The 125,177-nt window shown below is 41.3% G+C and overlaps 4 protein-coding genes across 8 annotated transcripts; 1 reads left to right on the top strand and 3 right to left on the bottom strand.

The window, feature by feature from the left end:
• The first annotated feature begins 2,754 nt into the window (after positions 1–2,754).
• bach2a (BTB and CNC homology 1, basic leucine zipper transcription factor 2a) lies at positions 2,755–54,392 on the top strand. The gene is made up of 5 exons (XM_031321452.2): positions 2,755–3,028; positions 35,264–35,546; positions 42,696–44,102; positions 51,480–51,686; positions 53,441–54,392. Exons 2-5 carry the CDS (start codon positions 35,280–35,282, stop codon positions 53,879–53,881), a joined length of 2,322 nt encoding a protein of 773 aa, XP_031177312.1. The 5' UTR covers positions 2,755–3,028; positions 35,264–35,279; the 3' UTR covers positions 53,882–54,392.
• A 9,012-nt stretch (positions 54,393–63,404) lies between these two features.
• On the bottom strand, positions 63,405–71,335 carry cx52.7 (connexin 52.7). The gene is made up of 3 exons (XM_031321459.2): positions 71,110–71,335; positions 65,359–66,834; positions 63,405–63,949 (listed from the first exon to the last, which is right to left on the bottom strand). The coding sequence occupies exons 2-3, from the start codon at positions 66,793–66,795 to the stop codon at positions 63,911–63,913; spliced, it is 1,476 nt and encodes a 491-aa protein (XP_031177319.1). The 5' UTR covers positions 66,796–66,834; positions 71,110–71,335; the 3' UTR covers positions 63,405–63,910.
• Positions 71,336–74,596: 3,261 nt separating this feature from the next.
• On the bottom strand, positions 74,597–92,027 carry ankrd6a (ankyrin repeat domain 6a). 3 transcript variants are annotated; one of them, XM_031321454.2, is made up of 15 exons: positions 91,806–92,027; positions 88,823–89,023; positions 88,595–88,693; positions 87,726–87,824; positions 87,193–87,291; positions 86,385–86,483; positions 85,582–85,659; positions 84,563–84,667; positions 83,540–83,701; positions 82,485–82,634; positions 81,225–81,377; positions 80,170–80,283; positions 79,030–79,333; positions 76,893–77,251; positions 74,597–74,896 (listed from the first exon to the last, which is right to left on the bottom strand). In XM_031321454.2, exons 2-15 carry the CDS (start codon positions 88,970–88,972, stop codon positions 74,711–74,713), a joined length of 2,157 nt encoding a protein of 718 aa, XP_031177314.1. In that variant the 5' UTR covers positions 88,973–89,023; positions 91,806–92,027; the 3' UTR covers positions 74,597–74,710. The 3 variants fall into 3 exon arrangements, with proteins under 3 accessions (XP_031177314.1, XP_031177315.1, XP_035850881.1); XM_031321455.2 differs by having other exon boundaries at positions 79,030–79,330; XM_035994988.1 differs by having other exon boundaries at positions 83,636–83,701.
• A 728-nt stretch (positions 92,028–92,755) lies between these two features.
• Positions 92,756–121,332, bottom strand: LOC116065808. Of its 3 annotated transcripts, none has more exons than XM_035994991.1 (8): positions 121,186–121,332; positions 118,120–118,356; positions 110,529–110,792; positions 97,508–97,744; positions 97,153–97,416; positions 95,616–95,879; positions 95,240–95,380; positions 92,756–94,773 (listed from the first exon to the last, which is right to left on the bottom strand). In XM_035994991.1, the coding sequence occupies exons 1-8, from the start codon at positions 121,238–121,240 to the stop codon at positions 94,541–94,543; spliced, it is 1,695 nt and encodes a 564-aa protein (XP_035850884.1). In that variant the 5' UTR covers positions 121,241–121,332; the 3' UTR covers positions 92,756–94,540. The 3 variants fall into 3 exon arrangements, with proteins under 3 accessions (XP_035850884.1, XP_035850883.1, XP_035850882.1); XM_035994990.1 differs by lacking the exon at positions 118,120–118,356 and adding an exon at positions 110,884–111,120 and having other exon boundaries at positions 121,186–121,274; XM_035994989.1 differs by lacking the exons at positions 118,120–118,356; positions 121,186–121,332 and adding exons at positions 110,884–111,120; positions 112,930–113,128.
• Positions 121,333–125,177: the final 3,845 nt, after the last annotated feature.

Here is a 125,177-nt window from a genome sequence, read left to right as displayed (position 1 = left end):
ATTTCCGTAAATGAAATGATATAGACAAATCATATCCCAGTGACTATTCTGGATCAGTGAGTACATTTCCACGATGGACCTTTTTCACAGCAGACATTTGGACTTGTCATAGTAGGAAAAGACATCCTGACTAGGGATGTAACGATATATCATTCTGGATCGACTTATCGGTTCAATCATCAACGATCCAATATTATCGATTCAAAGTGAAAATATCGATACATATCTTTAAGATGCGCCTTTATTTTGAAATTCCCACTTTATATTTATTCTTTTTATTAAAAAGAGTAGTTTATTTTTTAAATTATAAATTATATTTACATTTATTTAAATGTCTGGAAGAGCTTAGTAATGAAATTGTCAAATCATATTTTAGTTGCTTCTTGTAAATAAATATATATAAATGTAAGTGATTGTGTTGAACGGGCTCATGTATCGTCTGGTCGGTCGCAGGGCCCTGAACTGAATCAAATCAAAATCCTATTGTAGCAGCCTTTGTGATATCAGTAAATATGATATCATTGTCCAAAGAATTGATATAACATCGTACTGTGATAAAACATGTGATTTACACCCCTGATCCTGAAATCCGGCGTGTGATGTCCCTCACCTTCCGCTCCCTGTGTGTTGCCGTTTTCAAAATCCCTTCTCTTCGGGAAACAACAACAGACTTCGAGCTAGCGAGCTCTACGCTGAAAAATGTTTGAAGAAATTCTGGATCATGCAACAAGGCAGGCCTATTTGGTTCTTTCGGGGAATGATTGTAAAGATTTACAAAGAATACATTTACCCTCTAACTGGGACGTTTTGGGACCGATTGGTGGGATTGCTGTGGACCAAGTACACATGGCGATACACTAGTAAGAGATAATGAGGTTTAACAATGCATCCAGCTAATTTAAATAGCTCACGTTACTGTATTGTGTCAACAGTTAACTTCATGTAATATTGTATGTAGCGTTTTCTTTTGCAGGGTGCAAATGTTCCACCAAAACAAGTTCCTTCCCGAGACTATTTTGCAGAGCCACTGTTGCTGCGTCCGGAGCTTAAAACAATGCAACAAACCCAGAGCTATCCCAGAATGGATCTGTGGTGTAGCCAGATCTTACTCCACAGCGCTGTGGAGATAGGTCTGGCAATGTGTGACTATACTATTATCTAATATACAGTAATAGATAATAGCACTGTCAAGTAAACTAGTTTGATCGATAGATGCAAAAACAAATCATTTCTTCTCTGAAATCTTATCCTGTGTGTGTGTGTGTGTGTGTGTGTGTGTGTGTGTTTGCCTTCAGGAGGCTATACAAGCTAGCTCTTTTCTTTGTCAGGCTACCCATGGATCCATCCCTGAGAACATCACATCCCCCCACTGAGCTGATCTTAGCTGCCAGAGGAGCTGTACAAATCAGTTCTGGCTATTTATAACATCTTGACATTGAGAATGTGGGCTGATCTGAATCCAGCCGCTCAGAATGAGGCCCAAGAGGTGCCTGTCTGTGGCAAACTGATAAAATGTAACAGCTCTGCCAGCTCCCGCTGGATTACAGTCCGTATTACAAACCTACCTACCGTCCTGTTTAGAATGGCCTCAGCACACTGCAAACCTGCCTTCAAATACATGCGATTAGATTTCCATCTAATCCGGAATTACTCCTCACTCAATCCCATTTATCTTTCTCCGTTACAGTCGGATTTTAATGCAATGTCAGTGCCTTGTGAGTTCATGGAGGCCACTCCTTTTGTTCATAGTGCAAATCAAATAGCTGAAATTTGGTTCATCGTTGAAATCATTTAGCAGATAAAAATGAAAACTATAAAAGGAAAATAAACATTTACTGGCTAGAGTTTGAAATGTACACCGACTGCACATCAATTGAAACTATAGAACATTGTGAGATTTTTTTTTCTCAACTCAAATAGGCTACCTTTTTAACATTGGCCCTAATCCTCTTCCGTATATGAATTATTTCAGTCAGTTTTCAGGTAAAAATACCAAACATTCTCTGGCTTTTCTTTGTCATAGGCAATAACTAAATATTGGCTATATCTTTGGATATTAAGACTGCTGTAGACTTGGACAAAATGCAAGCAATTTGAAATGAAAAATGGGAAAATCTGAAAAACATTTTATAGATCGCACAAAGATAGAATAACTTAATTGAAAAATAACCTTTTTTAGACTATTCTACAGTCAAGTCAGTCAAGAAACAAATCATTAACCAGTAAAATGTTGATGTCTGTTCAAAAGCATATCTGATTGAGAGTTAAAATGTGTAGTAAATAGGGCAATTGTATCGAAATCGCAATATGAACTAGTGCAATATCCAAATCGCAGGGGGGGTGCAATATTTGTTAAAGGCAAAATATGTATCAAACCATTCTGGATGAAGTATTGTGGTACTGCAGAGATGTCCCGGCCTACAAATCCTATCCTACAGACTAAAGAAAAAATCTTTGTTTGGTACAGATCCTCGCAAAAATCACACTATAATCATTTTAATTTCTTTCAATGTTAATAATTTTCAATGAAAATGAGAATAATGATACAAAAACGATAATTCCCTCCAATATCGTGAATCATATTGCAATCGCAATATCAGTCAAAATGATCGCAATTAGATATTATCATATCGTGCTCATATCGTGCAGCCCTAGTAGTAAAGCAGTTTGAATTCACTAAACATCTCTACGCATCCTCAAGTCAATGTACGGGGCTCCATCATCGTAAGAGCAGGGGGGGATGGGGGGGGCTCGGCCGTTGTTGTGAATGAGGACCAGCATGACGTCAGGAAGCCAATGTCAACAATGCAGCTCCTAGAGGAGAAAAGGCGTTTCATCCAACTCACACACACACACACACACACACACACACACACACAGGAGACCCATCTACCACACCGACTGATGCCTACGGTCCATTAAAAGCAGCGGTTCTGGCTGCGGGGAAACAAACAAACAAACAGAAAAAAAACAATGTGGACCCACTCTTATATTTGAGGAATTGAACGCAGACGAGCAGGAAAAGCGGGTAAGTCGATCCCAGCCATTACGAGGATAATAAGCAAACCGTTGGGGCTTTAACGTTACTACGCTTGGATAAACCAGACTACGGGAGCCCCTTCTCAGCCGTGGATTTGCTTCTACTAATCTGTCTGCTCGCGCTGGCTTTTTACACTCACTTGTTTGTGTTGTAGCGCTAGTCAGACATTGTGTTGTGTAAACGCTGTCTGTTACTTATTATTGCTGAGCGGCGTGCCTAACGGTTACCTGATGTGTGGTTTTTGACACCGGGGTGGTGTTCACGCAGGTTAGCAGGGATGCTGTGGTCGGCAGCATGTTTTAGCTAGGTGCTGTGTTTAAATGCGTTTCCCTGAAAAAACGTGTTTCTCTTCACGGTTAGCGTAATGTCGAGATATTTACGTCGGAAACAAGTAACGTAACAGCCCTAAGAAAGTGATTTGGTGTTTTTTTGTTGTTGGACTGTTTCGCTTTGTTGCCATGGATGTATTAAGACAACATTTGTTGCCAACGACTTTGCAAAAACCCAGTTCACGCCATTTCAAAGAATGAATATCGATAGTAAGCCGTTAGCCGATTGAAAGTAACCTATGGTTACGGTGCCTTCTGTCAGTGAACAGCCCTGTTTGTTGTGTCATTGTGACAGACCCCCACGCGCCTGTTCTACAAGGAAGTTTGTCGGTCGATGTTGTTTTTAAGCTTACTACATCCACTTCTTTAATAAACCCCACAACTATATATCGATGGTAGACTAAACGGGAGGGAACATGTTTTGCACGGGATTCAAATGCCACGCAACGACCGGGGCTCGAGCTCCTGTCATGCTGGAGAAGGAAGGGGCTGCAGAGGGACAAAGGATCCAGCCTCCCACCCCCTTATTCCCGCCCTCAGCCGCTGAGCAGTCGGTTCAGTAAACAGCTACCTCGGAATAAAGCAATAATCTCTATAATGACTATCGTTACATATTCATTTCGCTTTGACGTGTCAAAATGAGCTGTGCTCATCAACAGAATTACAATTTGCGACCTTAAAGCTCTAAAAACGGAATTGCTGAGGTCTCCTTTTCACTATACGTAATTGCTCCACGTATTACGTAGAGTAATTTGATATTCAGTGAACCGTCATGCTCCTCCACAGTTTATAATGACATATTTATGACTGTGGTTAGTGGCTGCTGCCTGTGTGACTTCATTTAGCCATCGTAAACATTGTGAACAGATTAGCTCTTTGTCATCCTTTCCACAAAGCCACTCTCCCCACTTCTGTCTTTCTCCCAATGCGAAAACGGCAACATCAGAGTGTTTGCAGCACTTGGTTGTGTGTGTGAGTGTGTAGGGGGGCGGGTTAAATACAGTTCATCTGAATGGAGCAGATAAAAGGTGACTGAGGCCAATGAAATATTTATCACCTGCACTTCCAGACAGTTATCTTGAGCAGAGACTGATATCTCTCTCCTGCTTTGCTTTTTCCCAGACTAAGGCTGCTCATTACATAAAAAGATTCAATTCAATTTAGTTTATTTAAGAAGGGGACGGTGCAAACATGGGTTAAAAACGCCAGAATTAACCAAAAGGCTATTTCTCATCTGTAGTCCATCCCTCTGGCCTCGATGTTACAAAGGCTTTTTATAATACAAATAAGCAAGAAAGAAAGAAAGAAAGACAATGAAAGAGCAGAACTTGGCACAAAAAGAGGAAAAAAAATTAAAGTTCACTGTAAATACACACTTATTAAACAGACACTCAATTGATTTTACACACCAAGGTCTACTAATGGAGGGGCACTGCATGCCCATCTTGTCAAAACAGTTCTATAATGTCTTCTGTGGATCTTCGTCAAGAAAATAAAGCGTGATTTATGCTTCTGCGGTAAATCTACGTTCATAGGTACATGGAGACACGGGTCATGGACTCTACGCCGTAGCCTGACGTGCACCTCTCGAAAAATGCAACAACACGTCGCGGCGACGCACGTCGCTCGGCCGTGGCTTGGTAACGTTGCATTTCCCCTGACTCATTTCCTGGTTCTCCTTCTCCATAAACAACATGAAATCAAGGAGAGGGTTAACTTTTCCTGCTACAGATTTCCCACCGTGGTCAGAAAGCACAGGGGAGACACTTAGTTTCTCTGACTATGCCTCTGGAGTCGCTACTTGCTCCTCGCCGTCACTCTCTCACTTGCTTCCCACGCGCACACACACGTACCGGCCCTGCATGGCAATCAGCTCATTTCATTTTTTGTGAGTTGTTCCTGTTTGCGTTAGGAAGGATCAGAGAGTCACAGCACTCATTAAGAATCATGCTAAACATTTTCATATCCCTATTGTTCAAGTGGAATTTGTGGACAGATGGTTCAAGGTGAGAGACCATGGCGTCATCACAGCCTGTATGTAAAGATGGACGACGCGTCTTCACCCTCTTCCACTGTACAGAAGTGAAGCCAAAATATCCCGGATACCGGCGCTGCCATCTTGTAACTTTGGAGCCAGAGTCTGCGCAGCAGTGAGCCACGGTATCAAAGTCCTGCCCATACACCCGCCCGACCAATCGCGAGCCAGTCACAGCTGTCAATCATGACGTTTCACCCTGTTCTTATAGCTTGAAATAACTAATAAAAACCAAACTTCTTTGAAAAATGAAGACTTAAACAAACAGCGTGACCAGAACTACAGAAAATGATAGTTAGGAAATAGATCGTTGGGAAAAGTTATTTGAGGTGATTTTTTTTAGTCCCATCCGCTAACATGAAGGAGGCGGGGTTTATGACCGATACTGCAGCCAGCCACCAGGGGGCGATGCAGATGTTTTTGGCTTCACTTATACAAAGTCCAAATGAAGCCTCATGAACCAGTTTATTTATTTGCTGAGCCCACTAGATGGTCTTGGTTTAAAGAAAAGGTCTTCCCCACTGCCTGCTGATTGTCGTATCGGTTCTGGACTGTTCAAGGGTGTCACCACGGCAACGTGCTGTGTTATCGCTATAACATTCTGCGGACTGGGTCACTAGTGGGACTGCCGGGCTGTGCGTTTCTCAGCAGGCCAAACTCCCCCAACCTACCCTCTCCCCAGTCCCACGCCTTCGCCGCTAAATGTGCAACTGTACATTTATGTTATGTTATGTTATGTTCAGCAGTGCAAATGTACTGCTTGTGTGCTATGTGCTGAGGTGTTTTTTCCTGTTCCCACACTGTTCTTATCTTTATGAGGATAGTCTGAGAGTTGCTTTTTTTCCCCCTCTCCTCTCCTTCATGTCATGCTGTATCTGTCCCTGCTATGTTATGTTATGTATGTGATTATTATTATTATTCAGTCAACTAATAAGCAAAATACCAGTGCCACAGTGCAAATATACTGTTTGCCTGCTTTAAATGTGCTCCTGCGAGAGTTGTGTTGAATGTTTTGGATGTAAAGCGCTTTGAGCTGCACTCTGTGTATGAAAGGCGCTATACAAATAAAGCTATGATGATGATGATGATGGTTGATTGAAATTAGGTGACTAGAGTATGTTTTTATCATTCATTTTTGACATCATTTATGTCATTGTGTGTGTGTTTACAGTCCGTCTATGGACTAGCTTTGTTGAATGAAAGGACTAGACAGTTGGTGGTCTGCATCCTGTGAGGGGTGTTTCCAGTGGTCTGTGTTGTGGCGCTCAGTCCCCAAAATAACAGTTTCCAATCTACTGTTCTCATGCAACACATGAAGAGGTAACCAGCTTTAAAGTGTAACTCTCGCCAAAATGCAACCTAGTGTCTTTTTGTGAATGTACCCGAGTCAAAGTTTCGTTTAAAAGCATATTTAGGACGGAATCGCCACTTTTAAGATTTACCGTATTCTCGTTTTTCGGTCAAATGGCCTTTTGAATGGGAGTGCTAGGGAAACTTTTATGCTAGCCTCAAAATAGCTATTTTTAAAACACTAAGAAGGCTCGACACAACATGAGACTTTGCTCCAAGTATCACCAGGGGCTCTACACATGAACTCAGCATTGAGAACATTGTTTGTGTTCACAGAGTTTACTAAAAAAGGTTTTGAACAACTCACCGTAGCTCTTGTTCTTCTGGTCGCCGTCTATCGAGCCAGTCAAAAATAGTCGAGGGAGGAGAGTAAAGATGTAAAGCTCCTAAAGCTTAGTTCCATATAAATGCACAGATAATTTGTTGTTCTGTCGTTAGTGAAACACAATATTGACCTTGTAGTTGAAAAAGGAGCCTCATATAAGAATGACATTTCCTCCTATGGAGTCCGTTCATTCGCATTCGGAGATCACCTATTTTTGACTGGGAAAATGGCGGATAGCGTAAACAACAACTGCTAACGTGAGTTGCTCAAAACCTTTCTTTTTAACTCTGGGTACACAAACAATGTTGTCAATTCTTTCGTTAAGGTGCAGAGCCCCTGGTGATACTTCGAGCAAAGTCTCATGTTGTGTCGAGCCTTCTTAGAGTTTTAAAAATAGCTATTTTGAGGCTAGCATAAAAGTGCCCCTAGCACTCCCATTCAAAAGGCCATTTGACCAAAAAATGAGAATACCGTAAATCTTAAAAGTGGCGATTCCGTCCTAAATATGCTTATAAACGAAAGTTTGACTCAAATACATTCACAAAAAGACCCTAGGTTGCATTTTGGCGAGAGTTACGCTTTAACTCATGAGTCCAGTCTGGCCTGTTGGTGAACTGAGACATTAAAGGATTAGAACTTAAACACCAGCGTCCCGAGTCTGCTGCTTAATACGGTACTTGTCTTGCTAAATGATAGAAGCCCATCGGTGTTATCTTTACCATGGCTGTAGCTAGGATTGTTTTATTGATTAATCAGGTGATGGCGCAGTGGCCCTTAGCAAGACACTGGACCTCTGCGCCATTTGCTCAGCGCTGTTAAATTGTACGTACAGGACGCAGGGGTTTTCTACCCGGAAGTTATTGTAAACAGACATTGTGATTGGGTCTATATCTGTAAATGTTTGCGTATGAATGCATGGACTGTACATGTCAACAAGTGCTTCAACTGCACATGTGTGGTGCACATGCAAGATTGTACAGATCTGCTTGTGTATCTGCTGGCCATGTCCGTTTTGGAGCAGGACTTAAAGCAGAAGGGAGAGTCCAGTGTGTCTGTCAGTGACAGATCTGTGCAGGTTGATTTTGATTTCAGTCCTGCTCTTCCTCTCTTGTCTCTGAAAGCACAGCTGTGGGGGTCAGCGATAAAGCGTGGAAGAAGGAATGTAAAGAATTCGAAGAGAAGAATGTTGAGCATACTTAAAGCTCAGTTTATTTTCACACCTTTGCGCACCTGGCCAATCTCTTTCCCTTTACAGTCAGGCTACATCTACACTGCTATGTTTTGGCATATATTTTACGCATATCTTTTTGCTAAATTTACGCCTCTCGTCCGCACTACTCCAGTGTTTGTGAGCCTCTAAAATGGAGACATTTGGAAACGCTACTGCCCCCGTTTTGGTTTGAAAACTCCTGGGTTACTTTGTAGTCTAGATGGGCACAAACGGAGACCTTTGGAAACGATGACGGATGTCAGTCACTCTTAGCGGTTAGGTAGCTTACATACCTTTCAATAACAGTTTCACCTTGTCCTCAGTCCAAACTAATACATCCCTGGTCTTACTTTTCACCATTGTTGTTTTTTCTCTAAAGTACTTTCTGTATTTTTATCTTATACATCCATGATTTTCAACTGCAGACTAGTCTCGCATTGCCAGACCTTCCTCCACAGCACTGCCGAGGAAGGTCTGGCTAGTCCACACAGCATTCCAGGATGGGAGAAAAACATGCTCTGGTTTATTGGCATTTCTTTAAACCAATCACAATCGTCTTGGGCGACGCTAAGCGCCGGACGGAGCCAGGGCGCCGCTGCAAAATAGCCTCGGGAAGGAACTTGTTTTGGTGGAACGTGTACATTCAAAAGTAGTTTTAGTCGTGCAACAGAAAACTCAGATTGGACAGATAGTCTAGCTAGCTGTCTGGATTTACCCTGCAGAGATCTGAGGAGCAGTTAACCATAGTCCTCAGAAATCCACCGGAGTTTAGAACGCCAACACAAAGAAAGAGGAAGGTGACGGGACATCCGACCGAAATGAGGGACAATCCCGGAAATTAAACGTTGTCGACATAGTTTAACCGCCGAGTAACATCAGACAACCTGCTCCCTGTTTACACCGGCACGCACATGCCCAGTGTATGAGAATGGTCGTGTGATATGGGTTGTCAGATGGGTTAATATGAACGGAGATTAGTTCTGCTACTGGAGCTAAAACTTGTGTGGATGAAGAACATTTTTCGGTAACACTTTACTTGAAGGTATCTACATAAGAGTGACATGACAGTGACCCTAACTTGTCATGACAAAAACCGAATGACACTTACTAAAAGAAGCGTTATGTCATAAACATTTATGACTTGTTTACAATGTTTATGACACGTTCATGACAGTGTCATGTCACTCTTATGTAGATACCTTCAAGTAAAGTGTTTTTCTTTCTCAAAAAATGTAAACGCAGTAGTGTAGTGTTGATGTAGCTTCACACGGCCAGTTTTTAACCCTGCACATTGTACAAAACATGGCAGATCTGAATCGGCACGTCTAAAAGTGTTAATAAGCAACCTTTACAGTAAGTTGACAATGTTAGGTAACCATAACAACAGTACAGATTCTGTGTAAAAGCGATGACGATGAATGGACAAAAGGCGTACAGAGTGAAAAATGACGTCTTTTCATTTGTTGGCTGGGCATGTCTTCAGTCTGACAAAGAACCTTTGTTGCGAGCCATCACCTTTCGCTCTTCCCATCTTTCCTGTCAAAATAGCTCAACATCTTATTCAATAAAGTCATGTTACTATGTCTTAAAGGGGTTAAACCCAGCTATTTATCTTCATCATTTATCTATTTTCATCTTCACTACGTCATGTGAGGACATACTCCCTGAGGGGGATGGGTGTGTGTTTACGAATGCGTTTGTGTACTCGCATGTCTGTATGTGTGAGTGTTTGCTGTATGCCTATATGCCTATATGTCTCCAATATTCACATTTGATTGTGTGCATATACACACATGCTCAGTCAGAACCAGTTAGTGGCGTTTCAGGATGTTCATCACTTTGTAAGTGGGCCCCACACACACACACACACACACACACACACACACACACACACACAGACACAGACACAGACACAGACAGAGCTGATTTTAGTGTAGTGTGTGTTGGGAGACCGTACTGTACTTTCTGCTGTTCCACTTTCTTCTATTTGCAGACAAAATAAAAGCCTGGCACAGTTCTGACGCCCCACTTTAGTTATTATAAATAAACAAGGCGTTGTGAATATATAATGTTGAAGTACATTCTCTCTTCATCAATCCTCAACTCACACACACACTGTAGTCATTCAGGATCCTTCACATTAATGGGAATGGATTGAATTTCGGTTTAAACACTACAAGATGAAATCATTCAGAAAGATAATAAAAGAGAAAGTGGCAAATACAAGATATTGAAATGGGTATTTTTTTTATTCACATTTGACATTGTTTAGCTGTCAGCATCTTAAAGCTGCACTATGAGTTCCTGCATGACGTCACTTCTGTTGACGTTCCAAGTAAATACCGAACAAAACAGAGCAAGCTCGCCCCTCCCCCCCATATTTCCGTAACTGTCATGACTAAAGGCAGTTACACACCAACCAGACGGCCGACCGTTGGCAGAAAAGGCAGTTGGACTGATCAGTCTCCCCGAGTTGGTCAAAAAAATGCCTCGGAACACACCGAAGAGACGAGATGTAATACGTCTCCATAACAGCAGGCGGCACTAATCTGTATTGTCGCCCAAAAATGAAAACCGGCAGCTGATTGGACGAACGCGTCACATGGTTCTGGCTGCTGCTTCCGGATTTTGGATTTTTCGAACGGCCATTACTGGCGACTCATTCAGATTGCGATCTCATATTGGACTAAAATAGTTCACGAAACATGTTTCTGAAAACATTTTAAGCGAGAAATAGGCTGTGCAGTTGCTGAATCTGTCTTCATTTCAGATCGACAAAGGTCAGTTTAAAAGATTTTCGTCAGATTTTGAGAGGCTTAGTCACGCTCATTCCGCTCGCCATTTCCGGGTGACTCCCGACTGCCCTGTCTCCGACTGAGCATGTCAGGTCGGCCAAAATGAAGGCCGACGGCTCCTCCAACGGACGACGGCACGGAACACACCGAACAGACTCGAGTCACTGACCTCGCCAGACTGTCCAACGGACGATTATCGGCCCGGTGTGTAACTGCTTTTACTGACTAACTGTCACTAACCCCCACCCCCTCCCCCAACCATCTTGTCGGTGACTGGCTGGAGTGGTTTGTTGTATTTTGGTGCACAGCCTGTGCCTCTAGTGTTTGTCTGACGTTTACGACCCCTGTGTTGTCTCCTGAGACCGGGCTGTTTCACGGTGTGTTCAGGGGGCAGGCAGCTAGTGGATCAAGGAGAGATGCCTACCATTTGAGACAAAAATGAAATCGTGCTTATACCATGCAGGAACTCATAGTTCACCTTTAACTGTGTTTAATCCAGCTACTAGCTACTATCCAGCTAACGCTAGGCTAACGTTACCTGCTGCCAAGTGTAATGTTAACTAGCGTCCCGCGCAGCGATGCTTCTGTTGCCTGTAACTTCTGGTTTTCGGAGCATCAGAGAGAAGCGCAGGCATTTCAGTGGCACCGAAATGAGGCATAGAAATCTGTGTTGCTATTCAGTCTGGTAGATACCGGTCGTTTTGGCACCGGTGCCATATTAGCACCGGGTGTCGGTACCCAACCCTAGTGACATGTTGATACTAGCGAGATTCTGCTTCTGGAAATGGACATTATGCTGAATTTATCAAGACCACAGGTAAAGTCTGCCTTAATCAGGTAACAGGGGGAACAAGGAACTAGGGCTGCACAATTAATCGCAATTGAATCAAAATCGCAATATGAACTAGTGCAATATCCAAATCGCAGAGGGGCGCAATATTTGTTAAAGGCAAAATATGTGTCAAATATGTGTGCGGAGTTTAGCGCCGCCAATGACGATTTTGATTGGTTTAAAGAAATGCCAATAAACCAGAGCACGTTTTCCTCCCACCCCCGAATGCTACGTGGAGTAGCCAGACCCTCCTTCAGCGCGCTTTGGAGGAGGGTCTGGCAAAGTGAGACTACTGAGTGACTGACCAGATGGACTGACTGGCTTATATGAAGCGATGTATCCATTGTGAGCTTAATGAGTGTGTCCTGTACAGTACATTACTGCAAACACCAGTATTTATAACAGACATTTCCAAGGCAGCATGTCATGTTTGATTCGGTTTGATGAAGAGAGCTTGATTTCTTCTTCTTCTTCTCTGCTGCTGCTGTCTGTCAGAGAGGCTGTTTGTGTAAAACCAATACATAATTTACACTCACAGCACTTTTATGTGTGTGTGTGTGTGTGTGTGTGTGTGCATATGTGCAGGTGAACTGATCAAGGGCAGCCTGACCGTGTGTGTGTGTGTGTGTGTGTGTGTGTGTGTGTGTGTGTGTGTGATGAGGACAGACTGTCCCAGGAGGTCGGCCCAGCTCGAGGACAGACGGAGCAAAACTAGACTCAGAATGTCTGATGGATCTCTATGTCTCTTTTCCTTCCTTTCTTATTGTCCATCCATCTGTCTCTCTCTGTGTCCTTCTTAAATTATTTCTACTCTGTTCTCTCTCTCTCTCTCTCTCTCTCTCTCTCTCTCTCTCTCTCTCAACACGTCTATTTTCATTACCTTTGCTTCAGCAGTGTGTCATGCTGGAGGATGAGTGCGTATTCAGTCTCGTCGTCTACCAACTCGCCTTTAGCTCTTTAAGTTTATTGCCCGAAGCTGCGATCCCTTTCTGATTTATCGATCAGGCTGTGAATGAATAGAGCTCAATAGTGACCGCATTTTTTTTTAACGGCTCTGGTTCTGGAAGTGATTGTCCTAATATCTCCTTTGACGTTTTATTAAATGCTGGAATAAAGAGTTCTAAGCCTGGAACCGAGCCAAGCAGCGCCGAGATGAATTGTGACTGTAAAACATTTGATTCGGCGCCAAAAAAAAAAAAAAAACTTTTTGAAAAAGGCAAAAATGGCAGAGGTACAAGACTGTGTACAGAAACGATCAAAGACTTTAGTGGTAGCAGCTCGCTCTAGCCGTTCGCAGGTTCGGTAAACATTTCCATGGTAACGGAGAGTTCCACCAATCAGAGACGTTGCTGTTAACGCTCAGAACCACACTGTAGAGCTCTATAACTTATGGATTCTTGGTCATTCTTCAATGTATCAAGCCGCACACGAAGACCAAATGTTGCTGCTTTCACTCAAATAATTCAGTCAACAAATGTGCCCGCGACATATTCCACAACATTGTTTTTGGTTTGAAATGACTTGTCCTACATGTTTAAAATAATATACACATACGTTGCCTTTTTTTTGTACTATTGCACATTAATTTTTTCATAGATCCATCTGTTCACACCTTGCAACAATGAAAAGTGTCACCAGCAGCAAATTTGTCATGGCAGAAAACCATTTTCTAATCCCAGCGCGAGAGATGGTGTCCACGACATTAAAGCGCTTCATCGAGCGCCAAGCTGCTGCCGTGTGTTTGTGTCTTGGAACAGATTTGAACAGCCATAGTTTGGACTTCTGAGAAACGCATGGATAATTCTTAATGAGGAGACAATCTGTTCACAAGAACAATGTTTGTATCCTTACGGTGCGGAGGAGGTTACTGTAATGAGATGATGTTGAATTTGAATAGAATGCCAGTATTTAACCAAGTGCAATTTTCTTCAAATCCAAAGCCAACACACAAAAAACCTCAGACATGCCTCTCCACCGCTCTCAGCTCTCACTGCCCAGGGCATTGTTGGCATTTCTGGTTTATCTGGTGCGTAACCTTGCCACGGATCTGGCAACCCATCTGGCATGGCTGGCGGTGATTGGTGTAGACAGGGGGGGGCAGATGGTGAGATCATGGTCAGCTGTTTTGGACACTGCTTAAATCCACATATGCCATGTAGGGTTTGCTAAGATAGAGCTAAATCTGTTGTTTAGCTTACAGTGTCTCGTCGGAGTGTCTGAGGGACACCGCCGAGGAAGAATCAGAATAAATTAAATGAAGTACATTTTACAAATCTTTGGCTGCGATGTTCAGTCTTCTCTGTGCTGCTGTTCAGAATCAGTTTGATTGGCCAAGTATATTTACATACACAAGGAATTTGACTTCGGTAGGTGTTAATTCTCTATACATTCAAAAAATAGACATGTAGTAGTACATTCAGGAGACAAATCGTAATATAGACACATACTGTACGCTAGAGACAACAATATACATATATTATTACACGCGTGGGAACTAAGCGGGACCATAGACTCCTCTCTTCTGTCGAGCTGTGACGTTGAACCTGTGATGGTCCAAGGAAAATATGGAACGATATCAGATTGAACTACAGACTGTATATAACAGAAAATATTTAGGTGAACGATTTAAAAAAAATATTTAAAAAATATTGATTCCAGGGAAAATAATCGATTTTAAAAGTCGTCGCAAAAAATCACGATGCATACATGAATCAATTTTTTCCCCCTTACCCTTAATAATAATAATAATAATAATATATATTTATATAAAAATATTGATTACTATACTGGATGATTGACATAATAATAAGCAGCCTTTGATTCCTGGCCAGAGTGGGGCTGTTGAAACTGTTTGTTGGCTGATGTAACAGTGCCAATGAAGCTGTAAAGGCCGCTTGATGTTGTTCCACCTGTCGAGACGGATTAACATGCTCTCACATTCATCTCCATTGCTGCCGAGGGAAGACCTGGCTCTGGCTTTGATGTGATGCAATTAGGGTTTGTGTGCAGTGAAGGATTACAGCAGTAGAGGTGATAAACAAGCACTCTGTCATGCTTTGCAAACCCGTGGGTTAGCTGTCAGGTAGCGTAGCGTGCAGACCCAACATCACAGCACTATGTGGTGTTTGTGGAAGACTTACGTGCACGTATTTGTTGGGTGGTTTTACTTTACCCGTGCCCCGACGACTAGCGTTATAAGCTAATTAGCGGTTTGAGATAAAAACTGGTCACATTCGATTAGCATGAAAACAGATCCAAGAGAACGGTTGACTCGGTACACACGTTATTAACCCCTAGGTTCATTTTGCGCCTTTAAGAAAATGTGACATTTGTCAATAAAAAACGTATGCAGTTTCACATCATTTTGGACCATTGATATTCCCATTATCTGTCTCTAACTGATAAATAAAAAACACTCAAAAAAGCTTAAAGACCAAGCTTGCTAAAGAAGTCTAGGTTAGAACTAAGAAAAGTCATTTATTTAGTTTTGATGCCGACATTGATTTTACATTCACTCGGCTGCCCAAAGTGGCTTGGGTGCTGCACCTAAACCTTATAATTGTAGGGAAATCCAATAGGGCTGCAACTAACGATTATTTTCATAGTCGATTAATCTGTCGATTATTTTCTCGATTAATTGATTAGTTGTTTGATCTATAAAAATGTCAAAACATGGTGAAAAATGTGGATCAGTGTTTCCCAAAGCCTAAGATGACGTCCTCAAATGTCTTGTTTTGTCCAAAACTCAAAAATATTCAGTTTACTGTCCCAGAGGAGAGAAGAAACTAGAAGATATTCACATTTAACAAGCTGGAATCAGAGAAATCTTATTTTTTTTTAATAAAAAAATGACTCAAACGATTAATCGATTATCAAAATAGTTGGCGATTAATTTAATAGTTGACAACTAATCGATTAATCGATTCATCGTTGCACCTCTAAAATCCATGCACTACCGCTAAACATTGCAAGGGCCTTTGTTGGTGTAGGTGTGCTGTTTAGGATTGGGCATCGAGAACCGGTTACCGCTGGGAATCGTTTCAAAAATTGCGATTCCAGTGGAATCGTTTTGAAAATTTGGTTTCGAATCCGATCATCGGTTCCAAATTTAACAAATTAACAAATTTCTAAATTTAACAAGTTTTGGTTTCTGTGGCAGTTTCCGCTTGTTGTGTTGCAGCCATTGAGCATAGTAAGCCGATACTGGCTTTTCAAGGCCGATACAGATTATTATTATTATTAGTTAATAAAACTGATAACCGATATTTGATACCGATATGCATTTACAGTGAAAATGAAATTTTTTTAAGTCAAAATTAAGATTTTGGAATGTTACAAACTCCGACACAAAACTTTGTTTAGATGTTTTAAGGAATTATTTAATAAATGAGAAACTTTCAACATAATACCCAGTAACAGAGAGTCAGACAGTGTTGTGGGCGGGACATTAAGTCAGACTCAGTGGTGAGAGAAACCTAAGCAGAGGGACAGACGCAGAGCTCTGTGTGTGTGTGTGTGTGTGTGTGTGTGTGTGTGTGTGTGTGTGTGTGTGTCCCGTGCACTCACTCATTGGACACGGCTCTTTTCTGGTCTCAGACTCATTTCCAAGCTGGCCCAACTACAAGCGCATCCAGTTTTTTGGCTACAAGAAAAACGTAATCTAACTAGAGGACCTGTCCTGACGGGCATGAGCACAGATTTTGTTTTAGTCTCAGATCAAAGAAATTTGTCTGGAACTTGCAGACTCATGGCAAAAGTCTTGTCGTTTGCACTTGCCCTTCAGGCTTCTTCCTGTCTCGTCCAGTGTTACAAAAGCCTCTGTTAGGTCCTTTCCTCTGATAATGTGAAGTCAGAACACACAAATCACAAAAACAGTATCGCATATTTCATCAGTTTTTTTTAAGCAGTGGTTTCACAGTGAATATCAGCTTCTGCCTTCAAACAGACGCTTTACAGTTCATTCTTTTAATCGCATCAGACTTAAAAACTCTTTCATACATCAATCTATCCTATTGTTAAACCAGCTACATTAAATCCGGTGCAATACATATTTCAGGTATATATGTCTCCAAGACATTGTCTGTGTGTATGTTCATGTCATTTTCTGTTGTTATACATGTTTTTTTTTTGTTTTTCCTACTTGGAAGTTTATGTCGTAATGTTTCATGTATGTCTGTTGGTGTTATTAATCTCATGTATGTTTGTATGTATGTGTATGTCCTCTTTTTTTATACGAGCTACCCAGGGATGCACAAAGAATTTCAGCCTTGTTGTATCGTATCGTAATGTTTAAACATTTTCAGTTTGATTCTAAATTCATTATTGATTCAGTTTTGATTTGATTGATATTGAAGATTATTTTTTTGGACATATCCGCCTTCAATGGATAGGACAGCTAGATATGAAAGGGGAGAGAGAGTGGGGAAGACATGCAGGAAACCGTCACAGGTCGGACTCCAACCAGGAACAAACCTCTGTATGTGCGCCCGCTCTACCAACTGAGCAAACCCGGCCTCCGATTGATACTGTTTTAATACAGTGGGGGGCCATTACTTTTGTCCTTTCACATGTTAGCCGTCTTGTTTTTTTTTCATATCTGTTAATTACCAGCAGCAGAAGTGTTAATTGCACTAAGCACCGTGTTATGTAGTCAGTCCTGTTTGACACGTAGCGCTCGCTGTCGAGGGTCTTTGGGGCTTCTGCTAATTAGGACCATAATGTCCAATTAACTCACCAAACTGCACCGACTGGTATTCACATGTCTCTCTGGGTGCTTCGTCACAGAGTGCTGGATGGTGACAATAATTAGCAGTGTACTTTTGAAAGCGTTTGTCTGATTGATGCTCATTTGATCTACAGGACAGTTCCGATTTACAGTAAAATCCAAAAGATTGCTTGCGGTTTTGCTGCTTTATCCAGAATCGCTCATCTCATTAACTTCTGACTCACGTTGCGCTTCCTTGGGTCCTGAGCAACACACCTGCCATGGCATTCAGGGTTTTTCCCGCCATTATAAGGTTTAGGTGCAGCACCCGAGCCTGATAACCTACCTCGTTTGGTTCGTTTAAAACGTACCCTGGAGCGTTTTGGTCGGATAGTCCGGTTCGTTTGGACTGGGGTGAAAGCTCATCTGAACTCTGGTGCGGATCAAACAAACAAACTCTGGTCCGCTTGAAAACGGGGGTCTCGGTTCGCTTTCCAAGTAAACTAGAGTTCGGTTCACTTCAGGGGAGAACGCGATCCGACCCCAATACAGGAAGTGAACCAAAAACAGAGCATTTACTAGCCTGAAATTTCAACCTTGCACACAATTTACGGACTTCTATTTGATTTAAGGGATGATAACTTTCAGATCCATAACATGTTCTGACCGAAGCATTTTTCGATACCCGATACTAAGGAGGCAATTCCGTCGGTGCCTAAAAAGTATTGAATTCTGTACCCAACTATTTATACCATGGGTCATAGTTTAGTGGGAAGTGGCGTATGCTTCTTTTAAAGCCCATTTTGTGCGTACACAAGTTATAAATGACGCTCCTTTTAAAAGTGCAGCTTCATGATTCTGTCTTGGTTTTTAGCAGAACGCATCATCAAAGTAACTGCAGAGACAGCTGCTAAGTGTTAGTTTAAGAAAAAAGCTTGTCTTTAATTAGGTATTTGGATAATAAAGCATGTTCCTAATGGCTGTGCGACTGTAGGCTGTATCACGTAGTAAACCCGTCATTTTTGTTTGATTTGGCTGCGTTCCCAGTATTTTGAATTTGAATTTCTGCAGCATTCCCATGCTTCTTGAGCATGACTCGCACAGCAAAAAAAAAAAAACAGCTTCACTTTCCCTGAAACCTGACAAGCCTGATCCAATTTACGCTTCGCTAGCAGCCGCAGGGCAAAGTAATGTCCACCCAGCCTCACGGCTGAAATGAGGGACCGGAAGTGTAAGGAAACAGTTGGACAGGAGGAGCTCCCCGGGGATGGAATGTCCTCCTCTGCTACATCTTTATATACGTCAAAAACAGGTGAAATCAAATCCATTGGACCGGGACTGAATCCTCAGTGGTTTTTGGGTTAAGAAGGGCAGTGGCGTCACCGCAGTGTTCAGTGTGACAACAGGAGGAGATGTGAGGAGAGTGAGAATCTGCCAACACAATATACTGCATAGGAACATGGACACGAGTATCCAGGGCAGCCCTGAGCCCCAAGGCCTAGATTTCCGGGGGATGCAGGGGATATGTCCCCACCCCAATATTTAGAAGAGGTTGATTTGTCCCCCTTTTAAAAATATGAAAGACAACCCACTCCCCAAAAGAGGTAAAAATAACCGTTCTGGGGGCTCAAAACAAGACTATATTTCACAATTATTGTTTTCTGTCAGATCGTTTTTACAGGATTCCGCGGGATCTAAAAAAAGTTAAGAAAAGCCTAACCTTTCAAAATAAAAATTGTAGGCCTGTAAAAAGTCTTACATTTGCTTAAGTATTGTATTCTAGGCCTTAAATAACTTTCAACCTGTCTTAATTTTTCCTACGTCAATGCAATGCTCATTGAAATGTTCCCACAGCGCTTTAGAATGTTGTTTTTTTTTTTTATTCTGTGGTGTTGTAGTTCTTTCTGTCGCTAGTCCAAATATAATTCGCCGTATTACGACTACAAATGAGACCAACATGCAACTTATTTTGCAGCCAATCTAGACACCAGGCCTATGAGGAAATGGGGGACTCTGACATGTGACCCTTTTTTTTTGATGTCGTGATATAGGTCTTAAATTTCATTCATAATGGTCTTTAAAAATGTCTTCAAAAGTCTTAAATTTCACTTGACCCTGTAGATCTTGACATTTCCAAGCGCACTTGAAGGCAGCTTCATTTCACGGAGAAAGACAAGAGACAGAGGGACTGAGAAAACGTTTTTTTATTTTATTTGTAGTTTATTTCGAACATGTAAAAAAAACAGATAAATAAGGGCATCTACATCTCAGCACAATCTTCCAAAATGATTATAAGTGATTCAAATAAGAAATTCCCATGTTCAAAAAGGAGAAATCTTTTTTCGATTTCAGACACAGGAAATTAAGTTTCTGCCCTGGTTATAATGTTTCCCCCCCCAATGTTGAAACATAACCTACGCCCTAGCCTGAGCCTACGGATCAGATCAACATGCTGTGTGCTACACTGATATCCCAATAACATAATGCTGCTTTTTGGTTCTCCTGCAACGCAAAACATTTGAAAACACCAAAAGAAATCACTGTATTCCATAAAGGTGATGTTAATCTTGTCAGTTTTCCTCTGTGGAAACTTTGTGGGCGTTTGGCAGCCCCACATGTGTACTTTCATTTCCAACGCCTACGCTGTGTTGCCTCGTGAAGGAGATGAAATAATCCTCTGCTCAGCATCCTTGCCTTTATGTTTTCGCACCCTCTCAAAAAAACCCAATTCATTTATTGCACAGTTTTGATGTGACACATTTGGCCTTTCGCCAGATATGAACATACAGACTGCAATTGATATTGTAAGTTTCCGCTGCTGTGTGAAGCCTCGTGATCCTTGTTTGATTGGACATGCTGACAGCTGATTGATGTCTGTTCATGTGAAAAGGAAGTAGAAAGAGCAGTTGACAAAATATCGAATACGCCAATATATCGTTGTTCTTTGTGCGATACAAGAATCGATACCCTGGCGCCAAAGGTTGTTATTGTGTTGTAATTGTTGGAGCTTGTATTGCAAGACAAATTTCCGTGTCTACAGACAATAAAAGTGCTATCTATCTATCTATCTATCTATCTATCTATCTATCTATCTAATATTGATATTTTAATTATTTAATAAATATAGGCTAAATAGATTTCCCTGCTCCCAGGGTCACTACTTCATGGCTCCTCGAGGTGGCGCTCAACACATAAATTATTTTGGACAATATTGAAATCACAATTATTTAACACGATTACTCATTGACTTTTGGAAAGATGTTGCATTTATTGAACTTAAAAAAACAGTGAAACAGTTCAACAAATCAACAGTGAAAACACCTTGAACGGTGAAATTTCCCTGCATACTTTTCCCGTTGAACGTTTTGAATTCCCCTTCAGAACACAAGACAGAAACAGCTTACCTGCAAAACGTAATGTGCAAAATAATCGTTTTTCTCAACTACATTGTTTTTGTGATCATCAGGAGCCGATAACATTTTATTAATTGCACAGCCCTAAAGGCTATCTTCTGACGTATTACATGTTGTACCTTGTTTTCAATACGTACTATATTTGTCCAAAGAGGTATATGCTAATGTTTTCGTGAATTGGGTCATTGTGTAGGCGTGTAGTGGGATTCTGTGTCGTTAAGTCTCATATTGCAACTGACTTTACAAAGTGGTGCTCAAAATGTTGGGGATGTTTGCGGTTATTTAAAAGTGTGATTTATGGTCTGCGGAGGCTTCATGCAGAGCTCTCGCCGTAGCCTACGTAAGTAGCCTGAAGTTTGTACTTGTGCGTTGGTGACTGCGTCGATCTCTTTAGGAGAATATCGGGCCGGCGTGTGTGTGTGCGGAGAGAGTGTGGTAGAGTGAGTGAGACAGTGACTGTGATTATCTTTGGAGCGAGTAGTGACTCTAGAGTCATAGTCAGAGAAACAAAGTGTCTCCCCTGAGCTTTCTGACCACGGTGGAGAATCTGGAGCAGGAGAAGTTAACCCTCTCCTTGATTTCATGTTGTTTATGGAGAAGGAGAACCAGGAAATGAGTCGGCGGAAATGCAACACTACCAAGCCACGGCCGAACGACGTGCATCGCCACGATGTGTAGTTACATTATTCGATTCCGGTTCTTATTGATTCTCGATTCCGATTCTTACGGGTCACATGCTTATTTCACAAATAAGAGTAAAGTTTTATTTTGTTTCAATGGTCAGTTGCAGTTTTACCAGACTTTTTCAAGGTAAAATAAAGCCACACTAGAGCGGTGCTTACTGTGCTCCATAGCTGCAACACAACAAGTGCCTGGCCTCTACGGAAACCAAAATTTGCGTTTATTAAATTTGGAACCCATGATCAGATTTGAAACCAAATCCTCCAAACGATTCCAAACGATTCTACTGGAATCGTAATTTTTGAAACAATTCCAAGTAGGAATCGGTTCTCGATGCCCAACCCTAGTCTCCACATACCTACGTACGTTGCAACGGCGTAGATTTAACGCAGAAGCATAAATCACGCTTAATACAGATGGAGTTGTCTTGGAACCAACCTAACGGCCATTAGAGGAACTGCATCTTAAGACACATTTACTTCAACATTCAGTCATGGTGGTTGCTAAGTGTGGAATACCTCAACAACAAAGAATGTATATTGCCTTTTGAAAAAAACAGTTGAACATGACCAAAGAGTATAGAAACTCAATAGAACGTTGTGTTGCGTTCAGTCCAAGATGGCGGAGCTGCACTCTTTAGAACGTTCCATTGCAAGCTGCAGCTCGGTCATGGTTAAGTGTGTCGGTACACGATCCGTTCTGCCTGCACGATCCGTTCTGCCTGCACGATCCGTTCTGCGCATGCGCAAAATATTCGCGCATGCGCTGTTGTACGAGAATTTACGACACTGCACGATCTGTTCCACGCTTCCGGTCGACAGCCAAGCTAACGTTAGTTTAGCTAACAGCTACTTCGGCTAACCGCTAGCTGATTGTGGCGGTCTGCCGTTAGCCTCCACAGGCAAGCTAATGTTAGTTTAGCTAACAGCTAAATCGGCTAACAGCTAGCTGAGACAGCATGTAATAACTTTAAAAGACCCTCAAAATAAAATGTGAAAATAAACGTTAACATATATATCAGCTGTTACGTCAGCTCTACTTTACTTGTGCTCATTTAAAATACAATCACTCAATACTTGTCTTTATTGTTATTACTGTGAAGTCTTAATTTAGCTGTAGCCTGCTTTTCCCATTACGTTTGAGTTAACGTTATTTTAGACTGAATGAAGCTGTCAGCTAGCGGTTAGCCGAATTAGCTGTTAGCTAAACTAACGTTAGCAGGCAGAACGGATCGTGCAGGCAGAACGGATCGTGTACTGACACTCGGTCATGGGTGCGTTAAGTTCTAAAGAGTGCAGCTCCGCCATCTTGGACTGAACGCAACACAACGTTCTATTGAGTTTCGCCTCTTGGTACTTCTAATAGACCTTTTCAATGGAATTCCATTGCTAGGCAACAACCTGGCCCCTTGTTAACTTCCTGTCAGTTGATGCCATTCACATATACTGCAACAGGAAATCAACTTGGGTCCATTTAGAATCTTTATGTTTACATCTGTGAAAAGGTCATTACTCTTTGACATGACACCATGTACCTAATTAGCAATTCGGTATTTGTTAATTAACATTCCACACCAGAGAGAGCGTGTGAAGCTAAAGAGGTAAATGTAGTCTAGACAAACTAAAAGTAGCACTGTCAAAATAGGCGGCTGAGCAAGTTTACAAGATTTTTGATCCTCCTAAAGGTGCAGAAATCCTCTAATAAGCCCTGCACGCTGAGCCTCAGACTGTCCATTTAAGAGTCAACTAGCAGATGTAAGCACTGAGATGGAAACAAAGGCAGTGATCCAGAAACATGGAGACGGTACAAGGCATCACAGACCATTGAGGCCTTTTAGACCAGCGGCACAACTGTTCAGTGATGCCTGGCGTGTGAAGAATTCAACTCGTTGAGCCAGGAATTGTGTTCTCACCTCAGAGTCTGTAGCCAGCAGCGCTGCTCCTCCACAAACTAACCACAACATCACAGTTCACAGACCCACTTCCTGCTTGATATACTGTACTTACTGAAGTTGTAAGCAAACAGTTTTCCTGCACAACGATTTTGCACCGATTTTAAGCATAACTTAGCCGTAGTTTATTTGCCATAACCACAATCTTTCCTAGTGAGAATTTTAAAAAGAAACGTTGGCATCCTTGAATGCAATCCTGGGTTTTGCAGAATCGCTGCCGTATAATGGTTCTTGTCCGGATATAGAGTTGAAAGCAGTAAAATATCTTAGTATGCTTTTCCTGATCATCCAAGTAATGTGAGAGTAGAGATGCTCTTCTCAGGGTTACAAATGGTCTCCTGATGGAAGCAGATTAGAGCGGTGAGTGCTCTACATTAGTGCTGCTTGACCCATGTGCAGTCTGCAACACTCTTATGTTACGTGTGTGTGTGTGTGTGTGTGTGTGTGTGTGTTCGCACTTGTAGGACAAAAGGTGAAGGTATTGATGGGGAATGAGAAGGCATGTGAGCCAAAGTAGCTAGGTCAGCTATTCAGCGTCTATAGATTGGAACTTAATCGCTGGTTAAACACACACACAAAAACACTTTACACACATACTAGACATTGCCCTCACCCCTCACTGCTCATACCAACACATATGTATTTCCTCCACGTGCCATCTTCCGAGGCCCTGTACTCCATTTACTACCCATAACCCCTCACTCCTACAGCAGGCCACTTGCCCTTCACACACATCGAGCGGTCCTCTGACATACGAGCACTCTGTCAGCAGCGCTAGCTGCATGCCTGAGGGATGAAGGGGTTTCATTTGCACTAAATCCAATTCCACTTGACAATGGCAAGATGAGTATACAGGGTTGCAGGAGGCTGAGGGGTTGAGCAAACACTGTTGGCAATGACCTCACAGGTCATTTATCAGGATCTTAATGACCGCAGTGCAAGTGAGAGCTTCCCCACAGCTGCTTTCGCAACAAAGGCTCATTGTTAAAATGGGGGACGCTGATGTCATGGCGGTATATTTCCGGACGAGATCAGAATCTCCCAGGGGAGGGCCCCGGTAATGGAGCGAGGACTGGGCGCTATCTTTAGCTGCGAATTGTTTGTGGGGGTATTTCTTCCTGAGATAAAGTTTCGTATCTATTTGTTTTCATGAGTTTGATCGGTTGATGTGAGAAGTAAGCAGCTGCACAACAAGCAAGCAGGCATCTTTAGACCCAGTAGGATTTGTCCCGATCAGCTTTTATAGCCTCGATATCATTTTTTAAAATACTGAATATCTGCCGATAACATTTTTTTTATTTACAAAAATAACTAATTAAACAAAGTAACTAAAAGATGGCTTCAGCTTAATACATTCAACTTAGTGCTGCTAGCATTTTATGTAAAACATATAACATCCACTTCTACTTAGAACGGTGTAGAATTTACTGACATAAATGATCGATGTAAGGCGATCGGGGTGACTGCCGATCCCTGATCAGTTAAAATGTTAATATTGGCTCTGATCCGATTGGGACATCCATTTGCTTTTATTTGAGATTTCTTGATTCAATAGTGGAGGTTATCTGTTTGCTCAGAGCTTGGGCTCACGCTTTATCAGCACCGTATTTAAGCTGGAGCTGCTCCCCCCGCGACCCGACACCGGATAAGCGGACGAAGATGGATGGATGGATGGATGGTATTTAAGTGATTCCTGTTTTTCAACTTTTAAGCCATGCTAGCAGTGTGACTCTGCTGTGTGACTTTGATTTGTTTTACGGACATTAATGGCTGCCAGGGTTACAGCATAACCAACCAAGGGGGTAAGCGAGCATCCGGAAAGTGTACCTCCTATGGGGAGACTCTGAGGCTAACAAGCCATCACCTTCCGTGCCGTCATTTTGGCGTCACTTTGACAGCGAATAACTTTACATCTGAAGCGTTTAAAGACTCTATTTGTCCATTGTTTATTTCTAAAGAAACACGACACTGTATAAAAGGCTCCATTACCTTGTACCTCACGTTATGGCTCCGTAGCAGACGTTTTTGTAAAAATAGGCTAACGATTGTGTCATAACCACGCGACTTTCTGTCGCATAGTAGAGAAATTAACGTATGGTCAGGAGAAGCTCGCAGGCAATCGGGGGGACGTGGAGGAGAAGCCCATAGAGAGTCCATGAAAAGCATCGGAACAAAATATTTCAGCAAAGTTTTGCTCCTGCTCCTACGCTCATGGACAGCTCCTACTCACGCTCTCCGTCTCTGCAAGATTGGGAATGATTGAGATTTCTCTTGGCACAGCTACCAGAAAACTTCCAACTTTCAGACAGGTTGCTCACGTCACATCTACGTCTTCGAGCTCAGTTTGAGGCTGCTCAGTAATGCTCAGCCATCACTAGAAAAGTGCTTCTAATTGACTTCACTGGTCTCCGTCGAAGTCTATGGCGTCGCTGTGTCCATTTCTTTCACTGTCTGTGTAACTAACCCTGGGGAAAGCTTGATTACTCTCGTTACGGCTAGGTTTATAACAGAGCTGGGTTTTGCTCGTGCATTGGAAAACTAGAAACGCTAACCGCTTTCCCGCCAGACTGCAGTAAAGGATTTGAGGCCTACCTTGGTCGTTAACTTCGGGTGCCCATTCCTCCTCCGCTCTGCGGCCAGCTCACTCCTTTTCGCTCATCAGTCAGTGTGAAACAGCGACACTCAGTTCACTGTTCATTTGTAGACAATTTAGACGCGAACATAACATTAACACAACTTGGTGGGGAAACAACCCTCTTCCACTGACTCTCATCTCTCATTCAGTCTCTCTGAGTACATTTTGCAATGAAATAGAGAGATTCAAGTACAGATAGCCATGCTCCCCACATGAAGAACTGCAATCACTTTGATGATCATCTGACTTTTCATCATCAAAATTTCAATTTGTCCGATACTTTGTCCGATTAGAGGCCTGCTAAACATCCGCATGTTCACGTTGTCATTAGTCTTCGAGTAGTGAGAGATGCTGAGCAAAGTTGCTTCCAACTTGTTGTATTCATTCCCCCAATTAACTATCATTTACACTAACGGTGTTCTATTTCTCTGAATGCAGGGTGAGGAATATTTGTAAAATATTTGCATAAAATCTGTTTTCGTAAATCATTTAAGCTGGGCAGTGCATCTTTTAGCAAAAATATATGTCATCATATGTTTTCACAGAACGTGCCATTCTGTATTTATCTCATAAATACACACACACACACACACACACACACACATTCTGTATGTATAAGCACTACTCAGTACACCCCACAGACACCATCGGCAGATGAAAATAAGACATAATCAGGGCAGGAGAGAAGGCAGGAAAGGGTGGAGGAAAGTAGGGCATAGCAGTACATTGGACTGCACCTACACACACACACACACACGCACGCACACACGCGCGCACACACACACACGGAGCGGAATTGGTGAGTTATTAGTGTTTGTTAATTAATATCTGTGTGTAGCAGCAGCTCTGGGGGTAGGTCCCTGCCTGGTCTTGGGTTCTGCTGCTCCTGTGATGAATAATTCACTCCTGGATGTTTCTACACTGCCTGCTGGGCTGCACCGTGTGTGTGTGTGTGTGTGTGTGTGTGTGTGTGTGTGTGTGTGTGTGTGTGTGTGTGTGTGTGTGTGTGTGTGCGTGCGTGTGTGTGCGTGTGCGTGTGCGTGTGTGTGTGTGTGTATGTGTGTGCGTGCGTGCCTGTGGCTACCTTTGCTCGTCTCTGGCTGTCTCAGGGGTCCGACTGGCGATGGATGTGTGCGTTTGATTGATGGTTCTGTCTGGCAACTGGCTGATGAGGGGAAGGTGCTGAGCTGCATTATGGGAAATACTGGCAGTGCCACTTGGACAGCAGGAAACTCTGCTGCTCTGCTTCACCAGGGTTAGGCCTGTTGAGTGTGAGTTTGAAAGAGCTGTATTTAGACATCACAAACACTCTGTGTTGTGACAGGGTCAGGGGGTCCTTCTAAAATGTCCATTATTTCATAGGCTGACCATGATCTTTGAGACCCAACTGTTAGTTCTGATCATGTTGTTTGAGGACTGTAAGAAAATGATTAGGATGGGGAGGGGGTTGAAGCTTATACCCCCCAGCACTATTACTGCATTAGAGTTGTGAAGTGGAAGAAGCTGCTAATAATATGAAAGTGTTTTTCTTCATTCTGTTTGCCGATTTAATCGGGACGGTTAACTTTACCGCTGATATATATCATGAGACATTTCCCTAAACAAATTGTCAGTCAGTCTGACATTTATTTTATATGTAAAGAAGTCGGCCTACATAACATGTAGCCTGTTTTCTGCTTTTGCTCTGTTTTGCTGGAAACAGATATGATTGTTGCTTTCGGCGGTACCATATAAACACAAAATATTTAGGTCAATCATTGGAAAAAAACAGTGTTTCCTCTATGTTGATTTTGTAGTGGCGGCCCGCCATGGCAAAATTTCTGCCGCCACGGTATCAGAAATAGGGCAGGTGCACAATGTAGTCATTGCCTTTAAAATGATCCGACATGCCGACATAAAGGCTGCCGCTCACATTGCAATTTAACAACAAGTAGAACTATTCAGTAGGGGTGGGGGGAAAAAATCGATACAGCATAGTATCGCGATATTTTCCGTGGCAATACTGTATCGATACACAGACGCCAAGTATCGATCTTTTATTATATATGTGTTGGTCAGTTTGTCTGCTTGACAATCCCATTTTGCAGCAATAAAATTGAAGTGAGATGAACAGACAGAGAAATGTATCTTTTTAGATAAAACAGATGTTGACAAAGTTTCCTTTTGGGGACATCATTTGAAATTGGGAAAAATTTGAAATTGGAAAAAAGGTAATAAATTGCAATATAATCGCAGAATATTGCAATATGTTTAAAATCGCAATAATATGGTATTGTGACATAAGTATTGTGATGATATCGTATCGTGAGGCCTCTGGTGATTCCCATCCCTACTATTCAGAGGTCATTGGGGCCGTCCAGTTTAACTCCACATACTGTTGTGTTGATAATTTTATTGTCAAAACGTTCGCTTTCTTCTGAGTCGACTATTAAACAAACAGCTCCACCAAAAATGTCACCGCGGTGGGTCTGTTCTAATTGGACGACGTTCAACTTGTCAGTTCTGTCAGCTCATCGTCCTGACATCATACATCTGGAATACATCTGGTCAGTCTAATATAATATAAATTGGAAATAGTCTATAGATGTAGTCATTTGGGTTTGGGTTTCCCTATGAAGAATTTCTTGTAAAATTCATTTTGTAGACCTGTTGTAGATGTTAAGCGCTCTATAGTTCCTCAAAAAATACAATTCAATCATAACTAAAAATATGCCTCACTGTGTGTGAATAGAGGAGGATAAATAATATATTTGTTTGTGTTGCAGCCAAGTGTTCCGTTTCATACGTAAAACATTTGGGGGCGTGGCGCGGGGCAGGGGGGGTTGTTGTTGTTCGGACGGACCTGCCCCCACTGCTAAAAAAAAATCCTAAAGGAAACACTGAAAATAAATAATTACATCGTATATAACTGGCTAAACGTTATTGTCACATGCTGCTACAATTCTTCACTGTAGCCGAGTTACACTGTGGAAAAGTTAGCTGTGCTTCTCCTCCTCCTCCTCCTCCTCCTCCTCCTCTTCAGTTGTAATTTTGCAGTTTGGGGATTATGGATATCAGTTAGCTGCCTGTCAGCCCAGAGTGCTGCTGAAACAGCCCAGTCTCTCCTCACACATATTAATGCATGGCCCAGACGAGATGATGAAACCACTGGCAATGTCTTGTTTACCAAAGCCCCTCAACTCTCTCTGAACAATTTACCCAGGGTGGATTGGGATGGGAGGGGGGGTTGCATGACAAAAAACATGGAGAAACATAGCTTTAAACGTCCAACACCGGGCTGTTTCAAAGCGAGGAGTGCGGAAATGTTAATGCAACTTCTCAAAAATTAATTTCTGTATTTTTGTTGTACTGGTATAGTGACTGCTGACTGCCGAGCGCCCTCTGGCTCTGCTTCTCACGTCTCAAGCAATCATCTCTCCTTTTTAGAATCTTTAGAAACAGTGGGCAGAATGTAACTAAGTACTTATTTACTCATGTACTGTACTTAAGTACAAATTTGAGCTACTTGTACTCTACTTGAGTCTTTTCTTTTCATGCCCCTTTCTACTTCTAATCCGCTACGTATTGTCTTTGCTTTGAACAGATGCTGGCTGTTTGTCTGTTTTTGTTCTGTCTTAATGTGTTTTTTTTGTCTTACTTTGTCATTCGTATGTAATTGTAAAATCTGCGCGCACAAAAAAAGTTAAATATATAAATAAGTTATTAGAATGGAGGGGGAAAGAAGTTTTTATATATATATATATATATATATATACTTACAAAACAAACAACTGACGTTTGGCGTAGGAAAATCTTCAAATACTGTCTCCCCATTCTTTTAACCACAGAATCGTCACTTTAAGACCTCAGTGGGAACCCCTCAATCTCACTGTATAATATAGTCTGTTTTTCATACCCAATTTCATCAATTTTAAATAAATTAACTGATATCCTAATCCTATTTGTTATCATCTCCGTTTTGTAGATTTCCTTAATCACCTTCCGTTTTCCTATTTCTGGTGCAGTTGGTTTCAGCCGATTTATCTGCTTAAGTGCCGCTGCTTAAGACTCTAAAGAGGTACTTAGCAGATGAGTGAGAGAGTATCGGAGGTGTGTTTGCTCTGTCCCCAAAGACAGTGTGCATTGACGTGCACAGTGATATCCACAGTTATGCTTATTTCGGTCCATCTTTGCCATTAAACGATGCAGGAGAACAACATGTGCATATGGTTACAGCAGCGCCGTCCCACGCCTTCCCCTAACTTTGCTTGAATAACACCTTGTTGAAGGAATCTCTCTGTCCATAATAATGAACTTGTCGTCTGCTATGTATTATTACTTATGTCCTGTTATGAGAGAGAGAGAGAGAGAGAGCGAGCTGCAGCACTGTAGGCACTGTCCCCTAAAGCAGGGATCTTCAACAGGGGGTCTGGGACCCCTAGGAGGTCCTCAGTGTTAATGCAGGGGGTCCTCCAAATTATTGTTTAAAAAAAAAATATATATATATTTTCAAAAATGAAAAAGTCTTAACATGAATCCATATTTTTAGCAAATATAAATCCCCACTGCCTACTGGCCTGTAGGTAAGGTAGTCTCTAAGGCCATCCACAGATACCGTTCATTCTAAGGGTTCACTGTGCCACATGTATGTTTAACATTAAAACTTGATTTATAAAATCATGCCAACAATTAGTAGAAGTATCATTTTATACAATATACGTATGTAGTAGGGGGTCCCTGCTCCATCTTTCTTTCAGTTAAGGGGTCCTTGGCTTAAAAAAAACGTTGAAGAACCCTGCCCTAAAGAATGGCAATGATAGTATGAATAATAGAAATGATATTGGTGTAGTTGACACTGAATATTTTTAGAATCTGTGTGTGCATTTGTAAAATGAGTTAACAGGGTTATAATATAGTTTAAATGGTTCTTGACTTGAGTGCTGGGATTTGCTTCTGGTGACTGCTATGAATAAAAAAAGACCAATTATACATTTTCACAGTTTTTCAAGCATTTATTAAGTCTTTGCCTACTTCTTTAAACTTCAGATAAAACATTCAAACCTTACTATTCCACATCTTTCAAACATTATTTGTTTTATTTAACTTTTCATTGACATTCATGTTTAATTTAGTCTATATCCACGACCTTCCACTTCCAGGATTGCCCCGTTGCCGACGGAAATTCCGCCATATGTCCTATTTTCGTCCAGATTTCTAGAGAGTTTTGCTGTTGCACGACTAAAACAACTTTTGAAGTACATGTTTAAGTTCCTTCCAGAGGCTATTTTGCAGAGGCACTGGGGCTCCGTGCAGTGCTTAGCGCCGCCCAGGACGATTGTGATTGGTTTAAAGAAATCCCAATAAACCAGAGCACCTTTTTCTCCCATCCCAGAATGCTGTGTGGACTAGCCAGACCTTCCTCCGCAGCGCTGTGGAGGAAGGTCTGGCAAAGCGAGACTAATACTAACTAAACCCATTCCCATTTTTTCAACTATTCTCACTACTTCACCTTCTTCTTACACAATTCAAGCCGGCAATCCAGTGTAGCGCCAGCCTTTCAGCATACAGCATTCACACCGCAATTTCTTCAGAGATTACTTATGTCCGTACAGTAGTGCTGTATTTATATAGGGTGATTTAACTGACCCAGTATATAATTACATAGGTCTGATGTTCGGTGCAAAAAACTATTTCACCTTTTTTTTGCCTTTTACTTGAGTGTAAAACTAAATGTTCTGACTCGAACATGTTTAACTTGAAGGTTGATTGTTGACAAAGAAATCTTAAAAGGTACACTGTGTAGGAATTTCTCCCATCTAGTGGTGAAAAACGAATAGTGCTCTCTAGCGCCTCGCTTTTTCAAATGCGTGTTGCAACTACGGTAGCCGTTATGTACCAAGAAGCTATGATCCTCCATTATGAACTAAAGTACAGTGCAGGCTTTCAAATTTGCCGGGGCACTGACAAGCGCCTCTCACTGATCTCCTTCTACGTTTTGAGCTGGTTTCAGTCACGTGACGCTGGCTCTGAACAAAAACGCGTTGTGGATTAGCTAGACAGGTAGGCTAGTGCTTTATGTCCCTCTCAGCCATTATAGTTTTTCAAAATAGTGGAACGACATGGAAGCCTCCTTGGACTTACCCGTCCAATGTAAATACAGATAAGAAATTCTTCGCTTACGAGGATAAGTCAGATCATTGGCAGAGGTCATTTTACACCAATGAGGGCATATTTATGAATGAAGACATTGATTTTAGCTAATAAAATACTTAAAACTCTACACAGTGTACCGTTAAGCATAAGGTCTACTTCCTCAACATTTTCCCAGAGCTCTCAGACACATCTAGTGGCATTCATCAGCAGGTCGAGTCCATCCGCAAAATCTCAAGCAATCATGTTCTCAGGGCTGTTTAAGTTCAACTGTGAACGAAACAAACTGCATATTACCGAAAACACTTTGAATTGATTGTCACTCTTGTTGATTTTAAAGCATAATCTGTCATTGTTATAATCTTTAGAAATCAATACATGCTATTAGGGCTTGGCAATATATCAATATTATATCTACATCCATATATGAGACTAGATATCATCTTAGATTTTGGATATCTTAATATATGACAAGTGTTGTCTTTTCCTGGTTTTAAAGGCTGTATTACAGTAAAGTACTTTTTGGGGCTGCACAATATATTGTTTTTTTTTTTATCGTCATCGCAATGTCATCTGTCGCAATATACATATCGCAAAAGGCTGCGGCCTATGGCGACAGACACTGAGATCTTTTGTGTCAGTTGAAAGAAAATCTCTGTACAAAACTGCACTTTAAAATGTAACTAATTCTATTTTTAGTGGTGCCTTTTACGTTCAATTCAATGTTCAATTTGTTGAATTAAAAACAATATCTGTAACTGTACCATGTTCCTACCTCCTGATTATATTTTGTAATTTTGACTGAAAACAATCTTAGTCCACTTACTGGACCTTGTGCTAAGATTGCGAAGATCTTAGCCAATAGTCTGAGAAATACAGTAGATGACTAGACACAAAGAGCAATGTTAGGGAACGCCTTTCCCCCCTTTCCTTTTGTTCTCCCTTTCGCGAGGCATGATGCATGAACAGAGGAGTGCAGCGGGTAAATAGTGGTAGAGAACAATGTGTAGGCATCACGAAAAGCAAACGAGAATGCTCTGAGCCCCAAGTGTTCCTGAGGGGGGAGAGAGGAGAGGAGGCAGAGGAGATGATCTGCAGTGTTGAGATGATTGGCCCGTGGGCCACAGGGAGAACAGCCAGAACACTGCACCCCCCCCCCCTCACCCGGATGCTGGGTTCTGCCTATTCAAAAGCCATGAGTCAGCAGAAAGCTGCCCCCTCCGTGTCTGCTGACAAACACACACACACACACACACACACACACACACACACACACACACACACACAGCTCAGGGCTGATGAGACAGACAGACTGCATGCTCAGCTGTCTGTGTTGGGGCTTTATGTACTACAGCGTTGAAATCAAACACAATAGACAGAGCTGTCTGCCATCAATATGGAAGGCTGCGTTATATCTATATTTCTATCTAATGATATTTACTTCTTTAATATCTATATCTAGATATATGTACACTACACATATCTTCCAGTTTACTACAATCCAGTACAATAAGCCTGCAGTGATCATACCCTCTGAAACGATTTTTATGCTAAAGACCCCTTAGCTGAAAGAGAGACGGAGCAGGGACCCCCTGCTACATATTGTAAAATTGAGTTGCATTTTGAACTGGGCCTACAATAATATGTAGGGTGGCCCTGAGGCCTTTACACATAGCTTTTTAACACACATGTAGCACAGTGAATCCTTAAGCTTAATTGTATCTGTGGATGGCTACCTTGGTGGCTAGCTTACTCATCGATGTTATGTTTTTTTTCTTTTTAAAGCTTTAGCGCGTAACTTTTTGATATTAATGAACATCTGTTACATTCAAGCCATTGCCAAATGAGTTGCTACAAAGCTAATTAAGACTATCCACACAACTCTCTGTATTTCCAGACTGATCTCATGAAATGGCGTATGTATGACACGCCAATTCGTACGCATATTTTTGCCGTGTCATCAAGACGCATACTCGCTTTTTAGCGTGTTTATCAACGCCTTTTGGCCTCCATTGACTTACATTACTTTGCGATTGCATGTGAATTTAGGCCGTAGCGAGCAGTATGAAAGGGCGAAAATGGGTAAAACACAGGACTTTCACCCAGAAGACCGGGGATCGTGTCCCGCGTGTCACGTTTCCTGAAGTCAACCGTCGCTTTCTTCTTTTCCTAAACCCAACCCGCTTGTCACGATTCCTAAACCCAACCATAGCTTTCTTCTTTTACTAAACCCAACTGGTTCTTCTTTTCCCAACCCGTCCGCTGTATACGGTGCTCAAAATGCATACAGATAACACGCCACTTGGCTTTAGAAAGTGGCGCGTATGTTTACGCAAAGTCATGATGTCATGTTGGTATTTCTCAGTATGGCTATGTTCAGAAGATTGTGGCGTCCGGTGACTTTCTCACGCAGAAACTCAAGTGAAGATAATGACCTCTTCTGAAGAGTCCATCATGGTTTTTTAATCCTCCGTGTCCTCCTTGGCTACTAGCAACTGCGTGGAGGAGGGGTGGGGGCGCCGCGTCACGGAAGGCTTGTATCATGTGGACGCGCCGACAGTGTTGTTGTAGTTACTTAGAATTCCTCTGTTGAAGATCTTTGCTCTTGTGTAATATTTCTTAATTCTGAAATGAGAACCTCAATTGGAAGTACACATACTGCAAACCTTACACACTAATACTCTTGCAGGCTCTTCATTTTCACAATGCTTCTTTTCACAATCGCAGTCATTTCATTCTTTTTAGCAGCCAACTCCTTTGCATTTTTAAATCCTACTGCACTTTGCTACCATGTTGCCCCCCCTGATCCTAGCTTCTTTCTTTCCTCTGCGCAGGGTGCTAGAGAGAGTGATGTCGGCAGACGAGGAGCGGGATGGCGAGGCGGCAGCGCCCGTGTACGTGTACGAATCCAAGGTCCACTGTGCCAACGTGCTGCTGAGCCTGGAGGAGCAGCGGCGGCAGGGCATCCTGTGCGACGTCACTGTACTGGTGGAGGGAAGGGAGGTGCGCGCGCACCGGGCTGTCCTCGCTGCTAGTAGCCGCTACTTCCTGCAGGCCCTGCTCGGGCACAACAGGTCACCAGGCCAAGCGGAGCCCATCATTGACCTGCCAGACAAGGTAAAGGGCTACAATGACTACACAGAACACTTGTTGCTATGTTCACACTTGGCGTCTTTTTTTAAAATGCCAGCATCTGTTTTACATTATAATCCTACGGAGTAAACCGTGTTTTCAAAAAAGTCCTGAGCGCTTTTTTAAACGCTACTGCTGTTTTGCAGCTCGGAGCATCTTTTTTGAAGTTGAAAAAAGTTCAACTTTTCTGAAAAAAAAAACACCCTACGTCAAGCGCTTTTTTGACAGTCGACCATAGACTGTATAATATGAATGGACAAAGCATCCGGTTCGGCCTTAAATCTGCATTCTATCTGAATTCCAGCAGGGGGCGAAACGTGCAGTTGCAAAAGGAGGTGGGTTTCTGTAGAAGTCTATGAGAAAGTGACCCACTTCTCACTTGATTTATTACCTCAGTAACCATTTTCATAATGAGTTTATGGTCTCAATCGCTAGTTTTAAGTCTTCTGCAACACAGAATGATGTTGAATTATGCTCTTGTTTATTTTAAAATCGACGATGAAATAGGAGGTGTTTTAGGGCGTAGCTATGATGTGATTGCCGGTGAAAGTGTGTAACGTAACCTAGAGTGAAAGTCTATGGCTCCTCCCTCACTCCTCCCTCTTGTCTAAAATCGTCACATCCGCAACCAGGATGGCTGCGCCTGTAACGGCAAACTCAACGACTCATAGCAGATCTCCACAACCCAATGGGTGACGTCACATATGCTCTGTCCACTAATATTTACATTCACTGCAGTCGACCAATGACAAGCAGAGTAGCCAGACCTGTCGTTTTCATAACGACAAGATAAAATGGAGTCGGAGCACAGCGAGTTATATGATATGACCGGGTGCTCCATGAATAGGGAACTCACTTTGCTTTATGTAATGTTAGCAGCACCACTCTCTCTCTCTCTCTCTCTCTCTCTCTCTCTCTCTCTCTCTCTCTCTCTCTCTCTCTCTCTCTCTCTCTCCACCGTTTTGTTTTATCTAACGTTAGCATTAGCACCGCTCCACATAGCGCTCTAGCTAGGATACTGTAGCAGTAGCCATTGTTATAGCAAAAGTCGCTCTCGGCTGCTTTTTTTGGAATAAAAACGCTGCCAGCTTTTTTTTTTTCACTACAAAAGCGCCCTAGTCTACTTTTTCTTGTCAAAAAAGACGCCAAGTGTGGACATAGCCTTGGGGAGTTCCACAGGAAGTGAGGTCATTTTAAAAGATAAATGTTAGAGGAACTTTCAAAGTTCATTACCTGCTTCTTTTATGCATATCTGTGTTAGATAGCTTAGATTGATCATTTATTTATTTATTCCATTCAAGTTTTACTTGCCTCTGTACAGCACATAACATGTATTTATTTACTGTGCTGTTTCTGTTTAGTAGCTTCTCTTTTTAGCTTCTGGTTCAGTGTGGCAGGTGTACCTTTGTTTTCATTTGTGGTGTGGAAATGTTCTGTGCTTGTTGCTGTTATTGTGCTGTCAATGTTTTATGTTTGTCATGGTCCTTGATGTGTCCTCGCCTGCTGCGGATCAAATTTCCTTCGGGACAACGGTTGACGTTGAAGTTGAAAATGTGGGAAGATAACTCTGATGAAGTCTTCAAGAACATACACAGGAATAAATATACGGCTAAAAACAAGTACAACAAAGCTGAACTGTTAGGCATTGTCTCACTAAATATGTATATCTAATATATATATATATATATATATATATATATATATATATATATATATATATATATATTAGGGCTGCACAATATATTATTAGCACAAAATATCAACTTGTGCAATAAACATTTCGTGAAAGACACTTAGAGATTTTTTGAGTTGGTTCAAAGAGAGTATCTGCTTTTTTAAATGTAACTGTCATTCTTTTTTAACGGTGTTTTTTATGTTCAATTCGGGGTTCAATGTATTCACTAAAATAATGCTGTAAATTATTTTTTTCAACAAACATGGTATCGGACAGAATGGATCAAATTCTGATGTAGGGCTGCACAAGATCAACTGCCGCAATATACACATCACTAAAGGCTGCGACACATCGCAATAGACACAAAAGAGATATTTTGTATGTGTTGAAAGAAAATATCAGTAGAAAACTGCACTTTTAAATGTAACTGTCATTTGTTTTTTGTTTTTTTGTGGTGCCTTTTATATTCAATATAATGTTCAGTTTGTCCATAGAAGAATGTTGGAAGTGATTTCCTTTCATTTTTTTTAATTCAACAAGTAATTTGTTTTATTGTAGAAGAATACTGAAAGCAGCAGAAATGCAGAACTGAGTACACTTTAATATCTGTTAATTTATTGCAAATAATATCGTTATCACATATTTTCCTTATATCATGCAGCCCTAATATATATATATATATATATACACACAGTATATAAAAAGGAAATGTTGGGCATTAATGTAAATGTGGTTACATTGTTAGTTGCTGCTGTTTCCATTGACCACCTGGGGTGATCAGGGAACAGTTTCTGATCCCAGAGGCTGATGTTTCCATACAATGCCCCAGATCTGTCATATTGATTAATATGTCTGTGTGACTCCACCTTATACAGTAATCACTCGCACAGGCCTCCACCACTTCAAACTCCACCCCCTAGTGCCTGTAAGCATGGCTTTATTTTCCATATCCTTTCTGCTGTCTGTGCACTCCTCTCATAAATTACTGGAACTCACTGTGGCTCAGAGGTAAACCAATTTGGCTGTGGAATTTATCATTGTTTTCTCCCATCCCGGAATGCTGTGTGGACTACCCAGACCCTCCTCCGCAGCGCTGTGGAGGAAGGTCTGGCAATGCAAGACTAATTTCCTCCCTACTAACCAGATAGCTTAATGGACCTTTTTCCCAGCAGACATTTGGACTTGTCATAGTAGGAAAAGCACAGCTGAAATTGATAACCTTAACGATGGCTCAATTCCATCAAGTGTCCCAGTGAGCTATTTCAGTGAGTCAGCATGCACAATGCCAGGACCTCTCCTAAGTGGAATGCAGCCATCATTAATGGTTTGGTATACACCTGTGCTTTTCCTACTATGACATGTCAACATGTCTGCCGTGAAAAAGGTCTATTGGTGGAATTACAACTTCATTGTCTTCATTGTGTTAATTAGTGAATAAATGTATGTGTCACAACCACTGCAAAATGACTCAGAATTTGATCCATTCGGTCCGATAACATTTCAAAAGTCTAGAAGAGCCGCACGATTAAATCCCCATTTGAAGTTAGCTGAGCGCTAAACCGGAAGTAGCCGGCTCAGTCGGCGGAGGTCTCTAGTGCACCTGCTTTATCGGCCGCAGAGAGAGGAAGCAGCACCGATCATCTAGGTCATTTTATACGCAGTTGAACTTTTTTGGCTTCATTCCCCACTGATCGGGGCTCCGCTTCGAACACTGTATCCAGTTCTCTTTATAGATCCTTGATTTCACTCAGTGTAAATATATCATACAGCTTCAAGATGATAGAGAATACAGGCAGACAGCGTGGAATAACATGTTTTACCTTAAAGCTACTTAAGGAGAAATAAAATGGGAAAACAAGATGTTAAGTGTAGATGTCCCGATTCCGATCACAAGTATCGTATCAGAGCCGATATGGGAATTTTTTTAACTGATCGGGAAACAGCAGTCACCCCGATCGCCTTAAGCTTGATTTATACTTCTGCGTAAAATCTATGCCGTTGCTACGTACGTAGGTACGTGGAGACTCCGCGTACCTACGCCGGACCCTACGCCGGACCCTACGCAGTAGCCTGACGTGCACTTCTCAAAAAATTTAACTACATGTCGCGCCGCCGTACATCTCGGCCATGGCTTGGTAGCGTTGCAGTTCCCCCGACTCATTTCCTGGTTCTCCTTCTCCATAAACAACATGAAATCAAGGAGAGGGTTAACTTTTCCTGCTCCAGAGTTCTGACCGTGGTCAGAAAGCTCAGGGGAGACTCTTTGTTTCTCTCACTATGACTCTAGAGTCGCTACTCACTCCGAAGCTAATCCCTGTCACTCTCTCACTCGCTCTACCACACACTCCCCACACACACACATATGCCGGCAGTGGAGCCTCCGCAAAACCATAAATCAAGCTTTACTCCGATCATTAAGTCAGCTGAGCACAATTTGCGGCAGGGCATCAACTCGCAAGTAACTTGGAGTTACTCATTAACGTGGCTAAAAGGTCAGCAGTGTGGAAGTATTTTAAAGATGCTCTAAGCGATGTAACGTGTTTTTTTTGTCACATACAGCAAACATCTCCTCACTATCCGCTAGCTGCCTGTCCCCTGAACACACTGTAAAAAAAAAAATGCGGCCTCTGTAGACAGCCCAGACTCCACAAACGGCAACAAAAACAAACTGGCCAACCTGCACCACCAAACATAACAAAGAGTGTTCCAGCCAATAACTGACAAGAAGGATTTGGGGGTGGGGGTTGGGGGGAAGCACGGAAGGGAGGGGGAGGGGACGGGATGAGGAGGAGGGAGGGGCGAGCTAGCCTCGTTTTGTTTGACAATACTTCGAACTTCGAAAGTGCCGTCACTCAACATCGCTTAGAGCACCTTTAAACTAGAAAGTCAAAACAGTCCAACATCCACTTGCAATATCTGCAATGCCATCATTAAAAACCAGCGTGCAGCTTTATTATCTAGGCAAATACAAGTATCGGATTGGGACTCGGTATCGGCAGATATTCATTATTAAAAAAATTGGATCAGGGGCCAAAAAAGCTGATCGGGACATCCCTAGTTAAGGGGTTAATGATCAGTTATTATTATTATTCTTTCCATCTCTCCAAGATGATACAGAATATATACTGGCAGACATTGTGGAATAACATGTTTACCTTAAAGCTACTTTAAGGTAAAAAGGGAAATAAAAGTTAAAAACTAGGTGTTAAGTGGATAATCAATCGTATGCCATTTCTCTCTCTGCTGGTTGGTAGCAGTGTGTAGTGGAGCTTCTACTGGCTGCCCTCTGGCTGAATATAGGCTTACAAGCACACCAATATACACACATATTCACGTGCACACACATGCACACAGCAATATAGAGTAAGCACATACATACAGCAACACATGCCCTCACCATCCCCCTCTCTCACATACACATGTATAAACCCACATGCTGACTGTAGGGAACAAGAACTAAGCAGGGGAGATGTGGTGGGTGAAGGTGGGAGAGGAGGAGGAGCAAAAAGGATCCAGGCAAGAAAACAAGACATATATTGTAAGATTTATACTGCTGGAATGTGGCAAAATACCTGAAGAAAATGGATTGGTTGCCTGTGGGGTAAAATTCTGTTTCATCCATTTCCAGCTCACCACCTCTCTGTTAATGTCAAAATATGTGTTTTATTTGTCCGTCAATAATGTCATGATGTTCAAGCAATATTGTTATTCTGTTAGGGTGTCTTTTAGAAACACTACTAATTACAGTATGATCAATCTCTGATTCCCAAAATACTCTCTGACCAGAATAATAGAAATCCCTGTATAAAGGTGGTTCTAATATTTTGTCCACCCTCAATTAGACATTTTACATTGTTGTGTTTCTAATAGAGCCCGACCGATATATATCGTCGGGCCGATATTATCGGCCGATATTAGGCATTTTCCAAACTATCGGTATCGGCATTTATAATGGCCGATAAATGAATATTTAAAAAATAAAATAAAAACGGACGAAACACCCTTCAACCATGTCCTGAGTGTTGGCGTTGCATAGTTTGTCCACCAGAGGGGGCTCTACAACGCCCCTGTTGGAAACACTATGATTTTTTTTTGTTATTGTGTTTTTGTTCAAAGGACTTTAAGTTTCATATCTTAAGTTTGTATTTTTATTAGGGCTGTCAATCGATTAAAAAATGTAATCTAATTAATTACAGACTGTGATTAATTAATCGAAATTAATCGCATACATAATTAACGGTGCCTGAACCGATACTTTTTAATAAAGTAAAAAAAGAAAAGAAAAAAAAAAGGGTACTAAACAACAGTCGGTGACATTAAAGAACGGCTTGTTTATTGCTAAGGCCATATGGTCAAAATTAAATGATTTAATAATAATGTATAACAATAACTTATTTCACTAGTAAATTGCTGTTGAACGACGAAAACAACCACCAGATGGGAAAAGGACATTTACAATAACTTCAAATGCACCACAAGGCTGTAGTTTACCAGTTTCATTGAACGCACCGTCTGTGTTGTTTCTCCGATGGCAGCTGCAGATTACCGGTGTTGAGTCCTCTACAGTAAAACACAGTCAAACTTTACACCATTCAGCATTAGCTGTCAGCATTTTAACCGCGTTTAATCCAGCTACTAGCTAGCGGTAGGCTAACGTTAGCTGCTGTCGAGTATAGTGTTAACTAGCTAGCGGTAGGCTAACGTTAGCTGCTGTCGAGTATAGTGTTAACTAGCTAGCGGTAGGCTAACGTTAGCTGCTGTCGAGTATAGTGTTAACTAGCGTCACGTCTGTTTCAGAGCATCAGAGAGAAGTTCAGACATATCAGTGTCACCAGATTTCGGTAGCCAGGGTTGGCAGGAAGAAGATTTTTACAAGTAAATGTTCTAATTAATGATCCAGGCAGAACATTCTCGTCTCCCTCCTTCATTTTACAGTACAATGGTGGCTAGAACGGCTCCGGGTCAAACATCAATATGGAATAGATTAATCTGCGTTATTTTTTCTCAGATTAATTAATCGAAATGAACGCGTTATTTTGACAGTCCTAATTTTAATACATTTTATTTATCAGAACTTTAATATATTTTGATGTTCCTCTGTTCTGTTGTGACAATAAAACAAACAAGTTTATTTTTAAACTGCATTATCATATTATTTTAGTGAGGACTCATACATAACTACAAATAACTAATGTTAGGGAAATCTGTCTATGTTTTGTTACGCGTTTCTGGATTATTATCACCAAATATTTGTATCGATATCGGCCTTAAAATCCTGAACGGTCGGGCTCTACATCTAATATTTTGTGAAGAAAGCACTGTTCCGTCTGTAGGGTACCGTAAGGTCTGAAATATCAGCCTTAGTTAGAGGCTTATATTAGAGACAGAGCTTTTTTGCTCCATGTTTATCTGTTGTCTTGATAAGTAAAACCATTCTTTCATGTCACCCTTCTCTACAGGTGACAGCTAAGGGTTTTGCTCCGCTGCTCCAGTTTGCCTACACAGCCAAGCTGATTTTAAGCTCGGAAAACATCCACGAGGTCATCCTGTGCGCCGACTTCCTGGGCGTTCACAATTTGGAGGACTCTTGCTTTCGGTTCCTTAAAGCGCAGCTACAGAACGACAGCCAACATGCCAGTAACGGCAAGGTGGAATATGACGAAGACATCACTGCAGAGGATGCGATATCCTCAGATGATTCTGCAGAGATGAGGCAGCAGACCAATCACGTAGCAAGCGCTGCGTCTCTTCCCGCTGACCTCTCTCAATGTCCTAAATACAGGAAGTATCATTACCAGGTCCCTCATAACAAGCACAATGGAGAAACCCATCATGGCAGTGGGGATGCCATTTCGGCCAACCATACCTCAGTCAGCCCTGCGCACTCACAGCTCAGAGACAGCAGCGCCGCTCCACAAACTCTTCTCACGCCCTCCAGGATCAAAGAGGAACCATTTGTGTACGAGGAAGAAGGCGATGAAAGGAGCGGTTGCAACCCAGAGTTGTGTACCGAGGAGGTACTGGAGATGGAGCTAGAGGTAGAAGGTGTCCCAGTTGCCGCTGAGCACTCTCCGAGCCGGGGATCGCCCTCTTCGTGCCTGCGCTCTTACCTCCAGAGGGGCGGCTTAAATCTCAGCAGCGTGCCCAGCACCACCATCCAGCAGCTACTCACCAACAGACTGTCTCTCAACCACTACAGGGAACTGGTCAAAGACAGGCAGAGGGATAAGAGGGAATCTCTGGGTCGAGGGGACTTCAAGACAGATGTCATACCAACAGCGCTGGCTGGCATTGGCAAGAACATGGAAAGGCCGGTGTCCAAAGCGTCCTCCTCCAAACATGAGGGAGATCTAGACAGAGCCAGTGTCATTTTCTCTTCAGCGGCTGGCGAGCAACAAATGTTGGCACATTCTTACATGGATGATAAGTTCAGAGAAGAGGTCTCGACCCTGATGCAGGTAGGAGCGTCTTCTGGTAGGTCGTGCCTTGCCACCAGCTGCCCCGTTCCCATCAAGACATCGGCCCACTCCCCTCCCCCTTCTGAGCCCCGAACCCAGACTTCCAGCTCTCGTTCCTCGTTCTCATACCCAGAGGACGCAGGCAGCGGTAGCTCACCTTTCAACCTTCCGCAGTTTGACTTCTCCTCATCCCCGCACTCAGGCTCCACCTCTGGACTTCCTCACTGCCTGGCCGGGGTAATGGAGCAGAGGAACCCGCACAGCGGAGATGTAGTCTTCTCTCAGGGTTGCGGCAGTATCAAAAGCGAACAGGGATTTGGTGCCAGTGGTGGAAACTCCAGCGACGAATCAGGCTCTTTCTCAGAGGGAGACAGTGAAAGTGGCGTCTCCAGAGTTTCTGGCCCTGAGGTTAGTATAGTCCTTTATTTTTATTTTTTAAAGCAACACTATGTAACTTTTAGCTGCAGCTGTAGTTCCAATGAGACAACCTGTAGGGGGACCGAAGCGGGAAAAGTTACATAGTGTTGCTTTAATGATCAACTTTTGGTTGAGTTCGTCACAAGAATCGTACACGAGGTACAATAGACAGGAAGGACCAACAGCATTCTGGCTATAACTGGTACAGTTTGGACTAGATCTTTTTTAGATTTTGATGTGTTTGTATGGTGTGACATACAATTTATGCATCAATGTACAATGTTTAAACTGATGTGCTGGGTTTTCTGATGACATAAATATGTTGGTCCAAATATTGTCCCAATTAAGTTCAAGGCCCTGCCCCTGGTAAAGGCCAAATGATGCTTCGTGAATCATTTTTTTGAGCCCACTAGATGGTGCTCTTGGTTTTAAGAAAAAGATCTCAAGGAATGGCAATTCAGTTGGGGTGTGCATCTATCCCTTATAAGACCGATACGTATCTAGATACATGGGCTACGATGCGGTTTAGGGACAATATATTTTAATATGGAACGATTCATCGCGATTTCATTCAATGTTGAATCGATTTTGAGCAATTCACTGAGATACGATAGATACAGTTAATATTCGTTTAATGTAAACACATTCACTTTCCGTTATAAATGTTGAGTTTCCTTCGCGCACATACAGTATATAAACATAAGCCCATATTTTTCAACAGCATTGCACACACAGCAGCAGCTTCGTTGAACTGACAGCAAAGCTTCAGTCAACCGATTCGTAACGTTAGAATCGGGCCATTGGGCCATTCTTGGTCCATTTAGATCGATCCAGGGGTCCATGTAACCATGTAGTCCTATCTGTGATAATACAACCGGATACCAATAAAGAAAATAGTTCACAGAACTTCATGAAGCTTCATTTCGCCGTCACTACTTGTCCTTCAAGATCACGATTCTAGGACTCAGTCACCCCCAGAGTTTTGGCAGTTTTGGAGATTAAGTCATTATAAATGGTGGACACCAATCCTGCAGAGGATGTTCGAGTGTTAAAGTGCTCAGTTGGTGAGAGGGTAAAACCTATAAATGTCAAGGTTTTCAATTCACCAGTATAGTATGTATTAAGTATCGACCGCCTCTAAGCAATAACTGGCCTCTTGCCTCTTTTTGACCTAAACTTTAAGAGCACACTGCTGAGCTGTGCTATAGCACGTATCAGTGATTTTTTTCAAGCATGCTCTCAGTGTGATTTACAGCTGGGACTATTCTTAGACAGTCTATTTCTCAGGAGAAATTACACAAACACTTCCAACACTAACTCCTTGCAGTTTAAAGAGCTGTATGGTTGCCATGGTGATGCCTAAGCACATGCAATATCTGATGACATGTGAGATTAGTTTCATACTGGAGCTCTCTCTCTCTCTCACAAACACACGCACGCACGCACACACACACATACATGCACGCACGCACACACACACATACATGCACGCACACACACACACGATATTATCTATTAGATTTGAGTGGTTGTTGCCTCTGGTCTGTAGATGAGTCAGTGACGTATATGTATCATACGGTGCTCAGCTAATCTGAATAGACATACTGAAACAGTAACTTGAAGATATTACAGGGGTCACAGCTACAGACCCTATTTATTTCACTTGCTGTTCTAACTATAAATGTGTGTAAAGAATATTTTAATTTGAAGCGGAAACAAGAAGTGTTGAGTTTGTATCAACAGCATAATGCAGTAAAAAAAAACAGGGCAAACAGGAGCAGATCAGGAAAGAAGGAAGCTTCATACTGTACTAAAATATGAGCAAATATACTTATCAAACAGAGTGAATAAGAAATAAATGCATGTCTCTAATATAAGCCTGCTGCATATAGATTTATTTTAAATAGCTTGTTATTCAACTGTTGTGTAACAAAAAAGTGGTCCAAGACAGTAAATTCATTTAGATGATTTTTAAGAGATCGATAGAGAGTTTGTGCAACAAATAGGCGATGGAAACAGGTAGGTAGGTGTGTGTGTGTGTGTGTGTGTGTGTGTGTGTGTGTGTGTGTGTGTGTGTGTATGCGCCTATGTGCGTGCGTGCGTGTGCATACCTACATCGTATATCACTCCTGTATATGTATGTGTGTCTGGGGCCTGTCCCACTTCTTTGCCCTGACCCAGTTGTCTCAGCGAGAGAGAAGACACACACACACACACACACACACACACACACACACACACACACACACACACACACACCCCCTCGGGTGCCCTGTAGGCAGGTGAAAGGTGTCCTGGCCACATTCCCTCCACCATCTGCTGCTCCTGACCCCAGATCTCTCCAATCAGGCCACCAAGACCCTCTCCACCCCACTTTGCATTTTGTCATTTTGCTTTTTTTCCTACTTATTTAAGTATAAAGAAAGTCATTCTTCAATATTTTCTTAATCAAGTATTCTACTGATTATTTAACAATTACCTCAATATTCAGATAAAAAAAAACCTATTTAAATACAAACTACAGAGACCAGGCACAGATGTTGATGTTGCAATCACATGCCACATCAACATCTGTTGCATGTAACATTCAGCTTGTGCGTTGGTGTCTGATGCTGAAGGCCCTGACGAAGCATCGGTATTTGACGAGTTGGGGAACGGTCTGCGAGAGCCGTGTGGAGACAATCCCAAACTCTATTCTGAGTATTTAGAGTACACATAACATAAAGATAATAATATTATACTAACAAAACTAAATGTAAACTATAAATGCATGTGGTAATATTGCCTGTTCTCATGAACCATTCGTTCAAAAAGCTACGAACTGTTAAGCACTCTAAGTCGTAAGCATTCCACTTTTTTGCTGCTCCCTACATTGACGGCCGTTATAAGAACAAGAAGGGAAGAGGTTCGGGGTGGATGGGTGGGCGTTAACATACAGGACTTTCAAGCCAGAGAGCAGAGTTCCCTTCCCGGGTAAAACTGAAGCCTTTCACACAGGAAGTGTGTTTCAATCTAAACAACAATCTTTTTCCTAATCTTAACTGGTCGTTTTGGTGCCTAATCTTAACTTTCGTCGAGGAAAAATGCTCATATTTTCTAAACAAAATGTAACTGTAATGTCCGCCGAAACGACCAGCAGCTCGCAGTGCTTTGTACCCGACTCAAAGTCACCTATTTTCGGGTAACTGAACCACCAACTACCGCTGATACAACGGAGGTCTGTAGCCCGGGTCGTGAAGCTTTGTAGCAGCTTAAACAACTAGGAACTGCCGCTCGGCGTCACACATGAAAATCACATTACTCAATACTTCTAGAATTGCAATAAATGAAAATCTCAATACAAATCGTATCGACAACCATGTATCGTGAAAGAACAGAATTGGGACAAAAGCATATCGTCCCAGCCCTAATTATTATTAATAGTAATTGTTATTCATTTCATTTAAGGACATTGGAAATGTGACGTTTGTTTTTTAAAGACCATCAAGCGAGAAATGGAAAGCAGAACGAGAGAGAGAGAGAGAGAGAGAGAGAGAGAGAGAGAGAGAGAGAGAGAGAGAGAGAGAGAGAGAGAGAGAGAGAGAGAGAGAGAGAGAGAGGATTTATGAGCATCCAAGACTCACTTTGTCATTCCAACCTTATTATGTGACTGCCGAGACTCATGGAGCTATATATAGATGTCTGTATAGTAAAGGACAGACGACACCTACACACACAGAGACACACACACACAGAGACACACACACACACACACACACACACACACACACAGAGACACACACACAGTGTTGTCAGGGCATATGATGTATGCTGGCAGCATGGGCTGCTGCATCTGCATTGTATCATGGAGCGAATGTAGAGAAGAAGTGCTCAACAGAGTATTCACTCGTCAACACTTTAATGGGTAAAATGAGCAGGGTTGGGCATCGTTTTGATATTAACAATTCTGATTCCAATTCCGTTTCTTCCTTTCGATTCTGATTCTTATCGATTCTCGATTCTTTGAGGGGTGGAGTTAAAACGGGTCACATGCTTGTTTCACGGCTTTTATAACACAAAATAAAGCCAGACAACACAACACAACAAGCGCCTGGAAGTACGGCAACAAATTTGGAACCGATGATCAGATTTGAAACCAAATTCTATAAACGATTCCAAAGGATACCTAGTCTGGCTATCACCAGACCAAGCTCAATCTTTTAAGATTGAACATTAGTCTGGGGAGTCTGCTCTGGATTTTCTACTGCACAAGAGGCGTGATCAACGGGCATAGCATAGCAACGATCCGGGTGACGTACTTTCTAACAGGTTGCTGCACATCAGTGGCCGCCATGTTGAATGTAAACAAAAAGCTGCTTGCCGTCGCTTCCCTATCGTCATCGTGTTAAACCCGCCAATAGCGCGCCAGGTGGATGAGCCAGTTTGTGATTGGTCCCTGCAGATTTGTAACAGAAGCAGGATATATAAACATACAGGTTTCCAGCCTGCAGCTGCAGGGAGAAATCAAATCGCCGGCAGATCAGGCTGGGTTTACCCAGTCTAAAACAAAACAAAAAACAATTCCATTGGAATTGTAATTTTTGAAACTAATTCCATTGGAACCGGTTGTCGATGCCCAATCTGAAAAACGAGCAATATTTAAAAAGTAAGAATTAAGCTCCACATGGCCACAGCTGCAGCAACAAACCAGTGAAGGACTGAGAGAATATTTACACCTAAAAGGGCAGATCAATAGAGGGATGGATGAAAGCACTGATGAGACCGAACTGTGAAGAAAGAGAGAATAAATAAAAAGCTTAAAACTTAAAACTACTACACTACTCATACCATTTCGTTTTTCTGTCATTCGCTCTGGTTAAATCATTAGTTTTAAGCTTAACAGAATGCAGACAAATGACTGAAAAAATATTTCTTTTATTTATATAAACTATGCAAAACAACAGATGTGTCCTCTTTTTAAAAATGTAATTGAATTTGTATTTTATCTTAAATAACAAAAAATACATTAAAAATTCACAAACAATCAAAACAACTAAGTAAATAGAATAAACAGGAAACAGGCGCAAACGGCTGGAGAAATCTAGCCCAAAGTGTTAATGTTGCTTGCTCAGGTTAGCTCACCCTATAGTCACCTGTGCAGGTGGTAGGGTCCAATCAGGGGAGGCTGAGTTAAAAAGGGCTTCAGGAGAAGCTTGCTGTGAGGTTGCCGTTTTGTTTGTTTGTTGCTATTGTGCCTCAGTTTAATATTTTTGTTTGTATTTTGGTTTAATTATGTTTTGGTCTCGTTTTGTTAATAAATACACAAATTGTGCACTTTAAAAGCCTCCTCTCCGGTCTTCAGTCGTGACAGATATACACATTGGAAATGAGAGAAACACGTTTTCCACCATGTCTTAATTACAAATTTGAAACTGGTGTGCTGTTAACTGATCTGCCTATATACTATAGCCTAGATTTTACGATATTTTATGTCTGCTCTGTCTTAAAATAACATGGGAGAGTAAGAGTGATTCTTAGCTTTAGGAAATGGGATTACTTGCTTTTATAGTTAAGTTTGAAAGTAGGAGCAGATTTCATGAATTCTCAGCACTTTGAGAAGCTTGATAAATGCAGGCCATGTTCTCTTTGTGTCAGAGCGGCTGGGACCAACAAACAGCATCATACTGCCATCTAGTGGATTTTACTCCTTATTGACCTCCATCGAACTTAATTTGATTTGATTTTTTTTATTTATCTCGAACAAACAGTATGTTGTAAAAGAAAAAAAGGAAAAATCACAAAGATAAAAACACAAAACTAAACAAATCAGCTTTTACCAAAGAACAAAAAAAAAAAGGATACGTTTGTAAAGGTGCCGGCGCAAGCATAATGCTTATTTCAGTCAGGAACACTCTCGTCATAGATTTAACCATTTATTGCAACAAATGGAAATCCAGTGATACTTGGCGATGAAGGCTCTGTTCTGATGATGCTCCCTGGATCAGCCAAGCAGCATGCTAAGATGACACAGGGAGCACGCTGCTGAGCCCCCCCTGTTATCACATAACTGAACTTAAAGAATACAATGAAGCCTATTTTGCAGCAGAATGACTCCTCTCTTTGCTGATTTCTATTTATTATTATACATTATATATTATTATATATTTATATTGCATGCCCCATGGCCCTCTAACCCTAACCCTAAGTCCCCTCTTGACTTATTTCTAATGCCCCCTTACTGCTTTTTAATCTGTTGTTGACTTTATTCCTTCTCTCCTAACTTCCTATTTCAATACATTGGCTTTGGTTTTATCATGTCAGTTGTTTTGTATTATTGCTTTTTAGTTCAGTTCAGTTCAAACATTTTATTAATCCCAATGGGCAAATCATTTGCAGCTTCCCAGTCCATAAAGTCAGTTTCAAAGAACACTCACCAAACAATGTTTAAAAATGCCGGAGGAAACTGAAAAGATATGGGACAGGTTACAGTAACTAAAAGCAATACATAAGAAACAATTCATAAATGCAACAACAAGTCCTATAGTCTCTGTGATAGCCAGCATTTAAGATGAGCATTATTTGTGCTGGGCAGCCTTATAGCAGAAGGAATAAAACTTGGAAAAGTGATTAGTTCTCCTCGGAGGCACATTATAACGCCGACCCAAAGGCATCACAGAGAACTCTTTCTTTAATGTTTATCTGTATCGAGGGAGATCTTAACCTAAATCTGTCTCGACGGGAAACACTTTGGGTCAACTTCTGTTGTTTTAAATGTGCTATATAAATAAAGATGACTTTATGTCATGGCTTCATCAGTTGTCATCACATGAAGTAAGGATGAGTATAAAAGTGATTCATTTTGATTGAAAAAAATAATAGTCTACGTACGTCGACGACGATTCATTTACGGGATTGCTCCTACGCCGCCGGAAGATCCGCCGGATGTTCCTCATTATCGGCCGGATGTCCGTCAGCTTTCTTTGTGTTGGCGTTCTAAACTCTGGTGGATTTCTGAGGACTATGGTTAACTGCTCCTCAGATCTCTGCAGGGTAAATCCAGACAGCTAGCTAGACTATCTGTCCAATCTGAGTTTTCTGTTGCACGACTAAAACTACTTTTGAACGTACACGTGTTCCACCAAAACAAGTTCCTTCCCGAGGCTATTTTGCAGCAGCACCGTGGCTCCGTACGGCGCTTAGCGCCGCCCAAGACAATTGCGATTGGTTTAAAGAAATGCCAATGAACCAGAGCACGTTTTTCTCCCATCCCTGAATGCTGTGGGGACTAGCCAGACTCTCCTCTACAGCGTTGTGGATGTAGATCTCGCAATGCGAGACTACAGAAATAATAATCCTATACAATTAATTCATACCCTGTGATCCTTTTAGGTAAAGCTGCCCTTCCCCGTGGACCAGATCACCAACCTGCCACGCAATGACTTCCAGATCCTCATCAAGATGCACAAGCTGACCTCCGAGCAGCTGGAGTTCATCCACGACATCCGACGCCGCAGCAAAAACCGCATCGCCGCCCAGCGCTGTCGCAAGAGGAAGCTGGACTGCATCCAGAACCTGGAAGGAGAGATCCGCAAACTGGTACGATCATATAACACACAAACAGACAGACAGACAGACAGACAGACAGACACACACACACGCCATTCCAATCAAACACAACAGCAACCTACTGTCAACAGCTATAAAACACTACTTTGGTTGTTGAATGGTTAAGAAAGTGATTTTAGGTGATGTAGCACACCCTCCGGTGGCCACATGGGCAAACTGTAGCTCCTATTTTCACATAAAAATATGATCCAGGAAGTCCAGGTTGAGAAACAGTGGAAATAATGTTCTCTTTTGTTGCGTCGATCGCGGGGTAAACGGTAGAAATACTCTGGAATGTGTGCTTGCATGTATTTGACATGCAACATGTCAACTTTTTTTGCCGGACGACCCTGATTCAACACAGCTTCATGCTGATGTGAACACGACCTGACATAGATTGTATTTGCCTTTGAACAAACGACTGATGCTGTTGTTGTTATAGTGCGGTAGAGCTGGGTACCAAATTCTAAACTTTTTAGGCACCGACCGAATTGCCTCTAAAGTATCGAGTATCGAAAACTGCCTCATCATTCAATACCAAATGTGAATCCCTAAGCATGATTCTTCCAATGAGATATAATTAATAAATGCTGGTGATTGTCTGTTTAACGTAACACGTCGTAGAGACATGTAGGAAAAACGACATTTCTCACGTAGTAGTCTTGCATTGCTAGACCTACGTGTGTCGGACTAGTCCACACAGCATTCTGGGATGGGAGAAAACACGTGCTCTGGTTTATTGGCATTTCTTTAAACCAAATGCCAATAAACCAATAAACCTGGGCGGCGCTAAGCGCCAGACGGAGCCTCGGTGCCTCTGCAAAACAGCCTCGGGAAGAATCTTGTTTTGGTGGAACACGTGTACGTTCAAAAGTAGTTTTAGTCGTGCAACAGAAAACTCAGATTGGACAGATAGTCTAGCTAGCTGTCTGGATTTACCCTGCAGAGATCTGAGGAGCAGTTAACCATAGTCCTCAGAAATCCACCGCAGTTTAGAATTCAAATGTATAGAAAGCGGAAGGTGACGGACATCCGGCCGAAAAGAGGGATATCCGGCAGAATTTCCAGCGGCACCTGAACAACCCCGGAAATGAAACGCTGTCGATATAGAATAAATAAAAAATAAATAAAAAGATTCGTGCCGTAATGTTGTAATTTCCTTTTTGTTTAATTGGACCGGTATCAAAGCCACGGTATTGGTATCGGTTAGACTGGGTAAACCCAGCCCGATCTGCCGGCGATTTGATTTCTCCCTGCAGCTGCAGGCTGGAAACCTGTACGTTTATATATCCTGCTTCCGTTACAAATCTGCAGGGACCAATCACAAACTGGCTTATCCACCTGGCGCGCTATTGGCGGGTTTAACACGATGACGATAGGGAAGCAACAGCAAGCAGCTTTTTGTTTACATTCAACATGGCGGCTACTGAAGCGCAGCAACCTGTTAGAAAGTACGTCACCCGGATCGTTGGTCTGATTGGTTGAAGGACTATCCAATTGCGTATTCATTTGAACTATGCCCGTTGATCACGCCTCTTGTGCAGTAGAAAATACAGAGCAGACTCCCCAGAAGTTTGAGCTTGGTCTGGTGATAGCCAGACTAGGTATCGGTACTGGTATCGAGAAGTTTTGAACGATACCCAGCCCTATGGTGGGGACAGTCTCTGTATAACTGACAAAGTGCTCACTGAGCGTCCTGTATGGCTGTCATTCTGACCTCACCCTGCTCTGTCTTATGAACTCAGGTGTGCGAGAAGGACAAGCTGCTGAGCGAGCGCAACCAGCTGAAGGTTTGCATGTCGGAGCTGTGGCAGAACCTCTCGTTTCTCTCCCAGCAAGTGTGCAGGGAGGTGCAGGGCGCCCAGCACCCCGCCGTCTCCGCCAGCATCGACCTCACATCCAACCCGCCATCGCCTTCTTCTGACGAGGGCTCGTCCCAGCCCCGGTCGCCTGCGTCGCAGCAGAGCGACACTGCTTGTCCGTCTGATCAGGGTCCGAGTCGGGGGGCGCAGGAGGACAGGCAGCCCGGGGTGGAGGTGTCCCGTCTGGGGCTGGAGAACCCAGAGTGTCCACTGCTGCTGGGATCCACTGAGGAAGTATGTAGCCCCACTGTAACTGTGGATTTCTGTCAGGAAATGACTGAGAAATGTACAACAGAGGAACAGAAGAGACAGAACTGTACTTAAAGTCTGGTGGCAAAACAGTTTGGTCCGTGACACACTCATACTTCTCTACACCTTGCTATTTGAAGTTTTTTCTTTTCTTATTTTGTAATGGATGACACAAGCGTTGTCTGATCAGCAATACTGTTCAACAGGTATTTTTTTGGACTGGTGATGAAACAAAAGCACTGGCAGCTTTCTCTCTCTCTCTCTCTCTCTCTCTCTCTCTCTCTCTCTGTCTCATCCTGACTCTTCTTCCTGTCAGCTTCCCTCCCTCTCTCGTGCATCATGGGAGGTTAAACTCAGGAATTTCTCAGAATGTTTTCAGTAATGTCCCTGTTAACATGTACAATGCACTTTACTTTACAGTCCTGTCAAATCTTGATCGCTACGTCAGCACACGCACTTGATTCGTAGTAAATGTTATTAATAATTGAATTGATAATATCAGTAATGTGAATTCCTCACCTCTGTCTAAGAAAGTAAAACAAAAGTATAAATGTTATTATTCAATTCCACACCATCAGCCAGATACGTTTGATCTAGGGCTGTCAAACGATTACATTTTCTTAATCGCGATTAATCGTTGAAATTCTAGAGTTAATCGCATGTTTTATCACATGATTAAAATTCTATTATTTTGCATTTCAGAACTGTTTTTAAGTACATATTAACAATGGAAAGCAATTCTTACCAGTGTATCTTGATTGGGAATCAAATGAATGCAAAGAAAGTGACTTTATGAACTTAATTTTAAGATTTGTATTTGTTTATTATATATTTAATCTAGTCACACATTTGAATCTAGAGTTAATATTAGGGTTGGGTATTTGGATACCGGTGCTAAAGCGGTACTTTACCGGTGCCTGAACCGATACCGATAGCGTTGCTATTCCTGCAGCAGCAGGATGTGTTACGAGGAAGTACGGCAAAATAGTAGCCTGTTAGGCATGACGCAAAGCCGAGTGAAGTGAAAATAAATTAATAGATGGCGGCATGCGATTAATACAATTTAAAAAAAAAAAAATTAACGCATTATGCTCGGTCCTTAATCGCATCGCGATTAACGCGTTAATGCTGACAGCCCTAGTTTGAACCATTTATTAATGAAAGATGATTGGTGTGGGAGGCGTGAAGTTGCTTGTAGTCATCCGAATTGCTGACGGCGTTGTGGGGAAGCTTCGGTAGGGAATCCGCCGTAGCACCCGGGGCACGACAGACTCCCTTAGAGCGTAGAGGAGTGGAGAAAAGAAATAGGGTGGGAGGGAAGGAGGGAGAGAATGCGAGAGCGAATGAGAGGAGAGGGTTAAGTCGAGTTCAGACCAAAGATTTGCGCCGAGACGAATCGAAACTTGCAGCTACATGCAACATGCCACTCTGCAACGTTCTGAAACCTGCCAGGTTACAGCAATGCTGCAAGAGGAGACAGTGTATTATCTCCATAGCAACGACTCTTTGTACTGCTGTTCTTACTTCCGACTTTCAGGATATATCATGTGTTGCGTCTAAATATGAAGGTGGATAACGCTAGAACGTAGAAACGTTTTATTTCTCTGATTCACGGCTTTGTTCTAACGCCGCTCGCTCTCTTCAGTCACTCTCTAGCTCGCTCCACCACGTACCGTGCTCGCAGACGGTCGTTGAGCCTCGGTGTAAAACTCTGCCATTTCAACCAGTTGGCAGTTTGTGACACAGAAATAAAATGGATTATAGATCATTTTATTTCTATGGTTTGTAGCCGACTTTACAAGCTGACCTTTCTATTGGCTGTTGAAAAGGCTCACGTTCTAAAACCAGCCTCTGGAGACCAGACCGTCTGAGGCTACTTTTACATTGCTACGTTTTGGTTTTCAAACCGAGTTATGAGCCACGGAGTGATCTCCGTGCACGTCAAGTGTTCCTAGCTCCAGTAGAAGAACTAATCTCCGTTTAAAACTAACCCCTCAAATCTCATCAACATTCTCGTATACTGGGCATAAACAGGAGGCAGCATGTATACTTCGCCCGTTGCTGGAAGTCGCCATGTTAAAGTTAGTAGCTTAGTCTCAGAGAACGAGACGCCATGACCCAATCAGGCAGCGTACCGTTGGCGTCAGTGCCGGTGTTGCCAAAGGTCTCCGTTTGCGGCCGTTGAGACTGCAACACAACCACGCTGATTCTAAACCAAAACGGGGTCAGAAGCGTTTTGAAATGTCTCCGGTTTAGGGGCTCAGAAACGCCGAGTAGTGTGAATGGGAGGTGTAAACGTAGCAAAAGATATTCGTTTTTTAAACCAAATCGTAGCATTGTAAATGTAGCCTTAGTCGCAGGCGCCACCATCAGCTGTTTGAGTCGAGCTGAGACGGGCCGGTTTGGACCGCTGCAACTTTTCCCTGCAACGTTGTGAAGCGGTTTGGTCTCGACGCGTATCTTTGGTCTGGACTGGGCTTCAGGTGTGTATTTATAGCAATACCGGAAGAAGTGTGTCTAAGGTGTGTCTCTGCTCCTGAAATTATGCTAGGTAGCGTCAATATTACTGTACAACATAACTAACAGCTTCCCTTTTGTCATATGACTTAACATTTTTTAGTGATCTAGTAATCGTTTAGTGACACAGGACTCTAAAGTAAAATGTAACCAAAGGTGTGTATTTGTAAAATGTAACATTAGATGAAATGGTCAAATGAACTCTCATTATGCAAAGTTCCTTTTGTCAAACTTCACTTGTACTTTTTTTCTTGTACTCAGACGGCCGTTTCTACACAATTCTCTTCTGCCTTTTTTTCATACGAGAAGAGACAGAACTACATTTACAAAGTTCAATCACTGCCCAGCACCTCCGCGCGGTGACACCTGGCACTCACAGCCCGAGCCAGTCACTGGGTGTCCAAATAGATTAAAGGACCACACCGGTGTCAATTTACATTTCTGCCGACCATTTTCCAAAGCACGCTGTAGTGTTTCTCGCTTGATTTAATTGGTTCATGCTCAATCAACACGCAGGAACAGTTCAATCATTACATCATTTCTGCTTTTGTTTGTTGTCAAAGTTACATCCGTGGTTGTCAAACTGGGCGATGCTTTATTTCACAGGTTCCTAGTTTCCCAATAATTTCCTAACAAGGAGTCTGGAACGTTCCTGGGAAGGACTATGTCATTTGGTAATAATTAAAGGGAAAAATAGGACTGGACGCGCTTAACTCACGTTGATACTTAGAAAGCTTTGAAGGCTGGGTGCTGGATCCTTAAGGCGCTGACACACCAACCCGATTATCGGCCGTCGGACAGTCTGGCGAGGTCGGTGACTCAGTTTGGTGTGTTCCGTGCCGTCGTCAGTCGGAGGAGCCGTTTGCTTTAATTTGGGCCGATTTCACATGTTGAATCGGCCAGTGTGCAGTCGGACTCAACAACCAATCTGATTGGTGGAGTGCTAGACCTTCATCAGTGCACTTATGTTAAAACGCTTACCGGAAATGACGAGCGGGATGAGCGTGACGAACGCCTCTCAAAATCTGACAAAAATCTTTCAAACTGACCTTTGTCATCAAAAGAACAGACAGATTCAGCAACTGCATGGCCTATTTCTCGCTTAAAATGTTTTCAGAAACACGTTTCGGTGAACTATTTTCGTAAAATACTGGATTGTATTCCGAACGAGCCGCCATTATGGTCGGCTTTGAAATTCGGGAGAAGCCAGACCCACATGACGCGTTCGTCATTTCCGGTTTTCATTTTTTGGCAACAATACAGATTAGCCCCGCCTGCTGTTATGGAGACGTATTACGTCTCGCACACGTGCAGAACGTACGCTCAAGTCGGCGTCGCTTCAGTGTGTTCCGAGGCACTTTTTGGACCTCGGGGAGCCGACTGATCAGTCCGACTGCCTTTTCTGCCGACAGTTGGCCGTCGGGTTGGTGTGTCAGAGCCTTTAAAGGGAATAATCACAAATAAAGCTACTAGGACAGCACTCCAATTTGATAGTTTAATGCCACACATCGGACGTTTCAGGCAGCGCCCTTCCTCAGCGTGTGCACGTTTTTTTTTTTGTAATTGCCTGTGCACACGCTGAGGAAGGGTGCTGCTCGAAATGTCCGATGTGTGGCAATAAACTATCAAATTGGAGTGCTCTCCTTGTAGCTTTATTTATTATAATTATAGGGAAAATGAAGACAGAGTCCAATTAGAACACTTTCTTGTCATTTTACTTCATTGGTAGCGTAACCTTTCTTTGCCAAAGTAAACCCAAATATAAAAACGTTTTTAAAAACAAATTGATTTACATTATTAAGTTTAAACTCATCTCCAGTTATAACAATTTTAGGCAGGTCTATGAAGAAAATTCCTCTGGAAATGAAAAACCAATCAATTACAATTACATCATTTGCTGGTTCTTTCTTAAAACAATCTAATAAATGACTACATTTGGGTGTATTTGCCCAGGGATCTCTAAATCCTCTCCAGGAAACTCAGAAATGATAAATATTTATTTTGTCTTCATTATAAAGGAACTACAGGACCTGGTAAATAAAGTGTTTTAAAAGGTTGCACATAACACATTGGGACACTAAACTAAAATGACAAAGAAATGAAATACATGATGACGTGATGATGGATTTCCTATCCCTAGCAACATCCTAGTTTTTATTTTAGAGCCAACAGCTACCTGAAAGGTAGAGCAAACACATTCAAAAAACCAGCTGTGGAAAGTGGATGGCATTAATGTAAAGTGCATGCAATCCATGTTAAATGGGCTCAAATTTAAACACACTGGTTTGGTCATTTAAACAAATCATAAGTGCTCTTTCTGTCCCATTTCATTATTTATTATCTCAAAGGTTGTGAAAATTTCGTGTTTGTACTTATGCTAATTCTCTATTTAGCTGCACTGTTCTTGTATTGTACAGAAGACTAATGTCCCTACTGAAAGTATTTGGTACAGTATGTCGGTGTGAGACACCTACATGTACATTTTCAAATCCACACACATCATATGTGAACTTGTTTAAACTACTAAGCAAAAAAAAAAAAAGATCAATTTCTACTTACAAATCAGTATCCCTAATAGTGTACGGTATGAAGTTCAAAGCTCTGAACAATACACACTGGTTATTGATTTGGGGAGATGCCAAATTCATCTGCTGTTGAAAAGTCGATGGGGAGGCACGTGGCAGGCGTGAGCGCTGCTGCCGGCTTCGCTGTCCATGCCATTGGAGAACTGGATGTGTTTGGGCTTCTTTTGTCCACCACAGTCAGGGGGGGAAATCACTTTCAACACAGGAAGGTCAAACTAGATTTTGAAACTGCGATTGGCATTATTTCATAGCACTTGATTTAAAAAAAAAAAAAAAAAAAAAATACTGGGTAACTACTGCTTTTTTTCAAGTGACTGATGGGAACAACAATCTTTGACATTGGTCCAGTATTAAGCGAGATCGCTGCAGTCGGCAGCGGCGAAAACAAGCTACAATGTAAGTTAATGGGACAATTGTCCAGCTTGTATTTACTGTACCTTCACAAAAGTGCTCATTTTGCCACTGACAGGCTCAGATAAATATTAATATAAGTCTTGACAACATTATGGAAAGGATTTCTAAGGAGGTCAACCTTTCTGTTAAAGAGTAAGATTTTTTTTTTTACACATAAAAACATCTTTCAACAAATTTCATTCGCTAAACCCACCAGACTCCATGTAAATAAACAGTAATTTTAGCATCGTAAAATACACTTCATTCAAAGTCAACAGAAACTAAATAAAACGATGAAAAGCCGTTTTGGGTCATCTTTCCACTTTTCCAACCATCACAACTCTAGTTTTGGTTGAAATAAACACATAGTTTACCGATTTACATGTGAAAATATGTTGGCTCTATACACGCTAAAAGTATTGTTTTTTTTAAATGGAGTCTGGTGGGATTAGCGCTAGCAAGTTCAGAGCTGTTTCTAGTTAAACAGAAAGGTCTCAAAGAGGTTTTAAAGGCCTATCTCTGTATGGATCCTTTCCATAATGTTGTCAGACACTTATAATATTATCTGAGGCTGTCAGTAGCAAAACAAGCACTTTTAGTGGACGAAATTGATGATGCACATTTGCCCCATAGGGTTACATTGCAGCTCGATCTCTGTCTGCCGGTTACAGTGTTCACGCTTAATACTGGAACAATTTAAAAGATTGTTGTTCCCATCAGTCACTTACACACAAAAACATAGGAAAATAGGGTCCAGGTTGAAAAAAACAGTAGTTACCCTTTAATAGCCCTTCGAATGGAGGGTTTCTGTTTCCCAGTGTGATTTTGTAAAATGTCAAACAAAATAAGTGGAATATTTGAATTTCTAAAATTAAAACCACGTGGATCAGCGAATAATGGCAGCTCGGCCATACTAGCTTTAACAGACTAGAATGAGCTAAAATTAAAAAGAGTGAAATGAGTGAACTGATCCCACCGATGATATCTCTGTTAGCCAATGATAATCTCGTTAGAATGAGTACACTGAAGAACACTGCTCAGCTGATTTTCGTAGACTTTAATTCCTCAATGTGAACGTGTTAATTTATTTATTTGGACTCTTGTTGTTAGGGGTCGGGTCGGGTGCATAGATGTAAAATGTAGGTTGCTACCCTTTACTTAGAGTTAATTTGTTAATGGTTGTGGGTTTTTTTTTTTAATTGTTGCCAATTTCATGAAAAATAAGTCTTCAAGTCACACATGTACTTACTTAAGTTTAATATTTTACCTTAAAGGGGTGTGAGTATGTTTACAATTTTGTGTATTTATTACCTTCTTGTTTTGTAAAGATAGGCCTATAATTAAGACCTGACAATTAAGTTCAATAGAAACGCTGACAAAGCTCCTTTTTTTATTTACATAAGTTAAAAGTGTTGATGAATTTGTAAGAAATACGCATATGACAAGTGCAGCTACAATGTCTTGCCTTAGAGGTTACAGAGGCCAAACTATCCAGCAAGGGAACAAAGGATTTGATTCAATGGAAACTGCACTGCAGCTTTAAGAAACTGCATTGCAACAGCGTCACAAAACATGGACGTTGCCACTTCTGACCCCTTTTTATTTTAGACTTTATGTTTCACTATTCATAAAGCAGTCCAGTCCGAAGACACGCAGGTTAGGTTAATCGGTGACTCTTAAGTGGCCCGTAGCTGTGAATGTGAGCGTGAATGGTTGTCTGTCTCTGTGCGTGTCAGCCCTGTGATGGACGAAATGTCCAGGAGTACCCCGCCTCTCGCCCCATGGCAGCTGGGATCGGTGCTGACCCTACGAGGGTAATGGATGGATGGATGGATGGATGGATGGATGGATGGATATGGATATTCATAAAGCTCCCTTTTGTGACAAATAGTTAAATCAACAACCTTTGAAAGTATGGAGAACCAAACTGTTCAATATAAATAAATACATAATCATATCAATAAATACAGAGAGAATATGTAATATAACCATGAAACCCACATTTTTAAAACATTGCGTCAAATAAAAACAGCTGGAAATAAAAGAAAAAAACGTGTAATAAATTATTGTGAAAAGAAATAACATTTCATGAGCAGTTAAGTTTTAAAACGTATGTGGATTATTTTACAATTTAGTGGCTACATTATATATTTGTGTTTATATATTGATATGATTAGTTACATAACATTGTGTTTATTTATTTAATATTGACAACTGTGGGTCTCCATATGCTCTCGTAGGTATCCCATAATGGAGGAACAACTGTTTAAAATATAAAAATGTACTTGATGTAATTATTCGATTAATTAAAAGCTGCACTTCAGAGATGTGAAGAATCTAATTGCTCCAACCCTGAGGAGGTGGAACATAGACGCTGCACAATATTCCTCAAGTACGGAAGATGATTAGAGCAAAACATTTAGAAATCTGAGGAATAGTGACTACTTTTAGAGAAAAAGTCAGCAGTTTGAGTTCCTAAATGTATTTAGGAACAAATCAGAAGTCTGACAATAATATTTAAATGATGACCTATTAATTATTTAATCTCAGAACTCGGTGGCCCTTATCCTTTTCATTGCATACGACAGTTGTGTCGAGCAGTATTACTTGACTAGTTAGCACGGAGCATCTGTAACACTGGTGCTAAAGAAATGGTAATAACAGAATTTAAAGGAACATACCAATGGTTTCTTTTTGTCTTGTATAGCCCTTTAACTGTAAATTCCATGTACTTTCTATTACTATTACTCCCGACCATAAAGCACACTCTGGATCTGAACTATGTTCGGATGTGGTTTCACTTCATTTCAGTACAGTACGAAAAAGAACTTGCGGAGACTTGAAATTTGCCATTATACATATATATAATATAATTTATTGTTGTGCGCCAATGCAGTTCAGAAGTTCAGAAGTCAATGTGCACTTACAACTGCATCACAAAATCATTAAAAAAAAAGCTTTGATAGCTGTAAAAGCTGACATGTTTACTGTGACAGATTAGCTAACACCAGCAAATTTCAAGTATCTGCAACTGTACTGAAAGAAATGAAAAGCAAACGCTGTCTGGGCGACATGTTGAAGGCGTGTTCATTTAGTCGACTGGAGGGAAACAAACGTGGGACTGAACTAGAGATCGCCAAACGGAGCTTCATGAACCATTTTCTTTATTTTCTGAGCCCACTAGATGGCGCTCTCTGTTCAACAAAGGGTTGAAAGCACACTGAATTGTCATTCCTTGTAACTTTTTCTTTAAACCAAGAGCACCATCCAATGGGCTCAGAAAATAATAAAATAAATGATTCATGAAGCTTCCTGAGGCTTCATTTGGCCATCACTAGACTGAACTACTTGGATTAGTCAATTGAATAACTAACTGCATTTTTCTTCATAGGATGCTTAAGTTTCCAACTTTCCAACATCTCTGAATGCAGCTCTAAATTCAGCACACCAGTTATTGTTTAAACCATGAGTAGTGGTTATCAGGGAAGAGTTTTGCTTTAAGTGTTTTGGAATCAAATGCTTTATAAAAAAAATCTAAATACATGGTGGCAGACTAAAGGAAGTACTTATCCAATCTTGAATCCAATCTGTTTACAGAATGCGTAAAGGCCACTTGAATCTCAGATTGTAATTTTTGAGGTTTTTTTAAAACTCAGTTGAACTGCACTTATCTACCTGGATAATTCAGCATACCTCTTCTTATGGGTAAGACTGTACGATAGACATGTAGACAGTTTCTGTGGCGTTGTTTCTAACTTTTTACAGTGGTTACTTCATTGTATTTGTAGATTTTGGTGAGCCATTTTTTACGTGTTCTTTATTTTTGAGTACCTGCAACATGACTGTTATATGCAGATTGAGCATTTTTTTTAATTTCCATTTTTATCTTCGAATGTTCAAATGACCTGTGTTATGATTAGGTTTCTTTGTAAATCTTTGTGCAACATGTCACATTTTGTTTATTTGATATGAAAAGGGTTTCAAAGAAAAAAACAGCATTTTGTCTAGGCATTTTTTTCTTGAGAAATAAAACAAAAAGCATGAGAATTCTACGGTGTGGTGTTGGTGTGTGTATTTTGATTAAATATCTGTTGACAAAATGATTGCCGTTTTGTTAAGAAGCATTTAATCTGAATACAATATAAAGTATCATAATTTCTCATGAAATGACTGTATATAGATGACTATACACAGATACACACAGATTCTAATCAAGTCTTCAACTTAGAAAAAGTATTTTAAGGTCATAATGTCCATGTTACAGAAGCAAACGTTCTCTGAGGAGTTTGCTCCATAACCCATTGTGTTGTTTCTGCACAATGTAAAAAAAATGAGCCAACACATGGAAAGTCCAAATAATAAAAAAAAAAAAAAATAGATAGATACTATCCTTTCCTGTTAGTACCCACATGTAGACGTCCTAAGGTGCTTCAATTCCAAAACATGCTTCGTCTCAGGCTTTGGCACGGAGTCCGCTGCCTCATCATGGCTGACTGCTTCACTGGTTTTGGCCACATGTGAATTTAGTGGTGAATCAATGTTGATGGCTGGATCACTGATAAAGTTTGTGGAACACAGCTCTTACGGCCATGCTGCAAGCCTCATCGCTTCACTTCTTCATGATGGAGGAGATATCCAGAAACATGCTCTGAAAAAAGACAAGAGGACAGCTTTGACTTAGACTGTAGCTGGTGCTGGACATAAAAGTAGTGATGGCCAAATTAAGCCTCATGAAGCTTCGTGAACCATTTTCTTTATTTTCTGAGCCCACTAGATGGCAGTCTTGGTTGAAAGGAAAAGGCTCAAGGAGTGGCAATTCAGTGTGCCTTCAACCCTTTGTTGAACAGAGAGCGCCATCTAGTGGGTTCATTTAGGCCATCACTACATAAAACAAACATTGCATGCCTGGTATTTAGTGAAGCAAGTATCTTTTTAGTACCTGTTAAGTGTCATTGCTTAAATGAGTACACCTAACATTCTTTAAGTCAACATTTCTGGAAAGGAATATTTTCACCAACGATAACAAAGAATGATGAATAAATCCTTGATGTCTATTAATTCCCCAATTAGTCTATGTAAGAAAAACGTTGCAACAAGTCCTCCAACCCAAACAACATTTGTCCCTTCCTCTCTAATACGACCCAAAGGAGCGTTTCCTAAATTAGTGCCCCTACCGGTGGCAGGAGATCAACAAGTCCTCATACCTAAAGGTGATGGTCACAGTTTTTAACATGTGATTGACATTAAATTAAATCACAGTTTGGTTAGGTTTACGCAACAAAAGATCGTGGTTTGGAATAAAATAAGTAAGTTTGTTACCATAAACTGTAAAACATAATGGACGTAGTATCTGTGATCTCACCCATTGGTTTGTGGACTGCCGTTTTGAAGCCAGCAGTTTGCATTTTGGCCGACGCCATCTTAGTATTTTGGTAGCCAGAAGTGACCATATTTGGACAAAAGGGCGGAGATGGGGAGGACGACGTGTCTAAGCCAGTTTTGTGTATGGTTTCAATGGTGCTGCGGTAAGGTAAACGCTAAAGAGAGAAAGTCGCTGATTTTCAACCCTTCTGACACGAGTCATCCAGCGGAGTTTTACTGGTGAGTAAACGTGGACCTCTGGTTACTGGCGCCATTCATTTGCATGTATGGCAGAACACAGAGCTTGTTGAGAATCGACAGACTTATCTAAGTAAATTAGCCTAAGGCTAACTCTGGTACAATGCATCAAATGGCAACATTTATGTTAAAAATTGTACATGGTCCCTAACAAATAAAATTAATAAATAAAAAATAAGTTACCAGCTAACGCTACCACTAGCTAGCTAGGTTGGTTGGCACAACGCTGAACATGGCATTTTTAGGCAACCAAAGTGTTCAAATTAACTTTGATGAAGTGAAAACACACAGAGACCTTGGGCAGACAAAACCCATGTGAGGCATAAACTGCTCCCAGATTGTCAGGTGCACTCTGTTTTCAATAACTTTGCCTTCGGTGTTCCGGACTAGTGTGAAATGTGATCCATACACATGAGACAATCGCTGCTCTTTACTTGCCATTGACATTCTTCGGCCTCCGGCAGGGGGCATCATGGGCATGTCTCCCTGCAGGGAGCACAGTTCATCCGACTCCTCTGAGGTATGTAAGGAAGGGCTTGTGGAGCCGCTGAAGGAGGAGTAGCTCTCAGATGGTGGCCTGGTCATGAAGCTGATCTTCCTGGGATTAAGGATCAGTGCTTGGCTTCCCATTGACTCCCTACGCTCATCTTCATCCAGGTCTCTGATAGCGCTGGGCCTTAAGATGCTAGCGCAAACCAGAGCATCCAAATGGCTCGGGTGAGAGTGTTCCCCCTCACGGGGATCCTCATGATGGCTTGTTGCACTTCCCTCCGCAATGGACGCAGCAGAAGCCCAGGCTGGATGGTGGTCCACCTTAGCTGTGTGGACCTCTGGACCTTCATGGGTTTGTGGGACTTGAATTGCACAGTTCTGGCCAGACCTGGGTGGCATCCTAGGTTGGGGACAGATATAGCTGGTCTGACTGTGTCTCACATAAGCCAAGCTGTTGTGTCTCGATACATCCTGGTTGGCTTTGAGCCCAGTGTTGTAATAAAGAGGCTTCATGTCCGCCTCTGGAATCACTTTGAAGGTCTGAGTCAAAGGCCCATTGTGAGGTGATACATTACTCATTACACAAAGGTGTGGAAAGGACGCCTTCTTCTTGGACTTGTAAATCAAACTGTCGTCTTCCGCGTACCTCTCTCCATACAGTGTCTGTTTGATTTTCCTGATGCCCAGGTGGGATATTTCCAGAACATTGAGGAAAAGTGACACACCAGCAATGACGATCATGAAGACCATGAAGATGGTCTTCTCTGTGGGCCTGGAGATGTAACAGTCTACACTGTTGGGGCATGGCATCCTCTCACACCTATAGAGTGGCTCCAGTTGGACGCCATAGAGTATATATTGGCCCAGGATGAAGCAGACCTCCACCACAGAGCGTGTAAGGATATGGATGATGTAGGTTCTCAACAGAGAGCCTCTGAGAGGAGCCTTCTTCACCTTTTTCTGCTCTTCCAGCCTCTTTAGCTCCCTCTCTATGCGCTTATGTTCGTCCAAAGCCGACTCAACCTCGTCCAGCTCCTCCCTGAGCTGGGCCCGTTTGCGGTGGCGCTCCTTGTCCAGTGCTTGGATGCAGTAGAGGGCATGGCCCATGTAGACCAGCGAGGGCGCAGAGACAAAGATGACTTGTAGGACCCAGTAGCGAATAAGGGAGATGGGGAATGCACGGTCGTAGCAGACCGACTTGCAGCCTGGCTGGTCAGTGTTGCAGACAAACTCGGACTGCTCGTCGTCCCATACGTCCTCAGCAGCTGCACCCAGGATCAGCATGCGGAATATAAAGAGTATGGTAAGCCAGATCTTGCCCACGATAGTGGAATGAATGTGGACCTCTTCTAGGATGCTGCCCAGCAGGTTCCAGTCACCCATGGTCAGCTTCTCACCACTTCACTGCCACATGTCCTCAAACTGTGGAGACACAGCATGCACATACCACACATTAGCCTCACAAAGCCGGACTACATATTAGGTAAGTTTTTGCTATGAATTTCTAAAGGAAAGTCAGAGTTTACAGGTTTTATTTTTGCAGCTTGGGCCATCAGCTCTATTGGTTACAAAACATTGTACTTACTAAAGGGATTACTGAGATCTCGGGACATGGTAACCTCACTTAAATACATCCAAGAAGGCAAGAAACACAAGCAGTCATATGATCAGACAGGTAGCAAGCAAGATGATAGTTTAGCCAGATTGGCTAGTGCTTCCTTTGAGGGTAAAACCAAATGTGTCACTTATAATACCTCTTTACACAGAAAAACACATACACAGTTAGCACAACTACTGTAAATTCAACTAGACAGTTGGGTTGTGAATAGTAATGCCCAAATAAAGCCTCATTAAGCTTCATGAATAATTTTATTTTTTAATTTTTGAGCCCATTAGATGGCACTCTTGGTTTATAGTTATAGTGTGTAGTTTCTGTCGCCCCCATGACGAATTAACATGGCGCAAGCCTTCGGTGATCGCGCACCACCCCCACCCTTCTTCCCCGCAGTTGCTAGTAGCCAAGGGGGATACGGAGGATAAAAAAACATGATGGACTCTTCAGAAGAGGTCATTATCTTCTCTTTAGCTTTTGTGTGCAAAAGTCGCCGGGCTACACCACTTTGTAAACATAGCATTTGTGAAGCTGATTTGTATCAAGTCATTTGGCAATGGCTTGAATGTAACGGACTTCCATTAACATGAAACAGTTGGTCACTATAGCTTTAAAGAAAAAGGCTCAAGGAATTGCAATTCAGTGTGCTTTCAGCGCTTTGTTGAACAGAGAACTCCATCTAGTGGTTTCAGAAAATAAAGAAAATGGTTCTTGAAGCTTCATTGTTACGACCCCTCCCTTTCCTGCCTGCTGTTGGCTTCTCCGGTCTTCCTGCAGGAGCTGGCAGTTTGGGAGAGTTAATTAGCTAATGGGCTGACACCTGTGTAGGCCTCAATCGAGGCCTCAACCAAGTCTACATATACCAGTCATGTCTCATTGTCTGTGTCTCTGGCTTCTCTCTCCTAGGCTCCACATCTCCTGGTTTGGGGTCGTTTTGCCACTATTGTTGCAGTCACCATACATCCACACATTCTTCCCTCATCCATACACTCAACTCACCATTGATGCCCAACACATCTCATGTTTTTTGTTAATAGTTATCATGTTTGCTTGATAATAAAAATTTCATTGCACTTTAATCTGTCTGGTCTCCCCTCTTTGTCACATGCTTTGAGCCGGTTTGTGAATCTTCATTTGGCCGTCACCAGTTGTAAATGACTATTGTTATCATAAGTCACAAAATGCTTTACAAAGAGCATCAGACAACATACAAGAAATAAATCAAAAACTAAGAACAAAATACATTACATGAAATGTTACATAAAATGCAGACCTGGTGCATATAAGTTACCCGACGTTAGAGAGCGAGCTGAGGAATATGGGTGAAATAGGTCCACCACGTGCTCTGTACGTAAGTGTGAGAAATTTAAACGGGATCCTTTATGCAACAAGGAGCATGTGAAAAGATTTAAAAGGTAACTTTATTTTATTTTAACCCTATGTTTCTGTGTCTAAGTGACTGAAAGGAACAACAATCTTTGAAATTGATCCAGTATTAAGCATGATCGCGGGATTCGGCAGCGGGAAAAACAAGCTATCGGGGGAAGCTGTTGTGGATGTTTACAACAGACGGTTGGGATTGCAATTTGACCATTTGCACACATTTTCTATTGCAAAAATTGTTTTGCTAAACCTCTCTGAACGTGTTTATTGACATTGTGCCCAAAATTTCAGAAATGTCATAGCATTCCAAGATCCAAGAGGCATTACTTTGGTGAGTACAATGTTACCACAAAACCACCTATACATGATCAGAGGTAAACCGACAAGGAGGGGGCAGAGCATATTCAGCAACAGAGGCAAAGTGCAGCGCAGTCATCATCGCCTCTGGCTTTGGTTGCACCATGAAAGGACATTGGCAATAAGGTCAAAGTTGAAATAATTTGAACTTTGAGCACAGCACTCAGCGAACATTATTAACACTTTCTCCCAGTTGTCCCCACAGCTTTTCCAATGGGTAAACAACTGCACACCCAGTGAATGTAATTTCACCAGAATTAAAATACATTTACACTTAGTGTATTGAGATACATACTGGATCAATCAGCAAACTGAGGGGAGTGTTTAGAAATGGACACAAAACTTTCAAACATCACAAACAGCAGTTCCAATTTTATATATATATATATATATAAAATTTAAACTTATTTACATGGCTAGTTGCTTTGTTTTTCCAGTTTAAAAAAATTACAGGGACCACTGTCTACTCGTCCAATCACGTGTGGCAGGGTTCATCATGTTGATGTCTGACTGAAGGAGATCAATCAGGGGCGGAGCCAGATGTTGTAAACATTAGTGGCTCACCCCAAACCTAAGGGGGGCATGCTCCCTCTGGGACATTTTAATTTCCCATTTATGGCAGCAGCTATTTGCACTATTTTTCAAGCAATTAGAAAATAGAAGGTCTAAATATCTGTAAACCATTTGTGAAAAACATGATAGATGCCAAGTAAAAACTGCATTTGATCATAAAGTGCGCCGTCTGTAAAGGGGAGACTCGTGGGTACCCATAGAAGCCATTTTCATTCAAGTATCTGAAGGTAGGAGATCAAGGGACCCCTTTAAAAATGGTCATGCCAATTTTTCAATTTAGCCTAACTGTGGAAGCGTTACTTAGTGTCATATGATAAAACGGAGCATGCTACAGCTTCTGAAAGACAAAAGTAAAGTTGGCCTAAAACATTTGGGGCTGGAGCCCCAGAAGCCACCCCCAGCTCCGCCCCTGAGATCAATCGTGTTTTGTACAATCAACGTAAAAACAAGCCATGTCCCGAGCTGTCAGCTGGTTGGACCAAGAGAAGAAGAGAGAAGTCCAGCTGTGGTCTGGCATTGTGACGTAACTTCATTACAACCAAAGTGTTGTTATGTATGTACTGCCTTTAACAGGGAAATCCCGCAATTTATATGTACAGTGTTTTGGAATAAAATAGAAAAAAATGAGACAAATATCGCCCTAAGCTAGAAAATAAAGACTCTGAAGTGTCATTAGATGAGACTTTATGAGCAAGTGAATTATTGGTTATGTTTTTGGGCTTTTGTGTAAGATAGCCAATCAAAAGAGTTTAATTTGCATTAATGGCTTATACTCTACTCCAGCACATCATCATGGCTGTTGTAGAGCTCTCGCATTTGTTTCATTATTCAGTCAATGGTTCAGCTCAAGTCGTCTCTGGATGACATCATCACAACAGTCTGGGGTTCAGAGGCACTTGTTAAGAAAGAAGATGACTTCATCATTCATGACTCCATTGATTTTAAGGACTTGAAAAAAAGCGCCAAACCACAATGTTTCAACATGTGCTCGAAATAGTGGTGGTACAATCATATAATCATTGGAGCGTTGTCAAATATGTCCTTGCCATTACCAGCCACTTATTGTTAGTGTGCAATCACCAGCCAACCCATGTGGATACAGAAGCCTTCACACAAAATGAAATTAAGCTATGCAGTGCTATAGAAAATTACAATACACATGGGTGTCCGGATAGCTCAGTTGGTAGAGCGGTCACCCATATATAGAGGTTTACTCCTCGACGCAGCGGGCCCGGGGTTTGACTCTGACCAGCGGCCCTTTGCTGCATGTTATTCCCCCCTCTCTCTCCCCTTTCATTTCTTCAGCTGTCCTGTCAATAAAGGCCTAAAAATGCCCAAAATATAATCTTAAAAAATATATATAAAAATAATAACATACACATTCTATTTTATGGTGGATTTTTTCCTTCTATAAGACAGCCAATAAAATTCACCAAACATAGTCTGCGTTTCTTTTAGAAGATGAGTAATTCAGCCTTACCTTCTTTTTACAATAAAGATAAATAACAAACATGTGACATTTACCTTTTGTCGATGGTGTTTTAAGCCCCCAACGTTGACTTGAAGGCAGCTCTGCGACAGTCGACTTCAAGGCACCTAACCCTAACCTTAACCCTAACCCTAACCCTGCCTGGAAGACGACATTGGGGGCTTAAAATACCAAACACCTTTACCTTTAGGCCATCTGAGAAAACCCTTTTACATGAGTCAATCCTGGACCAATGTGTTGCACACTTGGGTTTCAAAGAATCAACCATTTCAGCAGCACTTACATATCACTGGTATGGGTTCACTCTTTGCCTCTTGATGCACTTCATCATGTGTAAATATAGCCATCCTAGGAATTGACTGTGTCTGTATGGCTACCCCATGGAGGTGTTTGGTGATCCTCTTGTGCCGGTCCCAAACTCCAGTCCACATCCCTCTGCTCCGCTCTGTCTTTGTCTTTCTGTGGACTGTACGTTGGGAGTGCTCTCCCCCTGTGTTACATGCAGAGTTCACAGGATGTGAGCATCGATCGCCTCCCGACGGGACAAAGCCCCCACCCATCTCCCTTCTCCCACGCCAGCGGTGCCAACTCTAACCAGTGCCATCAATATCGGCCTCTCTGACAGAGAGGTGGTATTTGTTTATGGCTGGTCTTTCACAAACTGTATGGCCCTCAACGTAAAGATGTAACTGAGCTAACAGGGTAGCCTTAACATCCTTAATGTGTATAGTGTGGTGTAATGGATCACGTTCTACCTGCTGTCAATGTCAAGCACACAGATTTTAATTTGGGATGTGGGGATATGATTGCCTGGCATTCCTGTTGTGTCATGTCAATTTCATCAAGAGTGAACATTGTAAAAGTCTTAATGTAAAACAGTGAAGAAATGAGGTATTAGGAATACTTTGGGCATCATTTGAATTTATTATACTGTAGTTAAAACTGCATCAGTCAATGTTTTTATATTAACAACTGCTCATGTGTAATGTGAAAGGTGGCACTTGTAGTGATGGACCTATTAGCAGGCCCAAACAGAATCTTTTTACTGTTTTTAGCGGTGATCCAGGATTAAAATCTGCAGAATGTAGCGGACTGTTTTTCTGCTTTGGGTGGAGATATGTTAACATTCAGAGTTTTATTTTTTTTATTTGTTAAAAATCTGCGGAAAAATTGCGGAAAATTCTGGGAATATATATATATATATATATATATATATATATATATATATTTTTTTTTTCCCTTCCCCTCAAAGTTAAAGATTGATTTTTTATTCATCTGTAAATTGTAAATGTCTGTTAGAGCATTGTTAATCAATTCTGTAGGCTTTTCTACAGTGTACGCATTAGTTCAGCTGTGCATGGTGTACTGAGTCGCCAATGTAATTTAGACCAGAATGGACTGCTGTACTGTATGTCAAACTGTTTAATAATGTCATGACAGAGGCATGAGTTTTTTGACATATTGAATGCTGACAACCTGCTGGTCAGGGAGGCCCACAGACCCCCTCCCTCAGTCACAGAGTGAAGCAATAGTACATACATTACTGGCTTGATTTGAGAGTCCTGGTGCTTGGCTGCACAAAATGACCAGCTGTGCCTGCAGGGCCTTTAATTAGGTTTCCATCGCGCTCTGACAGAGTCAATGGAGCATTGATTTGATTTTCCCTTCAGAAGCTGCGGCTTAGGTCGCTGAGGCCAGATGCCAGAGGTCACACCAGGATCATTGGATTACACAACCAGCGTCTGCTTCATCGGGAGCTGCACCCAATGGCCGAAAGCAGCCAATGGCCAACTGAAAGTGGGCAGCGAAGGCGGGACTTGTCAAGTCCTGTCTGTTGACACCAGGGCCCCATTCAGCCCCGACAAAACGTAGCAATGTTTTTTTGAAACTGAAACGGGAGTGCGTTGAACACCCTGTTGTGTGCGCAAGCGCTCTGCCTTTTTAATACCACAAGTTTACAGACACGTCGACATTGGGTATCGCCTGTGCTATAGCCACGAAACGAGAGACACACCCACCAAAGGAGAGAAAACACAACTCAAAGCCCGTTGCACAACATTCCGAGGAAACATGTCGTTCATCCAGGAAACCCTGAGATTGAACTGGGGTACGTCCCAGGTTCTTAAATAACATGCACGTTTCCTTCACTTGCTTCCCTTCCTCGCGTCTTAGTCCGTCGCACCGAAGAAGCAAGGGAGAGATACAAGGAAATCATGCGAGGAAAGAGTAGTCGTTAGTAGTTAGTCTGATGAGACGTCCTTCCTCGTCAGCTGTTTGGGCGGAGTTAGCAACGGCTTTCAGCTGCTCAGCTTCCGGGGAAGGCTGCTCTCTGTATCCTCGCTCATAGCTCCTCAGAGATCCCTCCACCAACCTCGCTCCTAGCTCCTCGGGCCAGGAATAAGAGCTTTGAGACGGCCAGAACGACTTCCGGTTTAAGTGAGGAGCGAAGAGATATTAAATAACAGACTTGAGATTCAGCCCAGATCTCAACTCACCCACAAGTTGGCCTTAATATCCGTGGAGTGTAACTATGTATTTCCATTTTATTCTACTACTTGTGTTTCACTAATTCAGAGGGAAATGTACTTTTTACTGCACTACACATTTGGATTTTATATACACAATGAATGATAATGATTATAAATGATACTTTCTGACAGTATATACTTTTTGGGTGTGTCATTTCCATGAGTTAAGATTGTATTTTAGTTTTAGTAATATTAATATTCATCAAATAATTGTAATGTAAGAATATTACAAAGGCATATTGACTTTATTTGACAGTAAACAGTTTAGGGACAGGAAAAAGGGTCAGTGGGAGGGGAGTGACATGCAACAAAGTTCCTCTGCCAGAATCGAACCGTGGATGTTATGTGGTATGCACCTTAACCATTATGCCACCGCAGCACCACCCCCATACTTTTATTTTCAATCCTCAAAGTACATTCTTTCTGATTAAACTTTTGTACTTTTAACGTAAAACTTTTTTTAATAAGGAAGCGAAAAGGGAGCGGAAGGGAGTTATTATTGTACGGTCAAAATGTTTCATAGTATCATTCATATTTGTTTGAGACTCACAAAACTCATTTCAGTGATCATTCAAATAATCCAGGAAGACTGTGAATAAGATAGAACACACACGGTATATTATTACAATAGTATTTACATTTTTTTTGGCAGGACTGCAGCAAAGTGAAGCCAACCCTGAGTGATGAAGTTACACCACAGGTCGGTCGAGTGAAAATGAATACGTATGACGGTATTATCATCAGAAAGCAAACAAACAAATATCCCCCGTTCATTAAACTACAAGTGGTAGTATATCAACAGGCTTGGTAGCAGGTGCGGAAACATAAACAACAAAGAGGTTTGTTGAGTTTGTAGACTTCCCCATTTCAAAGAAAACCAATCTGTCAAGGAGTCTGACGCCACAGTGTGCAATTTCAAAGTGTGAAGAACGCTCAATGGTGTTTTAAGCCCCCAACGTCTCCTTCCAGGCAGCGTTGCGACCGTTGACTTCAAGGCACCTAACCTTAACCATAACCATAACCATTGCCTAATACTAGTGCCTTCCAGGCAGCGCTGCCTGGAAGGAGACGTTGGGGGCTTAAAACACAGATAAACGTGAAGAACCACAGTTGTCGCCCATGGAAGTCATGAAAATAACTGTCCTTTTTTTGTCCTTTCCTTCTGTAATAATTCTTACTGTATGAATTATTGTATCTATATATGTACTTCTTATTTATTTGTTTCTTAGGTTGTCTTTTACACACACACACACACACACACAAAACACAGCTGAGTTTTTAAATGTAAAATCAAAGTGAACAAGTTCATCCTTTCTGTGTCAGTCTCTCTCCAGCGTTAGTCACTGTCAGGGCGATTCAGCTTTCTGCATTCTCATTGGTACTCAGCCTCTGAAGCTCCTCCTCCAGCGTGCCTATTTGCTGCAGTAGCTCGTTCCTGTCCTGCTGGGCTCTGAGCGCCGTCTGCTGCTCCAACTCGGCCATCTTCCTCTCGTACCAACGTTCCAACTGAGTCGACACCGTCTCGAAGAAACGCTGAGTCACCTGACAAGAAGGAAACAACTCACTTGAAGTGGTTTGAAGTTTTAATCATCAGCTTGAATTCAGATTTTATTTTTTTCTCAGGAAAATAAGTTCCTAAAGGAATAGTTCCAAAATTTTGGGAAATGCGCTGAGATGAGAAGATTAATATCAGTCTCATGTCCAATGTGTGTTAGAGCTGGGAGGCAATTAGCCTAGCTTAGCATAAAGAGAGCGGGGGGGAATACACCAATGCTCACTTACTAATGCATTGTGTCTCATAAGTTTAATATGTACACAAACAGAAATCCATGGACTATAAGTTGTGGTGTTAGAGGGAGTTATGGGCTGGAAATATTTATTAACGAACAACAGCAAAAACTTCCCAAAGTTGTCACGGTGCGGATGCCAGGTTTGGTGAGGGGTAGGACTGCACAATATATATATATATGTATATATTTTTTTTTTTATCGTCATCGCAATATCAACTGGCGGAATAAACACATTGCAAAGGGCTGCTACATATCGCGAAAGACACTCAGAGATTTTGATGTTGGTTAAAAGAAAGAATCAGTAGAAAACTGCAATTTAAAATTCTTGTTTTAGTGGTGCCTTTTATATTCAATTAAATGTTCAATTTGTTCAATAAAAGAATGTTGGAAATGATTGCTCTTGGGGGGGGGTCTCTGTAAATTATAGAGTGTGGTCTAGACCTATCTGTAAAGTGTCCTGAGATAACTTCTGTTATTATTTGACACTATAAATAAAATTGAAATTGAATTGATTACAATTATATTTGTTTTAAATTCAACAAGCATTTTGTTTGTATTTTAGCAGAATACTGAAAGCAGCAGAAATGCAGAAATGAGTACTCTTTATTCGCTTTACTCTCATATCGAGTTTTAGGCTTTTATAAATGACTTCTATGTTAGAGTTTAGATTCTCGGCCCAAGCCCGAGCCCGACACGAGCCCGACCGGACCTCGGGTCGGGCCGGAGCCTTGATCAAGCAATTTTTTAATTTTTTTTTTATCCATTACCTTATTATCCTATTTGGGTGGGGAGATAGCTATGCCATAATCAGAAATATTATAAATATATATATATAGGCTATATAAAAGTAACAAATGTGTACAAAAGTTAGGCTGCAGTTACAAAATGCAGCCCGTGTCATGCGCGGAGTCTCCTCCTCTCGCACGCATCACACCGGGAGCTTGAAGATGTAAAGAAAAGCTCCAGGAGAATTACCTTTGAGCAAGTGTGGAGGAAAGTCGGAGGTATGGAAGCAGTTTAAACAAGTCGTGGGCAGTGACAACAATATGTTGTTCATCATTGTTTCTTTTTTTTTTTATGTTTCTTCACTTGGATCCACTTGCGATCCGTTCCATTCTAAAACAGCGCAGTTTACAGGCTTCGTCCTTGTTGTATTATTCTAAACAGATTTCTGCAGTTCAAACAACTCTGAATTGTAGTTGAGAACGTCAGTTATAACGGCCCACGTATTAAAAAATTGTCGGGTTTAAATCGGGCTCGGGCTCATAATTACAGTTAATGTGTCGGGCCGGGCCGGGCTCGGACACAACGTACTCGGGCTCGGGCAGGTTCGGGCTTGATTTTTTGGGCCGATCTAAGCTCTATTCTATGTATCTTGTTGTGTCTGTTTTACCTGATTCTTAAAACTTTTTTTATCCGTTGTAATTTAAGTGTTATTGCACATATTATTATAATGTAATTTGCTGAAATACAGGCTGTGCACTCGGCCCCATTGAAAATGAGGGTCTCCCTCAATGGGCCCTGAGTTTTAAATAAAGGTTTGAAATGAAATGTAACTTTATCATCTGTTTATTTATCGCAGGTAATATCGTTATTGAGATATTCAACAACGTTATCGCATCTATTCCTCATATCGTGCAGCCCTAGTTATGTGGGGGGAATCGATTCTTAGATGCATCACCATTTTTACTCGAAGGATTGTGGCTCGATGCAGAAAAGTCACTAATCGGGAATTAACCCGAACTCACCTCCACAGCGTGCTGATTGTTCCTCTCCTGGCTGAATGTGGGCTCAGCGGGGCGGTTGATGAAGAACTCCAGCGTTCTGGCGCCCTCACTGTGTATGCTTACACGCCTGCGCGCACTCATCAGCTCTCCAAAGTGTTTCCTGTCTTGTTCCTGATGTTGGATCAGTCTGGGTCCCTGGGCGCTGATGGTGGACTGGCTGCTGCTGCTGGTGCTGGTGGAGAGGCCCTCCCCACACAGAGGCATCGCTGCTGCTGTGGGACTGTCCTGCACTCCCGTAGGCTGCCAGAGGGGGTCGACAGAGCCCAGCAGGAGGCCTGAGGTGTGGTTGGCAGCAAACAGGGCTGTGTTCTCATAGTCATCTTACGACAGGTGTGGGGTTGGAGAAAAATCAAAGCACCATTTAACACACAATTAATAGAGAGTATGTTAAAAAAGGGAATATTGCTGTATATCCACAGCAAATAAACACAATATACAAATGGAAAGCATTCATTAACCCTCGTGTTTTCCTCGGGTCAAATTTGACCCTGTTTTCAAAGTTTTTTTTATATCAGTAATATGGGTTTCTTTCATCCAAAATTGCCCCAAAATTACATGGATGCATGTATGTTTGTTGTATGGAACCCATGCAACATTATTCACAGGTAAAATTAATAATTACTTTCATAGAATTGTGAATTTTGTTGCTTTATTCAATTTTATAGCTATTTTTATTTTATTTTTAATGGTTTCAAAACAGTATCCTGACTAAACTTTGACATGAACCTCTGTGATCCTCTCAACATCTTCTTATCTTAAGTATTAGTCAAAATAATTCATAATGTCTGCTTTTCTTTAACTAAAAAATGTGGTATAATGTCATTTAAATTAGGTTTATTAACCATGAAATTTGAAAAAAATAAATAAAATGTTGAAATAGTCAAAAAGCATTGCAAAAAGCAAAAACCAGCAGGGGGATGGGGGGGGGGGAGACCCCAAAGAAAGTTCATTTTCAATTTTGACATGGAAAGACAGCAAGTTCAAGGTTGACGGGAAGACAACACCAAGGTTAAGAAGCAGTGAAATATAAAAGTTGAAGTTGAAGTTGAAGTTTTTACACCTGTAGTTTGGTGAACTTTGGTGCGATTGGTGGTGAAGTTGCAACTTTGTTGCATTTTTTCATTTGGTTCGGTTTGCGTTCCCACTGCACTTTGTCAAACGCACCAAACTTTGTAAACAAATGTTACACGGTTGAAACTGTCACTGGTCTATTGGACAGAAAGAAGCATGCAGAAGCATCGTGAATCACTTTTTTTAATCGTCTGAGCCCCATTAGATGGCACACTTGGTTTAAAAAAGGCTCAAGGAATGGCAGTTCAGTGTGCTTTCAACCATTTGTTGAACAGAGAGCGCCATCTAGTGTGCTTTACAAGGCTTTATTAGGCCATCAGGCCATGAGGTTGCTAAACCAAAATCATGGCTGCCAATTAAGATCTGGATCATAGGAAATCATTAAACATGTTTCTTTTCCATGGCTGTTGTGTCTTCATCTTTGTCCTATATGTGTAATTGTTGTCTAGCTCTGTGTGTATTTGTATTTTTAGTTCTTCTTTTAAGCGGAGCTGCTCGGAAACGCAAACTGAATTACGGTGCGAACTGACAATAAAGTTGTATCGTATCCAGGGCTTTAAATTGGTATCCACCAATTGCCGGTAGAAATGAACTTTGGCGGGTAACATTGCAAAGTTATTAGCCAATTTGGCCGGTAATGAAAGCAGCAAACAACATTGCGTCTGTTTGAATTGGCCAGCTGCAGACATGTTGCCAGATTGGTCTGTTTTCTGCCAAGACATTTGGGTGGTTTTGTGTGTGTTTGGCTTGGAAACGTAATCTTTATCTGGCAGCACTGCTCGTAGTACTTATCCTACATTTCCCATGAACACCATGTCGTAATGTGTTGTACAACCGTTGGCTACGTGTCTAGCATGCAGTATTGATTAAAGTAAATAATTAAGTTATTAAAATTTGTTGAAATTAGTACAAATTTGGCTAGTGGAAAATCTTAAAATTTAAAGCACCGATCGTATCGTATCTCTACTGAATGACCCATTGAAATGGCCTCTATTGTCAGCATTGTAGAAGCTGTTCTTGGACATACCTGGGGACCTGTCCACTTTCATTTCAAAGTATGTCCTGCTCCCCATCTGCTCCGTCTCTGGGCCTCCCAGACTGTAGGTAGAGTTAGATGGCAGGATGTTGACGTAGGTAGCCAGTGAAGTGCTGCTGTCTCCAGACACCACCGACAGCAGGGGGAGCGACTCCGGGTCAGCGTCTGCCACCGACTGCTCCACAGACTGGGAGGGGAGGAGTTTGTAATACTGGGCTTTGGCTGGGACGTGGACGTCCATGTCCTTCAACTGGGACAGACACCACCTCTTCAGTTCATGACTCACTGCCGCCTGCTTGAGATAAGAAACAAGCTGCTGTATGAACAAACCTTCCCTACTCATTAGACCTTAGCAGCTGGTATGTCTCACTTTCATTGGTCTCCAATATAGAGTGCAAAACATGACGAGAATACAGTTGAACTTCCATATCTGTCTTCTTTCTTAAAATACTCACTTTATTCTCAGAATGTCTGACTTCATTCTCGGAATTGTGCGATTAATTTCAAATTACAGTTTATTTTTAATTTCCAGATCGGTCTACTATGGAGTGTAAAATATGACATAACATCTCTTCTGACTTAAAGGTGGGAAACAACATCAAACTTTGAGCTAGAAAGCTAAACGCTGAAAATGGCAACTTTCAAAGACAATTTGGATCGTGCAACAAGGCAGGCCTGCTTGTTTTTTTTCGGGGAATGACTGTAAAGATTTACAAAGAATATGTTTACACGTTTATTCTCTAGCTGGGACGTTTTGGTACCGATTGGTGGGATTGCTGTGGACGAAGTACACACGGCGATACACTGGTAGGAGCAAATTATGTTTAACCATGTATCAGCTAATTAAAATAGTTCACGTTACTGTATTGTGTCAACAGTTAATTTAATATTGTATGTGACGTTTTCTTTTGTGGGGTGCAAATCTTCCACCAAAACAACTTTCTTCCCGAGACTATTTTACAGAGCCAGCGTTGCTGCGTCCAGAGCTTAGCGCCACCCAAGACGATTTTGATCGGTTTAAAGAAATGCAAACAACCCAGAGCGTTTTTTTTTCTCCTATCCCAGAATGCATCTGTGGTGTAGCCAGACCTTGGTGGTGATGGCAATGCGAGACTTGACTGTAGCTGATACCTGTGTCATCAGGGCTTCCTCTCTTCCCTGGGCAGCTCTCTGCTTGATCTCGTAAACCATGTTCTTCCTCTCTGCTGCTGCTCTTTCCTGATTCAGCATGTCCAACACTTTAATCTGCCAGGCAAAAGTGGACAAAGATCTAACAATGAAGTAAGTATGTAATGATTTTTGGAACTTTGTGGAATGACAATTGTCAGTTTTACCAAGAAATGTACCCATGATCTATGTATGTATCCTTGGTGTTTGAAGAGTCATAATTTAAAATGAAAGTCAAAACAAATTCTATCTCCTTTTTTTTTTCTTCAGTGTTATTGCTCCCCCCTCCCCCTTCAGCAGGCGTGAATTTTCACTGTTAACTGACAATGTTTGATCCTCCTTTTGAAAAAAAATTGAAATACATACACAATAGTATTACAGTTTACGCTTTCCTTACAAAAATCATTTCAACTTTTCTGTTGACATTAGAAATAAATATAAGCAACCAGCAGTTTTACTCAAGAAATTGGTATCAAACTTTAAAAACCAAAATGAACTGAACCATTAGTTTAAGACACTGAAGGTGTAAAGTAATCGTAGTCTATATTGACGACGTTTCGTTTCCGGGATTGTTCCGGTGCAGCCAGATGTTCTGCCGGATGTCCGTTACCTTCCTCTTTCTTTGTGTTTGCGTTCTTAACTGCGGTGGATTTCTGAGGACTATGGTTAACTGCTCCTCATATCTCTGCAGGGTAAATCCAGACAGCTAGCTAGACTATCTGTCCAATCTGAGTTTTCTGTTGCACGACTAAAACTACTTTTGAACGTACACGTTCCACCAAAACAAGTTCCTTCCAGAGGCTGTTTTGCAGAGGCACTGTTGCTCCGTCCGACGCTTAGCGCTGCCCAAGACAATTGTGATTGGTTTAAAGAAATGCCAATAAACCAGAGCACGTTTTTCTCCCATCCCAGAATGCTGTGTGGACTAGCCAGACCCTCCTCCGCAGCGCCGTGGAGGAAGGTCTGGCAATGCGAGACTACAGTTAACGTAACTGAAGTCATGATCTGTAAGCAGAGACCTGGTGTCTGTTCCTGTGGTCCATTTTGCCCAGTTTACTGTTGACCTGTTCCTGGACGTTGAGGATGTGCAGCCTCATCTCCTCCTGCGTGGCTTTCAGTTGGCCCTCCAGCTTCTTGAGCAGGGGCTTACAGTGGCATCCATCGGCTGGGGCCTAAAGACAATGGTCACAAGTCACAAACTGCACACTCAGTAGCAGGAAGGAACCCATAGAGTACCCTTAAGGGGAGACACCCCAGGTGAATAGGAAAAAACATTAACTAATAGATATCACCATGAAAAGATAATTACTGACATTAAGACAAATAGATATTTTTATTACAAATGTTTGGACATTTTATGTTTAAATATGCAAACGAGGCATTAGCCAATGCTAACTTTTGGTGGATTTAGGAGAAACAGACAGGCGCGAAAAGACAAAGGTAAAATAAACATCTTAACATGTATTTTAGATGTTTTTTTTTCTCTCCAATAGTCTGAAAGAAGACATGCTATAGAAGAAGAATTGCCCAAAACCTCAAAATTGAAAAATGCTGGGTTTGCCTGTAGTTTCTCCCCTTAATGGTCGTTTATTGCAGATGTGATCAACATAGCTCAACATGTTAAGTTTTAGCATCAAAATGTTCTCAATCTTGCTCCAAACTCTGTGGTGTTGATAAGTTCTATGACTATTTTACCCTCAAGACTGTCCTCCCCCCAAAAAACTCTCCCATAATCTGTTCAAGCAGCACTTACGACCTACTGTGTATTTACGTTTTATGTGATGGCGCCCTCTAGTGGCTGTAGTAATTATGACGAGAGCAAAGAAGGAAATAAAGTGACGAAATATAAGAGCGCCGAATTTCCTTGTATAAGGAGGACAGACACAGGACTTTTACCCAGGAGAGCGAGTAAACGCAAGTTTTTTTAAACGTAACGAACGTCACATTCAGCGTCACGTGCGTAACCTTCAGGAAGTGAAGTCACATCTGATTTTAACCCAAACCACCATCTTTTTCAAAACTTAACAAAGTAGTGTTTGTGCCTAAACATAAACAAACTGCGACCGTTTCACACCGTAAAGACGTGGTTAAAAATCATGACCTTTACGTTCAAAACCGCAACTGATGTTATCTGGTTTAGATATGAGGTCGTATTTCTGCCATTGATAGGGGCGCTAACTTATTAAAACGCTCCTGTAGGTCGTATTAGAGGGTAGGGACAAATTATCCACATCGTCGTATGGTTTGGAGAAACATCACAGACATCACTCGTCAGTTACCTGTCTAATGTTGCCATCCTTGTCACGGTACAGTGTGTAAAGCTGATAGAATTTGTCATTCTGAGCTGAATCTTCACCATCGTCCCAGAGCAGATTCTTCTTAACATGGATCTCATTCTTGCCTTTTCTCAGATCATTTTGATTTGAAGCCTGTAAAGGAGTAAAAGTAACATACTGTTAGTAAATACTGCAAAATGTGTTCATGAACAGTGATAAAAAGGATACTACCATTTGTTTTCATATGATACGCAGAGACGTACCAACTTGCCAACCAACCAACTTGCCAAAAGTAGCCACAACGAAGTACAAGTCAGAACTGAACAGGATTGTGGGAAACAAGGACTGCCAGGTGTCCCACTGAGTCATGTAAAAGGAGGTAAGAAAAAGTCCAGACCTTTGAAAACTGTTAGGCTATGTGTATGTCATTAGGAGACTGTCTTCCCCCCCAAAAAGCTCCTATAGGTTGTTTGTTCAAGCAACAGTTGTGTCTTAGTCTATATCGACTACCTTTCATTTACAGGATACTTCTGGTGCTGCCGGAGGTTCCGTCGGATGGCTCTCATTTTTGCCTGGATGTCTTTGTGTTGTCATTCTAAACTCTGGTGGATTTGTGAGGACTATGGTTAACTGCTCCTCAGATCTCTGCAGGGTAAATCCAGACAGCTAGCTAGACTATCTGTCCAATCTGAGTTTTCTGTTGCACGACTAAAACAACTTTTGAACGTACACACGTTCCACCAAAACAAGTTCCTTCCCGAGGCCATTTTGTAGAGGCACCGAGGCTCCGTCTGGCACTAAGCAGATTGTGATTGGTTTAAAGAAATGCCAATAAATCAGAGCACATTTTTCTCGAAATGCTGTGTGGACTAGTCAGACCTTCCTCCGCAGCGCTGTGGAGTAAGCTCTGGCAATGCAAGACTAATAAAACAGTAACTGTAAAAAGTGCTTTATTTATCCGTGAACACCACTATAACCTCCAGTTCTGGATGTCACATAAGCCATCCACTGTGGACCAGCTGAGGATGACAGTCCTGATGTCTCTGTCGTTGACCTACCGGTTCCTTGCCTCTCCTCCTCTTCCGGTGGATGTAGTGGCTGCTGATGGCGGCTGGGCTTTTGTGGTAATGCTGCTGCTGCTGGTGAGGACGCACCTTAAAGGCTGTTCTGCTCTCCGTTTGTTCACTGCTGGGGGATTCCTCCGTCACAGAACTGCTGTCCTGCTCAGCGTTAAATACAAAATCAAAACTGCAGTCAATGAAGCAACGACAGGAAATGCTAGTTTCATTTTTTTAATCTCTGAATTGATTTAACATGACTAACTCAACTGACTAACCCAAGATGTTGGGTCTGGGAACATTGCCATTGGCAGGGCTCAATCCGAGGGGCGGGATAAACGGATGTCTTTCAAATTCCCTCTGCACGCAATAGGATAACGCTACAACCAAACAGAGCAACGAAGAAGGTAGCAGAGCTAGTTGATAGATTAAACTTTTGCCGTATCCGGTCGGCAAAACTCCGAACACAAGAATGACTTCAGTGCCGTTCTTTGTTCCTCCAAGTCTTCCAGAGTCACGGCCAAAGCTGATTCCAAAGACCGCTGTCCGCCAGCAGCAGCAGCCATCTTCTTTGTTTTCAAGTAGCAGGGAATTCACTCGGAACCGTCGCAACTCTGCTGTCATTATGTTAAGCCCGCCCACCAACTCTATACACGATGTGATTGGCCCGGCTAGTGTTTGGCTTTTCCAGCTCGCAATCCAACGGAGAGTTGCTAGACCCCTTGGCTGCAAATTACATTTGCTGCCAATAGGGTGCGTCTAGATTTCTAGGCCACAGGAGACCCCCACATGCAGTGGTTGTGGTTCCCAACCTGGGGGGCGCCAAAGACAACACATTCCCACTCCCAGCGCGTCAAGAGAGACGCCAGATCGTGGCTGGAATGTGTCAAGCAAAATGAAACGAAACCAGGAAACGGAGACTATGGGAGACTACTTTTTTCTTAGATACAAGTAGGGGGGCTTCAAGGAAAAAAGGTTTGGAACCACTGCTATAAATAATAGCTGTTTCTGGTATTTTCTTACTTTGTTTGGTAGAATTTCTACTCTAGGGTCGGACTGGGTCCTGCGCTCAGCTGTCACTCTTTCTCTTTGTTTCCTGATTGTTCTTCCTCGCATGAAGCGATGTACCTGAGGACAATTACAAAATATGCTATGGTTACATTACTACATTTTATTATGTGTATGTGTGTAAAGAATAAGCCTAAAAATTACACATTTCTCCAATGCTATTAAAAACAATGATTATGATAGATATGATGCTCACAGTAAAGATTGCTACAATTCAGATTCTCGACACTGTACACCCTAATGTTTTGGTTTAAAGTATTTCATTCTCTAAAAAAGAATATGAATGTATAAAACATGGATTTTAGACCCTTTTTAGGGGGGCTCAAGCTCAATATTAAAAAAGTAAAAAAAAAAAAAATAGTTTTAATCAGGTTTGGTGCTTCAAGTTAGAGGACAAATAATTATAGGTTCAAAGAGCTTAAAAACAGGTTTAATATCCTGTGTCGCTGTCGCCAATGCTATGCACCTGCAACCCAGTCAAGGAAAGGGTTAACAGAAACGTAGTGTTGGCCAATCAGAGGAGGTTGTGCCAGACTCCCGCCTTTGGCTGAGTCTCTATCTGATCTGTCAGAGGGAGAGCAGGAGTAGGTTGTGAAGTTTAACGTTGGTAGTCCCCAGAGAAGAAGTTGGTCATTTCATGGCGCAGATTAGAACCCAAATTGAAACGTAAGCAACTAAAATTGCTGAATGTTAGAACGTTGTGTCACATTGGTCGTTATTACTGAGATTTATGAAGTGTCAGGTTTAGTTCCATCATATTGTTAATAGTGTCAAAAAACGTTAGCTGATGTTCAGTAGCTAGCTCAGAGATTATCTGCTAATGAAATTACTGAATTAACAGGGGGGGTTAACACTTTTGTATGCACTGTATCCGTGTCACATTCTCATTAGGGGCTGAGCCCCCCTAAAGGTCTGTTCCTAGAATAGCCCCTGGTATAAAATGTATGTTGTAAGTTGATAATGCAGATACAAACCTGAGGAGCTCTGGCCAGGAGATGTGCCATATCTTTGTGGTTGTTATCTCTGGCTTTGTCCAGGGCTGTTTTACCTGCCTGGAAGTCAACAGCGTATCATAAAAACCTTTCATATGACCCAGAGAAAAACAGTGAGGTAGGGTAATATTCACCTTGTATTCTACGGTCGAAATGAAGGTGCTATATAGGGGCCCATTTTACACACAAAGTTTAGTTTACCCACCATGAGAAGTAAGTCTTAGCCTGTGATTGATAACGGTTGGATGCTTTCCTTTGTGGCTCTAAAACAGCTTTTCAATGTTTGAAAAATAACATTGATGATGTCAGCAGGAACAGAACGCCTGCATTAAAAAGTGGAGGTGTGGGGTTTGAAATAAGCAGGCATTTAGGAGGCAGATATGGTATAATGAAAGATAGAATCAAATTGCAGTATGGGGCGGCAAATTGACAAAATGAATGTCCCCAAGAAAGATTAGATCAGGGACACAACTGCATTATTATTATTAAAATGACAGATCAAGTGCTTTTGGTGTTTTAGCCATGAGAAGCACTATAACAGGTTCAAATGTTCAACATTGAAAGGGCCTTAGAAATATTTTGACAAATTTCAGAGAGATGAAAAATGTGAAACTGTGTCACCATAGTACTGTGGCCAGTAGCTCGCATGAACTTTGTATTATCGCACCACTTGTTACTGTGTCTGGAAATAATGTGATAATTTAAATTTAAAAAAACGATAACAGTTGGATATTTGGTGATATCAGGATAATATAATTGTGAATCAGCTTGTAGATGGAACTTACATTGTTTCTGATTTTCCCATCAGTCCCCGCCTCCAGTAAGAGCTGAACTGTCTTCTTATGGTTCAGAGCCGCAGCCACGTGGAGAGCGGTGTCCCCTGCCTATAGGCAAACACAGAAACATAGACAGTTCAGTATGTATGTGTATGTTCTCGCGCCTTTCATCTGCATGTACGGCAGTACACAGAAAATCTGCAAACTTTCCCTTAAGTAACCTGCTAACGCTAGCGGTAGCTAGATAGCCTGGTTAGCGGCTTAGCAGGATGCTGAACAAGACATTGTAGGTGAACAAAGTGATTTTTAGGCGGACAAAATGTTCCAATTATCAAAGTTTTAGAGAAAAACACGGAAAACACCCCAAAACAAGTTTACGGCTATATCAATGTCCACAGTGTTAGCATGGTTAGCATTGCTAAGCCTCCGTCCTGATTGACAGGTCCTAAAGCATCCCCTGCTTTATCGTCTATTTTAAAATGAATTGGACCAAAATTTACAAAATGAATGTAACGCTGTGTTGGAGAAGACTTGAAACTAGTGATTGAGACCATAAACTCATTATGAAAATGTTTACTGAGGTAATAAATCAAGTGAGAAGTAGGCTCATTTTCTCCTAGACTTCTATAGATACAGACTTTTTGGAGCCAGTGGAGTCGCCCCCTGCTGGAAGTTAGAGATAATGCAGGTTTAAGGCACATGGCGCCACTTTTCAGACCCCAAAACTTTGTCCATTATTTGTACAGTTTATGGTGTCATATTTGCTGTGAAAGGTCTCGCAATAGCCTATTATATTGATAATACTGACATATCATACCTGGTTTCTCTCTTTCACAGAGCACGGGGAACTCAGCAGGATTTTTACCACGGTCAGGTTGTTGTAGCGAGCAGCCATATGCAAACAGGTGTCGCCCCTCTGGAACCAAAATACGGTTCTTAGCTTAATGTTATATCATGATACCATTGTGAAACTATTTCTTACTGTTCAACACTCAATCAGTCCTTCCAGAAAAATGCTGAGTTTTTTTGTGATTGTTGCGGGCAATAATCCTTGATTATGCGGCACGTTTTCTTGGAATGGGTGGAATATGCAGGATATTTATGCAATTTTATGTGAAGAAATTGCGGGAACTTGCAAAAACTGCGGTTTCAACATGGCTTCATCGCGGGGTTTGCAGCTTTTCATTGATGTTCATGTCACGTTACGTCACTTCATAACGTTCCCATGGCAACAGGGGAAAATGGCTGCTCTGTGTAAACACGTTTTTCTGGAGGGACTGCTCAATGTGTGGTGTTGTAGTGACATAGGGAAGAGTCTACTAATTTTTAAATCACGTATTAGTCTCTCACATTGTTCTTGGTGTCTGGTGTGGATCCTCCGAGCAGCAGAAGGCGAGCGGTCGGAGCATGTGCGTTCTGACAGGCCAGGTGGAGTGCTGTGTTTCCTGCCTGGATCAACATAGCACAGTTACTACAGAGTTAGTCTGGATCAACGGAAGTACATTTTCAGGATTATTGCCTTGCCGTGTCCCTCTCCTTCCGCTCTATGCGTGTTTTCGTTATCAAAATCTCTTAGCTTCGGGAAACAACAACAAACTTCGAGCTAGTAAGCTACACGTTGAAAATGGCAAGTTTTGAAGAAAATATGGATCGTGCATAACAAGGCAGGTCTGCTTGGTTCTTTCAGGGAATGATTGTAAAGATTTACAAAGAATATGTTTACCGCATTTACTCTCTAACTGGGACGTTTTAGGACAATATAGTAAAGACGAAGTACACACGGCAATACACTGGCTAGAGCAAATGAGGTTTACCCATGTATCAGCTAATTTAAATAGCTCTCGTTACTGTATTGTGTGAACAGTTAACTTAATTTAATATTGTGTGTGGCGTTTTCTTTTGTTAGGTGCAAATGTTCCACCAAAACAAGTTCCTTCCCGAGACTATTTTGCAGAGCCACTGTCGCTGCATCCAGAGCTTAGCGCCACCCAAGACGAATGTGATTGGTCTAAAGAATTGCCAACACCCTAGAGACTGTGTTTAAGCCAGACTTTACTCCACAGCGCTGTGGAGATAGGTCAGGCAATGCACAACTATGTTCTGTGAAGCACTTTGTAACTGTTCTTTTGAAGCAGCTCTATCAGCTGTGGAAGGCAACAAGATGTGGATGAAAGTTTCATTATTATCTATTAGGATAATAATAATAATAATTATCCTACCTTGTTTCTGATGTGTACATCAGCTCCTGACTTGACCAGCAGTTTGACACAGTGAGAGAAACCGTGCCAGGATGCCTCATGCAGCGCAGTGTTGCCGTCCTCAAACACATATCGAACAAAGTATTCCCATCACAAACTATTATCAGTTTATTTAACCACACCAATCGAGAATGTATTAATGTTAAAAGTTTCCTGTAGGTGTGTGAGAGAGTTGTGTCCAGCACTCACTCTGTCCTGCAGGTCCACAGCGCAGCCGCCCTGGATCAGAGCGGCCGTGACATCACTGTTCCCCACCATGGCCGCTCGGTGCAGGCCCGTCTGCTGACCCGGGCTCTGGCATGGGGATGAAGGCTCGTGGACCAGTGCCTGTTCACTCATCACTGCTGCCTGACACACACACTTTCATGCATGTAGGCCTGCGTACCTGTACTGTATATGTGTGCATAAACAGATTCTGTACTTTACAACACTTGCATGTATATCACACAATCGTTAAAGCAACAGAAGAGGATTTCAGCTGAATGACAACAAACAACACAATAACATTATCATTATCAGTTATATCGTCCTATTCGCAGTTAGAAGTTAGCTAGAAGTAACAAGAGATCACATACCACACCATTTATATCCTCACTTCACTGGCTTCCTATCAAATTTCATTTTAAAGTACTGGTGCTAACTTTTAGAGCCCAGCATTAACTCCCCAGTATATCACTGACCTCCACCAACCTTATATGCAAAATCGGGCTCTTAGATCATCTAAGCTACGTTAACAGGATGTCACTCGACCGCGCTTTTCAAGCTCTAGCCAATCAAATCTTTGGAACACTCTCCCCTTATCATTGCAATTCCTTGACTCCTGTGACGCTTTTATGAAACAGCAGATTTTTTTTTTAATTCAGCCAGGCTTTCAGTTGGCCTATCCGAATAGCTAATATCTATTATTTGTCCTCTGCCCTTATTTATCTGCTGCTGCTGTGATTTTAACAGTGTTTGGTGTTTTAAGCCCCCAACGCCGTCTTCCAGGCAGCGCTGCCTGGAAGGCACTAGGATTAGGCAATGATTAGGGTTAGGGTTAGGTTTGGGTTAAAACACAACGCCCAGGATGGGCGCTGCGAGGGGCACGGGCACAAAGGGACCACTGGTGTGAATAAAACACTTAAAAACCTCTTTAAAAAAACAAGTTTGGTAATATAAAAGCTGTTTAAAAGAAAGCCAGATATTAAAAGCAGGTTAAAAGAAGGTTAAAAGAACCACTGGATAGGCTGCATAGCGGGAGAATGAAATAAAAGGGTTAGGGTTAGGTGCCTTGAAGTTGACGTTGGGGTCTTAAAACACTATCGAGCAATTTTACCCTCTCAGTCCTGTGCTGTGTATTGTTGCTCTCTACCTTTTTTATGGCCTTTAATTGATAGGAGAGCTTGAAGACAGAAAAGGGGAGAGAGAGAGGGTGGGTCGCCATGCAGCAAAGGGCCACGGGTCAGAATCGAACCCGAGCCGCTGCCATGGACTCAGCCTACACGGGTTGATGGGGGGGGGGGGGGTACACCCTACTTGGTGAGCTAGAGGTGCTTTTACTGTTACGCACTTTGTGATTTTATATCTGTGGAAGGTGCTGCATAAGTATTGCCACGGAAAATATTGCGATTCTGTGCTGTATGAATTTCTTCCCCCACCCTTACTGTTGACCTGAATTGTCATGCTGACGGTCCTGCTCCTTTAATGTTAAGCATCTGACCCAAATGACAAAGGATTTCATGTCAGTGCTGCGTTTGAGCTGACAGATTATGCTCTATGTCAAGGGTCAACCTTTAATCTTTGTTGGCGATTATGAACAGTTTTGAATCCAAAGCTTGTGAACACTGAAACACTTGGGCTCATAATTCCCTCTTACTCTGTTCTCCACACTAATCTCAGGAGGAATGATTTGAGATTACAGCAAGCAAAACCTGTTTCAATGTTCATATGGCCCCCTGATTATTGATTTTAGAATTGAAAATATGTGAAGATATCCTGTAAGACACAAACATGAGAATGCAACCCTGTCTCAGGGTTTTGCCTGATATGCTTTTGAGGAAACACACTGTTAGTGGTTAGGTTTAGGCTACCCTGGAAATCCAGAGTTCTCACGAGAGTACAATTTGAATTTGCTCAGCGAGTCACTCTGGCATTGAGTAATGATGCTCATTAACTATGCCCTTGTAGCTGAGCTGCACCAATCACATCGGTGTATCTGATATAGGCGGGCCAGAGGCGAGCGAAACAGATGATGACAGTTTAATCTACCAGTTAGCTCCGCTGGTAGCTAAGAGTTTAATCTACCAGTTAGCTCAGCTAGTAGCTAAGCGTATGGGGCTCTGGATACATCACCCCGTGTATTGTTGTGATTGGTCGTAGTGTTATCCAATTGTGTGCAGTGAGATTTTCAAATGCATGCTTGGTGCCGCCCCTCGAGTTGGGCCATTTTCATTACTCGATTCAAAGACCCTATCTTTCAGATTTGGGTCTGGATTTCCAGGCTAGGTTTAGGCAGTCAACTACTTTAATTAAGGTTAGTGAAAGATTGTGGATTTGGGTAAACATTGAAAAAGTCAACATGTCATTTTTTTTGCCATTCAAATCACACCAGCTTTCCCTAATCTTAACCAGTTTTGGAAATGCTTAGTAACATTTATGAACTTTGCAAATATTCTTTCTTTTAAAAGTTGTTCTCCTTATGCTGATCAAAAATGTAATCTGTGCACATTATGTTTCTTTTAAAACCATTTCCTGTTGCAAATGAGTTTTATATACAGTAAACATCATTTTTAGGTGGTAGGGTTAGAGATAGCTATCAATCTTCTCATTTCAGTTTCAGAAAGAAGGGACATTAGGAATAATCTGCCAACACGTTGTTCTACAGTATTTAATATTAAGTTATTCCATATTGTAAAACCATAGTAAGTTTTGATACATAGCCAATCCTGAATCACCTTAAGTAAAGTTTGAATTGCGACATTAGAAGCATAAAGCAAGCAAGAATAGTATAAGAAATGGAGGATGTCTAAAGGCTAGCACATTATCTAACACATTATATACTCCTTACACATGAAAAAATTCAGTATTTGCTGCTGTTAAAAGTATTTCTCCAATGTCCTTATTGATATTTCCACATTGTTCGAATGTCTAACACAAAACAGGTGCATTGTCTTGTATTGTCCATATGTTTTACCTCATGCTCCAGAGCCTGCAGACTTCTGTTCATGCCTGGTGTAGCAAGAAAAAGGAGCATCCATGCAAAATCCAAACAAGCCTTTCAAAGAATCGCTAGCTGTGTTTGTGGTTTTTAAGAGGATGATGCTGCTGCCGCAACAACAGCAGCAGCAGCAGCAGAGTGGCTACTCAGTGTGAAGATGTGCTGAGAGGGTGCCAGCTGTTGTAGTGCATTACAGCTTAGAAAGAGAGAGAGAGAGAGGCAAAGAGGGATGGAGGGAGAGCGAGAGAGAGAGAGAGAGAGAGTGTAACATACATCTACATTAATAGCTTTAACCCTTCATCTACGTGTGTGTTCTTATCATGTAAGAACACACACGCACACACACTGTGTCTTTGGTGAATCTTTCTGAAAGGCTTTCCGTGTGGATTAGGATCAACACACTCAGATCAAACCTGCTTGGCTAAGCTTTTGTTGGTGCACATGATAAAAATAGATAGAGAAAAAATAATCTCCAGTTAAATTGAAATCAAGTAAGGTCATAATATAACGAAAAGCTGGGTTACATACTGTGTAGTTCTTATCAAACATGAAGATCATCAGAGGTTTTATAACATGACAAGCTGGTAGACATTCACTATCATGTACAGGGCCTGACACGGACTACTTGTCATGCTCAAAATTCTACACTTTTTCACACATTCGCTTAGATGTAAACCAACATGTGACTCTAACACCTACGGTTTGGATGACTTGGTCTGGACCATAACAGAGTGACTTATTAACTTATGAATGTCTGTGTAGCACTTTAATGAATGTCTTTCAGAAGAGAAAGATTGTCTGGATTTTTTGAAATGCTGAAACAAAAGACACTTTACACTTAGGAGGAGATGTAATTCAGTGTCAACATTAAAATTCATTCAAGCAACCTCCATTACAAATTTTACAAAAAAATTAAAGAGGGAACATTAAAAGTTTGATTTGTTTTTATTGCACAAATATGACATCAAATAATAGAAGAAAAAAAACCATAAAATACAACTGTGCAGGAGAGGAAAGAAACCCTGCTGAGATTCCCCTAAACTGTGGACAGACTAGTCATTTATTTTATTGGATTTAAAAAAAAAAAGCAGCAGAGATCTGAGAAAAGATTCACAGTATTATACAGCATGGTAAACGCTACATATGATGGTAGAAAAGTTGAAATAAAATAGCTGTAAAATATAGAAAACAATACTTAGCTTTGTGTAAACATTATTTACACACAGTAGCAATAAAAAGAACAACGTATTATCATTAAGGGGTTTGCATATTATCCTATGAAATATCTGCAACTGGCGGTATTTATTCACCGAGGGCCAATTGAGAGCAAGCTCTTATTTCCAATGACGCCCTGATTACATGCAATATAAAATGACAATATATATAGAAATTACTGAACATAGTTCATATATGATATACAGTTGCAATACACAGTACACACACAAAACAATTACAGAATGTTAAACAACTCAAAGTGCACATCTACATTCAGAATACATAGTCTCATGAAGAAGACATTTAAAGTGATTATATGGAATCAGGCTGTTTAATTTCATTAGAATATGCAGGTAATTCCATTTATATGGAGGATAATACCCAAATGCAGTTTTGCCTAATTCTGTCCTACCAAATGGAATATTTAAGACCAAGGAATCACTAGTGCGAGTGCTATAGTGATACGATTTAAATTCAGCAAGCTTGTTAAACATATAGGCAAGGCTTTGTAAATAAATAAAGTGCATCATGAGAAGTACAGCCAACACGTTGATAAAGGAGACAGTGGTAGGTACTGAATCCGTCACCAGATATAAATCTAAGGGCAGAGTGATGAACTGCATCAAGTGGCTTTGTAGAGGAAGCTGCATGCATATAAATGACATCCCCGTAATCTAAAACTGATAGAAACATAGTTAGAACAATCAGTTTCCTACAACTTTGGGTGAGGCAAGATTTATTTCTATGAAAGAATGCCAATTTTGGCTTTAATTTCTTCACAAGCTCAGTTATGTGTGGTTTAAAAGACAGCTTATCATCCAGCCAAATACTTTAAACTGGACACTTTTTCAATTTGTGTCCCATCAGTGGCTCTTTTAGTATTCACAGTAGACACATTTCTTGTAAATGTCATAGTTTGCTAAGTTTAGGCACCAAAAGAACTTGTCAGGATATGAAAAAAGTTTTTGGTTTGGGTTCATACACCGGTCATCTTAAGTAGTATTTCAGGGACAGGAACATCCGTTTCCCAGGTGAAAGTCTTCTATTTTCCCACCTTAACTTTCCCCCAGCTTGAAAGTTATGTTTTGTAGCCTCAAGTGGCAATAATGTTCATATTAACGGCCATGATAAATTTAAAGTGGAGCTGTGTCCAAAATCATTCCCTATTTGCTGCATGGTTCACCATATTTACGTTGGACCATTGTATTGAAGTGTCCGAAATCTCAGTGTGAACATCCGCAATGCAATTCTTCACTTTTGATCATTATGAAAAATGACATGTTGTCCTTACAACTTTCCAATAATGACACAAAACAATTGTGATTTCTAAAGTTTCAAATGTGTCACTGTAGATAATGATGAATGAGGACTAAACACAGTTCTGTGATTAATGGATTCAGTGCTAAATAACAGCAAAACCTGACGTTCACAGTTGAAATTAAATATGTTTGTCTTTCTACAATTTCAAATACCCTGCTCCATTCCTCAATTAACTATCAAAGTGGCCCCTCATTTTGATTAGCAAAGTACTCTGGATCATAGTGCCTATGATCCCTTAACATAACGCCCATCTCCCACCGGTCCTGTAATTCTCTGTTTTGCTCTGTACCCCGCAAGAATGAATAAATAACATTCTGCAAAGTTGAGGACGCAACACTCTCCATGATCCTGGTAAACCGCTCCACCAGCTGTGGATCAGCTGTTGAAGGAGGACTGGGCTTCATTTTCACTGCAAGGAAAATTGGAATCACAATTAGGACACGTAGTGAAGAATTGTGACCAACTAAACTTGCTCTCTGGTGGACAAAGTATGTAATGGTGACACTGTTTCCAAAACCCAACCTGACCCCAATAATCACCTCCCTGAAAAGTGATACGGAGAGAAGGAAAAGAAAGAAAAAGAAATTATATTGATAGAAGAAAGGTGAAACTGAAACGTTTATGTGAAAGATTCTGGTTCATTAGCTGAGGGTATGAATGACACTGCAGACTGGAGTCTCTGTTAACAGTGACACCCAGAGTAACAGCGGACTCATAAATGGGTCCAACACATCTGTTGTATGAATTTACCTCAACAATTTTTGGGCTTTTCTGTTCTGACATTTCTTGTTATATCGACTCACCGATATAATCGGCTGATTAATGTCGCTGTAGGGAATTTACTAAAGTCTAAAAACAGAAATATTGAGTCTTACCACATTTAAGCAGACATATCATTACACATGATATAATAGTGACTGTCAACACAATGCCGATGACTCCAACGATTACTGTCAGCATTTTCCAAATGGCTCTCCAGTGGTAAAGAAGGGTTCTGCCATCAAGAGTAGTCCCATCTGAAAGAAAAGAAGAACATGAAAACCCATTCTGACCACTCTGTTTAAAACTACGGTTAGGAACAATCAGACGTCAAAAATCAGGATCAGTGTACCATGGAGGTATCCAATTCTGAACACCAATACCAACTAAAACTTCACTTTCACTTTCAGCTTGGAAATGTTATTTAGATTTTTAAACAATATAAACCAAAATATTACAACCATGTTTTGTTAACCTCAAAAAAGGTCTCACCCCAAAAGACAGTGGTGTTGTGACTTCCTGTTTGTACTGTGCAGCCATATGTGTCGTCGGGGTTCTGGGAGATCTCAGCTGTCAGTCGGAGGATCACAGATCCGTCTTCAGCAGGCATCGGTCCAGTTACGATGATCCATCTGGCCCTGGAAGCCCCATTTCCAATCAGATGCACCGAGCTCACTGATTTGTCAGTACTCATCACATGACACCTCAGCAGTGCCTGGTCTGTGTCAACAATGGGCTTGGCAAATACACGTAGCTCTGCAGAGAAGTAAATGATATATTAAGTATCAAAGATTGTGATCATCTGGATCAAAGGAAGTACATTTCCAGTACACTGGGTAAACCCAGCCCGATCTGCCGGCGATTTGATTTGGCCCTGCAGCTCATTCTGGAAACCTGTACGTACTTTTGTTACAAATTTGCGGGGACCAATCACAAACTAGCTTATCCACCTGGCGCGCTATTGGCGGGTTGAACACGATGACGATAGAGAAGCGACCAAGCAGCTTCTTGTTTACATTCAACATGGCGGCCACCAAAGCGCAGCGACCCATTGGTGCCGCTGTCGCTGCTACGTCACCCGGATCGTTGGTCTGATTGGTTGAAGGACTATCCAATTGCGTACAGAGTCATTTGAACTATGCCCGTTGATCACGCCTCTTGTGCAGTAGAAAATACACAGCAGACTCCCCAGACTAATGTTCAATCTTAAAAGATTGAGCTTGGTCTGGTGTAGCCTGGTCTCACAGAATTCCGTGAAATGATCACAAACTGTTAACACCGCATTATGTGGTGGTGGCACGGAATGTGTGAAAATTCCTTCATGAAAAACAATGCCAATGTAAAGTCAATGAGAAGATGACGTAGCATTAAGAGCGACTACGGTAGCGAGTAGTATGAAAGCCTGAAAATCCGCATAGAGAGGTTGGCTGGGGGGATGGATGGGTCAAACAACACAGGACTTTCACCCAGGAGACCGGGGATCGTGTCCCGCGTGTCACATTTCCTAAACCCAACCGTTGCTTTCTTCTTTTCCTGAACCCAACCATCACGTTCTTCTTTTCCTTTTCCTAAACCCAACCGTCCCGTTCTTCTTTTCCTAAACCCAACTGTCCCGTTGTTGTCCCGTGTGTCATGGAAACGTAAGCCCACCCACGACCTTTTCCCTAACTTAAGGGGCCGTGTTCATTTCACAGAATTCTTTCGTGGGCCCATCGTGGAATTTTCGGCGATTCCGTGAAACTGCCACCGACTTTGAGTTAAGGGGCCGTGTTCATTTCAGGGAATTCTGTGAAATCAGGTTGTCTGGTGATAGCCAGACTACATTTCCAGGATAATTGCCCCACATCGCATCACCTTCCACTCTCTGTGTGTTGCCGTTCTAAAAACTCCCTACACTTCGGGAAACAACAACAAACAACAACAAATGTGTGTGTGTGTGTGTGTGTGTGTGTGTGTGTGTGTGTGTGTGTGTGTGTGTGTGTGTGTGTGTGTGTGTGTGTGTGTGTGTGTGTAATGTTTCAGCTCTCACCTGTTTCCTGCTGTATTGGTCTTAATTTAATTCCCTGGATCATCTGTGGACATTTCTCTCTAATGAAGTGTCTATAGGCATAATTCATTAATGTATTCTTGTTCCAGCGTTGTTCCACTGGTATTGCAGAGGGAGACTGGGACGTCCATCTCTGAGATTCAGGGTCAAAGGTTATGAAGTCCATCCCATCTACTGCCCAGGCTTCAAAAGCAAACACCATCCCATTGGCTGACAGGATGCAGCCTCGCCGCCGCTGTACAACATCTGTACAGGAAGACAGCAAGATTAACTTCTGGTTTTGGGTCAGGCAGCCCTTATCAACATGTCACAAAAAACAAACATTATAAAAACTTACACGCTGTGCTGTTCATAAATCTTGGAATCTCGTAGAGAGACGCTATGATATTATGACTCGATTCATCACAGTTTTCAGGTAACTTTTGGGACTCCAGGGTAGGTTTGAGTTGTTCTCTTTTAGTCACGGTGTCACAGTAAGAGATGGGAACTCCATCAAATACAGTTAGTTGTTCAACTAAAGGTCGATCTCCAGGCTGCACACGTCCTGTAGACAAGAACTTCAGAGAGTGGAAACCTGAAAAAGAAATACATTTAAAGGGTCAAAACTCACACTCTGGGTTTATGGGCCCATCTTTATGTCATATGCAAATTATAATACCCTCGTACACACAGTTATTGACTGCCACTGGCACGATATAAGTCCTTGCGCAATAATTAAACAAGTACAGGCAGCTGAGAAAACAAAACATAGGAGAGAGAAGGAATGGCACCTGACTCGATCTAAGCAGCAAGCGTACAGACAAGCCTTTTTTCTTCAAAGGCTTAAGCTAATTTTGTTGTGTTCTTATGTGTTGGTTGTTGTTGTTGTTGTTGTTGTTGTTGTTGTTGTGGGCGAGTTTTAATACTGTGAAATTTGATTGGTGTCCTTTACTGCTGTGTTAGTGTTTTTATACTCCAGTGTCCAGTGATAGAGATGTTATTCTTTGTTTTCTGCCCAGGGACTACGGATGAAAATTAGATTACAGCTAACTCTGGCACTGCTAAGGAACTGTGCATTGTCCCTGTCCAATAAATACAAAAAGTTTAAAAACTATAATTACAGAATCTGTTTTAAACAGTTTTTACTTCAGGCTGCTCTGAGGACAGTCCACCACTGGATTATATTGTGAGACAGGAACAGGACATTAGTGGTGTTATCTAATATAATGATGTAGCGGGCAGATTGTAAAGTCAAACTTGGTCTAATAATGTAACTCATTTCAAACAAATCCGTGTGATCTTTACATCTCCCAAGTTATTTATTATTTATCTATTTATTACTGAGGCTGCTAATCTATTGGGAATGTGCAATACCTTATCTGTTATTATTCAACAGCCTTTTTATACAATTTTAATTGTTTTTAAGTGTTTGTTTTGATTGTTGTGCTTTTTTAATACTCAGGGAGTACCCATGTAATTCTGTGGTAATACTGTTGGACAGTGGTGTAATGACAATGGCTCCAAATAGTTGCACAATAGCTGTCTATCAAGTAAAATAATCTTTACTGAGTGACTAAGTGACTTTACGGGTTTGACGAGCCATGTTGCCCATTACATGCTTAAGATGCGTTTTAAAATGTCTTAAGGAATAGTTCTAAAGCTGTTTATTCGACACAATAATATGCAGGTTGAACTAAGCTGTTGTCTTCCGTCTTCGTATCCAGGGGTCGTGATACGAACATCACAGCAGTCAGGATACTTCTACTATCGACAGTATTTGTTCCTGTGTATGTTTATACACTGTTGGAACTGTGCCATTAGCTTTCTGGTTTACATGTTGATGTTTAGAAATCAGGCCAAACGGGACGCCTGGATAGTTCATCTGGCAGTGCATGCGCCCAATGTACTAAGGCTCAGTCCTTGTTGCAGCGGCCGCAAGTTCAACTCCGACCTGCGGTCCTTTGCTGCATTTCATTCCCCTTCTCTCTCCCCTTTTACATCATTAGCTCTCCTATATAACAAAGGCCTAAAACGCCCAAAATATAATCTTAAAAGAAAGAAAGAAATGAGGCCATAAAAGTTACTACTATGCATGTAAACACACTAGTGCATTTTCAAAACTACTCAACTAATTAGATATGTCATCCACAAATACATTTAATGCATACATTTACCCATCCACTTCAATCAAGTGCTACACCTTATGCCAAATGACATGCACATGAAACAGGATTCAAGTTATTGCAGTAAAGTTGTTTCCTTTTAATGATCATATAGCAAGCTATTCACGTTATCAGAAGTCTGATGCAATTTTGACTGAAGTAAAAGTCCTGCTTTTAAAATGTAAAGGTCCTACTCTGAGATCGACGACAACTTCAGCCATCAGAAAAATGCAAATGAAATGTAATGGAGTAGAAGTAGATTAAATTCATTACTTGAGTACCTATACAATACTTAGTCATGTTTTACCTCAACTTAACTTAAAAATGGAAGAAATTGTTGAGTTTGTTCCTGTCAACAAATGACAACACCAACTTCGGCTTGGTGTTGTGCAGTCTTTGTTCTGCTGCTGCAGTTCTGTCTGAACACATTGCGTCTGATAATTCAGCAGTAGGACAGATGAAATGTTACTTACCACACGTAATAGTTGACATCAGTAAACATGGAATCAAAAGTTGAATCCACTTCATCTTGAAGCATTATCATCAAGAGTATAAGCAGCAATCCTTTAGAGTGGCTGTGTTTCAAAAGCTAACCCTGCTACACTGACAAACTGGATGAACAAGTCTGACACGTAGAGTACACAGCTCACATGTTGCAACCTACTAACAAGTTGGCATGGGGAAAATCCAAACATGTTGTCTAATTACTCAGTTGTAGCAGAAACATTATTATGAGCTGTTTAACTGTGTTAAAACTAACTCATTTACAGTGGGTAACATTGATAGTAATGAATATGTGACTGTTTTCCCTCAAGAAATATATGATGCAATTATGATGCTAAAAGATAATAAGGCATGTGGAATGGATATGATATCTGCTGAGCATTTAAAACTTGCGAGTAGAAAACTCTGTCCTCTAATTGCTATTTGTTTTACTGGGTTGTTAGTCCATAGTATTCTACCTGATTCTATTTTATCTGTCACATTAGTGCCAGTTTGGTTATTATTATTATTATTATTATTATTATTATTATTATTATTATTATTATTAATATGTCCTATCAGAAATCTGAACAGGATAATACGGTCCATGCACAATTAAGTTGCCCTGCAGGTCCTACAGTCAGGCTCACACAGTCTGTCAAACACTTTGGTTCAGAACATCTTTAAAAAGCACCTGTCAGTGGGCCTTGAACTTTGCCTTGGATATTAACAGTCTCCAGCAGACGGAAGATGTCTCTCTATGAATTGTATAATTGTATAACTACACTGAAAAACACGACATAACTGTAGATGTTGGAGTTTGTGAAATAAAAAAAAAGGATGGAATCTGTGATTCTAACACAATGTTTTTGACAGACAGTTTAAACAGCCGTGCCTCGACCACTTTGTTGTTATACGAAACAGTTCTATAAAATAACCAAACGGTTAATGTCTACCATAATATCTACCTCTAATTTAAGCATTCATGTGTAGTATTATTTAGACTCCGGCTGCTTTAAGTTGAGAAAGCAAGTTAATAGTTTAGAAAATCTGTAAACCTGGAGACATTTTTATCATTAATGATCTTAACAGTCATCTCGCACACACATAGCGTGGATCTTTTTAAAAGTACCAACTAATAATTTGTTGAATCACACACTGTAAATTTGTTGAGAAAAAAAGGGTTGGTGTTTTGGAAGAGTGAATGTGCAGCAGACTAAATTCCATGTCAGTCTGCCTGCTGCTAGTGTCATTATCTGCAAACCTGTTTAGTTTCACTCTTCATCTGTAGAATCATATATGAAATGGCTCTGTCCCTTCTCTGTTTAACAAAGAAGTGCCAAACTATCTTTGTCACTAAGTTTGATATTACACGGTGTGCTTAAGTGTTCTTTTTTAGCCCTGGGCCTTAAAGATCAAAAATTAGGTTATTTAAGGTTTTTGAGGGGCCTTTGGTACTTCTTCAGGAATCAAGATTAACTTTATTGTCTTTCATACTATTCACAGGGTAGTGTTACGCTGGGAACAGAACAGACTCAAACGCAGAGCTCATAAAAAGGTTTATTGAAAATAAGAGGAGTGGGGAGGCGGACGCCAGGAACAGGGAAGCAGCTATGGGGAGGATGGAGAGACTTGAGAGCGAGGATACTTAGGGGAGCGCGGGGGAGCCATAACCGAGGCACGAAGGGAGAGACACTGGGGCAGGAGAGCCGGGGAAGCGTGGAGAGGCAGGATACTCAGGGGAGCACAGGGGAGCCGTAACCGAGGAGCCGAGGGAGAGACACTGGGGCTGGAGAGCAGGGAAAGCGAGGAGAGGCTGGTTGGGGACAGAGACGGAGGCGGGTTGAAGCAGGATGCCGTGGGAGGGGGTCCGAGAGGTGAAGCCAGCTGACTGGAGATGACAGGCGGAGATGGAGATGATGACTGCAGGAGAGAAACACAAAAGATAAGTTAGCGTTCGGCAAGGCGACAGGGAAATAACGAGAGTTTCACCAGGGTGACTGGAGCAACGATCAAGCGAAGGTGGTCTGTTGAGCCGGGGTTGAAATACTGATCTTGATTGAAGATGGGAGGCAGGTGCGTGCGGCGGGAGAAGGTGATGGTGGAATGAAAACCAGGTGCGCTCAATCAGCTGGCAGCAGTAGTGGGAGGAGAGAGGGGAAAAACAACAGAAACACGAGGCAGGGCCAACAGAGAAACTGACAGTGGGAAAAACCAAATAGGAAATAGTAAACAAAAACAAAAACTCACAGCCAGTCGGCCCCAACCAGCACAGTTAGTCTACATCCGCAATCTTCCACTTCCGGGATCGCTCAGTTGATGCCGGAAATCTCGCTGTATGTCGCTTCTTTTCGGCTGGATGTCCGTTACCTTCCTCTTTCTTTGTGTTGGCGTTCTAAACTCTGGTGGATTTCTGAGGACTATGGTTAACTGCTCCTCAGATCTCTGCAGGGTAAATCCAGACAGCTAGCTAGACTATCTGTCCAATCTGAGGTTTCTGTTGCGCGACTAAAACAACTTTTAAACGTACACATGTTCCACCAAAACAAGTCCATTGTCGAGGCTATTCTGCAGCGACAACGGGACTCCGTGTTGCGCTTAGTGCCGCCCATGACTATTGTGATTGGTTTAAAGCAGGGGTCACCAACACAGTGCCCGCGGGCACCAGGTAGCCCCCAAGGACCACATGAGTAGCCCTCAGGCCTGTTCTAAAAATGAAAATTGAATATTGACATTATCTGTTTCCCACCTTGTTAAGTCATTGTTGATAATTATTGATAATGAGAAATCATTAACGCGATCAGTGTCTTCACATAGATGACTATCATTAATCATTAATAATCATATATAACTAAAGATAAACTGAGCAAATTTGTTATTTCAGAAGAGTGTATCAAACTGGTAGCCCTTCGTATGACTCAGTACCCATGAAGTAGCTCTCAGTTTCAAAAAGGTTGGTGACCCCTGGTTTAAAGACATGCCATTAAACCAGAGCACGTTTTTCTCCCATCCCCGAATGCTATGTGGAGTAGCCAGACCCTCCTTCAGGGCGCTTTGGAGTATCTATGTAAACATAGATACATAGTAAATTCCACACTAAAAAGTTAAAAATAATCTTAATCATGGCCCCAGATCATGTCACCCAAGGCTTCAAGCAATGACACTGAGGACAACAAGCATGTAAAGTGAGTTATTTGCTGAACTAGTGATATACTTTTAGGATAAAAGCAGTTTTAAGGAAGATGGGTTAATTCTTCTAAGAAAATAATTGATGATTGGCAGCATTGGTAGTCAGTGATCTGAGGATACGTCTAGAGCTGACCCAAAAAAGATTGAATTATTTTAAAATCTCATCCAAAACCAACTCAAAGTGTATTTTTCTGATTCATGATATTATTGTCACATCATCCCTTTCTTTCTTCTATATATCTTTTAGAGCCATCTAGTGGTCATACTTTGCATTTGTTACTTTGCCAAAGAGTGCCTTTATATACTCATGTATATGTTACACATACTTATGTTGATTTGACCCTGTCAGAGGAGGAAAGTAACGAATTACAACTACTCACGTAACTGTTATAGAGTAGTTTTTTTGTGTAAAGTACCGTCAACAAACTAAATGTCTTTGTGCCCTTATCAAATCACAAAAGACTGCAATTTAGTATAAAACGTATAAATAACATATGAAATAAGTGTAAATATATATAAGTATAAATAAGTATATCTCCCCTGCTGTTAAAAAGTAACTACATAACGATTAATCTGAGTAAATTTAAAATCAGATGCTTTTTACTTTTACTTGAGTAGATTTTTATATGGGTAATTTTACTTGTACTTATGTGAATGTTTATCAAAGTAATAGTACTTTTACTTAAGTAAAATATTGTTGTACTCTTTCCACCTCTGGATCCACTGTACCTGAAGCTGACATTTGATGTGACTGCATGGAGCTAAATAAAGGCAGTCTTGCCCATACTTATTATCAATCAATTTAGTATACATTATGGACTTCTGGACGATTGTGGGTTTCTGTTGTGGATTTTTTTCCTGTTTTATTGTGTTTATTTGTTCTGTTTCCTTGTAGTTTCACGTCTCATTTTTTCTGTCTTCTGTGTTTTACCCAGTGTCTGTTTCATGCTTAGTTTCCTGTTTTATTTTGTAGTCTCCCTGTTTCTCCCATGTTGTCTTGTTTTACTTCCTGTCTTGTGTTTTCCCGCCTTTGTGATTGTCTGCCCCACCCTGATGACTTTCACCTCTCCCCAGCCCTTGAGTCACCTGTCCCTTGTTTCACCCTCGTTTACATGTGTATTTAGTCTGTGTGCTTTCTGTGTCTGTTGTTGGTTTGTCGTCATTTGTTGTCAGTCTGTAACATGTTCCGTCCTGGGTCTAGTTGTAGTTTTTCGTGTTCCTGGGTTTTCCTTTTCCTTCCGTGTTCCTGTTCTTTTCCTGTGTTTTTGGAATATCACCTGGTTACGTGTTTGTAAGTCGCTTTGTGTTTAGTCCATTAAATAATTATTTCGAACTGCTGCTCCCTCCTTGCCTTCCAGCACTTGGGTCCAAGCCAAAAACCTGGCAGTCTTTGGTATTCATTTCAGTTATCCTGGACCATAACAGAGTGACTTATTAACTTATGATTGCTGTGTGGCACTTTGGTGAATGTCTTTCAGAAGAGAAAGATTATCTGAAATACAACTAGTTAAGATTAAAAAAAGGTTTGGGTTAAAACACCGGCCCCCTTAAGTAGTACTTCAAGGACAGTAACAACTGTTTCCTGGTTGAAAGTCTTGTTTTCCCTAAACTTTTTCCAGGACACGAACACAGCTCCCCCGCTTGAACGTCATGCATTTTGTGGCCTCAAGTGGCAATTACGGACAGGTTAACGGCCATAATAAATTGACAGTGAAGCTTTGTCCAAAAATAGATTCAACTTTATTGTTAGATTCAACTTTATTGTCATTGTGCAGATTACAAGTACAAAGACAATGAAATGCAGTTTGCAAGTGCAAAAAGAGTAGAAAAGTGCAATGTGATATACCAAGTATAGACAGGTGGTGCATAGACAGGACAAGAAATATAGTGCAGTGTAGACAGTGGTATACAGTTGGTTTACAGAAGGTGGTTTAGAATAATATAAATTAAATATAAATATGTGCAGTGTATTAGCAGTTACCTTATAAGAGCAGAATAAATATGGCTATGTAATATGAACAATGTATGAACAACATGTACAGATATGTGCAATGTAGTAGCAGTAACATTATAATAGTAAGAATAATATATATGCAGTGTATTAACAGAATATATTATAAGAAAAACAGAATAAATATGGATATTCAGTATGAACCATATATAGATATGTACAGTAACAGTACCATTGTAGTGCAGAAACGGTAACATAAGAGTAGTGAGAATAAGTGTATGTGCAGGATGAATAGTATGAAGAGCAGTAGAATATGGCAATGTATAAGTGTAGTTACAGTATGTACATTTGGTGGCTTAGTTGTTTGGTTGTCACCGGGATGCAGAGCTAGGGTTCAGACTAATCATTCCCTATTTGCTGCATGGTGCACCATATTTACTTTGGGCCATTTTGTTAAAATGTCCGAAAAGTCAGTGTGAAGTTTATACTTCCACAAGACAATGTTTTACTTTTGATCAATACGAATACTACAACATGTGTTTTCTGAAGTTTTTGAAATGTGTGGATGTATTACTATCTATTGAGCAGCGTAATGAGTGTTTATCATTGTAGAGAATGATGAATGAGGACTAAACACAGTTCATGTTTTTGAAATGTGTGGATGTATTACTATCTATTGAGCAGCGTAATGAGTGTTTATCATTGTAGAGAATGATGAATGAGGACTAAACACAGTTCTGTGATTAATGGAATCAGTGCAAAATAACAGCGTCTCTGAGGGACTGACAGTAAAACCTGACGTTCACAGTTGATATTTTAAATGTTTCTCATTCTACAATTTCAAATTCTCCGCTCAATTCCTCAATTAACTATCGCTGTGCTCCATCAATTTTATTAGCAAAGTAATCTGGATCATAGTGACTTTGATCCCTTAACATAACGACCATCTCCCACTGCTCGTGGGACTCTCTGCTTCCCTCTCTCCCTTGTGTGACTGAAAAAATAACGCTCTGCAGATCTGGAGAAGCAACACTCCCTATCATCCTGGTAAACTGCTCCGCCAGCTGTGGATCAACTGTTGAAGGAGGACTGGACTTCTTTTTCACTGCAAGGAAAATTGGAATCACAATTAGGACACATGTTGAAGAATTGTGACCAACAGATGTAGTGAGCTGTACATTTTACACTTGAAAAATAAACTTGCTCTCTGGTGGACAAAGTATGTAATGGTGACACTGTTTCCAAAACCCAACCTGACCCCAATAATCACCTCCCTGAAAAGTGATACGGAGAGAAGGGAAAGAGAGGAATAGAAAGTCTTCATGTTGTGGATAAGTGAGAGACAGTGTGTGTGTGTGGAGCAGGGCTAGAAGGGGGGCACGGGGTGGCACCGCCCCCCTCCCAAATCCATTTGTCTAGAGTGCTGTCAATCTGACAATTGTGATTTCCTTTGGATCAGAGTCCTTTCACTTGGCTGCCTGTTCTGCCAATCTCCCCAGCCCTTGTCACATGACCAATGAATGTACCATGGAACCAGCACTGGAATTGTTTTTTTTAAAAGTCTGAGCCTATAGAAAATGTGTATTGTCCCCCCGGGACCCCCTTGAATGATTATTGGTCCCCCCTGTGCCACCCCACTTATAATCGCCCCTCTGTGTGTTTGTGTAGATAGAAGAAGGGAGGTGAAACTGAAACGTCTATGTGAAAGTCTCTGGTTTATCAGTGAGAGACACCCAGAGTCACAGCGGACTCATAAATGGGTCCAACGCATCTGCTGTATGAAATAACCTGAAACATATTTTGGGCATTTCTGTTCTGAAATTTCTTGTTACTAATATATCAGCTCAGCTGATCTATTGGTGTCTCTGTAGTGAATTTACCTAAGTTTGATACCAGAAATCAAAGGTGTAAATTTGGGTTCAACATTGGGGGGGTTGAGATCTCCACTTTTACACCTTTTCTGCATCAAGCTATGGTGCAAATGTCTTTATTTATGTAAAGGAAATTTTTTTTGGGGGGGGGGTTGCATTGGCCAGTTTTGATTGTGTGTAAGGTAAATTACACTTATGCCAGAAATAATAAGCCTTACCACATTTAAGCAGACATATTGTTGCACAGGATACAATAGTGATTATAAACACAATGCAGATGACTCCAACGATTACTGTCAGCATTTTCCAAAAGACACTCAGGTGGTAAAGAAGGTTACTGCCGTCAAGAGTAGTCCCATCTGAAAGGAAAGAAGATCCTGAAAACCCATTCTGACCACTCTGTCCAAAACTAAGGTTAGAAACGATCAGACGTCAAAAATCAGGACCAAAGTACCATGAAGTTACCAATTCCAAACACCAATACTAACTAAAACTTCACATTGACTATTACCTAAGAAAATGTACTTAGATTTTCAAACAATATCAACAAAAATATAGACAGACAGCGAGTGAAGGGGAGAGGTGATGATGTCACACAGACGACCAGCGATGTCCGCTCAGAACAGCATATGGATGAAAGTTATCATCCCTTAAAGGACAATTCCGGCGCAAAACGAACCTAGGGGTTATTAACTGTTGTGTACCTACTCTGTCGCTCTCTGGGACATGTTAACGTTAGCATAATTAGGGTAAACAGATAGTTTATTAAAAAGATCAGACCAGTCATGACTAGTCGAACCCCGTGCAACGTGGAATTCCCATACTGTCTATGGAGATTCCACGTTGCACGGCGTTCGACTAGTCATGACTGGTTTCCAAGATGGCTCCCCGCAAGTAAACATGAACGCGACTGTCTTTATAATCTATCTTTTTAATAAACTATCTGTACACCTACAACGTTGTCAATGCTTCGGTTCACATTTAGGGACCCTAATTATGCTAACGTTAAAGTGTGGTGATGTTTCGAGCCTTTTTAGTGGTATTAAATAGCGATTTCATTTGAGTGTCCCCATGCCCTAGATACTAGCATTGTAAGCTAACCAGCGGTCCGCGGTAGCCCCGTTAAAGCTCCAAACTCATTCGATTAGCATGAAAACATGTCCCAGAGAGCGACAGAGTAGGTACACAACAGTTAATAACCCCAAGGTTCGTTTTGCGCCGGAATTGTCCTTTAAATCAGTGGTTCCCAACCTGGGGTCCGGGGACCCCTAAGGGGGGCGGCAAAGATCACAGGGGGTGCGCAAGTCTTTATCTGGTTTGAGGTTGAGGTAAAAAAAAAAAATATTTGCACATGTTAAACAAATTATGATAATACACTAGAATATATAATGTATACAAAAGTCTGTATAAAGACTATATATTTTTGTTCTCGCTTAAACTTGTAGGCAGGCTACTTAGTAGGCCAAACCTCCGGGACCTCTTAACCTGGGACCCTGCTGTCATCAGGTCAGCTGCTAGCTGATAGCTGCTAGCTGCTAGCTGCTATCTGCTATCTGCTAGCTGCTATCTTCTAGCTGCTAGCTGCTATCTGCTATCTGCTAGCTGCTATCTTCTAGCTGCTAGCTGCTATCTGCTATCATCCTCGTTTTTCCTGCCGCCACGGCATCACTATTTTATGAACGAAACATGGCGGAGAAACGTAAAAGTGCTGATAACTCCTCTGTATCAAAAAAGAAAGTAAGGGAAAGTTACCTCACCTTCGTTTTCGGAGGGGGGGCTCAGCTTTTCTTAGATATAAGTAGGGGGGGGCGCCAAGGAAAAAAGGTTGGGAACCACTGCTTTAAATCATATATAAGTCTGTAAATTGTGTGCAAGGTTGAAACTGCAGGCTAGTAAATGCTCTGTTTTTGGTTCACTTCCTCTATTTGGGTCGGACTGTGTTCTCACCTGAATTGAACTGAACTCTAGTTCCCTTGGAAGCGAACCGAGACCCCCGTTTTCAAGCGGACCAGAGTTTGTTTGTTTGGTCCGCACCAGAGTTCAGATGAACCAACCGGACTATCAGACCAAACGCTCCAGGTTTCGTTTTAAACGGACCAAACAAGGTAGGTGTGAAAGCAACCTTAGTTGCCTAACGTCAAAAAAGACCTTACCCCAAAAGACAGTGATGTTGTGACTTCCTGTTTGTACTGTGCAGCCGTATGTGTCGGTGTCTCGGCTCTGGGAGATCTCAGCTGTCAGTCGGAGGATCACAGATCCGTCTTCAGCAGGCATCGGTCCAGTTACGATGATCCATCTGGCCCTGGAAGCCCCATTTCCAATCAGATGCACTGAGCTAACTGATTTGTCAGTACTTGTCACATGACACCTCAGCAGTGCCTGGTCTGTGTCAACAATGGGCTTGGCAAATACACGTAGCTCTGCAGAGAAATAAAAAGGAATCAAAGATTGTGATCAGAAGTACATTTCCAGAATAATTGCTTGACATTGCCTCACCTTCCACTCTCTGTGTGTTGCCATTCTCAAAATTCCGTTGCTAATGGAAACAACAAACTTCGAGCAAGCTACATGCTTAAAATGGCAAGTTTTGTAGAATATTTTGGATCGTGCAACAAGGCAGGCTTGCTTGGTTCTTGCAAGGAATGATGGTAAAGATTTACAAAGAATATGTTTACAGCATTTCCTCTCTAACTGGGACGTTTTGGGACCAATTGGTGGGATTGCTTTGGATGAAGTACACAGGGCGATACACTGGTAAGAGCAGAGGTTTAACCATGTATCCAACTAATTGAAATAGCTCACGTTACTGTATTGTGTCAACAGTTAACTTCACTTAATATTGCATGTGGTGTTTTCTTTTGCGGGGTGCAAAGGTTCCACCAAAACAAGTTCCTTCCCGAGACTATTTTGCAGAGCCACTGTCGATGGGACGGGAGCTTAGCGCCGCCCAAAACAATTGTGATCAGTTTAATGAAATGCCAACAACCCAGAGCGTTTTTTCTCCTATCCCAAAATGTATCTGCGGTGTAGCCAGACCTTACTCCACCGTGCTGTGAAGATAGGACTGGCAATGCGAGACTAGGGTAAAGAGGTCCCACCATCGAATGGATGAGCTGCTACTATGTAAGCGTGAAAGTGACCGGTGGTCAGCCAGCGGGATCTACGGTTCTACGGAGAAGCTATCTAGCTGTCTTCTGAGCTGCCATTTCTTCTCCCAGCTGAGAAGTCTCCCTACGGTGGGGAGTGAGGCGGACTCGCGGAGGGACCGACCAGTCTGCTTAAAGCAACTAACCAGCGGATGACAGCATTTCTCGTAACGACGTTTTTATGCATAAATATGCAATTTAAAATTCAATACTTTTGGTAAGAAATTAACTACAACACATGTAGCTATGCATATTCCACATTTAATACTAATGACTCCATTCTGGGAAATTGTATTGTTAGGAGGATAACCCCTTGAGATGAAGCATCTCGTTTTCGAGCGGGTCCTCAAACACAAAATAAAAACAAGTCAGAGACAATAAAAAAATGTCTAGTACTACAGCCACTAACCCTGTTAAGCAGTATGAACATGGGAGGATTGGGAGTAAGAGTGGAGTGTATTTGAGTTTCCTATTCCCCCAGGCAGTGTGTGTGTGTGTGTGTGTGTGTGTGTGTGTGTGTGTGTGTGTGTGTGTGTGTGTGTGTGTGTGTGTGTGTGTACCCTGTTTCAGCTCTCACCTGTTTCCTGGTGTATTGGTCTTAACTGAATTTTCTGGATCATCTGTGGACATTCCTCTTTAATGAAATGTCTATAGGCATTATTCATTGCTATCTGTTTGTTCCAGCGTTGTTCCACTGGTATTGCAGAGGGAGACTGGGACGTCCATCTCTGAGATTCAGGGTCAAAGGTTATGAAGTCCATCCCATCTACTGCCCAGGCTTCAAAAGCAAACACCATCTCATTGGCTGACAGGATGCAGCCTCGCCGCCGCTGTACAACATCTGTACAGGAAGACAGCAAGATTAACTTATGGTTTTGGGTCAGGCAGCCCTTATCAACATGTCACAAAAAACAAACATTATGAAAACTTACACGCTGTGCTGTTCATAAATCTTGGAATCTCGTAGAGAGACGCTATGATATTATGACTCGATTCATCACAGTTTTCAGGTAACTTTTGGGACTCCAGGGTAGGTTTGAGTTGTTCTCTTTTAGTCACGGTGTCACAGTAAGAGATGGGAACTCCATCAAATACAGTTAGTTGTTCAAATAAAGGTCGATCTCCAGGCTGCACACGTCCAGTAGACAAGAACTTCAGAGAGTGGGACCCTGAAAAAGAAAAGACATTTAAAGGGTCAAACTCCCTGGGTTTATAGCGTCAGATTAATGTATTATGCAAATTATAGTATTTCATACGCACAGATATTAACTGCCACAACTGCCACTGGACTGAATTTTTATGATTGCTCATACTGTACTTAGGTTTGTGGTCAAGACCACATATAAACAACCACATTTACAACAACAACACCGGATCTATACAAAGTCAGCGAGATAGTTTGTTCAGCAGTGCTATGGCAGAAGCGACAAAACTTCTGCCAAAGCAAGAACTTCTACACCTCTGAGTCCTGTATCTGCGGCCAGATGGCAGCAGTGCAAAGTGTGGATATGGAGGGTGGTTGTCATTGGCAATGGTGAGGGCAAGGCTTGTGATGGCTCCATTGTTCCATTCGTTATGAGTCGGCGATAAATCCAAGACCAAACACAGTTGAGTTCAAGCCAACAACTTTGTCAAAATCCAGCATCAACTATAACTTCAGCATCTATTTAAAAGATTTTCACTTCAGGCTGCTCTGAGGACCGTCCACTGGATTGTAGTGTGAGACCATTCATTGGCTGTATATAAACATGGACGTCTTGATTTCCTCCCACTGTACAAAAGTAAAAGTATCCCAGATACAGTCGCTGCCATTTTGTAATTTTGGAGCCAGAGTCTGCGCAGTAGAGATCATGGGCGATTTTAGACCCTTTTTAGGGGGGCTCAAGCTCATTAAGCGCTGAGTCCCCCTAAAGGTCTGATCCTAGAATGGCCCCTGGTAGAGATGGGTCCAACGTATCTGCTGTATGAAATAACTTGAATCATATTTCATCAGCAGTCATGATACTTTTCCCGTCTAAAGTCTTTTTTTTCCTGCGTATGTTAATACACTGTTGGAACTGTGCCATTAGGTTTCTGGTTTGCATGTCAATGTTTAGAAGTCAGGCCAAAGACTAACCAAGTTACTACGAAGCATATAAACACTGATGCATTTTCAAAACTACTCAACTAATTACAACAATGTCATCTTTAAATGCATTTAATGCGTACATTTACCCATCCACTTCAATCAAGTGCTACAATTTATGCCAAATGACATGAAATTAAACAGGAGTCAAGTAGTAAAGTTGTTTCCTTTTGATTATCATTATTATTACTATTATTATTATAATTATTATTATTATAATTATTATTATTATAATTATAGCCTTTATTTATCCAGGGACGGCCATTGACAGCAAGTTCTCTTTTCCAATGATGCCCTAATTCCAGCACAAATAAAAAGGAATAAAACCAATCTCAAAAATGTCAGTACAAATAAATGATATGATCATAAAATAATCTGATCATAAACAATACCCACATTACAATATGTAAAAAAAAACATTAATGAAAGAACATTCGCAAAATAACAGTACATAGAAACATTAAAATCAAATGAGAATCACTGATTTGGCGAATAAAAGGCTACAGCAGGCCTATCACGTCAACAGAAGTCTGATGCAGTTTTGACTGAGGTAAAAGTCCTGCTTTTTAATGTTAAGGTCCTACTCTAAGATCGACAAATCTGAAAAAAACGAATTAATCTCTTATCTACTGCTACTCCATCACATAGGAGTAGATCAAGTACATGACTTGACTACGTATATGGTTTTATTTTAACTTAAAAATGGAAGAAATTGTTGAGTTTGTTCCTGTCAACAAAATCACCACAGCAACCCCGGCTTGGTGTTCTGCAGTCTCTGCTCTACTGCAACAGTTGCTACCACTGCTGCAATTGCTACCAAATTCAGCAGTAGGACAGATGAAATGCTACTTACCACACGTAATAGTTGACATCAGTAAACATGGAATCAAAAGTTGAATCCACTTCATCTTGGAGCATTATCATCAAGAGTGTAAGCAGCAATCCTTTAGAGTGGCTGTGATTAAAAAGCTAACCCTGCTACACTGACAAACTGGATGAACAAGACCTCACATGACAACTAGCTCAGGCTCCCATTGCATTTAGCAATAGTAACTAGCACCCTGTGTCATATCACAACATTGAACAGGATAATACAGGATAATAATTATTTTGCCCTGCAGGTTCAGAACATCTTTAAAAAGAACTTGTCAGCAGGCTTTCAACTTTTCTGTTGATCTTAAGAGTCTCTAGCAGATGGAAGATGTTTCTCTATGAATTGTATTTATGAAAAAAATTACACAAAAAAATCTGAATGAAAAAAAAAAATCAGAGACGGTTGGATGAGTTTATGAAATAAAACAGGATGGGATGCAATCTGCGCGTGATGTGTAAGAAAATGTTTTAGCAGACAAAACGTTTAAACAGCTTAAACAGCTTTGCCTCAACCATTGTGTTGTAGTATGAAACTGTTGTAAACCTTCTACACTGACAAACTGGATGAACAAGACTTCACGTTGCCCAGCCCACATTGTTCAACCTACTGACAAGCTGGCATGGGGGAAATCCAAACATGTTGTCTAACAATTACCCCCCTGCTATGTCCTATCACAAATCTGAACAGGATAATACGGTCCATGCACAATTAAGTTGCCCTGCAGGTCCTACAGTCAGGCTCACACAGTCTGTCAAACACTTTGGTTCAGAACATCTTTAAAAAGCACCTGTCAGTGGGCCTTGAACTTTGCCTTGGATATTAACAGTCTCCAGCAGACGGAAGATGTCTCTCTATGAATTGTATAATTGTATAACTACACTGAAAAACACGACATAACTGTAGATGTTGGAGTTTGTGAAATTAAAAAAAAAGTCTGTGATTCTAACAAAATGTTTTAGTGAAATATTTTAAGGGAGATCAGTTGATTCCTTAAAGAAAATAATTTGATGATTGATATAGTTAGTTAGTTAGTTAGTTAGTTTCATGCCAAACACAAGGCCCATCCCATATGGCATATCAATGGCAGTGATCTGAGGAAATGTTTAAATCTGACCCAAAATAAATTTAATTATTTTAATATCTCATCCAAAACCACTTTGAAGTGTATTTTCTGATGAGTGGTCTGGTACCAAAATCCTATCTTGTTTTTCATATTATTGTCACATTAGCCTTTTCTTTCTTATATATCTCTTATAGAGCCATCTGGTGGTCATACTTTGTGCATACTGCATTTGTTACCTGTGAGTGGGCTCCTTGCTTGGTGTTTGCAATCATCTTGTCTCTACTAAAAGGGTAAACTGTACTGAGGGCTCCTGAAGAAGGAAGGAAGCTACGCATGGGTTGTTACTCAGCTCTACTTTAACTTGTTTGTCTTTCAGAAGATAAAGATTGTCTGGATTATTTGAAATAATGAAACATAAAAAGCACTTTACACTTAGGAGATTAATGTATTGTCATTGTTTAAATTAATTCAAGCAACCTCCATTAAAATGTTGACGAAATGAAAGAGGGAACACTAAGCAATTGATTTGTTTTATTGTACAAAATATGTCAGACATCACTTTAAAAAAATATATATAATATAATATAGCTATATATATATATATAAATGAAACTTTTTCCAAAAGTATTCCCTATTTGCTGCATGGTGCACCATATTTACTTTGGACCATTTTATTAAACTTTCTGAAATGTCAATGTGAAGTTTATACTTCCACAATGCAATGCTTCAATATGAAAATTATTACAAAAGTCATTGCACCTATCCAATTATTGGACAAAACAATTATGAGTTCTGACATTTTTGAAATGTTTCAATATAATACTAAATATTGAGCAGACTACTGAGTGGTTACTCTGTAGGGAATGATGAATAATGAATGAACACAGTTCAGTGATTAATGGATTCAGTGCCAAATAGCTGAATTCAGACGATGTGTCTCTGAGGGACTGACAGTAAAACCTGATCACAGTTGATATTTTAAATGTTTCTGGTTCTACAATTTTAAATTCCTGCTCAATTCCTAAATTCACTACGGATGTGCCCCATCAATTTGATGAGCAAAGTAATCTGGATCATAGTAACTTTGATCCCTTAACACAACGCTCATCCCCCACCGGTTCTGTAACTCTCTGTTTGGCTCTGTACCCCGTGTGAATGAATAAATTACATTGTGCAGATCTGGAGAAGCGTTACTCTCCATGATCCAGGTAAACTGCTCCAGCAGCTGTGGATCAACTCTTGAAGGAGGACTGGACTTCTTTTTCACTGCAAGGAAAATTGGAATTACAATTAGGACACATTGGCAGTTCCATCTCATTTAGCAAAGACTTTATTTAACACAGGTTCTCTACTGTGAGTTAAATACAGAGAGCCAAATGTGATTTCTAAAGACTTTTCTTTATGCATATAGTTATCAGCATAGCACAAATAACAGCAGGTAATGAGTCAGGAAAAGACTTTCACTGAGTACTTACATTGTATTTTAATTTTTTAATCTTTAATGTGCTGTGCATATAGCCTGCATCTGTTTGCATCTGATGAGAACAAATACCCAAACACATAATACAACGAAACTACTTTGATACGTCATTATATTTGATTAACACTGATATAATGTAAGCCCAACAGATGTAGTGAGCTGTACATTTTACTATAGAAAAATAAACTTACTTTCTGGTGGACAAAGTATGTAATCGTGACACCCAACCTGACCCCAATAATCACCTTCATGAAAAGAGATAGAGAGAGAGAGAGAGAGAGAGTGTGTGTGTTCTTGTTTAACTATATTTGTGGGGTCCAAAAACCGGGAGTCCAGTATACTTGTGGGGTCCCGACAGCTTTGTGGGGCCAAAATGCTGGACCCCACAACTTTAAAGGTCTGTTTGAGGGTTAAGACTTGGTTTTAGGATTAGGGTTAGAATTAGGTTATGGTTAGGGTGAGGGTAAGGGTTAAGGTTAGGCATATAGTTATGATGGTCAAGGTTAGGGTAAGGGGCTAGGGAATGCATTATGTCAATGACGGGTCCCCACAAAGATAGTGAAATGCACTGTGTGTGTGGGCTTGTTTAACTATATTTGTGGGGTCCAAAAATCGGGAGTCAGTCGGGAGATGGTTAAAGTGAGGGTAAAGGTGCTTACACACCAACCAGACGGCCGACCGTCGGCAGAAAAGCCAGTCGGACTGATCAGTCGGGTCCCCAAGGTCCAAAAAAATGCCTCAAAACACACTGAGGCGACGCCGACTTGAGCGTATGTTCTGCACGTTGGCGAAACGTAATACGTCTCGATAACAGCAGGCGGCGCTGGGTGAGTCCCGACTGCCCTGTCTCCGACTGAGCATGTTGGGTAGACCAAAATAAAGGCCGACAGCTCCTCCGACGGACGACGGCACGAACACACCGAGCAGACTCGAGTCACCGACCTCGCCAGACAATCGGGTTGGTGTGTCAGCTCTCTAAGGGTTAACACTGCAGACTGGAGTCACAGCCGACTCAACGCATCTGCTGTTTGAAATTACCTTAAACATATTTTTGGCCTTTCTGTTCTTACATTTCTTGTTACTTATACATCAGCTCAGTGGATTGATAAAGGGAAAAATAAGTCTTACCACATTTAAGCAGACATATTGTTGCACAGGATATAATAGTGATTATAAACACAATGCAGATGACTCCAAAGATTACTGTCAGCATTTTCCAAGGGACTCTCGAGTGGTAAAGAAGGGTTCTGCCGTCAAGAGTAGTTCCATCTGAAAGAAAAGAAATTTCTGAAAACCCATTCAGACCACTCTGTTTAAAACTAATGATCAGACGTCAAAAATCAGGACCTGAGTTTTGATTCAGAAGTCTCACTGAATATACTGTAAATGAATGGACTCCTGTAAACTTTCATCACAAATCAACAAAAGGTTTGTGAGAGATCAAGATCACAGTAAAAAAAAAACAGACCTTACTTTACATTTCACTAAAGGACGCACTAATTCCTAATTGCATTAACATAAATTGTTATCCACCTTCAAACACCAGTACTAACTAAAACTTCAACCTTCTCTACTAGCTCAGATATTTTATTTGAAATGTTTAAAGTGTTTTAGTGTCCTAACTCCACAAGTTGGGGTGGCAGTAGCTCAGTCCATAGGGAGCTGGGTTGGGAACCGGAGGGTCATATTAGGCTTATTATAAAAGGTCTCACCCCAAAAAACAGTGATGTTGTGACTTCCTGTTTGTACTGTGCAGCCGTATGTGTCGTCTTCTCGGCTCAGGGAGATCTCAGCTGTCAGTCGGAGGATCACAGATCCGTCTTCAGCAGGCATCGGTCCAGTTACAATGATCCAACTGGCCCTGGAAGCCCCATTTCCAATCAGATGCACCGAGCTAACTGATTTGTCAGTACTCGTCACATGACACCTCAGCAGAGCCTGGTCCGTGTCAACAATGGGCTTGGCAAATACACGTAGCTCTGCAGAGAAATAAACAAGTATCAAAGATCGTGGTCAGGGTAAAGGGGTTACGCCATCCAATGAATGAAAAGCTTTTACCCTACACAAGTGTGAAAGTTCATTCTTTACAAAAAAATCTTGACTCAAGGTCCTCTTTTTTCTGCAGGTTTTGTCCACTTGAATCATGCTAATCAGTTGGTCTTCATGCACAATGTTAGATACTGCCACTTTACTAAGCTACTTTGCAGATACATATACTAAACATGGAACTAACAAGCAAATATAATAATATAACAATGTGTGATGTTCCAGCTCTTACCTGTTTCCTGCTGTATTGGTCTTAACTGAATTTTCTGGATCATCTGTGGACATTCCACTCTGATGAAGTGTCTATAGGCATAATTCATTAATGTATTCTTGTTCCAGCGTTGTTCCACTGGTATTGCAGAGGGAGACTGGGACGTCCATCTCTGAGATTCAGGGTCAAAGGTTATGAAGTCCATCCCATCTACTGCCCAGGCTTCAAGAGCAAACATCATCCCATTGGCTGACAGGATGCAGCCTCGCCGCCGCTGTACAACATCTGTACAGGAAGACAGCAAGATTAACTTCTGGTTTTGGTGCACATTATCAATATGTCACAAAAACAAACATTATGAAAACTTACACACTGTGCTGTTCATAAATCTTGAAATATCGTTGAGAGAGTCTATGATATTAAGACTCGCTTCATCACAGTTTTCAGGTAACTTTTGGGACTCCAGGGTAGGTTTGAGTTGTTCTCTTTTCGTCACGGTGTCACAGTAAGAGATGGGAACTCCATCAAATACAGTTAGTTGTTCAACTAAAGGTCGATCTCCAGGCTTTGCCCATCCTGTAGACAAGAACTTCAGAGAGTGGAAACCTGAAAAAGAAATACATTTAAAAGGGCCAAAACTCACACTCTGGGTTTATGGGCCCATCTTTATGTCATATGCAAATTATAATACCCTCGTACAACAGTTAGAGACTGCCACTGGCACGATATAAGTCTTTGCGCACTAATTCGACAACCGAGAGTTGTACAGGCAGCTGCAAGCGAGAAACAAATCACATGAGAGGCAAGGAATGGCTCCTGTCTAGAACTAAGCAGCAAGCGCACAGATAAGCCTTTTTTCTTCAAGAGCTAAGATTATCTTAAAGCAATGAAACTGGACTGATGGTTTATGATTGATCATACTATGTGCTCAGGTTTGTAGTTAAGATCATATATTAGGAATCAAAGACAAATCCAAGACCAAACACAGTTGAGTTCAGACAGGAGACTAAGTCAAATTAGTCAAAATCCAGTATCAACTATAACTACAGCATCTATTTAGGGGCTGAGCAGCGAAGATGCGTGGACCCTATTGTTTTTGCCAGTATTATTCTTCTTCTTCCTAAGAAATCCATGTTCCCATGTATGAAAACTCCCCAAACTTTGCACACATTAGTCATGTCCCAAAACGGTCCGACTTGTATGCTAATTGTCCTGATGGTGGCACTACAGCAGCCATCTAAAATCCTAAACTTTTAAAATTCATAACAAATCAACCGTACATGCTACAACGTTGCAACTTACGTCCAACTGTAGCCCCAATAGAGCAGAAACTATTCTCTGCTTTTACCCGGTAGCAATTTTGAAGTCCACCACTCTACCTTTTGCAAAAACATTTCTTAAACCTATCTCCTCCCACATTTGTGGGTCTATTGACACCAAACTTCGAAAACTTAATCTCCAGAAAAATAGTATTCAGATTTTGGATAAATCAAAAATTGAGCCCACAGTACATTAAAACTTTTCACTACAGTAGTGTTAACAAATACTGCAATTTCTTCCAAAGTAAATCTTTGATGTTTACAGAAAAAAAACATTCAGAGGTCACTGTAGATTTAATGTGCAAAATTTCAGAATTTTATCTCAAAAAGTGAATTAAAGCAATGTTTGAATTGTGTCCTCATCTACGCCATGCAGTCAATGCAAAACAGAGCAACTTTAAACATAAGGTTGTGACATAGATCTTTGTGAAGATAAATTACAAGCATTTGTATGTTGTCTAGACAAAGTAAACTAATTCTCAGTTTTTTCTAATGAGAAATTGATTTTTTAGTAGTTCAAAATTCAGCATTTTCAGCAGTCCTGCCTATTGTCTATTAAATATTGTGAAGCTCGTAGAGTCATCATTTAGCTCACTGGGATCACTACTTGATTTCAGACCCGAAGGTTGTGAGTTCAAGTTCACAGTGATACAAGGTAGTCATCATTTACCCAATCAGCCATTGCGCTTAGGACACCTTTCATGCTTGTTTTAGATGTGTCTCTGCATCAACACACCTGATTCAAATTAACAATCAGTTCACCTGTCTGAAATGATCAGCTCATTAGTTTGTGTCCTAAAATATACCACAGTATACTCTGCTTTTATGCTGCATGGATCAGAGACACATAGGTTTCTTAGAAGAGCTGTAGCTTAACAACGTTGATACTGGTTTTCAGAGCGAGAGGTTCAGAGTTCAAACACTTACGCGCCACTCACCATCCCTCACTCAAACAATAGGCTTGTTTTTTGGGCATAATCAACGTGATGAGCAGGAATGTTTGGCACTACTGCTGACAGAACACTTTCTCCTCTTCTCCATCCACTGCTTTTTCCGTTTCCTCCTCAAAATGCTCGGCCCCGACCATTGCTGCGGAGCAGCTATAATTTAAATAGTTTTACTTCAGGCTGCTCTGAGGAAAGTCCACGATTGGATTATATAGTGAGACAGGTACATGACATTACCAGTGGTTTTGTGTGATATAATGATGTAGTGGACAGATTGTAAAGTCAAACCTGGTCAAATAATGTAGCTCTGATCACAAAGAAATGCATGAGCTCTTCAGAGGTTTGAAGAACCCTGTCTCCCAATGGATTGATATTAAGATGCTTTTACCGTGTAAAGTCTTTGTCCCTGTGTATGTTAATACTTTGTTGGAACTGTGCCATTAGGTTTCTGGTCTGCATACCAATGTGTAGAAGTCAGGCCAAAGACTAACCAAGTTACTGATGCATGTAAGCACACTGGTGCATTCTCAAAACTACTCAACTAATTTGAACAATGCCATGCTCAAATGCATTTAATGCATACATTTACCCATCCACTTCAATCAAGTGCTAATCTTTTATGCAATATATATTGCAAATTAAACAGGAATCAAGTTTTTGCAGTAGTATTGCAGTTGTTTCCTCATGATGATCATATAGCAGGTTATTCAAATCAACAGAAGTCTGATTTCTACCGAAGTAAAAGTCCTGCTTTTAAAACTTGAAGGTCCTACTCTGAGATCAATTTGAACCTACAATAAAAAAACATCACCAATGTAAAACTGCTGTTCTTTAGTTTAGTTTTCTTTATAGTGGCAAAACAAGGTGTTTACTCAACAACACTATTAGTCTCTAAGTAATCTTTATCTGCATAATCTAATAAAACAACTTCTGCCATCATAAAAATGCAAATGAAATGTTACGGAGTAGAAGACACAGTACTTAGTTATGTTTTACCTTAACTCGACTTAAAAATGAAAGAAAATGAAAAAAAGTAGTTTGTTCCTATCAACAAAATCACAACACCAAGCCGAGGTTGGTGTTGTGCAGTCTTTGTTCTGCTGCTGCAGTTCTGTCTGAACACATTGCGCCTAATAATTCAGCAGTAGCATTGATGAAATGTTACTTACCACATGTAATAGTTGACATCAGTAAACATGGAATTAAAAGTTGAATCCACTTCATCTTGGAGCATTATCATCATCAATTAATTAGAGTAGCTGGATAAACCGCTCTGACACATGCTCAGGCCTGCATTGTTCAACCAACTGACATGCAGGTAAAGGGGAAGTCCAAACATTTTTTCCATAGCAACGACCACCCTACCATGTCCTATCACAACATTGGACAGGATAATACAGGATAATTATTTTGTTCAGCAGGTTCAGAACATCTTTAAAATGCACTTGTGTGCCTTGAACTTCTCTGTGGATATTAACAGTCTCCAGCAGATGGAAGATGTTTCTCTATGAATTGTGTTCATGAAAGAGAATTACACCTGGTAAACCTGACTATCATAAATGGTTAGATGTTGGAGTTTGTGAAATTTAAAAAAAAGGATTTGGATGCAATCTGCTTGTGATTCTAAAAACAGCTTAAACAGCTGTGCCTCCCCCATTGTGTTGTAGTATGAAACAGTTGGATTAAATAACAAAATGTATCATTTCTACTATAATACAGTATGTACCTCTAATTTAACCAACCATGTGTAGTATTATTTAAGTTGTGCTTTAAGTTGAGAAAGCAAGTTTATAGTTTAGAAAAGTTTAGATGGCATGTGCACTGTAGTATGATAACGATCTATCTGTAAACATGGAGGCATTTTTTATCATTAATGATCTAAACAGTCATCTCGCACACACATAGTGTTGGATTTCTCAACAGTACCAACCAAGCCCAAACCTGCATTATAACTTTAAAGATCAGATGACGCTGGCTGTGGTCACAGTAGTCTGATTTTGAATGGATGTGTTGCCCTGATACGGGTGTGTTTTGAATGAAGTCGTTGGGGGAAAAAAAACGGTTTGTGTTTCGGAAGATTGAATGTGCAGCTGCAGTTTTGGTTACCTGCTAACCTGTTTAGTTTCACTTTTCATCTGTAGAACCCTGCAAAGAAAATACTATCTCCCTTCTCTGATTAGTGCCAAACTAGCTATGTCATTAAGTTTGTTATTACAATGTGTGCCTAAGTGATATTTTTGAGCCCTGGGCCTTAAAGTGACTATTTGTAACTTTCAGTTTGTGTTGATTCTAACGGCCGCTTTGGAAAAAAGTGATAGTGTTTTTACCACACCTGCTGTCGTAAATATCTTTTCTTTACGGTGCTTTATTGCCCACTGTAGATTACTGAGTTATGCTGCGTTCTATTTACCTCGGAACTCGGAAGCCGTAACTGGGAATGACCCGAGTTGAATGCGTTCTATTTAAAAGTCGGATTTTCATTGTTTTCATTAGCTCTAGCCCAGTTAGCTATTGTTAGCAATACCAGTTGATAACAACGCATTACGCCGTTTTTTGTGCATGCAAACAGCGTAACAACATGTCCACAGATAGAAGTTGGACATGCCTGTGTGAACGACTGATTTAGTGACACAAATAAGACAGAAGTGCTTATAACTTTATGTTACTGCAGCTTTTCACAACTGTTGATACAAGGGGCAGCCATGTTGGATTTTGAACTCGGGCTACTGCAAGGTTGTCCGAGTTCCGAGCTCGTAAATCCGAGGTCAGGGGGCGTGTTTCCGACTTTGACCTCGTTAAAACCGAGTTCCGAGGTAAACATGGATGTATTAAGAGAACTGGATACAGTGTTCGGCGGGAAGCCCCGTACGTTCCAATGAGAGTGCTCAAAAGCGCATAAAGCAAACATGGAGCTCGGCTCTTCCGCATTGTTGGCCCATAACGCTGGTTGGCTCACGATGGGCATGCGCACTAGCAACAATTTGTTTGCGTTGTCGTAGCAACCGGTAGCAACATGCGCGTTCATGAGCTTCTCTGTCGTGTCTCTTACAAGTGGCGACCTCATGAACTCGCCGTTTTCATTGTCTAAAATATTCACTAACGTTAAACACTATGTTTTCGTTGTTCCCGATCGTTTACATGCTTAGCTAAATAAATGATAGATGTATTTAGCTAGACAACCAAGGAGATTTAATAATTGTTGTGCTACTAGCTAGCTACCTACTAACTAGCGCTAACTAGCTGTTAGCCTGCAGTTTCGTGAACAGAGCTCATCCATGGCTTCAGCTCTCATCCATGTTACAAGCTTTACAGCATACAGCCCTCGGATGTATTATATGAGAGAACCAAGGCGATGTAATCACTATGTCTGTAGTAACGTTATGTAGGCATATAACTAGCTATGTATAGATCTTAATACAGCCATGCTAGCTACCCCTGATGTTAGCAACTAGCTAGCTAGCCGATAGCCCGCCAGTTTGGGAAACGCTAATGACGTTACATCCACGTAGCTAACAGGCTTTACAGCAGCTACATACATACATCCCTGGGATGTATCATGACTTCATAAGATAATACCATGGACGTATAGAACACATGGTGAATTACAACCATTAGCTATATCCATTATTACAGCTAGCTACATGAGCTCGGGAGAACAGTCATGTGAGCGGGCGGGCGCAGTCCCGCGGCTCTACTCGCGTCCACTATGCACGTTCATCATGCCAAATTTAATAATTCTGGATTCGCTTCTAGTGAATGTTAAAAATGTTAAAAATGTAACATTTTAAACAAGGACCCTTTCAGTGTTCGGGCTGGTAAGTTGATATACCCAGAAACAAATTATCCGCTGAAATATAGACGTTTCTTTCGCCATGCAAAGTCTATGTGAAAAGTCTTTCTGGGCCATGGGGTGCAGTACCACCGTTATCCGCTAAGCCCATGGTGGCTTTTAGACTCGGCGCTCTTCCTGGGGGCTTGGAGGTAAATAGAACGCGGCATTAGCGTTACCGGGAGGTCATATAGTCACGTTACAGATGCGTCGTTGCATTTCAAGTGTTGCATACGGTAACTTAGCCCTTTTGGATGTTATCGGGAGCTAAACCGGGTAACGTTATCACTGTCACTGTGTCACGAGCCAAAGCATTAAGAGTTTGCTGTAGCAACCAATGTAATAATAACTTATATAGCGCATTTCATGAAACCACGGACGCTTTACACAAGTACAGGGGGACAAGGGAAAAGAAACTAGTAGGCCAACACAACCACGGACTAAAAGGAATAACACGTCCGTGCTAAATGGAAGGGGGACGTAATTCAATGTTGGCTACTGACGTACAACCACATCGCGCAATCTAAAGTTATTTTATGAATAAAATAGACATATTACATACCTGAGGGTCAATTTAGGGACGTTTTTTAATCATTTACAATCCCGTAATTGTCTCCATCTGTTGAAAGCCCGACTGAGTGTGACTCAGTTTTGCCCGTCGTCTTTCACTTTCCCTTTTAGCTTTTAGTTGTTCTTCGTTTAATGTACTTATTTTCTGTGATGGTCCTGCCCCAGAATAATATTAAAATACAATTAGGCCTATATAAAGAATCTCCTGATACGTTTTACCTGGCACAGCTGGCTGGATACAATAACACAGGCTTTTCTTGTGATACACCAAAATCTGTGACCCTTCAGCATGCTCTGTAGCCCCGTCTACCTGCCGTAAATCATTCTGTGACGTCACGGGAAAAATTGTACTTGGGCAGAGGCCTTAATAAAAACTATATAAAACTACTACCAGTACAACTTTCACTGTTAGTCTCGTTTGCTGTTACAGGTCATTTATGATCATCAGGTGAAAAATTACAGAAAACATTTTCAGAAACATTTACAAGTTACCGATAGTCACTTTAAATATAAAAATTGAGGTAATTTAACGATATATTTTGTCTTTTGCGAGGGCCTTCAGGCTGGCGCAGTGGATATGACACATGCCTTTGGTGTGGGAGACCTGGGTTCGATTCCCACTGCAATACATCAACCAATGTGTCCCTGAGCAAGACACTTAACTCCTAGTTGCTCCAGAGGCGTGCAACCTCTGACATATACAGCTATTGTAAGTTGCTTTGGATAAAAGCGTCAGCTAAATGACATGTAATGTAAAAAATG

This window comes from Sander lucioperca, chromosome 18 (assembly GCF_008315115.2).
Source record: "Sander lucioperca isolate FBNREF2018 chromosome 18, SLUC_FBN_1.2, whole genome shotgun sequence".
Classification (NCBI taxonomy): Eukaryota; Metazoa; Chordata; class Actinopteri; order Perciformes; family Percidae; genus Sander; species Sander lucioperca.
This window is presented reverse-complemented; position numbering and strand designations above follow the sequence as displayed.

Coding starts and splice junctions, on each gene's coding strand:
- bach2a (XM_031321452.2), top strand. CDS start 35,280: ATGTCGGCAGACGAGGAGCGGGATGGCGAGGCGGCAGCGCCCGTGTAC. Junction 35,547..42,695: donor TCATTGACCTGCCAGACAAG/GTAAAGGGCTAC, acceptor CCTTCTCTACAG/GTGACAGCTAAGGGTTTTGC. Junction 44,103..51,479: donor CCAGAGTTTCTGGCCCTGAG/GTTAGTATAGTC, acceptor TGATCCTTTTAG/GTAAAGCTGCCCTTCCCCGT.
- cx52.7 (XM_031321459.2), bottom strand. CDS start 66,795: ATGGGTGACTGGAACCTGCTGGGCAGCATCCTAGAAGAGGTCCACATT. Junction 63,950..65,358: donor GAGGCCGAAGAATGTCAATG/GCAAGTAAAGAG, acceptor GTCTTTTTTCAG/AGCATGTTTCTGGATATCTC.
- ankrd6a (XM_031321454.2), bottom strand. CDS start 88,972: ATGAGTGAACAGGCACTGGTCCACGAGCCTTCATCCCCATGCCAGAGC. Junction 87,292..87,725: donor CACCAGACACCAAGAACAAT/GTGAGAGACTAA, acceptor TTTTGGTTCCAG/AGGGGCGACACCTGTTTGCA. Junction 77,252..79,029: donor GAAAGTGGACAGGTCCCCAG/GTATGTCCAAGA, acceptor ACCTGTCGTAAG/ATGACTATGAGAACACAGCC.
- LOC116065808 (XM_035994991.1), bottom strand. CDS start 121,240: ATGAAGTGGATTCAACTTTTAATTCCATGTTTACTGATGTCAACTATT. Junction 97,745..110,528: donor ACCAATACACCAGGAAACAG/GTGAGAGCTGAA, acceptor TTTCTTTTTCAG/GTTTCCACTCTCTGAAGTTC. Junction 95,880..97,152: donor ACCAATACAGCAGGAAACAG/GTGAGAGCTGAA, acceptor ACTTCTCTGCAG/AGCTACGTGTATTTGCCAAG.